We start from the raw sequence: 144,179 nt of genomic DNA, 5'->3' as shown, positions 1-144,179 counted from the left end.
ATTAAGGAGGAATTGCATTTTTTAAGAAATGTTTAACCTAAGCACTCCTTTTGCCCCATCTTTTTTTCCCCAGGGGTCAAACCTGTCTCATTAAAAAATATGATTGCCGTCACCTAATATGTTTCACATCAAATTTGGTTGTAATGCACCAAAAGGTTAGGGAGGATTAGGATTTAACAGCAAATATTCACCAAAGTTCCCATTTTGGGGCCCTGCCCCTCAGGCCCCAGGGGTCACACTAGCCTCGTTTATATAAAATATGACCACCCTTCCCAAAGGATGTTTCACACCATATTTCGTACTAATCCACCCAAGGGTTAGAGAGAAGTAGATTTATAGCAAAAATTCACCAAAGTTCCCCTTTTGGGGCCCCGCCCCTCTGGCCCTAGGGGTCACACCAGCCTCATTTATATAAAATATGATTGTCCTCCTCCAATGATGTTTCACACCAAATTTGGTAATAATTCACTATGGGTGTTAGGAGGAATAGGATTTTATAGCAAAATTTCATCAAAGTTCCCCTTTTGGGGCCCCGCCCCTCTGGCCCTAGGGGCCACACCAGCCTCATTTATATAAAATATGACCACCCTCCACCAATGATGTTTCACACAATATCTGGTTGAAATCCACCAAAGGGTTAAGGACGAGTAGGATTTTATAGCAAATTTCATCAAAGTTCCCTTTTTTTGGGCCCGTCACTCTGGCCCCAGGGCTCACACCAGCCTCATTTATATAAAATATGACCACCATCCCCCAATGATGTTTCACAACATATCTGGTTGAAATCTACTAAAGGGTTAAGGAGGAGTAGGATTTTATAGCAAAATTTCATCAAAGTTCCCCTTTTGGGGCCCCACCCCTCAGGCCCCAGGGGTCACACTAGCCTCATTTATATAAAATATGACCGCCCTCCCCAAATAATGTTTCACAACATATCTGGTTGAAATCTACTAAAGGGTTAAGGAGGAGTAGGATTTTATAGCAAAATTTCATCAAAGTTCCCCTTTTGGGGCCCCACCCCTCAGGCCCCAGGGGTCACACTAGCCTCATTTATATAAAATATGACCGCCCTCCCCAAATAATGTTTCACAACATATCTGGTTGAAATCTACTAAAGGGTTAAGGAGGAGTAGGATTTTATAGCAAAATTTCATCAAAGTTCCCCTTTTGGGGCCCCGCCCCTCAGGCCCCAGGGGTCACACCAACTTCATTTATATAAAATATGACCGCCCTCCCTAAATGATGTTTCACAACATATCTGGTTGAAATCCACTAAAGGGTTAAGGAGGAGTAGGATTTTATAGCAAAATTTCATCAAAGTTCCCCTTTTGGGGCCCCGCCCCTCAGGCCCCAGGGGTCACACCAACTTCATTTATATAAAATATGACCGCCCTCCCCCAATGATGTTTCACACCAAATTTAGTTGTAATCCACCCAAGGGTAAAGGAGGAGTAGGATTTTATAGCAATATTCACCTAAGTTCCCTTTTGGGGCCCCGCCCTTCTGGCCCCAGGGGTCAGACCAGCCTCATTTATATAAAATATGATTGCCCTCCCCCAATGATGCTTCAAACCAAATTTGGAAGTAATCCACCCAAGGGTTAAGGAGGAGTAGCGTTTTGAAAGAAAAAGTTTACGGACGGCGCACGGCGCACGGCGCACGACGCACGGCGCACGGCGGACGACGACGGACGAAGCACGATGACTATAGGTCATCCTGACCCTTTGGGTCAGATGACCTAAAAATATATAAGAAATCTTATATACTATATAAGATATCTTATATGAAATCTTATATATTATATGATATAAGATATCTTATCAAATATATAAGATAGCTTATATCTTTTATAAGATATCTTATATATTATATAAGATAACTTTTAAACTTTAAATAAGATATCTTATAAACATATAAGATATCTTGTAAACATATAAGATATCTTGTAAACATATAAGATATCTTGTAAACATATAAGATATCTCATAAACATATAAGATATCTTCCATAATATATTAGATATCTTATATAATTTGGTAAAATACTGGATCAACATTACTTTGCGAATGAATGACAACTTGGCTTGCCATAATCCTGATTTACTATCGCTATTATTGCTGAGTAAACAAACTGTTACTAATCCATTACTTTGTAATAATTGATCATCGAATTTGGAATTGTAATTTGGTAATAAATATTCGAGAAACTTCACCATTTATCAGTCAATATAATTATTGAAACATCTACAGAATATGCTTGTGTTCTTATATAAATTCACTATAACATTAAATTTGCTCATTCATTCTATTTCCTTTTAGGTTATTTTTCGGTCATTTGTCATCTCAGACACAACGACATTACCTCTTCTCATTTTCACTGCCCAACATGCGGGAAAATTATCAAGAAGAAATCTAATATGGTTACATATAGTTATAGATGTGAAAACACACCAGAATTCGCTAAGAAGAGCCCACCACTAACCAGAAAGAACGAAGGATACCCCGTGAAGTAAACGCGCAGCGTGAAAATTTTGCAGATCATGATCATGTTTATAGCGGCAGTAGGACTGAAGGGCGGAAGGAATCACAACCTCTTCTTTCCAATGTTCTTACCAGAGTATCTAAAAGAAAGATTTGTTCAAAATATGGTAAATCAATCCATATCCGTTGGATAAAGAAACACTTGAAAAATCACGAGAAAGGAAAGGTTCTTGACATTTCAGTTTACAGACACCATAACAGTGTGGTAATTGACGCCAAAGAAGAAATATTTTGTTCATCTGTAAATTTAAGCGGTCCTTACTTTCCTGTTCACGTAGTGAAAAAAACAAGTAGATCAAATCAAGAGAGCTTTTGTGAACACCAATCATGCATTGATTTAAAGGAGGCCGCAAAGAACGGAGGAAATGTTTCCTTTGAATAAGTGCATGTAAGGTCAGCATCCTATGCATGCCAAGGGAAAGAAATCAACATGAATACATCAAATCTCAGGGGGATAAATGATGACCGTTTCCTCACAGATCAGCGATATCATGAAATGTTAGAATTCAAGGAAAACGTTCCAGGCGGCACTCCTTTACTTGTACAACTTCCACACGACGAGAGCAGCTCCGACAGATTTACCTTCTTGTCTGTTTATGCAAGTACCAGACGGTATTGGTCTGTGATAGGTAGAACTGTCGTCACTTTTGACAAACTTGAAAACTCGTTTTCATGCAGATGTTCAAGGAAATAGTACCTGTATTTATGATATAATACAGCTTTAATGTACAGCCCTGACCGTACCGGTCAGCATTAGTACATGTATTAAAGATATATTACAGCTTAAATTTACATCCCTGACCGTACAGGTCCACATTAAGTACCTGTATTCATGATATAATACAACTTTAATTTACATCCCTGACTCTACCGGTCAACAGAAGTACCTGTATTAATGATAATATACAACTTTAATTTACATCCCTGACCGTACCGGTCGAAATAAGTAACTGTATTCATGATATAATATAACTTTAATTTACATCCCTGACTGTACCGGTCAACATCAGTACCTGTATTAAAGATATATTACAGCTTTAATTTACATCCCTGGCCGTACCGGTCAACAGTAGTACCTGTATTTATGATAAAATACAACTTTAATTTACATCCCTGACCGTACCGGTCGAAATAAGTAACTGTATTCATGATATAATATAACTTTAATTTACATCCCTGACTGTACCGGTCAACATCAGTACCTGTATTAATGATAATATACAACTTTAATTTACATCCCTGACCGTACCGGTCGAAATAAGTAACTGTATTCATGATATAATATAACTTTAATTTACATCCCTGACTGTACCGGTCAACATCAGTACATGTATTAAAGATATATAACAGCTTTAATTTACATCCCTGACCGTCCCGGTCAATATTAGTACCTGTATTTATTATATACTACAACTTTAATTTACATCCCTGACCGTACCGGTCAACATCAGTACCTGTATTTATGATATACTACAACTTTAATTTACATCCCTGACTGTACCGGTCAACATTAGTACCTGTATTTATGATAATATACAACTTTAATTTACATCCCTGACCGTACCGGTCGAAATAAGTAACTGTATTATGATATAATATAACTTTAATTTACATCCCTGACAGTACCGGTCAACATTAGTACCTGTATTAATGATAATATACAACTTTAATTTACATCCCTGACCGTACCGGTCGAAGTAAGTAACTGTATTCATGATATAATATAACTTTAATTTACATCCCTGACTGTACCGGTCAACATCAGTACCAATATTAAAGATATATTACAGCTTTAATTTACATCCCTGACTGTACCGGTCAACATTAGTACCTGTATTAATGATAATATACAACTTTAATTTACATCCCTGACCGTACCGGTCGAAATAAGTAACTGTATTCATGATATAATATAACTTTAATTTACATCCCTGACTGTACCGGTCAACATCAGTACCTGTATTAAAGATATATAACAGCTTTAATTTACATCCCTGACCGTCCCGGTCAATATTAGTACCTGTATTTATTATATACTACAACTTTAATTTACATCCCTGACCGTACCGGTCAACATCAGTACCTGTATTTATGATATACTACAACTTTAATTTACATCCCTGACTGTACCGGTCAACATTAGTACCTGTATTTATGATAATATACAACTTTAATTTACATCCCTGACCGTACCGGTCGAAGTAAGTAACTGTATTCATGATATAATATAACTTTAATTTACATCCCTGACTGTACCGGTCAACATCAGTACCAATATTAAAGATATATTACAGCTTTAATTTACATCCCTGACTGTACCGGTCAACATTAGTACCTGTATTAATGATAATATACAACTTTAATTGACATCCCTGACTGTACCGGTCAACATTAGTACCTGTATTTATGATAATACACAACTTTAATTTACATCCCTGACTGTACCGGTCAACAGTAGTACCTGTATTTATGATATAATAACGCTTTAATTTACGTCCCTGACCGTACCGGTCACCATTAGTATCATTATTTATGATATAATAAAGCCTTAATTTACATCCCTGACCGTACCGGTAACCATTAGTATCTGTATTAAAGATATATAACAGCTTTAATTTACATCCCCGGCCGTACCGGTCAATATTAGTACCTGTATTTATTATATACTACAACTTTAATTTACATCCCTGACCGTACCGGTCGAAATAAGTAACTGTATTCATGATATAATGTAACTTTAATTTACATCCCTGACTGTACCGGTCAACATCAGTACCTGTATTAAAAATATATTACAGCTTTAATTTACATCCCTGACTGTACCGGTCAACATTAGTACCTGTATTAATGATAATATACAACTTTAATTTACATCCCTGACCGTACCGGTCGAAATAAGTAACTGTATTCATGATATAATATAACTTTAATTTACATCCCTGACTGTACCGGTCAACATCAGTACCTGTATTAAAGATATATTACAGCTTTAATTTACATCCCTGACTGTACCGGTCAACATTAGTACCTGTATTAATGATAATATACAACTTTAATTTACATCCCTGACCGTACCGGTCGAAATAAGTAACTGTATTCATGATATAATATAACTTTAATTTACATCCCTGACTGTACCGGTCAACATCAGTACCTGTATTAAAGATATATAACAGCTTTAATTTACATCCCCGGCCGTACCGGTCAATATTAGTACCTGTATTTATTATATACTACAACTTTAATTTACATCCCTGACCGTACCGGTCGAAATAAGTAACTGTATTCATGATATAATGTAACTTTAATTTACATCCCTGACTGTACCGGTCAACATCAGTACCTGTATTAAAAATATATTACAGCTTTAATTTACATCCCTGACTGTACCGGTCAACATTAGTACCTGTATTAATGATAATATACAACTTTAATTTACATCCCTGACCGTACCGGTCGAAATAAGTAACTGTATTCATGATATAATATAACTTTAATTTACATCCCTGACTGTACCGGTCAACATCAGTACCTGTATTAAAGATATATTACAGCTTTAATTTACATCCCTGACTGTACCGGTCAACATTAGTACCTGTATTAATGATAATATACAACTTTAATTTACATCCCTGACCGTACCGGTCGAAATAAGTAACTGTATTCATGATATAATATAACTTTAATTTACATCCCTGACTGTACCGGTCAACATCAGTACCTGTATTAAAGATATATAACAGCTTTAATTTACATCCCTGACCGTACCGGTCAATATTAGTACCTGTATTTATTATATACTACAACTTTAATTTACATCCCTGACCGTACCGGTCAACATCAGTACCTGTATTTATGATATACTATAACTTGAATTTACATCCCTGACTGTACCGGTCAACATTAGTACCTATATTTATGATAATATACAACTTCAATTTACATCCCTGACTGTACCGGTCAACATTAGTACCTGTATTAATGATAATATACAACTTTAATTGACATCCCTGACTGTACCGGTCAACATTAGTACCTGTATTTATGATAATACACAACTTTAATTTACATCCCTGACTGTACCGGTCAACAGTAGTACCTGTATTTATGATATAATAACGCTTTAATTTACGTCCCTGACCGTACCGGTCACCATTAGTATCATTATTTATGATATAATAAAGCCTTAATTTACATCCCTGACCGTACCGGTAACCATTAGTATCTGTATTAAAGATATATAACAGCTTTAATTTACATCCCCGGCCGTACCGGTCAATATTAGTACCTGTATTTATTATATACTACAACTTTAATTTACATCCCTGACCGTACCGGTCAACATCAGTACCTGTATTAATGATAATATACAACTTTAATTTACATCCCTGACTGTACTGGTCAACAGTAGTACCTGTATTTATGATATAATAAAGCTTTAATTTACATCCCTGACCGTACCGGTCACCATTAGTACCGTTATTTATGATATAATAAAGCTTTAATTTACATCCCTGACCGTACCGGTAACCATTAGTATCTGTATTAAAGATATATAACAGCTTTAATTTACATCCCCGGCCGTACCGGTCAATATTAGTACCTGTATTAATGATAATATACAACTTTAATTTACATCCCTGACTGTACCGGTCAACAGTAGTACCTGTATTTATGATATAATAAAGCTTTAATCTACATCCCTGACCGTACCGGTCACCATTAGTACCGTTATTTATGATATAATAAAGCTTTAATTTACATCTCTGACCGTGCCGGTAACCATTAGTATCTGTATTAAAGAAATATAACAGCTTTAATTTACATCCCCGGCCGTACCGGTCAACATTAGTACCTGTATTTATTATATACTACAACTTTAATTTACATCCCTGACCGTACCGGTCAGCATCAGTACCTGTATTTATGATATACTACAACTTTAATTTACATCCCTGACCGTACCGGTCAAGATCAGTACCTGTATTTATGATAATAATAATAATAATAATGATGTAATGTTGAGAGGAACAGTTGTGATATTGCCATTCGTCTTTAAATAACACTTAACGTGTAACAAAAGCCTGTATAGACGTCACAGTACATGTTGTATCGAATGCACCCCGGTACAGTTAGGTCCTTCCGGTACAGACAGAGACCTGTACAGGCGGGGATGTAGGCTGACAGACCCTACTCTCTAGAAGAGCATGTACGTATGTGATTATATGTCTACTGCAGTATATATACTCTAGGCTAATATTTTATAGTAGGATTTAAGAAATTAACCCCCTCTCATGAAACCTGAAATCACAAGGTCATAAGTCATTAAAAGGCCCTTATATAACAAGAATTATGCAGAATTTATTATATGTCTCATCTTTCCCGCTTAGTCAATAACATCCTTTGATTTATGGATTAGTGTTCAAGTAATTAAATAATATCAGTAACCCAGTGTTCAGCATGATAGTAACAGTAACCTTACCAATATTCAATTCAATGAGATAGGGTGAAAATTGAACTTTAATGAAAATTCTCAAAATTCAGTTTTCAGGCCAAAATATGTGAATCTGTAAAAACATTTATTATGGTTGCAAGTTCAGTGTAATAGAGTCAGTCACAAAGTTTCAATTAAATTAATATTGCTTTTATAACACAGTTTAAAGTGAATCTTAACATAACTTCACAAAATTCACTGTTAGTATTTTACCCAAAAGTAGGTGAACCTGGAAAAAAATTGCTCTAAATGATGGATAGGTGCATGTACAGTATAGGTGCATGTACAACAGTATGATTGTATCAGTATATATACTCTCAGTTTCAATTCAATCTGACAGCATGCAACTCAATAACACTGTCAAAAGTGGACTTAATACAAATATTGACGCCGCTGCTATTAAATAGTGATGGTTGTAAACTGGCTTTTACTTAATAAATTAATTGAACAAATTAAATAAGGCCAAAAAGTGTAATTTCTGTATATGAATTAAATAATTATTTCTAACCCTTCCCTATAGGGGTAACAGGGCACCCTGTGGTCAAAATTTTGTTTTTTGAAAAGTACCTTAAGTCTCTTTCATCCATGAAGAATGTTTGATTTCTTCATATCTGGAAGTTTAGAAGTTTCGTCAATTTTACACTTCTTGGTCCCACTGCTCAGGCCACTGGATCAGTCATAGTGCCAATATATATAAATATATATATATGCACAGATATCCCATTCTGATAATTCTAATCAAGTTTGTGTTTTTTCCAATAGCAATATTCAATATAATTTCTGTTTTTGTATTTTTCCTAATTACTGCAGCGTAAACTAATAACCCGGGTCCCCTCACCTAAAAAAACCCTACAGACCCAAGGTGCATGAATTATATCAACTTCGAAGGACTTGAATTGAAGATCCTTCTATCCATGTGTAATATTTGATTCTACCATATATTGGGAATGGAATAGAACATTTTGAACTGTTATTCAATCACTTCAACCCATTTTTGGGCAAAACCGCATTGGACCGAGGACATGTACTTATAACATATGATTTGATGATCTGTTTAGAGAGAACTTTAGAAGAAATTCACTTAACAGTTAACATTGTGCACCTTTCAAAATAAAATATGAATTAACTTTTGGATTACATCAGTATATAATGTTCTGTCAATACTGTAATATCTGGGTGGAAATTTAAATTTAGTTCTTTATATCAGAGTTTTTCGAGTTGTCAGAGTTTGAATTATCTGATATATATTTTATTACTATAAAAATAAACATTTTGACTTGGACCGGTGAGATACTTTAAGTTATAACCAGTGTTTATGAGTTATCCTAGTTCGAGGTAATAAATTTTGATTGTAAGTACATGTATTCTCTCGTCTTGTCTCCACTAAAACAGAATTTGTAGCAAATTTAAATTAAACCTGCAAAGAGTCAACACCATAGACAATTACTCTCCTTTTGTAATTATGATTAATTACAAAATAATTATAGAAGTTCTGTAATCTTCCAGGCTTTGGGAATTAACAGCAGTTGTTTATAAGGTTTAAACCATATACACTGTACATGTGTTCATAAACATAGTAATAAAGGGCCTGTTTCCAAAATGGCCCCTTCTCTGATTCAAATTTCCTGTTGATGGTGCATTGCCCATGCCGTTGTGGTCACAAATCTATAAAGTATAAAGATTTAGGTCACTTGGTTTGTTTTTTATGGGCTCCTCAAAGTTGTACCTTTCAGAAGCTGTCCAAGTGTTGATAAAATGTGCATGTTATGTAAAATATTAATGAAAATCTAATCAAATGATGATCACCGTAAACAATACATTGATGGCATGATTGTGACAAAAAATCATGTTTCCATCGCGCCATTTGGCTGTTTTATGGAAGAAACAATCTAAAAAATGCCATTTTCGATGATAACATTTTAGACACAAAAACTTTGTTTTTTAGAGAATACACCCTTTTATGGGCGTTGGATGGAAACCAATTTTTATCCTATTAAACAGTACGTAATATGCCATTGATGAGAGGAAAAATCATCAACATGTAAGTGGTGGAACATTTTCAAATCTTGGGTTGAATTAGCCTATGGTTGAATTGCCGATTTTCGACTTTCTTTAGATAATTAACAAAAACACGAGAGTATTTGCTCGGTATGTTGAGAATATGTACACAGATATGAAAAAAAGTGAGAGAAACACTTTTTCATAAAAAAAAATCCCAGATGGCTAATTCACAAGTCCCCTGGGTTGAAGACATTGACTGACAAATAGACAGAACAACAAGCAAAATAGATTTGATTAAGATCAAAACACGGGATTTCCAACTAGAAAATGATTGCAGACATGTTCTCAATCTGACGAACGCTTTTGTACGTTTTACCTACGATTTCTCTTCGTTTTCTCTTCGCTTCCCTTCTTTAATCGATCAATTGACTTTCAACCCTCTCTGTGACCTTGAACTTCGAAGGTCAATGTCAAATATGTGCATACCTTTTGTAGCCAGTCATTAATGCTTTATATGTGCCAATTATCAAGTCTGTTGGTGTCAGAGTATTGGAGGAAAAACATTTCAAGTGTAATTGTAGGATAATATTTAATTTTGGCAGTTAAATGTTTTCCTATGTATTTGAGATAAAGTTGACGTTTTGACCTGGACACGTTGAAAACATCTTCAAACAAACGTTTTCTTTAATATACAATAAAAATTAACCGTTTGAAAGAGAATTTGAAATTTTCGATTTTTGATCATTTGACCTCTGTGACCTTGAACGAAGGTCAAGGTCATTGAAAAGCAATCAAGTTTGTAGGCATCCGTACATGGCTATCACTGTGCCAAATATAATATCTGTGTATGTAAAGATTTTGGAGCAGAGGGTAATTAAGTGCATTTTTGGGGAAAATTTGAATTTTGGCGGGAAAACAAACATTTTTCAAAGTGCCATTTCTACGTCATTTTTTATCGCACGACCATAAAACTTGCACCGTTCGTCTTCATTAAAAAAATTAACTCATTTTGGATTTTGAATTTTTGACCTTGATTTGACCTCGCGCTTAGACCTTAACCTTGACATATTTTCTGATAACATATCGCGGAGAAAAGTGAGCCCCGCCAATGAACTACAAGATGCATTGATTGTTTAAGGAAAAAACGAACGAACAAAGAACCTGATTCAAAAGAATTTCTGTTTGAATTTATTTCTTTTGATTATTTGACCTTGAATGAAGTTCAAGGTCAGTGAAAAATAACTTCTTTTGTAGCCACTCTTACGTTCTATGGCTGTGCCAAATATCAAGTCTGTATGTGTTTAAATGAAGGAGCTGGAAAAAATTTAGGCATTTTTGCTCGATTTTTTAATTTTGGCGGGGAAAACTTTGAAATTTTCAAAGTTCCATATCTCCGTCATTTTTTATCCGATGATCAAATTTTTTTCAATTTCCGTCTCAGTGCATCATACTCTTTTATTTACGATGAAGAAAATTCTCAGATCGAGAATGTTTTTTCGACATTTTCTTTATCCCATAGCGAGGTCATGACCTTGACATATTCTCTGATAAGATGGCACGGAGAAAAGTTAGCTCTGTCCCTGATCTATCTGGCACACTGAACCTTAACGCAATTGAACGATGGCGTGGTCGGCAGGCACAAAGAAAGTGAGACAAGTCAGGGTCCCAACCCTGACAGAGCCACAACGCTTTGGAGATTGGACAATAAAACAAGGAAAGTGAGACAAGAATAGCTAGCGTCGAGTCAATGATTCCGTAAACGTATAGACAAAGACAAGAAGATACGGATAAATCTACAAGGCCACACGATCAGAAAATTCAAAAGAGGACAACTTGAGATAGAACAGTATTCATGTATCAGGGTGTCCTCAGTGTAAATCTTTATATCGATACTGTTTATTTAGTCGTTAGATATCATAAAACTGTCATGAAAATATCCGCTCTGATATTCAATATAAAAGTTTGTATATAATAAGCTATATAATAGGGTTTCAGACAAGGTTGTTACTCATTTCCCCTTTTCTTTCAATGTACAACCACATTCAGACGGCGATATGAGAACGTTCCACCACATGGAATTAGCTGATTTTTGGTACACATATGAAACAAGTAAAGCTCTATCCGATTTTGTGATGGAAATTTGCATCCAAAACTATATAACGGGAGAAAATTGCAATTTCATGGCATTTTTCTTTATAATTGTGTCTCTGCAAGTGCATTTTCATCCAAGAAAATTTTTGTTTTATGTTTTATGAATAAACACGATGTTTTGGAAATATTTATCAAAAAAAATTTATACTATGTTGCGAATTACAATTTCGAGATAACCTTCTATTATTTACGACATTATGTCTTTGATGCTCAAAATGACAACTTTATAAAAATACATTTTCACTGACATTATGAAATCTGGGTGTCGGAATGGTGTAAAATTATTCTTCGGAAAAGAAAAAAAACTGTAGTTGAGCTAGATAAGAAATTATACGGGGGCAGGCTCCTATGGAGAATTAACATTACTGGAAACAGGCCCTTTGGTTTGGTTTACTTCATTTAAAGGGTCATTCCTTCATTAGTTTAAATTCAAAGGTTAGGTCATCAAAATTAAACTTATTGGAAAATATGATTTTTTCCCGAAAAGTAAATGTTGGAATCTTTAGTTAACATAAATCAAATACGACAGTTTAACTCGCATGGTAATTAACACAAGTTCTCCAAGTTCTAAGTCCTAAAAATTCTTCATTCCTACCGAAATATCAGATTTTACTTGAAAGCCACATGGAAGTCACGTCAGATATAACTTTGAATGCATCGTGAATTCGCCCTGGACCTGCTGGGCCCCCAGACCCCTCGCCAAAAAAAAATTGGCTCGCGCCTACAGCGCTCGCATTACCACTAGATTTCTGGACTCCCCCTTTTCGAAAATCCGGGATCCGCGCCTGAATTCACTACCGATAAACGTTTCCATAGTGTAGTGATAGAGATTTGTTTTGCCAAACACGGACTATAAATATTCACTGAATGACAGGCATCAATGAAAGACTTTTGAATTTCAGTTAATTTGACCCTTTTGGCCCGCCAAGTCAGGACCAATATGTGCGTATCATAAGAATGTCATTCCAACCTGTTTGAATCGATGAATTCCAATAGAAATTCAACAAAAGATAGTCAAACATGCGATTTCCTTTCATGAACTATACTAAAGTTTACCCCCTTTCGGTGGTAATCGTGAGACTGAAAAGGGCATGACATTCACAATTTTGATAAAGCACTTTAAGACCCGTCCATGTATGAAGAGTATTTGTTTTGCTATATTTTGGGTCTTGCGAAAAGCATTTTCTTTTTAAAATCTGGTTTGATTTAAACCTTATTCGCCCGGCCCATCAGCCTCAAGGGATAAGTCGGGGCCAACATGTGCATACTATCAGAATGTCATCCCAATCCCGATCATAACCAATTCAGAATCAATTCCAATAGAAATTCAACAAATGATAGTAAAAAAAAATGATTTCCCGATATAAACTATAGATAAGATTACCCCCTCCCAAGCGGCCAGGGTCATGACATTCACATTCTTAGTAAAGCACCGTAGTCCCCTTTTATCTATGAGTATTTGATTCTACCTTAGTTGGGTTTTGAGAAGAAGATTTTTGAAATTTCAGTCAATTTGGCCCCTTTTGGCCCCGCGTTTCAGTCCCAAAGGGGATGGATTGGGACCGTATAGTTCACAGTTTTGGTTTACCTTCGGACGTGAAAAGCTTCTGCAAACATTTATTGATATTGGACGATATACAATAACGGACAAAAGGCAATTAGAATAGATCACTTCACATTATGTCTCTGGTGACCTAACTAGCTTGGTCTTGAATATGTCATTGCACTGACCAAGACCTAGTGATGGTTAACATAATGCTGTTATCATTGAACTGTACTGTGCGAGTCCCAGATATTTTGTATGTCCATATTTCTGTCTGTTTTTCTGTCAGGGCAATCATCTATTGAGACTGTAGTGCTGCAAATAGCTATATCAAACTACAAACACATTAAATGTTAAAAGTGTGTTACTTTGATAGCCCTTTGTAAAGGTATCTTTAATGTCTTATCCAGTTAAAAGTGTCCAATGCTTTTCCGCTACAACAGTCGCTAGATAAAATGTTGACGAATGACACAGCATGCCATTATTTAGAATCAGCGTTATTGATAAAAAATTCCCATTTATGTCCTCACAAAATTTTTTTGTTTTAAATGTTTGCATCAATAAGAAATTGATAACAAAATAAACAAGGCATTGCTTGTCAGTTCCAAAATCCGAACAATATCAACAAGCATTTAATTATAACCCTACAATTGAATGGTTCACTCTATTTTGCAGATACAGTGAACGCCATGGGCTGAATATTGTCAGAGCGTCAATGCTACATGTGCCGATTTTGAAAAACTGAACCTTGTACACGATGGAAGAAGTAATCGAGGAATTCTACCGGTGTGGATTATGTGAGGATACCATAACATTTCCAAAGAAACTCAAATGTCAACATGTCTTCTGCCATACATGTTTGGTAGTTTACATCACAACGTACTTCGGTAAAGCCTCGTTTCCATGTCCAGTATGTGAATATAAACACTCGCCAGTGGAACAGGAAGTTGTGATTTCCCAGAATTCATTACTAATACCAGAAGAAGATGCTCTTTTACGGGATGTCAGTCGATTTTTCAAAGACGGCAAGGAACCCAAATCAATTCATCAGATAAATAGAATCAATAGAGTGCCATGTATCTTTCATAATGGCAAACCATCAGATTTTCTGTGTACGGACTGTAACATGCTTGCATGCGAACGATGCAAACGGGAGATACATGCTCGCTGTGACTTACAACATATTCACAGGAGCATCCGTTTGAATTGCATTCACCCAGACCAGGACCGTGTCTGCAGAATTGACAAATTGTCTTTCTGAAACAGAAACTGTCAACAAAAATCTTGATTCAAAGTTAGGAAATATATTTCCAGACACTGCAGAGCAAGAAGATGGAATAAGGTCATATTACTCAGACCTAACAGAAAAGGTTGTAAAATATCTGAAAGAACAAGAAGAGAAAGTAATAAAAAAGGCAAGAGAACTAAAAGAGAAGGAAAGAGCGCACTTGGAGCGTGATGCTTTGATTAGTACAAAGATGATTTCCTCTGTTAAAATACGAAAACAACTTGCTGATGCATTGAAAGAACTTTATACCACGAATGCACCGGAAACCTTGGTAATATCGAATCATTTAAGAAAAGATTTTATAGTTTTCAATGCAATGTTGTCAGAACTACAATCAGATGTGGACACGAGGTACAATGTTAGATTCTTAATCAACACTGAGGTGGAGGACATACTGACTGAGGCAGATATTGTGAAGATTGAAGTAATCGATTGCTGCCACGAAGAAGCTTCTGCTGTGACGTTCCAGGAAGAGACCGAGGCTGATCAGCAGGAATTAAATGAGCAAGTCCCTGCTGAAGATGACGGAATAGCACCACCACCTTATATCAATGTAGCCCGAAATTCCTTCATACAAAGACCAAGGCCTCCAGCATCTGTCCCGTCACTGCCAGCCGATAATGACACACGTACAAGTCGGCGTCCTGCCCAACATCCCGACAACCTTCATCCATTGTCACTCTCTCCTTTCCTGAATCATGGTGCGCAGTCACCGTGCTGTTCGCCAAGACCCCAGTTGCAACCGTCGGCACCACCTATGTATAGGGATGGTTCCGCTCAGCAAATCTCTTTTGCTGAGGCACGAAGTGACGCTTTGCCACGACAAGCCACCGTTGCACAACGTGACAAAAAAACAATTTCTTCTGATGCAACAAATGTTGCGTTTAGATATAAAACAAAAATATCTACAAAAACTACAGGGGATCGTTATAATCCTTCATTGGTAGGTGTGGCGACACTCGGAGAATACTTTATCATAGCGGACCAAAAAAACCATCGTCTTATGCGTATCAGGAATGATAGCGTAGGGAACATCGTCGAACAGTACGAATGCACCGAGATACCATGGGATGTTACTGGTATAACACCAACGTTGTGCGCTGTGGCTGCTCCAAAAGCCGGAAGTATACTCTTCGTGAAATTCGCTCCCATTCCAGGATCCAAACCGGCTACACTTAAGAGAACAGTGAAAGTGGGCCAGTATTTGAGTTTAGGGTATTGTAAAACCAACCAGTGGCTTCTTGGTGGAAGAGGCCCTCCTTTCTCAGTAGCAAAGATTGATATATTAAATTTGGTTGGAGACCTCATGAAGTATATTGTTGTCGCAGATTCTATGGCAGTTCCGAGGAGCCTTATTTTGTCATCTTCCAGATTTTTAATATTTTGTGATGTACATAACCATGATGTGATGTTTACCGACATCGAGAAGACCATGAGGACACCCGTATCTTTGCGGGATAGTGCGAGTGATCACAAATCACTTACAGATCCACAAGGAGTCATTAAAGTTCCAGTGCTAAATGACAGCTGTATTACGTTTGACGCATGGTCCGGGGACGGCTTCCTAACATATGATTGTGGTTCCACAAAGTCAGTTATAAAAGAGTTAATCGATTTGAAACGACAACCAGACATTGACGCCGAATATTCGTTCGTAGTAAGCTCAGACCAGAAAACTCTGGCCGTAGCTCGCAATGAAGGGACCGTCACGTTGTACGATATAAGATACACGTGACGAGAGAAAACCCTAGGGAATTACTTCCCACAACATCAATACACTGGTATGTGCCAGTGGTAACTAGGAACAGTACTCACTCAATATGTACCGTTTTTTCTTTCTCTTGGTATATTTGATATAAATATATTTTCGTTAGGTTGAATTTTTTAGGTTTTTCTCCAAAACACTTTCAATTTCCTGATTTTCTATCACTGGGGAATCCTTGGAGACACACAAGCCTGTATAATACAGTTTCATATTCATTATACGCAGCACATTTTTATATCAATTACCAAATTCATTGAAAGTAATACTACAGTGTATTTGTTTTTCCTTTTTGTTCAGTCATACGAGAACATCTTTAGTAGCTTCCATCATGCATAATTACGATCAAGGGTGTATGCCCATATGACCTATATTTTGTTTGAATTGAGAAATGAAGACGGTTCATTATACGAATGCCTTATCTGCATTCCTTCAATTATAGAGTAACTGTAATTTCGCTTCGATTCAATGTGAATCGCAAACACTACAATCTGAATGGATGACATGCTTCACATGTCGGAATGAATGACGTACTACACATGTCGGAATGAATGACGTACTACACATGTATTTAACTGCTTAGATTTTTGTTACGTAAAAGAAATATCTTTATTCGGATATCGTTTGTAGCAGGATGCGGTTGTCCGTCTTTTCATTGATGACGGTTCATGAAATTGTATTCAAGATTGTTGTCTCAACTTGGATTAATTAAGGTTTCTTGTGGGTATGTATATCATCACATCGTATTTTGAATACTCTGTTTTTGTATTTCATACTTTTCTATTTTTTATATTATGAATCTATACCATTTTTCACCTTTTTTTGTCTTAATGTATATTCAATTTGTTTTTTTTTTCTATACAAATTTTATGATATGCACAATGCATTTAATATGGCTTGTGACGTCTTTTGTTTTAAATGTTCAAAGCCAAAGAAATCATTGTGATATGCCATATCTATGTACATTGTATCTGCTTTTCCAATTCACCTTGAATTTTCACACACATATATCCCTGTTTTACTCTGTTATTATATATGTGTAGTATACTTGTTATTTTGTTTTGTGATGTAATTGATTTTAGCCCACCATCACCATTGCTCAAATTTCCCGTCCTTAGAAAATCCCTCTTATCACCATTTCTTCACATATACAGAAGGATTTTGTCTAAACTTGATATGTACTGAGTAAGCTTTATTTTTCTCTGCTGTGCTCGTTCATTTTTTTCAATTTCAAAATGGCTGATTTCTACACAGTAGCCTTCTTGGATTTTGACAGTTGAAATGTCATCGCTAATTTTGAAGTATTCGAAGGATATTTCTCGAACTTGATGTGAACGTTTCCCTCGGTTACTAGCATTAGTTGGTGTTTGTTATCCTTGATGGGTCTGTCTAAGATTCTACTAATAACCAAGAGCAAAAGAGGAAAGATCAATCTTACGTACATTTTGTAGACCGAATAAAGATAATTATATGATCGGCCGCAAATCCCCCGGTGTTTCTTGTACTCAAAAGTGCCACACATGGTTATGAAATTAAATTTATCACAATAAATTATATAAATTTGCCATAAATCGTAAGGACACGTAATGTGTTCATGTTCTATGACCTGTTAAATTACTAATATTTGTTACTATGATATATGTTGATATTGTTTTGATTTATACTTCTGTAAACATTTATAGATTTATTGTAATGACTATCCACGGTGATAGTACATTGCTCAAATACAAATTAATTATGATGATGATGATGGACACTTACCTATGGATGGCTAAGTATGGCGGGTGATGTAGAAGTGTGATGAGGATACGATGATGACGACGATGTTACCATCTATTTTTTGATATCAGGAAACGATTTTATAAGAAAACCGGCTTCATTTTTTATATATATATACAAAAAATTGATTTTTTCCTACAAAAATAGTGAATTAATATTAAACATCGTCAAATACTTACAGTAATATACAATTGTAAGGCTGCACTGTTGATATCATTATAAGCTGTCTGGCTTGTAGAAATGTAAGGATATCTCTTTCCTTTTTTACCCCGACACATACATGTATGAACTAGACATAGTTATTGAATAAAGCTATATATATTCTTATTGAAAGAAATCCGTTAGGGGTCGATCCGATTTACATCCCCCATCCTAAGTCAGGTGCTGGAATCATATTCTACAAGCACGTAAACAGATATATTTGAAGAAAATGTTCGCATACATACAATTGAGTGTAAGCTAACCTTTACACCTAGTGCACTAGTAGTGCACTACGTTTAAACTAGTAGTGCACTTCATTTAAACTACAGGTAAACTAGTAGTGCATTACACCCTAAGAGGTGATGAACAGCAAAACCCCCATACATGTTATGGGCAGTACCCAAGGCTACCTGAGATTTTTACCTGTACTGTATAAGGCTATCTAGCAGTTATATTCAAAGAGTTATTAAAAAGGTTTTGGAAGTTTAGCTTGATGTTATATTTCAACCTTTCTATTCTTGTTAATTATACACTGTAGCTAAGTGAAGACAAATTTACTTTATAAATCCTTTAACTTAGTTTAATTGTTCAAGCCAAGTTTCATTTATCTTTTGGTACTTTATATTTTTGCATTGATTGATCAGTTATATATTTCACATGTTTAATTCCAGTAATTTTGGTTTCATCATTTGAAAGTATATAATAAAACATTTTAAAACAATTATCGTTACTTGAACATTTTCAATTTGATACATTTAATTTAATTTAATTTCAGATTAAATAAAGTAGCATATTTATAATTTCATTTTTGATGTGATATTATGCTTATTTAAACCTAATTCAGTCCATAATATATGTTATACATTCTATGTGCATACATCCAATGCTTAAAGTCAGAAACCTGAACACATAAAGAAATTAATTAAACATTGATTTAACATGTAAAGAAAGAGATACTTTGAATGTACTGGTAATTAAGTTTATAAAAGGTATTTGATACTTGTAAATACACCTTCCATCTTCCTTTAATGAAATAGTTGAAATTTCTGTACATGTACCCGTGTGCAGGTATCTAATACTTTGAAGATCTAACTTATTGGATCTGATTCCAGGTACATGTATCAGTTACAGGTAACACAGAATGAGATAATGGCCTGATGGAACAAGTAATGTCATTTTTGTTATAAAATACATATACTGGCAAACTTGGGGAGGGGGGGGGGGGGGGGGGCAACAGTTTAAAGCTTATATAACATGCATACATGTTCATGTATCTGGAGCTGTACCTGTCATACTACACTTGAATTATACAATACTTGTATTTGTAATTTCATAATTTTAACAAATATATAAATGTGGATCATGTACACCTTAAGCCAAAGTTTTTTACAGTTCACGCTAACATGTTTTTCGCAATATTGTTTAAAAACAAAATTTCGGGATACATTTTGATCAGCATTTAAGTGTTTCCCTATTGCTTTAAGAAGATGAATTATTGTTCTTTACCTTAAAATGTGTAACTGCTGGGGATTTTACCTCTTCTTGTAATTAAAGAAAATCAGCATATAAACTATATTTATTGAATATCTTTATTGTGAAGAAAAATGTATAAAAAAATTAATTATTTTTTGATGATTCGCCAAAAAAAAAAAAGTTTTTTTTTTTAAAACATCCACAGGTAAATTTTATATATTGGTAGTGTTAGATGCTAATTACAGGTAGGTAAGGCAGGGGAGCCTGGCACAGCATGCTATCAATGGACCCCTGGGGGTAATTCGGGACTTGACAAAACTATAGCCATGTGTTAAAACAGGCACACCTTAAGACTGATCCTCATCTGAAACATATATATAGGTAAGGTGTTATGGAGGTCCATTAGGTTGTGGTGAGGTGGCCATAGGGTTTGGGCCCTGGGGCCCACGTTGCCACGACAATAGGCATGTCCATGTCTCGTACAGAACATAAATGAGAATACACGAAACTTCTGACTCTTGATTATGCACTATGAAATGATTTCATAGTTGAATTAACAGATATTAGTGAAGTAACAATACATTGAATTTAAAAATATTTTTGTCTGATAAAATAATGAATATTACAACAGTCATCAAGGCCTAAAGGTAGAATTAATCATTAATATAAAATGTATATTAATTACATCTAAAAAAAAGAATGAAAAGCATCAAAATGTTTGAAATCAGGAAGATAAACAAACCTTAATTTGACATTATAATGAAATCTTTTAAAAAAAAATAATGATGAAAAACCACTACAAATCCAATTAATAGAGTTTTAATTCCTCTTGTGCAATATATCATATAAGAACCGCAGCCAATTTTATTTTGAGTTAATATTAGATACAATTTTATCAACATTAAATATTCCTGGTAAAGTCAGGATGACAGATATAAGGCAGTCAATTTACACAGGTCTGTATATGTAACAACTACAGGTATCTAACACAGGTGTCCAGTGGCACTGTCCATTACCTGTATAGGGGGATTTGTTGTCACACCTGACTGGAGTAGTGCACTCCTAGTTTAAACGTAGTGCACTAGGAGTGCATTGTACTGAACACTTTAGACAGTGAAGGCATATCATTTTAAGTACGATATATATGTTTATAAAAAGATGTAGGTCATTTTGCTTGCCTTGCCTCTCACCTTGCCGCTTCAAAGTCGACTCCCCGTGTCACACGAAGCCGTATCCCCAAGTGTGAGGCTGTACACGGTGTTAACGAAGGCATCGAACGCACCTATAGTATGTAACTTAAAAGGTTCACGTTGTAAGGTGCACTTCTATAAATATAACAATATTAGACCACGACCGAGTGACGCGTAGTAACAGGGTAATGCTTATTTCCTGGTTGACGTGATCTGCTGACCGTAACACCAATCTAGAAGATCATGTACGTATGTGATTATATGTCATAGTGCTTTGTAGCTTTATACATAAACAATGTTAAGAATATTAATGCCATCGTTCTTACTAATACAGAGTTGGTATAGTTTGTATTAACGATACGTTACGATAGCATAGCCTTATCGAGGGACGTTCTAGTATATACTGTGTCAAAGTGAAAGTCACTAATGATATATGTTGTTGATTGTGCAATACCCGGTCCGACATTCTATAACAGTCTGGTGTAAGTACATTTCAGGAATTTTGCAATTCACTATCGATAAACGTTTGCATAGTATCTACCGTGATAGATATTTTATTTGCCAAACACGGACTATACATATTTACTGAATGACAGGCACAAATGAAAGACTTTTGAAATTTCAGTTAATGTGACCCCTTTGGACCGCTCACCGGTCCTTAGGGGTTAGTCAGGACCAACACAGGTGCATATCACAGGGATCACTTTGGGCAGAGATTTGGGGATTTTTACCCATGTTTTTCAAAAAAATCTCATTAAAAATTCAAAATTGTACCTCTTTATACAGACATATCTCATAGGAATTTTGCTAATCTCATAAAATCTCCCATAGGTTTTAAGAGCCAGAGTTATCCCTGATATCATAAGAATGTCATTCAAACCTGTTTGAATTGATGAATTCCAATAGAAATTCAACAAAAGATAGTCAAACATGCGATTTCCTTTTATAAACTATACTAAAGTTTATCCCCTACCGGTGGCAATCGTGAGACTGAAAGGGGCATGAAATTCACAATTTTGATAAAACACTTGAAGACCCGTCCATGTATGAAGAGTATTTGTTTTTGCTATATTTTGTCTGCGAAGAACATTTTCTTTTTAAAATCTAGTTTGATTTAAACCTTATTCGCCCGGCCCATCAGCACCAGGGGATCAGTCGGGGCCAATATGTGCATACTATCAGAATGTCATCCCAATCCGGATCATAACCAATTCGGAATTCAACAAATAATAGTAAAAAAAACATGGTTTCCCGATATCAACTATAGATAAGATTACCCCCTCCCAAGTGGCCAGGTCATGACATTCACAGTCTTAGTAAAGCACCTTAAGACCCTTTCACCTATGAGTATTTGATTCTACCTTAGTTGGGTCTTGAGAAGAAGATTTCTGAAATTTCAGTCAATTTGACCCCTTTTAGCCCCACCTTTCAGTCCCATATGGGATGCATTGGGACCGTATAGTTCAAAGTTTTGGTTTACCTTCGGACATGAAAGGCTTCTGCAAACATTTTTTGAAATTGGTTCTGGAGTTTTCTGTGAAGAAGACGAAAACGTAAAGTGTTTACGGACGCACGACGGACGGTGTGCGATGACGGACAAAATGCAATTAGAATAGATCACTTCACATTATGTCTCTGGTGGACCTAACTAGCTTGGTCTTGAATATGTCATTGCACTGACAAAGACCTAGTGATGGTTAACATAACGCTGTTATCATTGGACTGTATTGTGCGAGTCCCAGATATTTTGTATGTCCGTATTTCTGTCTGTTTTTCTGTCAGGACAATCATCTATTGAGACTTAAGTGCTGCAAATAGCTATATGAAACTACAAACACATTAAATGTTAAATGTGTGTTACTTTGACAGCCCTTTGTACAATGTAAAGGTCTCTTTGCTGTCTTATCCAGTTAAAAGTGTCCAATGCTATTCCGCTTTCCGCTACAACAGTCGCTAGATAAAATGTTGACGAATGACACAGCACGCCATTATTTAGAATAAACGTTATTGATAAAAAAAAAATTCCCATTTATGTCCTCACAAAATGTTTTGGTTTTAAATGTTTGCATCAATAAGAAATTGATAAAAAAAATTAACAGGGCATTGCTTGTCAGTTCCAAAATCCGAACAATATCAACAAACATTTAATTATAACCCTACAATTGAATGGTTCACTCTATTTTGCAGATACAGTGAACGCCATGGGCTGAATATAGACAAAGCATCAATGCTACACGTGCCGGTTTTGAAAAACTGAACCTTATGCACGATGGAAGAAGTACTCAAGGAATTCTATCGGTGTGGATTATGTGAGGATACCATAACATTTCCAAAGAAACTCAAATGTCAACATGTTTTCTGCCATAAGTGTTTGGTAGTTTATATCACAACATACTTCGGTAAAAACCTCGTTTCCATGTCCAGTATGTGAATATAAACACTCGCCAGTGGAACAGGAAGTTGTGATTTCCCAGAATTCATTACTAATACCAGAAGAAGATGCTCTTTTGCGGGATGTCAGTCGATTTTTCAAAGACGGCAAGGAATCTAAATCAGTTCATCAGATAAATAGAATCAATAGAGTGCCATGTATCTTTCATAATGATAAACCATCAGATTTCTTGTGTACGGACTGTAACATGCTTGCATGCAAACTATGCAAACGGGAGATACATGCTCGCTGTCACTTACAAACTATTGAAAGGAACATTCGCTATGACGCATTCACGAAAACCATAGAAGTAGCTAGAGAATTGACAAATTTTCTGTCTGAAACAGAAACTGTTAACAAAAATCTTGATTCAAAGTTAGGAAATATATTTCCAGGCACTGCAGAGCAAGAGGATGGAATAAGGTCATATTACTCAGACCTAACAGAAAAGGTTGTAAAATATCTGAAAGAACAAGAAGAGAAAGTAATAAAAAAGGCAAGAGAACTCAAAGAGAAGGAAAGAGCACACTTGGAGCGTGATGCTTTGATTAGTACAAAGATGATTTCCTCTGTTAAAATACGAAAACAACTTGCTGATGCATTGAAAGAACTTTATACCACGAATGCACCGGAAACCTTGGTAATATCGAATCATTTAAGAAAAGATTTTGTAGTTTTCAATGCAATGTTGTCAGAACTACAATCAGATGTGGACACGAGGTACAATGTTAGATTCTTAATCAACACTGAGGTGGAGGACATACTGACCGAGGCAGATATTGTGAAGATTGAAGTAATCACTTGCTGCCACGAAGAAGCTTCTGCTGTGACGTTCCAGGAAGAGACCGAGGTTGATCAGCAGGAATTAAATGAACAAGTCCCTGCTGAAGATGACAGGAAAGCACCACCACCTTATATCAGTGTAGCCCGAAATGCCTTCATGCAAAGACCAAGGCCTCCAGCATCTGTCCCGTCACTGCCAGCCGATAATGACACACGTGCAACTAGGCGTCCTGCCCAACATTCCGACAACCTTCATCCATTGTCACTCTCTCCTTTCCTGGGCCATGCTGTGCCGTCACCGTACCGTTCACCAGGACCCCAGTTACAACCGTCGGCACCACCTATGTATAGGGATAGTTCCGCTCCGCAAATCTCTTTTGCTGAGGCACGAAGTGACGCTTTGCCACGACGAGCCACCGTTGCACAACGTGACAAAAAACCAATTCCTTCTGATGCAACAAATGTTGCGTTTAGATATAAAACAAAAATATCTACAAAAACTACAGGGGATCGTTATAATCCTTCATTGGTAGGTGTGGCGACACTCGGAGAATACTTTATCATAGCGGACCAAAAAAACCATCGTCTTATGCGTATCAGGAATGATAGCGTAGGGAACATCGTCGAACAGTACGAATGCAACGAGATACCATGGGATGTTACTGGTATAACTCCAACGTTGTGCGCTGTGGCTGCTCCAAAAGCCGGAAGTATACTCTTCGTGAAATTCGCTCCCATTCCAGGATCCAAACCGGCTACACTTAAGAGAACAGTGAAAGTGGGCCAGTATTTGAGTTTAGGGTATTGTAAAACCAACCAGTGGCTTCTTGGTGGAAGAGGCCCTCCTTTCTCAGTAGCAAAGATTGATATCTTAAATTTGGTTGGAGACCTCATGAAGTATATTGTTGTCGCAGATTCTATGGCAGTTCCGAGGAGCCTTATTTTGTCATCTTCCAGATTTTTAATATTTTGTGATGTACATAACCATGATGTGATGTTTACCGACATCGAGAAGACCATGAGGACACCCGTATCTTTGCGGGATAGTGCGAGTGATCACAAATCACTTACAGATCCACAAGGAGTCATTAAAGTTCCAGTGCTAAATGACAGCTGTATTACTCTTGACGCATGGTCCGGGGACGGCTTCCTAACATATGATTGTGGTTCCACAAAGTCAGTTATAAAAGAGTTAATCGATTTGAAACGACAACCAGACATTGACGCCGAATATTCGTTCGTAGTAAGCTCAGACCAGAAAACTCTGGCCGTAGCTCGCAATGAAGGAACCGTCACGTTGTACGATATAAGATACACGTGACGAGAGAAAACCCTAGGGAATTACTTCCCACAACATCAATACACTGGTATGTGCCAGTGGTAACTAGGAACAGTACTCACTCAATATGTACTGTTTTTTCTTTCTCTTGGTATATTTGATATAAATATATTTTCGTTAGGTTGAATTTTTTAGGTTTTTCTCCAAAACACTTTCAATTTCCTTATTTTCTATCACTGGGGAATCCTTGGAGACACACAAGCCTGTATAATACAGTTTTATATTCATTATACGCAGCACATTTTTATATCAATTACCAAATTCATTGAAAGTAATACTACAGTGTATTTGTTTTTCCTTTTTGTTCAGTCATACGAGAACATCTTTAGTAGCTTCCATCATGCATAATTACGATCAGGGGTGTATGCCCATATGGCCTTTATTTTGTATACGTTGAGAAATAAAGAAGATTCATTATACGAGTGCCTTATCTACATTCCTATAATTATAGGGTAACTGTGTAATTTCGCTTCGTTTATATGTGAATCGCAAACACTACAATCTGAATGGATGACATGCTTCACATGTCGGAATGAATGACGTACTACACATGTCGGAATGAATGACGTACTACACATGTCGGAATGAATGACGTACTACACATGTATTTAACTTCTTAGATTTTTGTTACGTAAAAAAATATCTGTATTCGGATATCGTTTGTAGCAGGATGCGGTTGTCCGTCTTTTCATTGATGACGGTTCATGAAATTGTATTCAAGATTGTTGTCTCAACTTGGATTAATTAAGGTTTCTTGTGGGTATGTATATCATCACATCGTATTTTGATACTCTGTTTTGTATTTCATACTTTCTATTTTTTATATTATGAATCTATACCATTTTTTCACCTTTGTTGTCTTAATGTATATTCAATTTGTTTTTTTTTTCTATACAAATTTTATGATATGCACAATGCATTTAATATGGCTTGTGACGTCTTTTGTTTTAAATGTTCAAAGCCAAAGAAATCATTGTGATATGCCATATCTATGTACATTGTATCTGCTTTTCCAATTCACCTTGAATTTTCACTCACATATATCCCTGTTTTACTCTGTTATTATATATGTGTAGTATACTTGTTATTTTGTTTTGTGATGTAATTGATTTTAGCCCACCATCACCATTGCTCAAATTTCCCGTCCTTAGAAAATCCCTCTTATCACCATTTCTTCACATATACAGAAGGATTTTGTCTAAACTTGATATGTACTGAGTAAGCTTTATTTTTCTCTGCTGTGCTCGTTCATTTTTTTTAATTTCAAAATGGCTGATTTCTACACAGTAGCCTTCTTGGATTTTGACAGTTGAAATGTCATCGCTAATTTTGAAGTATTCGAAGGATATTTCTCGAACTTGATGTGAACGTTTCCCTCGGTTACTAGCATTAGTTGGTGTTTGTTATCCTTGATGGGTCTGTCTAAGATTCTACTAATAACCAAGAGCAAAAGAGGAAAGATCAATCTTACATACATTTTGTAGACCGAATAAAGATAATTCTATGATAGGCGGCAAATCCCCGAAGTGCCATACATGGTTATGAATTTGAATATATCACAATTAATTATATAAAGCCGTAAATCGTAAGGACACGCCATGTGTTCATGTTCTATGACCTGTTAAAGTACAGATATTTGTTATGTACACTGTATATTGATATTGTTTTGATTTATACTTCTGTAAACATTTATAGATTGATTGTAATGACTATCGGCAGCCAGAAAATATATAGAGAATACATGTACATGGTCAGTGTATTAAAATATAAGCTGTATTTTGACGAGGGTAATCGCATTATAACGTGCGTTTTCTCTGGTGACGTGGAAAGTCTTGACGCACGCTTAGCTTAGTTGTTTTACAGTACAGGGTATATTATTTATAAACTGTGTCTGTATAACGCTAGAATACTGGTACATCATCGATTTTCTTTTGCGAATATTTTGGTCAGTTTATATTGGGGACTCCAAAGAAACCCAGAGATAAAAATATAATCTTAATAAGTTTTGTTTAAGTGGAAAAGCTATATGACCACGGAAAAGATCTTATGTTGATTTCCGGCCAAGACAATTAAAATACTAAGTGTGGTATTTTCTTTCTATGCCTTAATTGTCATTACTTTATTTTAAAAATAAATGCATTTCACGATTATCTGTATCAGTATACTACGATATGGACATTGTACATGTATTTCAAGTTATATATAAAACTAACTTATCACGTGAAATTTAAAAATAAAGTGCAATTTTACTGGATCTTTATGCAATTCATGCTACTTTTTATTCAGTTGAATATATTTTTGTTGTTTTAATGTTTATTTAACACGTTTTATTAAAAGTACCATATTGCTTGGTCATTATCTTACCATGTATTGTATCATAAATATTTACATTACATATCAATAATATTTATTGTTTTTTACATGTCAAGTTGGAATACTGGTGTTGTATTTTTGAAATATTTTTGTAGATTTATTCTTGAAATATCTTGTTTAATCCCGGTTCTAATTTCTCTTATGAACAGCACAATCGACATTTTCTACATTTCTGAGACGTGTATGGAATGATCAAGTTTTAATTTCACTGATGATACTATTGTATATGTATTAAATTTCACGGGCGAATATTCCATGGTTGTCCCAGTCAGCAGTCGGAACTACATACAATGTAGTTCGTTGCTATTAAATTTTGCGGAAAACCGCCTTGTAAACATTCTGTAATTAATACATCTATGCATTTGTTTGTGTATAGAATTATATAAATATATATATTTCTCTCGGTACAACTGTCCACAGGAAATTCAAATCTATATCTTCGTGCCATATTCAATGACCTCGAATATATCTTAATTAAACCCCCGCGAATATTACCCAGTATACATTAATTTGTTTTGCTGAAATGTGTTGTAAACAATTAAAAAGGACATTTTAATTTCTTTCTGTGTTATGTTTAATATTTTTTATAGAATCGTTTGGTCTATCAATAAAAAAAGGTGTAAAATGATCCTAAAGCATCTAATCTCGATTTTTTTCAGGATTCTTTCCAACTGATAGATATTTGGAGACTACGCAATCCATTAAAACATGAATTCACTTTCAGATGATGGAAATTTGAAATCAAGAATCGATATGTTCCTTATATCGTCGAATATTGAAATGATATAATCAAAACTGAAAGTATACCGTGTGTTCATAGTGATCTAATATGATAACACGTCGAGTAGATATAGATAAGACAAAAATTGTTCCAGGGACATGGAGAAATATAGCTGATGCAAAAAAAAGATTAATACAAGATATGTCTGGTTATACTAATGTAGAGAATGGAGAGGACGCTGCTATCTTTTTAGATCAGCAAAAAGCTTTTGATAGATTTTAATTGGGGTGGATAGACAAATGTCACGAGCGTTTTAACGTTGGGTGAAAGTGGGGGGCTGGGTAGAAATGTTGTTAGTTGATGCGAAAACATGTATTGAGACAAACGGGTTTATCTCTGAATATTTTGACATAACATGATCTGCTTGACAGGGATGCCCAATCGCACCAATTTTGTATATTTTACAAGAAGTACCGTTAGCGTGCTCAATTCGCAAGAGTAATAACAAAAAAGGAATAACACTGCCAGGTAAAATTGAAACAAGCTAAATATGTTTGCGGATGACACCCAACTATTCATCGAAGATGAAACTTCAATAGCGGAATCATTTAAACTTTTAGGAGAATACCAAAAGGCTTCTGGGTCTAAATTAGATTTACAAAAAACACTGGAATTTATCCTGGACGATGGAAAGATAATATACCTAGGATCACAGCAATAAATTGGACACGATCAAATATCTAAACACAAGGTGTACATCGTGGGCACGCAATCGATGACAATGCAATAAGGGGGGGGGGGGGGGGGGGGGGGGGGGGGGGGGGTAGAGATAATAGTTGCGTGCAAGTCTGGAAAAAAAATCTCTCAATGTTCGGAAAAAGTTTATCGAATCACTTATCATATCTAAGATTGGTTTCGAAATAGACGCTCGTGGCATTCATGAAAAAAATATTTGAAAGAACTAAACTCTATTAGATGAATGTTGCCTTTTTTACATTAAGCAAACAAATAAAATTATACAAACTGGCAAAACTACATGGAATGCAATAGGATAACACTAGCTGCAAGTAATTGAAGAAAAATATCAAATGAATAATTTTCTATGCAAATGTTCCGATTTAAGTTTGTTGAATCTTACTCAAATGCCTCAATTTTATAAAAGTCTTTTAACAGCAAGATCAACGTTTTAACGATTCAATAAACCTAGAAACAAACGAGAATTTTTGGAACAAGAATTATTTTGAAATCATATAATTGTCTTAAATAGAAAACCACTTTTATTTAGTTCCTTCTCGAAAAATTGAATGCATATGATAGAAGATTCATGAGACACGGTACAGAAACAGTTCAAAATGACCACGATATCTATATATATTATGGAAGATTTAGGGATAAAAGAAATTGCATATCTGAGTTGGCAAAACTTAAATCAGCAATACCAGAAAATTGTAAAAGAATCTTAAAGGGATGGTGATAATGTGGAACTTTTTGTGAATTCTGAATAGAATATTTTAGATCTTCTAAAGACTATTGTCATGCCCATAGGATCAAAATATGTCCCTCTCTTGGCCGAATCTATTGTGTTTGTTTTCAAACGAGGCTGATTGTATAGAAAAGCATATCGGAACAGCTGTGCCAGTCCTTCAAATCTACCAATAAACATTAGTGTCTGGACTGTCCTCGTGGTGTCAGATGCAGTTCCAATGTAGTTACTTCTGGCATCTATCATGATATTAGCTGTCGATCTAGAATGAAACGAAGGGAAGTCACTCTGGTAGATCAGAATGGACAGCACGGTTGTTCTGGTGAGAGGCTTGTGATAGCGAGAAGTGTTAGCTCAATGTTACCATATAAGAAGTTTGTGTAAATAGAGCAGGGATAGTGTATATGTTTGTTCTTTGAAATTATTTCTAATTAACTTTTAAATTGTGCCGAATAAAACGAAATGTTTTTTTGTTATGTTTTTTTTTTTTTTTCCCCCCATTGCATTATTCATTTCAACATTTCATTTACATCATATTACATATAGATTCATCAGTAAATTCCATGACTCATATTATTGAAATTGTTGGATTTAGATAAGGATAGATCGGACACTTTCCCACCTTTGCCGGGTCTTTTGAGCCATACTGGTTGGAATTAAGATTGTAGACCGAATATAGATCTAAACTTTTATAATTCTTAATAAAGGTTTTACAAGTTTCCCAGTTCGGAATGTGTTTGTATTGTCTTTGTAGAGATATGTATTTCTTAATCAAAAGAATTACTAGATTAAGACCCATTGGTTGTCTATCATCTGTGACACCAAGTAGGAAAGAGTCTGGTTTTCTTTCTAGCCTTATACTATAACATTGATAAAGAGAGTTAATAAGACTTGTCCATAATGATTGGCTATGAGGACAATCCCAAAAGAGATGGCAAATTGTTTCTGGTGCTCCACTACAAAACTGCACTATCCGTGTTCAGGAACTTTCATTTTTAATAGCATTGCATTAGTAAAGAACACTCTCTAGGTAATTCTATATTGGAGACTTTCCAGGTTAGAGCGAGTTGTTTCCTGAAACGGAAGAACAATAAATGATAATAAAACGTAATGTTGATTTAAATCAAATATATCTATGAAATACTATATACATATGTTATCTTAAACATCATTAGTAACTATATAGTAGTAGAGGGTGTGTTATCATTAGTAATTATATAGTATTAGAGGGTGTGCTATCATTAGTAATTATATAGTAGTAGAGGGTGTGTCATCATTAGTTATTATATAGTTGTAGAGGGTGTGTTATCATTAGTAATTATATAGTAGCAGAGGGTGTGCTATCATTAGTAATTATATAGTAGCAGAGGGTGTGTTATCATTAGTAAGTATATAGTAGTGGAGGGTGTGTTATCATTAGTAATTATATAGTAGTGGAGGGTGTGTTATCATTAGTAATTATATAGTAGTGGAGGGTGTGTTATCATTAGTAATTATATAGTATTAGAGGGTGTGCTATCATTAGTAATTATATAGTAGTAGAGGGTGTGTCATCATTAGTTATTATATAGTTGTAGAGGGTGTGTTATCATTAGTAATTATATAGTAGCAGAGGGTGTGTTATCATTAGTAATTATATAGTAGCGGAGGGTGTGTTATCATTAGTAATTATATAGTAGCGGAGGGTGTGTTATCATTAGTAATTATATAGTAGTGGAGGGTGTGTTATCATTAGTAATTATATAGTAGTGGAGGGTGTGTTATCATTAGTAATTATATAGTAGTAGATGGTGTGTTATCATTAGTAATTATATAGTAGTGGAGGGTGTGTTATCATTAGGAATTATATAGTAGTGGAGGGTGTGTTATCACAATTACTACAATTATAAATAGTCGACTCAATAAAATATTTGAAGAATTTAATCTTATGAGCTATGCTCAAGCAGGATTCCGTAAAGGTCATTCTACAACAGACAATATATTTGTATTGTATTCATTAATTTCATTGTATTTTTCATTAGGTAAAAAATTGTATTGTACTTTCATTGATTTTAGAAAGGCATTTGACAGAGTATGGAGAGTTGGACTATGGAAGAAGTTGCTACAAAACAATGTCAGTGGAAAAAATTTCAATGTTATTTTTAAATTATATGAAGATACCAAATCATGTGTTAAAAATGGTTGCGAACAATCAGATTTTTTCAGCTGTCAGATCGGTTTAAAACAAGGGGAAAATTTGTCACCATTTATATTTTCAATTTATCTTAATGATCTCGAATCTTATCTTATTGAAAAAAATGTTGATTGTCTCCAAACTTTAGACAGACTATATGCAGACAATATTGGCATGTATTTAAAACTTTTTATTATTTTATATGCGGATGATACAGTAATTTTATCAGAAACAATAGACGGTTTACAACAATCATTAAACGCATTTGAACAATATTGTGCAATATGGAAATTACATAATGTAGAACTTAATATAAGAAAAACAAAAGTTGTCATCTTTTCAAAACGGAAATGTGTACAAAATCACCATTTTAAATTGTGCAACTCTGAATTAGAAATACTTGAAGGGTACACCTATCTAGGGATATTTTTTAACTTTAATGGAAGTTTTTTTTCAAGCTAGGAAAAAAGTTGCAGAGCAAGCCCACAAGTCAGTTTTCGCCATTTACAAGAAACTTAGGAACATTACGCTTCCAGTTGATCTCCAATTGAAAATTTTTGATTCACTTGTTATGCCAGTTTTATTGTATTCATCTGAAATATGGGGATTTGAAAATACCCAAATTATAGAAAGAATTCATTTACAATTTTGCAAAAATATACTTAAATTAAGAAAAAGTACAAATAATTTTATGGTTTATGGAGAGTTAGGTAGATATCCTCTCGATATTGAGATCAAATGTAGAATTATAACGTTTTGGCATAACATGATAACCTCAAATAAACTTTCTAGCAATATTTATAGACTATTATACACTTTACATGAAACTGGGTTAATGTCATTTAGATGGATATCATATGTTAAAGATATTTTTTCCCAAACAGGGTTAAATTTTGTGTGGATGTACCAAACGACATGTTCGTTTTCAAAAGTTGAATTAAAGAGATTAGTCAAAGATAGATTAAAGGATCAATTTATACAGAAATGGTTTGATGATATTACTAATTCATCAAAAGGACAGACATATTCTATATTTAAAACTCAATTTGGACAAGAAAAGTATTTATTAAATTTTAATGAAAAAGATAGAATAATTATGTGCAAATTTAGAACTTCAAATATTAATTTACCTATAGAATCAGGAAGATGGCTTGGTATACCCCGTAATGAAAGAATCTGTAATTTGTGTCAATCTAATATTGGAAATGAATTTCATTATTTATTTAAATGTGAATATGAATATGTGAAATCATTGAGAGAAAAATATATACCAAAATACTACTACACCTATCCGAATTATGAAAAAATAAAAGGAATGTTTCAAATATTTAATGTTAAAACTTATTTGAAAATTTGTAGATTTGTTGAGAAGTTAAGTAAATTAATTGCAAAGTAATATTTACTCCTTTACCAAACCATGCCCCTCAATTGTACTTGTACCATTACTTATATTGTTATGTACTTATATTATACATGTATACATTTTCATGAATCTCATATATGTAAATCTCAGTACGCCATGTTGTAATATTATACAGTGTATAACATGTATGACCTCTTGTTACACACGTCAGTGTGTCAGAGTGAACCAATAAAACCTTGAAACCTTGATCATTAGTAATTATGTAGTAGTAGAGGGTATGTCATCATTAGTAGAGGGTGTGTTATCATTAGTCATTATATAGTAGTAGAGGGTGTGTTATCATTAGTAATTATATAGTAGTAGAGGGTGTGTTATCATTAGTAATTATATAGTAGTAGGGGGTGGGTTATCATTAGTAATTATATAGTAGTAGAGGGTGTGTTATCATTAGTAATTATATAGTAGTAGAGGGTGTGTCATCATTAGTAATTATATAGTAGTAGAGGGTGTGTTATCATTAGTAATTATATAGTAGTAGAGGGTGTGTTATCATTAGTAATTATATAGTAGTAGAGGGTGTGTTATCATTAGTAATTATAAAGTAGTGGAGGCTGTGTCATTATTAGTAATTATATAGTAGTGGAGGGTGTGTTATCATTAGTAATTATATAGTAGTAGAGGGTGTGTTATCATTAGTAATTATATAGTAGTAGAGGGTGTGTTATCATTAGTAATTATATAGTAGTAGAGGGTGTGTTATCATTAGTAATTATATAGTAGTAGAGGGTGTGTTATCATTAGTAATTATAAAGTAGTGGAGGGTGTGTCATTATTAGTAATTATATAGTAGTGGAGGGTGTGTTATCATTAGTAATTATATAGTAGTGGAGGGTGTGTTATCATTAGTAATTATATAGTACTAGAGGGTGTGTTATCATTAGGAATTATATAGTAGTGGAGGGTGTGTTATCATTAGTAATTATATAGTAGTGGAGGGTGTGTTATCATTAGTAATTATATAGTAGTGGAGGGTGTGTTATCATTAGTAATTATATAGTAGTGGAGGGTGTGTTATCATTAGTAATTATATAGTAGTAGAGGGTGTGTTATCATAAGTAATTATATAATAGTAGAGGGTGTGTTATCATTAGTAATTATATAGTAGTAGAAGGTGTGTTATCATTAGTAATTATATAGTAGTAGAGAGTGTGTTATCATTAGTAATTATATTGTAGTAGACGGTGTGTTATCATTAGTAATTATATAGTAGTAGATGGTGTGTTATCATTAGTAATTATATAGAAATAGAGGGTGTTATCATTAGTAATTATATATAGTAGTAGAGAGTGTGTTATCATAAGTAATTATATAGTAGTAGAGGGTGTGTTATCATTAGTTATTATATAGTAGTAGAGGGTGTGTTATCATTAGTAATTATATAGTAGTAAATGGTGTGTTATCATTAGTAATTATATAGTAGTAGAGGGCGTGTTATCATTAGTAATTATATAGTAGTAGAGGGTGTGTTATCATTAGTAATTATATAGTAGTAGAGAGTGTGTTATCATTAGTAATTATATAGTAGTAAATGGTGTGCTATCATTAGTAATTATATAGTAGTAGAGAGTGTGTTATCATTAGTAATTATATAGTAGTAAATGGTGTGCTATCATTGGTAATTATATAGTAGTAGAGAGTATGTTATCATTAGTAATTATATAGTAGTAGAGGGTGTGTTATCATTAGATATTATATAGTAGTAGAGAGTGTATCATCATAAGTAATTATATAGTAGTAGAGGGTGTGTTATCATTAGTAATTATATAGTAATAGAGGGTGTGTTATCATTAGTAATTATACAGTAGTAGAGGGTGTGTTATCATTAGTAATTATATAGTAGTAGAGGGTGTGTTATCATTAGTAATTATATAGTAGTAGAGAGTGTGTTATCATTAGTAATTATATAGTAGTAGAGAGTGTGTCATCATTAGTAATTATATAGTAGTAGAGGGTGTGGTTCATTAGTAATTATATAGTAGTGGAGGGTGTGTTATCATTAGTAATTATATAGTAGTAGAGGGGTGTGATATCATCATTAGTAATTATATAGTAGTAGAGGGTGTGTTATCATTAGTAATTATATAGTAGTGGAGGGTGTGTTATCATTAGTAATTATATAGTAGTAGAGGGTGTGATATCATCATTAGTAATTATGTAGTAGTAGAGGGTATGTCATCATTAGTAGAGGGTGTGTTATCATTAGTAATTATATAGTAGTAGAAGGTGTGTTATCATTAGTAATTATATAGTAGTAGAGGGTGTGTTATCATAAGTAATTATATAGTAGTAGAGAGTGTGTCATCATTAGTAATTATATAGTAGCAGAGGGTGTGTTATCATAAGTAATTATATAGTAGTAGAGAGTGTGTCATCATTAGTAATTATATAGTAGTAGAGAGTGTGTCATCATTAGTAATTATATAGTAGCAGAGAGTGGGTCATCATTAATAATTATATAGTAGTAGAGGGTGTGTTATCATTAGTAATTATATATCATTAAACGGTGTGTCATTATTAGTAATTATATAGTAGCAGAGGGTGTGTTATCATAAGTAATTATATAGTAGTAGAGAGTGTATTATCATTAGTAATTATATAGTAGTAGGGGTTTGTGTATCATTAGTAATTTATATAGTAGTAAGGGTTGTTCATCATTAGTAATTATATAGTAGCAGGGGGTGTGTTTCATAAGTAGTTATATAGTAGTAGAGAGTTTTTTTATCATTAGTAATTACATAGTATGAGAGTGTGTTATCATTAGAAATTTATATAGTGGAGAGGGTGTTGTCATCATAAGTAATTATATAGGTGTAGGGGGTGTGTTATCATTAGTAATTATATAGTAGTAGGGGGGGTTTTATATTATAATTTATAGTAAAGAGGTTTTGGTTTCATTAGTAATTATATAGTATAGAGGGTGTGTTATCATTAGTAATTATATAGTAGTAGAGGGTGTGTTATCATTAGTAATTATATAGTAGTAGAGAGTGTGTTATCATTAGTAATTATATAGTAGTAGAGAGTGTGTTATCATTAGTAATTATATAGTAGTAGAGGGTGTGTTATCATTAGTAATTATATAGTAGTGGAGGGTGTGTTATCATAAGTAATTATATAGTAGTAGAGAGTGTGTTATCATTAGTAATTATATAGTGGTAGAGGGTGTGTCATCATAAGTAATTATATAGTAATAGAGGGTGTGTTATCATTAGTAATTATATAGTAGTAGAGGGTGTGTTATCATTAGTAATTATACAGTAGTAGAGGGTGTGTTATCTTTAGTAATTATATAGTAGTAGAGAGTGTGTTATCATTAGTAATTATATAGTAGTAGAGGGTGTGGTATCATCATTAGTAATTATATAGTAGTAGAAGGTGTGTTATCATTAGTAATTATATAGTAGTAGAGGGTGTGTTATCATTAGTAATTATATAGTAGTAGAGAGTGTGTTATCATTAGTAATTATATAGTAGTAGAGGGTGTGTCATCATTAGTAATTATATAGTAGTAGAGAGTGTGTCATCATTAGTAATTATATAGTAGTAGAGAGTGGGTCATCATTAATAATTATATAGTAGTAGAGGGTGTGTTATCATTAGTAATTATATAGTAGTAGAGGGTGTGTTATCATTAGTAATTATATATCATTAAACGGTGTGTCATTATTAGTAATTATATAGTAGCAGAGGGTGTGTTATCATAAGTAATTATATAGTAGTAGAGAGTGTATTATCATTAGTAATTATATAGTAGTAGAGGGTGTGTTATCATTAGTAATTATATAGTAGTAGAGGGTGTGTTATCATTAGTAAGTATATAGTAGTAGGGAGTGTGTTATCATTAGTAATTACATAGTAGTAGAGGGCGTGTCATCATTAGTAATTACATAGTAGCAGAGGGTGTGTCATCATTAGTAATTATATAGTAGTAGAGGGTGTGTCATCATTAGTAATTATATAGTAGAAGAGAGTGTGTTATCATTAGTAATTATATAGTAGTAGAGAGTGTGGTATCATTAGTAATTATATAGTAGTAGAGGGTGTGTTATCATTAGTAATTCTATAGTAGTAGAGGGTGTGTCATCATTAGTAATTATATAGTAGTGTAGGGTGTGTTATCATTAGTAATTATATAGTAGTAGAGGGTGTGTTATCATTAGTAATTATATAGTAGTAGAGGGTGTGTCATAATTAGTAATTATACAGTAGCAGAGGGTGTGGTATCATTAGTAATTATATAGTAGTAGAGGGTGTGTTATTAGTAATTATATAGTAGTAGAGGGTGTGTTATCATTAGTAATTATATAGTAGTAGAGGGTGTGTCATAATTAGTAATTATATAGTAGTAGAGGGTGTGTCATCATTAGTAATTATATAGTAGTAGAGGGTGTGTCATCATTAGTAATTATATAGTAGTAGAGAGTGTGTTATCATTAGTAATTATATAGTAGTAGAGTGTGTTTCATCATTAGTAATTATATAGTAGCAGAGGGTGTGTTATCATAAGTAGTTATATAGTAGTAGAGAGTGTGTTATCATTAGTAATTACATAGTAGTAGAGAGTGTGTTATCATTAGTAATTATATAGTGGTAGAGGGTGTGTCATCATAAGTAATTATATAGTAGTAGAGGGTGTGTTATCATTAGTAATTATATAGTAGTAGAGGGTGTGTTATCATTAGTAAGTATAAAGTAGTAGGGAGTGTGTTATCATTAGTAATTACATAGTAGTAGAGGGTGTGTCATCATTAGTAATTACATAGTAGCAGAGGGTGTGTCATCATTAGTAATTATATAGTAGTAGAGGGTGTGTCATCATTAGTAATTATATAGTAGTAGAGGGTGTGGCATCATTAGTAATTATATAGTAGTAGAGGGTGTGTTATTAGTAATTATATAGTAGTAGAGGGTGTGTTATTATTATTAATTATATAGTATTAGAGGGTGTGTCATCATTAGTAATTTATATTATGGGGGTGTGTTATCATTAGTAATTATATAGTACTAGAGGGTGTTTTCAAATTAGTTAATTATATAGTAGTAGGGGGTTTTGTGTCATCATTATAATTATATAGTAGTAGAGGGTGTGTTATTATTATATCTATTATGGTAGTGGAGGGTGTGTTATTATTATTTCTATTATGGTAGTGGAGGGTGTGTTATCATAGTAAATATATAGTATTTGGGGGGTTTGTTTTATCATTAGTAATTATATAGTAGTGGGAGGGTGTGTTATCTTTAGTAATATATAGTATTAGAGGGTGTGCTATCATTAGTAATTATATAGTAGTAGAGGGTGTTTTATCATTAGTTATTATATAGTTGTAGAGGGTGTGTTATCATTAGTAATTATATAGTAGCAGAGGGTGTGTTATCATTAGTAATTATATAGTAGCAGAGGGTGTGTTATCATTAGTAATTATATAGTAGTAGATGGTGTGTCATCATTAGTAATTATATAGTAGTAGATAGTTTGTTATTAGTAATTATATAGTAGTAGAGAGTGTGTTATCATTAGTCATTATATAGTAGTAGAGGGTGTGTTATCATTACTAATTATATAGTAGTAGAGGGTGTGTCATAATTAGTAATTATATAGTAGTGTAGTGTGTGTTATCATTAGTAATTATATAGTAGTAGAGGGTGTGTTATCATTAGTAATTATATAGTAGTAGAGAGTGTGTTATCATTAGTAATTATATAGTAGTAGAGGGTGTGTTATGATTAGTAATTATATAGTAGCAGAGGGTGTGTTATCATTAGTAATTATATAGTAGTAGAGGGTGTGTTATCATTAGTAATTATATAGTAGTAAATGGTGTGTTATCATTAGTAATTATATAGTAGTAGAGGGTGTGTTATCAATAGTAATTATATAGTAGTAGAGAGTGTGTTATCATTAGTAATTATATAGTAGTAGAGAGTGTGTTATCATTAGTAATTATAGTAGTAGAGAGTGTGTTATCATTAGTAATTATATAGAAATAGAGGGTGTGTTATCATTAGTAATTATATAGTAGTGGAGGGTGTGTCATCATTAGTAATTATATAGTAGTAGAGGGTGTGTTATCATAAGTAATTATATAGTAGTAGAGAGTGTGTCATCATTAGTAATTATATAGTAGTAGAGAGTGTGTCATCATTAGTAATTATATAGTAGTAGAGAGTGTGTTATCATTAGTAATTATATAGTAGTGGAGGGTGTGTTATCATTAGTTATTATATAGTAGTAGAGGGTGTGTTATCGTTAGTAATTATATAGTAGTAGAGAGTGTGTCATCATTAGTAATTATATAGTAGTAAATGGTGTGTCATCATTAGTAATTATATAGTAGTAAATGGTGTGTTATCATTAGTAATTATATAGTAGTAAATGGTGTGTTAGCATTAGTAATTATATAGTAGTAGAGGGTGTGTGTTATCATTAGTAATTATATAGTAGTAGAGAGTGTGTCATCATTAGTAATTATATAGTAGTAAATATGTGTTAGCATTAGTAATTATATAGTAGTAGAGGGCGTGTTATCATTAGTAATTATATAGTAGTAAATGGTGTGTTAGCATTAGTAATTATATAGTAGTAGAGGGTGTGTTATCATTAGTAATTATATAGTAGTAGAGGGTGTGTCATCATTAGTAATTATATAGTAGTAGAGAGTGTGTTATCATTAGTAATTATATAGTAGTAGAGAGTGTGTCATCATTAGTAATTATAAAGTAGTAGAGAGTGTGTTATCATTAGTAATTATATAGTAGTAGGGGGTGTGTTATCATTAGTAATTATATAGTAGTAGGGTGTGTGTTATCATTAGTAATTATATAGTAGTAGACGGTGTGTCATCATTAGTAATTATATAGTAGTAGGGAGTGGGTCATCATTAATAATTATATAGTAGTAGGGTGTGTGTTATCATTAGTAATTATATAGTAGTAGAGGGTGTGTCATCATTAGTAATTATATAGTAGTAGGGAGTGGGTCATCATTAATAATTATATAGTAGTAGAGGGTGTGTTATCATTAGTAATTATATAGTAGTAGAGGGTGTGTTATGATTAGTAATTATGTAGTAGTAGAGAGTGTGTTATGATTAGTAATTATATAGTAGTAGAGGGTGTGTCATCATTAGTAATTATATAGTAGTAGAGAGGTGTGTTATCATTAGTAATTATATAGTAGTAGAGGGTGTGTTATCATTAGTAATTATATAGTAGTAGAGGGTGTGTTATCCTTAGTAATTATATAGTAGTAGAAAGTGTGTTATCATTAGTAATTATATAGTAGTAGAGGGTGTGTCATCATTAGTAATTATATAGTAGTAGAGGGTGTGTAATGTTTAGTAATTATATAGTAGTAAATGGTGTGTTATCATTTGTAATTATATAGTAGTAGAGGGTGTGTTATCATTAGTAATTCTATAGTAGTAAAGAGTGTGTCATCATTAGTAATTATATAGTAGTAGAAAGTGTGTTATCATTAGTAATTATATAGTAGTAGAGGGTGTGTCATCATTAGTAATTATATAGTAGTAGAGGGTGTGTCATCATTAGTAATTATATAGTAGTAGAGGGTGTGTTATCATTAGTAATTATATAGTAGTAGAGGGTGTGCCATCATTAGTAATTATATAGTAGTAGAGGGTGTGTCATCATTAGTAATTATATAGTAGTAGAGGGTGTGTTATCATTAGTAATTATATAGTAGTAGAGGGTGTGTTATCATTAGTAATTATATAGTAGTAGAGGGTGTGTCATCATTAGTAATTATATAGTAGTAGAGGGTGTGTCATCATTAGTAATTATATAGTAGTGGAGGGTGTGTTATCATTAGTAATTATATAGTAGTAGATGGTGTGTTATCATTAGTAATTATATAGTAGTGGAGGGTGTGTTATCATTAGTAATTATATAGTAGTGGAGGGTGTGTTATCTTTAGTAATTATATAGTAGTAGAGGGTGTGTCATCATTAGTTATTATATAGTAGTAGAGGGTGTGTCATCATTAGTAATTATATAGTAGTAGAGAGTGTGTTATGATTAGTAATTATATAGTAGTAGAGGGTGTGTCATCATTAGTAATTATATAGTAGTAGAGGGTGTGTCATCATTAGTAATTATATAGTAGTAGAGAGTGTGTCATCATTAGTAATTATATAGTAGTGGAGGGTGTGTCATCATTAGTAAATTTATATAGTAGTAGAGGGTGTGTCATCATTAGTAATTATATAGTAGTAGAGAGTGTGTTATCATTAGTAATTATATAGTAGTAGAGGGTGTGTTATCATTAGTAATTATATAGTAGTAGAGGGTGTGTTATCTTTAGTAATTGCAATGTATGTAGTAGTGGAGGGTGTGCTATGATTAGTTTCCTTAAATGAAGTACATAATTCATCGAAGGTAAACCCCTTTCTTTCTCTTTTTTTGTTTGTTTTTTTTTTGTTTTGTTTTTTTTGTAAATTATTTCTCTTTTTTATTTATTTTTTATTTAAAAAAAACATTTTTCAAAATTCCTTTGGGTTATATTTGGCAGATGCATTAGGTCGGGCGCACTTCTTTTAGCTGTTTCTGATGAGTATCATTCTAACTTTCATTACTTTTCGTTCTACAGTACCTTGACCAGCTTTTGTTAAATATCGCTCCCGTAGCGCTACACACTTGATCAAATCATAGTCCAATTTTACCATTTACTTTCGATTTCGGTTTTTCACAGATACACTGTATTTAAGAACTTTTCGGAGCTCAGTCTTTCGAGCAGTATATCTATCATATAATTACAAAAAAAATCTTAGCAAGGACATCAACATAACAATAAGTGCAAGTAGAAAGATTCGAATAGCGATAACTTTTAACTTGTTCCGTCTGTTTACTTTTTATGTAGTCTACCTACACCCTTCCGCCTCTAGCTGCTCCCCCCCCCCTCCTCCTCCCCCCCCCCCCCCCCCCCCCCCCCCCCCCCCCCCCCTCTCTCTCTCTCTCTCCTATACAAATAGATTTGGTTAATTTCATTAAGATATGTTTAGATTTCCATTGTATGATACTACTGATGAAATTTGGACATGTACAAAGATATCATAAACTCATTTTTTAAGGCATGGAACGCATGGTTAAATAGAAGCATTTGTTACTGTCTGACAGCAAATCGCCTGTGGCAAGTATACCGCTGTACATGTTCTGTACGGACATTTCCGCTTGTGTCAAAGGGGGTCGCGCGAACCTTTGGGTAAAGTGTTTAAATTAAAACCCTTTGTGGACAAACCAATGAATTATTTCAATACTTGAAACAACCTCAATAATTTCAATGGATGATTATATATATTTTGTGTATTTGATAAAAGTCTTTTTAATAGAAAACAAAGTTGAACTCATTGTCACCAGATTATTTATCCATTTTTTCTTCTCACATTCCCATGCAAAGCACATTTTCTTAGTTTACGTTTTTTCCCATATTTTGTAAAAGGTGTACATTAGTTGCATACGTATGCATGTGTTACTAATTGGTGTGCTCATGTTTTATCACGGACGTACATATGTCGGTCCCTCGTTTTATCGATCATGTGATGGAATGTTTTTGCTCTTGCACAAGTTTATAATTTCTCTAAACTCCGGTTTTATTGAACAATAACGATCTGTTGAGTCCGCTACTGTTTATCCCGAGTTTCCTCTGGCCCTGACATCATAGATCTACGTAGGTCATGGCAAGAGGAAACTCGGGCTAGCTACTGTTGTGCATGCATCGAATCGAACGGGCCGCGACAGGTAAATAGGTTCATTTCCGGAAGATCTCTTGACCTCTAAACATAGGTACATTACCATGTGGTTAGAGTGAAATTATCCGATAGTGTTACCTCGGAGATCCGTGAAGTCAGATTTTTTATGTATAAAATGTCTCAAGAAAAATCACAAGACGGAGAGACGATCCGAGATTGCATTGTGGTGAGTTATTACATCAAAACTGGGCACAAATCGATTGTACAATAATTTATAAACTTGCATTTGTTTGAGATGTTTTCTGTCACTGTAAGTCCACAAACGTTGCCATTGAATTTCTGGCCGATATTTTCTGTGAAAATGTCAATTTCTGTCTATCTGTTCAACGTACAATGTTGTGGTTGTGTTACTCAAACATGCTATTTTACTGAAATTGTCATTCTGTAAAATTGTTTTAGTCTGCAACAGGTTAAACCGTCAACTACACTTAACTTTATCTGTTTATACTTTGATTTAAACATATTTTATTTGTCAAAACACAAATAGGATTAGACGCAAGTATAAAACTTATAATCCGTTTTTCCCGTATAACAAAAATGATGAAATGAATTTAGATCTACATTGCCAAAAATGATAAGGACAATTGATGATGATGTGAACATGTCAAAAATAGCTAAAAGATAATTAATTTTATAAGATTTACCATACATGTGTCACATTACTTACATACAATGACAGATAATATAAATAAATATACCAACAGATTATTAGCCTCAATAGACTTATTGAAATACATTACATTAATATATCATACGGAAATAATTTTTATACTTTAACAATGTTTAAATTTAAAAGTATAGGCCTATGTATATATGATTTATAATTGTATTATTAAAACTTGGGACATCGATCCCTGTCAAAACATTTGTCCGCACAATTTTGTTTTCATACTCTTATTAACTATATTACCTTTTTGCTTCAGTAATGAGACTGTTCATATATAGATAGCAATTTCCTAATGATTATAAAAACCACACGTTATTTGCAAGTTTATGAATTTTCCTCAGATTTCTTTTTATTCACAATTCTATATGAAATTGCACAACTTGGCACCTGTACAGGCCCCACCTTGTGTTATTCCATATAATAGTATACCTTCAACTTGTAAACTATTAGAAAAATAAGTTTTTATTGATAGAATACCAAACTACCATACATGTGCATTCACTACAAGTACTGTTTGGTATAATGTATGTGTATTGGTGTACGTGGGCGAGGATGCGTGCGCATGCGTACCCGTGAGGATGTGATCATGTGTGAGTAACTGTGTAGGTATCCTGTAAGGGTGGTTTATATAATTTGTCACTTCTGTTAAATTTCTGCTCATTGTGTACTATTATTATCATGTTATATGTCATGAATCTCATAAGCCGTAAGGCTTACTGAATAAACAAATTGAATTGGTACAGGCAGAGTGGGATGGTCCGGGTATAGATGGGTACTCATGTATGAATACAATGTACACCCTTCCTCTCTGTGCGATATATACTTCACATATTGTTATTATTATACACTGATATTCACGACAATGTATTGAAAATCGCTATCAATGTTGATCATAATGGTTGGGAAATGAATCACATTTAGAATGAATGATCATTTGAAATAAAAGTTTTAGCTGTGACACAGCGGCTTTAAATGGTTGGCAAAGAAAATTTTAATAATTATCTATACTGTAATACATTTCTATTTCTGCATACAGGATAAAACCTATGCTTTTCCTCATAAAAGAAGAAAATTGGGTTAAAAATTTTAAAAAAGGGGTTTAATTTTGAAAATCGGGGGGGAAGAAAAAAAAGTTAAGGGAATTAAAGAGGGTGTGCTATGATTAGTTTCCTTAAATGAAGTACATAATTCATCGAAGGTAAAACCCTTTCTTTCTTTCTTTTTTTTTTTTTTTTAGTGTTTTTGTTTTGTTTTTTTGTAAATTATTTTTTTTTTTATTTATTTTTTATTTAAAAAAAATATTTTTCAAAATTCCTTTGGGCTATATTTGGCAGATGCATTAGGTCGGGCGCACTTCTTTTAGCTATTTCTGATGAGTATCATTCTAACTTTCATTACTTTTCGTTCTACAGTACCTTGACCAGCTTTTGTTAAATATCGCTCCCGTAGCGCTACACACTTGATCAAATCATAGTCCAATTTTACCATTTACTTTCGATTTCGGTTTTTCACAGATACACTGTATTTAAGAACTTTTCGGAGCTCAGTCTTTCGAGCAGTATATCTATCATATAATTACAAAAAAAAATCTTAGCAAGGACATCAACATAACAATAAGTGCAAGTAGAAAGATTCGAATAGCGATAACTTTAACTTGTTCCGTCTGTGTCGGGAAAACGTTTACTTTTATGTACCTACACCCTTCCGCCTCTAGCTGCTCCCCCCCCCCCCCCCCCCCCCCCCCCCATCCCTCTCTCTCCTATACAAATAGATTTGGTTAATTTCATTAAGATATGTTTAGATTTCTATTGTATGATACTAGATCTACTGATGAAATTTGGACATGTACAAAGATATCATAAACTCATTTTGTTAAGGCATGGAACGCATGGTTAAATAGAAGCATTTGTTACTGTCTGACAGCAAATCGCCTGTGGCAAGTATATATACCGCTGTGCTGTACGGACATTTCCGCTTGTGTCAAAGGGGGTCGCGCGAACCTTTGGGTAAAGTGTTTAAATTAAAACCCTTTGTGGACAAACCAATGAATTATTTCAATACTTGAAACAACCTCAATAATTTCAATGGATGATTATATATATTTTGTGTATTTGATAAAAGTCTTTTTAATAGAAAACAAAGTTGAACTCATTGTCACCAGATTATTTATCCATTTTTTCTTCTCACATTCCCATGCAAGGCACATTTTCTTAGTTTACGTTTTTTCCCATATTTTATATAAGGTGTTACATTAGTTGCGTATGCATGTGTTACTAATTGGTGTGCTCATGTTTTATCACGGACGTACATATGTCGGTCCCTCGTTTTATCGATCATGTGATGGAATGTTTTTGCTCTTGCACAAGTTTATAATTTCTCTAAACTCCGGTTTTATTGAACAATAACGATCTGTTGAGTCCGCTACTGTTTATCCCGAGTTTCCTCTGGCCCTGACATCATAGATCTACGTAGGTCATGGCAAGAGGAAACTCGGGCTAGCTACTGTTGTGCATGCATCGAATCGAACGGGCCGCGACAGGTAAATAGGTTCATTTCCGGAAGATCTCTTGACCTCTAAACATAGGTACATTACCATGTGGTTAGAGTGAAATTATCCGATAGTGTTACCTCGGAGATCCGTGAAGTCAGATTTTTTATGTACAAAATGTCTCAAGAAAAATCACAAGACGGAGAGACGATCCGAGATTGCATTGTGGTGAGTTATTACATCAAAACTGGGCACAAATCGATTGTACAATAATTTATAAACTTGCATTTGTTTGAGATGTTTTCTGTCACTGTAAGTCCACAAACGTTGCCATTGAATTTCTGGCCGATATTTTCTGTGAAAATGTCAATTTCTGTCTATCTGTTCAACGTACAATGTTGTGGTTGTGTTACTCAAACATGCTATTTTACTGAAATTGTCATTCTGTAAAATTGTTTTAGTCTGCAACAGGTTAAACCGTCAACTACACTTAACTTTATCTGTTTATACTTTGATTTAAACATATTTTATTTGTCAAAACACAAATAGGATTAGACGCAAGTATAAAACTTATAATCCGTTTTTCCCGTATAACAAAAATGATGAAATGAATTTAGATCTACATGGCCAAAAATAATAAGGACAATTGATGATGATGTGAACATGTCAAAAATAGCTAAAAGATAATTAATTTTATAAGATTTACCATACATGTGTCACATTACGTACATACAATGACAGATAATATAAATAAATATACCAACAGATTATTAGCCTCAATAGACTTATTGAAATACATTACATTAATATATCATAAGGAAATAATTTTTATACTTTAACAATGTTTAAATTTAAAAGTATAGGCCTATGTATATATGATTTATAATTGTATTATTAAAACTTGGGACATCGATCCCTGTCAAAACGTTTGTCCGCACAATTTTGTTTTCATACTCTTATTAACTATATTACCTTTTTGCTTCAGTAATGAGACTGTTCATATATAGATAGCAATTTCCTAATGATTATAAAAACCACACGTTATTTGCAAGTTTATGAATTTTCCTCAGATTTCTTTTTATTCACAATTCTATATGAAATTGCACAACTTGGCACCTGTACAGCCCCATGCACCTTGTGTTATTCCATATAATAGTATACCTTCAACTTGTAAACTATTAGAAAAATAAGTTTTTATTGATAGAATACCAAACTACCGTACATGTGGTACAGGCACAGAGTGGGATGGTCCGGGTATAGATGGGTACTCATGTATGAATACAATGTACACCCTTCCTCTCTGTGCGATATATACTTCACATATTGTAATTATTATACACTGATATTCACGACAATGTATTGAAAATCGCTAGTCACATGTTTTGATCATAATTGTTGAAGTGAATCATCATTTAGAATGATGATTCATTTTGAAATAAAAGTTTTAGCTGTGACACAGCTGGCTTTTATATGAGTTGCAATAGAATATATTTTATATAATTATCTATACTGTAATACATTTCTATTTTCTTGCTATATCAGGATAAACACCTTCATGTCATTTCACATCACTAACATAGACTATGAATAATCTCGGTGGTAGAAAATGTTAAGACAAAGGCATTTAATTTTAAGACAAATCAACTGTTTTCTATTTTACTATAATGACACAGTTAAGGTGAATTAAAGAGACATATGTATAATAATATTTTCAGAGGTAGTTATACTGACATTAATTATCATAAATAGTAGTATTTGTCTATTGCTAATCCCAAATACTATAAAATGCTGCTAAATTTAAAAAAAAAAAGGAAAAAGATACAAACAAACAACCCCACCCCCCACACAAAAACAAACAAACAAAAAACAAACAAACAAAAAGCAAAAAAAAAAAAATGTAAAAGATGAAATAAGCAGTATTTCAAAATACTTTGACTGAAAAGTTCAAACTTATGTAAAAAAAATACTTGAGATTGTGTCTTCTCCAAGGATAAATATCAGTGTAGGCATTTAAGGTCACATTATGGATCATTGTACAGGTATTGCTGTGACCTTTTAGATAAGAAGTGTCATGGCCATTTCAACATGACACTGTGGTATCCCCTGATCAGGGCACCATTTATCATGACCCCTCCAAATTAATGTACTTATCTTCAAGTAAGCCCCTCCTCTAGTGTAAAAAATTCATAATTGTATTAAGGTTTGGAGAAAACTTGTTTGTGGACCACTTTTAGCTTACTATTTTAAAATTGATGATCCTGTAAAAATGAATTGAAACGGTCCTGTTTAATCATAGATTATCTTTACTTATCATGTATTTTATCCTAAACGACCCAATAGCCAATACAAACACTTACTGTATACCTGGTATTTTTCGCCCCAGCTTATTTTCGCCCTTGAGCAACGCAAAAGATATTCGCCCTGTTTTAATTTCGCCCTAAACTGCTTTTAAGAAATGTATTTTCCTCGTTCACAGTAGGAAAATTCCGTTCGGAATTCTCGATACAATTGCACTCGGAACACTCGGGATTTATCGAGTTCCCCCATTTTCTTTTCTTCGCATATCCCGCTGAGGTGTGAAATGTAATCAGGTGTGAAATATATAACGTTTACCTGTGTTCAGCTTTACTTTAACCTATATTGATTCAAAAAGTATTAGGTATGCATGGTCGATTTTAAGCAAACGCGATGAGTGGTAAGTTCACCGTGCCGTGACTAATTAGAAGTCTACTGACCAGTGTTTTCTTTTGTTCATTTGTCATCGATTGAAGCCACAAGTGACGGTGAAGTCATAAAATCAGCCTTCACAATGGCAGAGACCTATTTGTGTGCATAATTTTAAAACATGTTTGGATTTTAAAAGTTACTTAGTATTTAAAGCTTTTGTTTAAAATTAAATATACTAAACCTAGTACGCTGTACTGCATACCCAAGCCCTTAAAATGGCCATTAAAAACCCCATTAAAATTTCCCATCATAAAACCATCAATCATGCTATTAATTTTGTACCTTTAATTGCTATTAATTGAAAAATTTTAATACAAGTTTGATAGTCTTTAAATGTGACAGTTTTCAATTTTAATGATCATCAAAGGGTTGAAACAAATCAATTAGTTCATGGTACTTAATTAATACATTTTAATGGCTATTAACAAAACATTTATAATGATCATTAATTATTTTAATAATGGCTTTTAATTTAACATTAATGACTATTAAAGGTACAAAATTAATGGGTCTGAAATAAAAACAATAAAATTTAAATGCATTTTAAGGATTTTAATGGTTTGACAAAAACATTAATAGTCATTAACTCTTATCACTACTGTCAAATTGCCCATTACAAACCCATTAAAGTTTTCACTAAGTAATTGCCATTACAATGTAATAGGGCCATCAATAATTAGTTTTCAATGTAATGGGCATCAAACCTTATGGTGTAATATATAGGCATTAAACATTTTGGTGTAATGTAATGGCCATTAGGTTTGGAGCAAAATCATTTTTGTAATGCCCATTAACGGTGTCATTACTTTCTGAAGCGTACTCTGTAATGGCCATTACATTTCGTCAGAAAAGGTGTAATGGCCATTAAAGGTGTACAAAACTAAAAGACCATTACAAGAAAATACACTTTAATGGCCATAATTTTTACATGACCATTACTTTTAAAGTACAAAAACTGTTTAAAGATCAACACAATGGTAATGGCCATTATGTTTTTGTGTAATGGCCATTATATATATACAGGTATACAAAATTAATGGACCTACATGTGACCATTACATTAGACGCATTCAGAAAATTTAGAAAATGCATTTTACCACTTAATTTCATCAAAGTTCATCATGAACTGTATCACTATGCATGTTTGACAATATCGTTGTACATGTAGTCCTTCCATTAAAAATTGCATTCAAAGTGATCCATCATTTGTTTCAAATTGATAACTGCTTCAAAAATGGATTCACAGTACACAATCATGTGGACCCAAAATCCTTTTAATATTCTTCAGATACATGTAAGAGTGATTTATGTTCATTATTGCATTAATTCTCAATGTACATATGATGTGTGTTTGTACAATTTGGTTGAATAGGCAATACAATTTAAGAAATGCCAAAGCTGTTTGAATATAATGTACACTATGTAAATTTAGGTCACATGCATGGTGATTGGTTTTAAGTTAATTCTTACCTATAAACAGGTTGACATACTTCCAGAGTTGAATATTTCATTTCCTGGTAGTCTTGTATTAATCATGAACCAGGTATTAAAGATAAATACTTCCCTTCATTTGTAAAATAACATGTTGTTCATATGTGTGAGAAAAGCCTCATGGCTGCCATGTATTGGAACTCTCCTGCTTGAAGTTATTGGGCGGGAAAAATTTGGCGGGAAAATTTGGCGGGAAATTTGAAGTTTTTTTTATTGTGAAGGGGTTTAGTAAGCCTGTACAGTTTCCTTATTCTTCTTTAAGCCAACAACAAAATTGTAATATAGACATGGAATTAAACAATAACAATATAATTAAAAATAAGATACTGAAATAATACTTTAATTTAAGGCCAACAATTCATGGTAGTATATTAAACATTGTCATATATATTACAATATGATGTGATGATATTTGTAATATTTGTAATGGCCATTACAAGAAAAAAAATGTTACTTATGAGGAATTGCACATCGGAATAACAAATGTAATGGCATTACATAAAGGTACCATTAAGTAATGGCTATTGCATTATGACCATAATTTGTTATGGTCATTAAATGGAAAATGTAATGGGCATTACATGAAGGTACCAATAAGTAATGGCCATTGCATTGTGATCATAAATTGTTATGGCCATTAAATGGAAAATGTAATGGGCATTACATGAAGTTACCAATAAATAATTGCCATTATAATTACATTGTGATCATAATTTGTTGTGGCCATTAAATGGAAAATGTTATGGGAGTACATAAAATCCACAGTTAGTAATGGCCATAACATTATGATGACTCCACTCTAATGGCCATTACAAACAGAATAAAGGCCATTAAGAAAAATACAAAACATGAAGTAATGGCCATTATTTTGTTAATGACCATTACAAAGAAAATATTAATAGGAAAGTAATTGAAATTTAGAAAAATAATGCCCATTACATTACTTAACTCCAGGTTTGTCCCAAAAATGGAAACGAGAAATAATGGCCAATTTTAATGGAATCAGTGTTTTTAATGGTTTTGTAATGGGTTTGTAATAGATTTGTAATGACTTTGCTGGGCAGTAGTGTCTTAGCCGATATTTTCGATTTAACTCCACGTGATATCGCAAATTTACAAGGCCTATATTTAGATCTAGATTTTATTTCACATGCACAGATTGGAATAAAACAATTACCTATTTTATAAACTTAGTGTAAATATATAACACATGTTGCTGTAATTGTATAGGATATAACACACTTGGAAAGTACGAGGGTATGTTTTGAATCCGACTACAAGTAGCCTATGTACGATAACATGTAAATCCTGCAATTGAGCTTGAAATTTTCGCCGTCATCTTAAATTCGCCCTATCATCAAAGGGCGAAAATGGCGAAAATTAAACGGGGGCGAAAATTACCAGGTATACAGTATATAGACTCAAAAATTGTCAAAGTACCAGATGGATTTAATGCGATGCAACTGAAATAGTTTTTGGCACCATTTTTACAAAACACTTAATATAAGTGGGTTGGTCAATTATTAGGCATGCTTTAAATTCATTCATTGCAGGATAAAATTGATGTAGTAAATTGTTTCAGTATATTTCATTTATTGTGAATGATACAGGCATGCTGAAGCATGTAGATCTAAAGCTTTACATCATTAAATTCAGCATCCATAATCAATGCAACTAATAGCTGAATCACTGATACCCACAGTGATCAAGTAGATTTATCAATCACTTAATCGCCCTGCTTTCGTATGAATTCATCAATGTAATATTTTTGCACATTGTCACAAGTGTAATATACCCTGGGCATTTGGCATTGGCTGCCCGAAATTGATTGTGACTTCATATGGACAATGCAATGATATACAGTGTATATGACTTCATATATCAGATTTGTGAATGGATCCGCAACAAAATAGCTGTCCTCACTTGATTAAGTCCTCCATCTTAAAACTTTAAATTGAAAACCTTGCAAAATGTCAGTTTTCTGACATAATTTGATAAACAGTATCTGAAATTTGTAGTTGTGCGACGGGTCATACTTAGGAGAGGCTAATATTTCATTGGACAATGATTTTTTTGTGACTTATATTAATTAGTTCCGCACCTACCCCCTGTGCTTAAACACAGTATTTAATCATTCATTTAAAAGTTCCAACTTTTATCACTCTTTGTAGAGCTTTTTCTACAAGCGAACAATTTTATTTTGTTTCAAGTGTTGGAAGAAAACTTATTGGGGAAACTAGTACTTAAGCCAGGAGCTAGTTTTATATAAACTGCTGCAATCTTGTAGTGGAATTGAACTTTGCTGAGTTGAGTGCCGGTGGCCATTGTATATATAGAGTTTGGAGGTCTCTGGTTTGAGTACAGGTCTTGTTGTTGTCGTTTGTCGGTCCTGTTAATTACAATCTAATTACCTATCAGGTATAATATAATATTCCACCAGCTGTGAATATCAAACCAAGTTCACACTTGATTGTAATCACACATTGGGACCGATCCTTTTACCTGTAGTTGTATATATGTAAAATCTAACTGGCAAGATAATATTTCTAGACGTTTTTAAACATTAAATGCAGTATTGAATAACAAATAGGATTGATCAATGAGATCATGTTCCTTCATGTGCAGTATATAATATCTTTTTTAAATGCTTCATTTTGATTAAGCATGATCTTACATTTGCACTGAATTATTTTATCATGAATGTTATTGCGAGTGTTACAGACCTATTAAAATGCTGTCATTCAAGTGCAATATATATATTGGTTACATATATATATATGGGGCTAGGTTTATAGTGTTTAACTGGATCAAGTTTTCTGACATCAGAGTGTTGACAAGTATTTTCAACATTGTGCTAAAATTAGGTTTGTATTCCAGCAAAAACCAAACATTGCTCTCTGAGTGACAGACACCTGCAGACCTTATGTATAACCTTACATTACATTGATAATCCAAGTTCACACAATTTATTGTATTTAACCTGCAATAGGCCCATGCCTGGTAAACTGATAATACTTAGCCCACTGATATCTGAGTACCTAAGTAAAATTTTATCAAATACTATATAGTCCTGCAGTAAACCCAATTTTTAATCTGAGTGAAAGTTTATATATATATCTTAATTGGCCCATGAGCTTATTACAGGATTTTTACAGTATTTACATATGATAAGGTTGACTTGAAATATATCTAGAGCATATAGCTACAACATGATTGAAGTTACTCTATATTAACTCAGGGTAAAACAATCACAACAGCTATACAGAGTATGGTTTCTTCAATTTAATATAGGCTGCTCATCCATGCCACATGCTTTGCCCTACTCTAGTTTCATCAGGACAAATATACATTGACTTTCTATTGGGTCACCTGAGATGAAGTGAGGGGATGAAAGGCTACCAAATTTGTTTGAATGGATGACCTTGACCTTCATTCAAGGTCACAGGGGTCAAAAATGCTAAAAAATTTAAACGACTTCTTTCTGATAACCAAAAGGCCGAGAGACCCAATATTATATCTCTAGCATGATGGGGTGAAGGGCTACCAAGTTTGTTCAAATGGATGACCTTGACCTTCATTCAAGGTCACAGGGGTCAAATATGCTAAAATCTTTGAACAACTTCTCCTTGATGACCAAAAGGCCCAGAGACCCAATATTAGGTCTGCAGCATGCTGGGACGAAGGGCTACCAAGTTTGTTCAAATGGATGACCTTGAACTTCATTCAAGGTCACAGGGGTCACATATACTAAAATCTTTGAATGACTTCTCCCTGATAACCAAAAGGCCCAGATATCCAATGTTAAGTCTGTAGTATGCTGGGATGAAGGGCTACCAAGTTTGTTCAAATGGATGACCTTGACCTTTGTTCAAGGTCACAGGGGGCCAAATGTGCTAAAATTTATCAAAACTCATGTGACTGTTAAGGCCCATGGGCTTCTTGTTACCTCTGAAGTATCGCTACAACACAGCTGCCCGGCATCATTATTCCATACCTGGGTATCCAGCCGCAAAGTATAGGAGACATATACATATCCATACTAGTAAAAACCACACTGAGTGTTGGCTCTAGATCTATTCCCTGTACCTACTCTATATTAATTTGTAATGTTCAACTCAAAACTTAAGCTGTATATATATGTATAATAATCCAATATTATATTTTTATGAAAAGAAAAGCACAGTATAGATATATGTATCTAATAAACACCAATTACAAATTTATGACAAAAATAATCACAGCATCCTAAAAATAACCGTTTATAATTACCATACTTACATGACAGAAGGTTACAACTATCAATTATAGAGGTGGTGTTGTGTTGAATTTCTTCCAGATTCAATTATATTATAATTACTGTATTTATTTGTCACTTTAAAATCTAGATAAAAATTAAAGCTAAGATTTTGATGGTAAAATGTGTAACTTTTAGTATGGTATTATGATAATTAATACCATGTAGATTTGGAGGTACATTGGTCTAGTGCTAGAACGCAGGGTTACGTAACTGAAGGGTCCCAGCATGGTGGTCTAGTACTAGGACGCAGGGCTACGCAACCGAAGGGTCACTAGTTAGAGTTTGGGGCTGTATAAGCTCTTAATGCAGAAATGGCAGTTCCAGCTGTATGCTCCCCAGGGAGTTAAGAGAAACATTTCAGGTTGCTAAAGGCCTGATGACCACAGATATATTAATTTATTTGTGAACCACTTTGAGAGGGCAATATATATGTTGCTGTGATATAGAAAATTCCAAATTATCAAATTTTATTAGTGTATATCTTGTCACTCACCAGCAACTTATTTTTGATTGCACTCGATCATACAAAAAGTCAGTGAAATGGGTTTTTAACTTTTTAGTCCCCTGTGAAACTTGGGGGATTATAAAAAGCTAGGCTCCTTTCTTTGTCCATCTTAACAATAAGTATTTAATGCCAGGGGTTGTCAGCGCTTCAGTGGCTCAATTAATTCCTTGTGGAATTTTGATCAAACTCCACACAATATTTTTGATAAAGGACCATAATATCTCAGACGTGTTCAAGTTTTAGGTTTTTTGGGTCAAGGTCAAGGCCACAGTTACTATTTTGAATGGAAGTCAGTAGGGGATATGTATTTCTGTAACAATACCCACTAAAATACGCTTCTTATATAAAGCTGTACAATCGTCAACAACCAATTTTTAGTTTCAATTGATCACAATTACCAAAAGTCAGTGAAACGGTGAATTCAACTTCGAGAAGAATGATTACATTTGTTACCAATATAAGTGAATTGATAGCAATATATATCCATACCTATATATACATTAGTGGGTTTATTATTACTAGACAGGGGTTTATTGGTGGATGGGTACAACAATGATTTTCAAAAGCAATATGTTTTAATTCGATCATACTTTCTAAACATATGGTTACAGATTGAAGATGGAGCTAGTGGATATCCCCTTGATATGTTCTGTATACCGAACCACTACCAAGGAACGCTGGACCGAATACTTATCCCAGGGGGTCTTATAAAGGACCGGTGAGTTCAATGAGTTATCACATTTCACTACAATTTATATTGATAAATCAGATTATAATAATAAAGAATAAAGGTGAGAATTGAAGTACGGATATCCTATAGATAGGAGACAGATGTTACCTGTATTTTGCTTTTCCCCACAATTCTGTTAATGTGCTTTTACAGAAATTGAAATGAATTTTGACCTGTATGTTAAAGACTACACTATACATCACACAAGTCGATTCTGGCCATTCTTCCATCTTTCTTTCCTTCCAAACTTCTTTCTCATTTTAACTTGTCGCGGCTCTATCTCCTACACTAGTACAGAATATGGTACATCATGTACCTCCATACTTTCAACATCTATTTGACGTAGTTTGTCATGCACTAAAAGTAGGTCAGATTGACCTACATTTTGACCTTTTCCTAATTAACATTATACTTGGGTCATGGCTCATCTTAGGGGAGACTTTGTGTCTTGTGTCTAAAGTAGGTCATTCTGACCTATATTTTGAACTTTGACCTGCATCAAAGAAAGATAACCATTCTTGGGTACATAGGAGACTGCAATTCTCAATCAGAATCATCAGATTTATTAAATTTTTACGAAATTTACCTATGATGTTGCAGGATCGAGCGTTTAGCGCAAGACATTGTCCGTGACTTTTCCTCAGAAGGAATGGTGGCGCTGTGTGTATTAAAGGGAGGTTACAAGTTCTTTACCGATTTACTAGATAGGATAAAACAGATGAACAGCCATATGGAGAAGCCTCTTCCATTGGCCGTTGACTTTATACGTCTCCGAAGCTATGTGGTATGTATAATTAATTTATTAATAAAAAAGATATCACCCGAGAGAATACAATTGGCTCACAGTTATCACATGTTCACATACTCACTGTTAGTGCTGTCAGTTGTATTGGCAAAATGGATTATAAATAAGCTTAGTTTTAAAAAAACTAATCATCCTAAAGGATTTCAGCCTTTTTTACCAAGTCTCTTGCATCATATACCACTTTAAATTGTTGGAATTATCCTTGCCCTTTTAGGATGTGAGATATGGCATAAAAAGTTAACAATATCAGTATACATATATATACAAAAATGTACATGTAAATGGGATATTGATCCTGGTGGAGGTTTAACTTATTGAGAACAAAACCCTTGGATTTCAGATATATATGCCTAAAGGTACAATCTAATATCTCTTATTAGCAGAATGTAGTTCTGCTAGAGTAGTTAGAGATTTTCAACATGTGCTATAAAGATATTCAGTATTTATCTGCAAGTATGTAGGCCATGAAATGTAATTATGATACCTTAATGGAATTGTCTTAATTATTATTTTATGAGTAATTTGAGATATTCTTTAACACACCTGAATATAAAATAATTGTCTGGTGACATATAGCCAAAGCGGTTAAAGATGAAAAAGAAAAGCTTTTGATTAAATCTATGGATCAAATTTAACAAGAGAATACTTTCTTATACAATATATATCTCCTTGTTTCTAAATATACAGTCAGGTATATACTGATACCTGCAGAAATGATGTTATTTCACATAGTTTATCTACAATTCTATATGTACCATTAAAATAATTAATTTAAAGTGCTCTGACTTACAACTAGATAATGAACAAGGGCTCTAGTTTATTGCAGATACACAATATTGTTTGAAATATTTCCAGGATGACCAGTCAAGTGGCAAAATAGATGTGATTGGCGGTGATAGCTTAGAAAATCTCAAGGGCAAGGTAATGAATGACAAATCTTGCTGAAGATATAACTGTTGTATTTTGCTTTTTTATGAGAGAATTTTGGGACTGGCAATCCCAATTAAATTGAAATTATTTCATGCTAATGACAAATTAAATTTCTAAAATTTGTGGTTCTAAAAATGTCTTTCCCTTGAATTCACAAATTTTCCCAAATTGCGGCAAAGAGCCCTATTCCAAACTAGTGAAAAAAGACCTGCTGTATCAAATTATAAATTAATTAGATCATGATTCATTTTGGCTGTTAATGTTATAGGTGTACTAGATGACACAGGTTCGACACTTTTATAGCTAATAACTTAGTACCTGTCTGTTTGTCCAGAACGTGCTAATCGTACAGTAGGTTCAACACTCGTATAGTTACATGTAGTAACTTTGTATATCTGTCTGTTTGTCCAGAATATGATAATCATAGGTTCAACACTTGTATAGTTAGTAACTCAGTACCTGTGTGTTTGTCCAGAACGTGCTTATTGTAGAAGACATTGTAGACACAGGACGGACAATGGAACGACTCCTTGATCATCTGAAACAATTTGAATGTAAAATGGTGAAAGTTGCGAGGTAAGTTTTCTCAATTAAGCAATGAACAGTGGTTTTAATGTTGTTATAGTCGATATGGAAGCAAGATGTATGGTAGGCAAATGGCATGGGAACCCGTTAGCACAAAACCATAAAGCATAAAACTAAGCATAAAACCACTATTCAATACTTATATTTACATTGTTTTACCATTTTCGTTAATATTGAAAAAAACTAAACCAACACAAAAAAATCCCGCCTTTTTTAATGTCACATGACCCACTGGGTGTTATAGCCTGAGGCACTGAGTGTTATAGGCGTATGGTGGCAACTGCCTCTAAGCATTGTGTCAATGGGGAAATGCGGAGCAAATGTAAATATCACTGAATGAAAGATAATAAAGATGATCTCATACAATATAATTTCAGTGTAATATGGAATCTATTAAAACATATCGGAGATAATTGATATAATCTACATAAGATTGCTTGTAAAGGTATACAATCAAACTTTTATTATAAGCCTGTATGTTCAAAAGATTTGAATTTGAGTTTTGACATACTGGTATAGAAATGTTTGTTTTCACAATGTCACAGTTATATTGACGTAAAAAATTATATGATCAGATACAGTATGATTGATGATGGAGAAATGTTCATTGTCTAAAAGTTGGTGGTACCAGCTGACCTAAAAATCATATGATGCACTTATACATGTGCTGAATGAAAGCATTTACAGGGGAAAGTTTCAATGTCAAAATATTGAGTTCCAGATTTAAACAGCCAAATGAAAATTTAAAAAAAAAGGGGAAAAAAAATTACAATGATGAGAAATGCACATATTGGCAGATTGATCTAAAATAAAACAACTTTAAATGGGGTTTAATTTTAAAAATACAGATTTAAACAGCCAAATGAAAATTTAAAAAAAAAGGGGAAAAAAATTACAATGATGAGAAATGCACATATTGGCAGATTGATCTAAAATAAAACAACTTTAAATGGGGTTTAATTTTAAAAATACACTCATCCTCTTTTCCAGGAAAAATCTAGGGGTTCATATGAAAATGCTTACAAGGCTGGTACAAATGCACTTAAATTAGTCTGAGTTCAAATGTTGACTAAGCATTAAGGTGATATTAATTGTAACACTGACTAGCACTGCACTATTTAAGCTGTAAGTAATCAGAATTTCTTAGTGAAATGAAGTCTTGTTTATTACATTTCAGTCTTTGTGTGAAGAGAACGGTCAGGAGGACAGCTATTGTTGGATACAGACCGGACTGTAAGTATCGTACAAGTGTACAGATAAATACAATTTGTCTAAATAAGGGAATCTCACCTTAACGACTAAGGGTATCAATCTTATTATGATAAATACTTCCAATTACCGTGTAGGTCTACCTTAATTTAAATTTGGGGTAACCATTTTGTATCTAAATTGAGGTCATGAAAACACATAAATAGATTCAACTATAGGCATACTCATGATAATTTGATATTTAATGAGACTTCATTTACTTAACATCAATTATGAATAAAATTTTATTGAAGCTCTGTATAGTAATCACTTGTAACATTGGCAATGATGGAAATGCACAGGGGGTCTTTACCGGTAGTGTTAATTTCAGGAGGAAACATACAAGTGACTCTCTAACTTGTTCTGCCCTGTTGGGAGATGAAACCCCATGGTCTTTAGTGAAACCTTTTCGGTACTGGTCAGTGGCCATGGTTAGTTGACACAGTGTGGTCCTTTCACTTAATAGGCAGCCAGGGTTCAATTCCCTATTCAGACATGAATAAATATGGAGTCACATACTATAACAACCACTGGGGTTTTTCTGGTTACATCAGTTTCCTCCTACACTAAGACCGTACCCATCCAGGCCAACGAGTGATAATGTATTAAGTTGATATATACCTTTTTTTTGCGACGGTTCTAAATAAATAACTTAACACTTACAAAATACCAGCCAATGTTACATTCCAGTGTTTGGTATTTGGGCACAAAGTTTTTGGGGTAATGTTGAAGATGATGGGTTTGTAAACAAGGGTGGAGCAATTTTGAAGTGGTTAGAGAATGCTTTCATAATCAACTCTTGAGATGGGGGGAGGTAGTTAGTCTTAGATTTGATGAAGGATTGGTTATTGGGGAAAGAACTGAAGGAGGAGATTTAGAGAGCCATAGTTTAAAGAGAATATTGTAGTTGAAATATGAGGTGAAAGGGATTCACAGAGACATAAAATCAGGGAAAGTTTGGGAGGTTATAGATTGAGAAAGATTGTGCATTCACAGCACTGTAGTGGTGAATACTGTGCCGTGGTGAATCTACCATAATCAGGGTAAATTAATGACTATGGTGAATACTCTGGCATGGTGAATTCACCATAATCAGGGTGAATTAATGGCTATGGTGAATACTGTGCCGTGATCGATGAATTCACCATGATCAGGGTAAATTAATGGCTATGGTGAATACTGTGCCATGATGAATTCACCATAATCAGGGTAAATTAATGGCTATGGTGAATACTCTGACATGGTGAATTCACCATAATCAGGGTGAATTAATGGCTATGGTGAATGCTCTGGCATGGTGAATTCACCGTAATCAGGGTAAATTAATGACTATGTTGAAAACTCTGCTCAGCTGGTCAGTCTAGGTGAGGATTTTTCTCCCTGTATGCAGTGTCAATGATTTTCAGTTGTCCTTTTGTTTTAATTGGTGATTATACCCTACCAGCATGGAGCTACACTATTGCATTGATTTTTATGTAAACTATAATTTCATATTCATTATCATAATTCATTAATTCACACTATTATCTTGTGGTCTAGCGTTTGCAAAATCTTTGTACATGTATTGAATAACTTGCAATTGGTCATAAAGAATCCTTCATGAAGAATCCTTGTTCAGGATGACCTAAAGTCATCATGTTTCGTTAATAGTTCAATGTCTATCATAATCATTGATCATTGATAAATGTATAAAGTTTTGACATTTGAACTTCTTCCAAGTTCTAACAGAGGGATTAAGCTGAAACGTGTCTGGAATAAATTCTCCTGAGACAATGCTGGCCTAATGTATTCACCTTTTTCGAGTCCGATATAGATGTCCAAAAGTTGGAGGAGGGTAGGGGTAGCTATGTGGGAGTAAAGGATTCTGTTCTGTCCATCCATTCCTCCACACTTTATCTTATCCAGGACTCCATCTCATACACTTCTTGTTACTGGAACTTTATGTGTGGGGTATGTAGTGAGGCAGCGTGTTATATAACTATACCAAAAGTAGGTAATTCTGACCTACATTGTGGCCTTTGACCTACATCATTGAAAAAGCTTGTCCTATAAAAAAATCTATCTTTTACACTAGTGCATGGTGAATGTACTTTGTATTTGAGATGTAATTATAAGTTCACCTAGTTGTGGGTGTGTTATCAATTGTATCTCCAATAAATCATACTGTTGAATGAATATATCTGTGTTGGGCTCACCATTTTTTACACACTCCATAATTGTATCAAAAGTACATAGTAGGTCACTTCCACCTACATTTTTACCTTTATTGACCTTTAATTGACCTACATACATGTACATCCAATTGGGGACTGTAATTAACCTAAATTGTCTTGTTTGTGATGTGCTGTAATTCTTTAGTAGTTTGGCATGGCAGTGATACCATTAGTATGTCTCGAATAATAGACTAACTCGTCAGAGACCAGTCTCAAACAATGGACTAACTATATAAGGAGACTAGTGATAATTTTGCCACAGGAACCAAGATGATATTTAATGTTTATCATGTAATGAACGGATACTGTCTAATGCAGTTCCATTGTAGATCAGATTTATTACATAGCTGTCAATCAATACTAAGTTTGTACTGCTATTTTTGGACTTACCTCATTGAGCTATGGTTACAATTAATCTTTAGATACAGGAAAATTGATTACGCTATGTGGGGTTCATTTTCAATACAGGAAAATTAATTACGCTAATGTGAGTTTCAGGATAAAACTGTCTTCCTTCGTCATTCATGTTACTATGTTACAAATTTATGTGCACATGTCTATATGATATAAATACTCCAGGTAAATCAATATTCTTTCCTTATCAGTAGAAGTCCTAATAGATATGATCATAATTAAAATTCACTCAGGAAACAGGACCAGGTATAGATATATATACATGTGTATACCGTATTTGACCTACAAATCCTGACTGGTGTAGATATATACATGTGTATACCGTATTTGACCTACAAATCCTGACTGGTGTAGATATATACATGTGTATACCGTATTTGACCTAACAAGCACATCTGCCCCTAAAAGCGCACCCACTCTTTCTTCAGGAAAAGAGGATGGTTGCCCTATAAGCTAATTGAATCATATGAAAAGACCCTAACCTCACTGATCTACCAATATAATCTTCAGTCTGGATTCTTTTAGTTTCATAAAGATAATTTTTTTATGTTAATGAAAAAAAAAAAAAAAAATTTTTCCTACCCCGATTTCCCTTGGAAACTTTACCACTATACATGTTTTTATTAAGCACATCCCTTTTGTGCATACTTACAACCTCTACTAGATCGATATCTCTTGATAAATGGCATTTTACATAATTGTCCCCGTATTTCCCCGTCATCAGCAACATCCTGAATGTATTTCAAAGCATGAAGACCTTGCATTGGATTTTTTGGCTGCATGAATTATATATAATCCTGTATATATATGAATTTAGGCTGCAGTGTCAATAAACCTTGTAGGTTCTATTTCGGGGTATAGGATGGACTATATGAACTCAAATGAATATGAGTTTACATATCTAGATGTGATTGATACATGATCTCCCATTCCAGGGAAATTTTATTGATTTAAAAATCAGTGATCAATATCATTAATGATTAATGAGTGAGTGAATAATGAAATGATCGATATTATTACAGAATAGTGTGTGAGAGAATAAGCTATCAATATTGTTTTCTTGAAGTTCCAATTCAAGTGTGAATTTGAGTTTTGAGATTGAAAATTTTGATGGACGCATCAATTTAAATTCTGGTTATAGTGGTCAGAGAGACTTTTCAAAAGCTGAATTATGCATTGTTTATGTATGTGACAATTGCATTTGTCAGCATTCAGTAAAAAACTGGGAATTGATTGTTGAATTTGAATTAATTTGTGTAACCTTTATAAAGCCAAAAGTTAGTTTACAAAGTTTCAAATAAAATGTTGAAAGGGCATGTCTTGTCACACTGACTAGCAGGAACAGGTTTTACCCATGCGTGAGTTTTTTACCGTACTTATCCTATGATAATTGACTAGGAGTAGGTGATGGGCTTATTGAAGTTACAGTAAAAGCATTTACAAAAGATAGCATAAAACATACATGGATGGGATTATTATGCTTTTTACCAGATAAATCAAATTAGGGTATGCTGACCATGGAGTTAATTACTAGCATTCTGCTAATCAGAAGTAAACTACGCCATGTAGATAAATTACATGAAATCACTTGGAAGAAAATTTTGTCAGTATGCAAAAATTCCATTGGTCAGCCTGTACCAAAATCTATTGAGAATGCTTTCATGGCAAAAATTCAAGATCAAAGTGGGAAGAAGGTATTTTACAATTACAAGCTGTTTTCTTGACTTAGAACTGAGCAGTTAGTGTAACAAGAGACACATGCTGGAGTTTATATACGTGAAGGTGATACATCCATACTACACTGGTCATAATTTGTTGGTTAATTGTATCATTTATTATATACATGTTTAAAATGCCTCTTGTTGCGTTACAGACACAGGATTTGAGATTCCGGATGAGTTTATAGTCGGATACGCAATAGACTACAACGAATATTTCCGGGATCTCAATGTGAGTACTATTAATGTGATGATATCCTGATACAAAGGACTTTATCTAAACAGATCGGCTTTTGCTCTTCATTTCAGACACAGCGTTTGAACTTCCTGATGAATTCATTGTAGGCTATGCTTTGGACTACAATGAAATGTACCGTGACCTTAACGTGAGTAGTATTACGGGTAACTGTTGCAGTCTGATGACGACAAGATAGATGTCATACTCCATTACTACAGCATCTTTTAGCTTCTCTTTACAGATCTTGTAATACATGTACATGATTGTGTACTCGGATCTCAATTTCATGGGCCCAATCTTTGTACATTGTACAGAAAATTTTGATGAATTTTTTGCTTCCTTTTTTATGTCCACTCCTCGGTATTGAATTACAAGATGCAGAATTTGGAAAAAAAGTATAACAGTATGATTATGTAGAGGACTTATAGAAAGACTTGTGATCACTGTCGCAAGAATTTATGAATATTCTTAAATGTTAAATATGTGCTCATGGTACATTTGTATCTCTGAAATCTTATAATTAGATTCTGAGATGAATTCTACGTGGAGAATTCATAAATATGATCAAATTACTATAATGATACAGTAATAAGTCCTCAAAATGATACATCTTTATTAGAATTTCAGTAGAATTAATAATGCTGTATGGTTAAAAAAAAAGTTGATAAAAAATATAGTTTTCTGAAATATCAAAACTATTGAATGACTTAATTCCTGTGTATGTGGAGAAGCTAGAAGTCTGTAGTACTAGGGTATGATATTTGCTACTTGTTTTGGTCAGTGTCGAATTCTGCTCTGCAGTTGTAGAGGAAAGGTGAAGAATCCTTTTTCTGTGGTGGTTCTGAACATTTGCGTCAAGTCATCAGTTTTCCCCTTCGGTCTTAGTGATTCCACAGGGATGTGTATGTATTTGGTTTACCCGGTAATTCCTAGTCGTAAGGTACAAATCTGTCTTGTAGTTTGTCTCTGTAGATACTTGTACATGTGTGACCGTCATCCAATCCTAACCCAGTCAGCCTATTATTGACCTTTGCTGGTGGAAATAAAATCGTGTTTTTGGAAAAAAAAAATGTGTGATCGTCTGTCTGTTAAACATAAAAAATTGGGAAAAACCAACATCCTCAATTCTGACTCAAGGCCTTATTACTGTATTTGAAAGAAGAAGCTCACACTTGTTTGCTTAAAATATTAAACAAAAAGGTCAAATTTAATTACTTTTAAGACAATTTACAAGGAGAATTTTCCAAGTGAAAAACACAAGATTATTTTTTTTATCTGGAACATTCTTTGGTTAAAAGACAGCAGGATGTATGACCATCAGATCAGTGATTTGAAGTAAGCAGCTTTTTATTGGTTTTAATATAATTGCTGACTAAGCATATTGATTCTCAAATAAGCCCCCTCACCTTGTGTAAACGCTTAGTACAATTTTTAGCCTCAAATAAGCCCCTCTCCTAGTGTAAAACTTTAGTACAATATTAAGCCTCAAAGTCCCCTCCCCATAGTGTAAAACGTTTAAAGCATTAAGTTTAGGAAGGAAAGGAGGTTGATCAATACATAGTACTATTAAATTAGTGTACACATCCACTTTAATTCCCAAAATTAAAAAAAATTAGGGCTGCAAGTGTTTTAGGTGTATTTATTAGGACGAATACGGAAGTTGGAAAGTCGTATATGTCTTAATATAGCACATTAGCATAAGAATAAACATTATTTATGCTATTTATTAATATCAGACAGCTAATCAATGCAATTACCCATTATTTGTTTGTCAGAGAAATGATCTTATTGAGCATGGGCTTATCACATGTACAGTAATACCATTATCATCACTGCAATGCTGACAAATGCTGTAATATACAAAAGAATTATCCGTTATCAAGAAACAAATATTTCGGTTTGATTTTGGAATAAAAGGAATGGAAACTGATATATCATTCCATAAATTTTGCCAATTCAATTTTCGGATAAACATGGTTCTTTATATAGTGTATACTTACTGTTGCCTGCGCTGCATGTAGTACTTTGATTTTACAGTTCACCAACAACGCTTTTACTATCAGGGGTAGAATACCCCATTTTGTGGCATTTACACATATAACACGATAAAGTATGATCAATAAAAATTTCTGGAGGATTTAAACTTAAAAACTCTGATAACTCTTTCATAACTCAAAGTCATTTAATTGTAAATATTTTGTGATGAAATATCAATTTGTTGTTCAAAATAAAATGAGGAGAGCAGGTTTAAATGTAAAGGCCATCAAATCAAAGATCAAGGTCATTTTTTCTGTCATTTTACAGGGCATCAAGACGTAGACTATAGAGAGAATGTTTTTGACTCCCCAAAATGAGATTTGACTCGTGGGATTGAAGGGACATGTCTGTTTGAATAATTTATGTTTTTACTCAACAGATTTATGAGAAATGGTGATTTCACTACTAAAATTGCTGAAAATCAAGGTTAAATTACATGCCTTTTTTAACTGCATGTTACTGGTAAATACAAAATGCTTCATCAAGCAGTACATTTTCCAATTATGGTCATGTGTCAAGGCGATTGATTGTCAAATATTTTACCTTAACAGGTAACTTTTTTGTTACATACAGCAATTATATGATTTAGCTAATGAGTAATGACGGGAGACACAGCTTATTTTTTGCTTTGGTTTCAATTGGTTTAATCCTGCTTTGCTTTCACAAGCTTGCTTATTGCCACTATGTTTTCAAAGCCCTACTGTGGTTTCTTCTGAACAATTTCCTTTAGTAGGCAGTATAGACTACCAATACCCTGTGTAAAATATGAATGTATTTCTTTGAAAGATAATGATGGCAGAATATATATCCAGAATTTAATATTTTTAGTTTAAAGTTTGAAATTTTTTTTTTCATCAAATGTTTCCAAACATTTTATCGGATTCTTTTGTTACTGATCCATCACTTGATAATGTTTCAACGAATGTACAAATTTCAAGTGTGACAATTTGGTTTGGTAATCAACAATGAAGTAGCAATTTATAAAGAAAATATTAAATTAAAAGTGAAGAAATAAAAACCAAAATTCATAAAGTTCAAAATCTGTTGTCTAACTAGACATCCTTGTTTAATTCCAATGAAAATCATTGATTTATGTCTTATCAATTATGCAAGTAATCTTAATTGATATGAATTTTAAATACAATTCTGGTGCCAAATATTCATGTATTTATCATGTGTTAAGTTAAGGTAAAATCTCTGAACCATAGGATTTGAAAACTAACCAATTCACACCAACAAGTATATATAATTTGTTTATATCTGACAGCACGATTGATTGATAATATTATACTGTATATAACATCTGTATTTAAACACATTTGTAGCAAAATGGCATGGTCATCACTGCTAAAATATATCCTGAAGTAAAGTTGTATGTTCAAGTATTAAAATAATTATATCAATTTAAAGAATTAAGTCATCATTTTCTGTTTGAACTAATTGCACATTTTACAGTATATATACAGTGTATATACATTTGCTCATTATTGATGGATAAGTAACAATAATAAAATGCAGCTTTTAATATTGATGTACAATTTTTATTTATGCATGTAATGAATTCATCCAGCCTTAATCTGAGTTAAGACAATCGGGAATCCATTCTTATGGACACAATATCTCTATACTGATTAAAACAGAAATAAAGTAAAATATTCTCTTTTTTTTTTATTTCCAGTCATTTAACGGGGATGTAGACTAACTGACATTTGTTGTTATAGCTTATAGCCAATTCAACTGGCCGTAAGCTTTGCTCATGAAAATGTGCTTCCAATTCAACTGACCATTAGCTTTGCTCATGAAAATATGGTTCCTTGAATAAGATTAATTGTTGACTTATAAAAGCATTCATTTTCATGTTCACTGGATAAACAGTTGTTTACAGGGAAACAGTTAATTTGTACAGGGTCACAGTTAATTGTATACTGGGTCACAGTTAATTGTTTACAGGGTCACGGTTAATTGTTTACTGGGTCACAGTTAATTATTAACAGGGTCACAGTTAATTGTTTACTGGGTCACAGTTAATTGTTTACAAAGTCACAGTTAATTGTATACAGGGTCACAGTTAATTGTATACTGGATCACAGTTAATTGTATACTGGGTCACAGTTAATTGTATACAGGGTCACAGTTAATTGTTTCCTGGGTCACAGTTAATTGTTTACAGGGTCACAGTTAATTGTTTACAGGGTCACAGTTAATTGTTTCCTGGGTCACAGTTAATTGTTTACAGGGTCACAGTTAATTGTTTACAGGGTCACAGTTAATTGTTTACAAAGTCACAGTAAATTGTTTACTGGGTCACAGTTAATTGTTTACTGGGTCACATTTAATTGTTTACTGGGTCACATTTAATTGTTAACAGGGTCACAGTTAATTGTTTACTGGGTCACAGTAAATTGTTTACTGGGTCACATTTAATTGTTAACAGGGTCACAGTTAATTGTTTCTGGGTCACAGTTATTTGTATACTGGGTCACAGTTAATTGTTTTCTGGGTCACAGTTAATTGTTTACAGGGTCACAGTTAATTGTTTCAATGGGTCAAATATTTACTGGGTCACAGTTACTTGTCCAATTGGTCACAGTTAATTGTTTACTGATTCACAGTTAATTGTTTACAGGGTCACAGTTAATTGTTGAATGGGTCACATTTAATTGTTTACAGGGTCACAGTTAATTGTTTCTGGGTCACAGTTATTTGTATACTGGGTCACAGTTAATTGTTTTCTGGGTCACAGTTAATTGTTTGCAGGGTCACAGTTAATTGTTTACAGGTTCACAGTTAATTGTTTACTGGGTCACAGTTAATTGGTCATGGGGTCACAGTTAATTGTTTATAGGGTCACAGTTAATTGTTTACTGGGTCACAGTTAATTAGTCATGGGGTAACAGTTAATTGTTCATGGGGTAACAGTTACTTGTTCAATAGTTCACAGTTCAATAGGTCACAGTTCAATGTCTGAAAGATTTACTCAGGGTCACAGTTATTTGATCACTGGATAAGCAGTAATTGTTCATTAGGTGACATTGTTCAATGGATAACATAGAATTTTGTCACTGTGTTACATCAGTTTCATGACTGATATTGATCTGTCAAAGTAAAGGCCATTAATTGTTCACTGAGAAACATTTGTTTTTCATGAATTTACATTGTTTGTTCACTTTGTTGAGTGGTTAACATTAACTTGTGTGATAATGTTTTTTTTCTAATTGAGTTATTGTGTTGCTGACTGACTTACGTACATTTAATGTATACTGAGACATTGGTAAGTGAGGAACATCGGATGGCCAGTATGTTCTATAATTGTAACATTGCTTACTGTAACATTGACTGTTGACTGAGTGACAATTTGTTAAAGAACTGAATTACATTGGTTGTTCATTCTGAGAGTTAACACTAATATTTCAACATATATTTTATTTCATGCACAGGAACTTGTGTTTCATTTTGACAACACTTTAATGGTATATTCCTTGATTAAAATGTCTATTACAAATACAATATGTGCCTGCAGTATATTATTCACAAATCAGTTTTCACTCTGCCAGTATCAACAATGGATTTTAAGACCTGAGGTTTTCCTGTGTAGGGACACAGCTTCTGATTGAAAGATTTGAGGCCGATGTCAAACTTCCTGTAAACACATCATAATTTCAATTTCTCACTCAAGAAGTTTTTCAGTTGAATAAAAACTATTGCATTGTTGATGATATAGTATATATTAGAGAATTCTGGTGGTAATGTTTGGTGGAGGAATAGAATCAATTTCATTGTAGATGAAGCAGAAAATGCTGTAACTCTTGTGGAGCACCCGGTTTCCATGCAAATCTGTATTTTTGTTTGTGTTAGCATTATGGTTTAGCTTTTATAAATTCAGAAAAAAAGAATCAAGAAGCTGTCAAGATCTCCTCAGTTCACAAAATGATATTATTTCTTAATAATTGGCATCAAATTGTAATCTGTCTGGATTCAGTCCAAAGCTGATCTCTGCAAAATCTGTATAAATTATTTTTCATTTAAACCACTGTCATTTGACAGTGAGCTTTTCAAATTGCCTTTATTTCATATTAAGTACATACTTGTCATTAAATCCTAACCACATATACACGATGTACATAATTGTAGTTACAATTGTGTGGATATACCTCAATCTCCACAATTTCATATTTTGTATGTGTGAATTTTGTCATTTATTCATAATTATGCATGTTCAATTTTGAGACTGAATAACTAATACAATTATTGAATTTTGGCATTATCAAAAGGAAAAGTGCTAGAAAAGATCTTTTTAGAATTTGATATCTATTTGTCCTTTTATACATGTGTATCTGAATGTTTAATTTCAGAACTGAACAATTCATCCAAAAGATACCAAATATAAAAAAACAAAAACAGATCTAATTGGGGATTCTTGTGTGTAGAAGTTACAGCTGTCAAAACAATCTTTCGACCATATGGATATACATTTTTTTTATATAATGTATATATATAATCTCAATCTTGTTTTTCTGTCTATTGCAGCATGTTTGTGTTGTCAATGAAGTGGGAAAGAAAAAATATGCGGTCCAAAAGTGATTGTTACCAAAAATAGGAAACAGAATGCATGCTGGAATTGCCATGGTCTTCTGACACTCCCTCAAAGCACAATTCGTCTGTGACCTACTTATTCAGGAATTAATGTGTCCTATTGAACCAATCTTGGTCATTTGGACTCAATAATAAACCATTGTGATAATTATCCAAACACACAAACATAAAATATAAAAGACTTGTGAATAATAATCTGTACACATTGAAAAATATACTTAATGACCTTGAGAACCAAAGATTTATTGACCTTGAAGAACTGTGAAACGTGTACCTATGACTTTGAGTACCAAAGATTTTACAGTGACCTTACAGAATTCTAGAGTGAAAATGTACTTAATGACATTGAGCTGAAAGATTTACTTGCACTGAACTCTGCTGTGAAAAAAATGACCTTGAGTACCAGAGATTCAGTGACCATGCAACTTAAAAGGTGACCTTGGAAGAAAAAGGTTACTGGTACCTTGGAGGAAATATTAAAGGAGATAGATTTATGTTTACATGATATCACAAACAGAAATGGTACAGATCTTTAACAATGTTTAATCAATGCCAGCACAAATGAAGATATTTTCAATGTCAAGGTCAAATCATCATAAGCGGGTCCAACAAAGGACCAATGGTCAATGAGTTGAATACATCAGATTGTAACTTTGTAGAAATCTTTTTACATATATCATTGTATTTGTCAAATTCTGGTTTTGTACCTCCGAGTCATCAAAATTCAAAATGATCACCTCCTGAGGCAGGGGTTTGGTCTTATCGGTAAGCCTGTGTGTTGAGGCCTGAGACAAGTCTGAAATCATAAAATAATGAGATCTATATCAAGTAAAGGTAAAGAAACTTACCGGAGGTAATTAAGTTTGTGAAGGCCTCAGTGATAGCTTACACACATCAGCTGAGTAGTTCAGCACTGTAGAAATGTTTGAAAACTTTTAGCAGTTTTTCAATGGAGGAATACAATTATAATACTTCAGCAATGGGATGTGGCTGAAAAACGCATGTCCATCCAAGCAGTTGAGGTAACTTGGTATCTTGCACAAAGCCATGACAGTTACAGAGTGGACTGTACAAACCGAGACTGCAATTGAACCACACTCCACATTAAAATTTTCTAAGTACAGTATGCAGCTACCAACTAACTTATTGCAGCCGCCCTGACCTTCCCCACCAAGACCCATTGAGGAGCCGAGAATAAAAATGAATTAAATAAGATTTAATTTGAATATTTAAATAATCTAATATGAAATAAGATTTAACCAGAAATCTATGTAGGGAAGTTAATTTTATTATATTAGCTGCAATACACATGCGGGCAGTAGAATTTACGTTGAAACCTAAATGCATGCAAGGTTTTACAGTATAACTGTATTGATGATTAATGCAATGTGGTCTGTTGAAGTTTCCTCTACATTGGTTTTGTTGTATCTCTTATGACTTGAAAGTGTCTTTTAGTCCCAATTTCATATTGTTACACTTGCGAGTATTATTTGTTAAATACTCAAATATCAGAGATAATTATCTGTAGTCTTGACACAGTGTTTAAAATGTTCTACTGACGGCAAAGTTACATGCCATCTATGACCGAGATTTTGATAAAAAAGTATTAACAATTAAAGATAAGGCTTATGGAGACATAAAGCATACTCTAGGTGTCAGTACTTCAAACTAATTAGTCTTATCCATATGACACAAAAAGGATGATTTTATTTTTGGTGTTATGAAATACGCAATAAATTTCTCTATTAATTTTATTTTTAATACATCCACAGACATTTCTAGGGTCTGTCAATAAAATGTCAATAGTATTCTGTCCTGTAGTGAGCTTGTAACTCCTTGATTGATAAATTGAGTCTGAGATTATAGTTACTGGGTATTAACAATTCTGACTAATTGAAGGATAAAACTGATATTTTGCTGACTGAAAGCTTTTTATGACTCATTTCATAATTTTTTTTTTAAATTTGTATTTTTCCTAAACTAACATTATTTTCAAAGCTAATACACTGCCATCCATCAGTTCCTATACACTTTCAGACAATATTTTGAATTCGGTAAATATGAAAATAATATTGTATATATAGTTAGTTATTTTTTGTCTGATAACTTCTGATCAGAATGCTTTTTTAGACTATAGTCGATACTGATAATGGTGATCAACATTTCCTCAAAAAGCAACATTTTTGCTATATTATATCTTTTTAGAAATTTTGATCAATTGAGAGCATATTTTCAAGGATCATAATTTTTGGAAGGGATAATTCATAGAGTGTAATGTTTTGGTATATTGTACATCTTTTAATAAAAAGTTTTATGTATTTTTGGAATTTCTTGGAAAATATGTCCCTGACCCTGAAGTTCCTTCATTAGGGTTTATTTCACACAAAAAATTGCCACATTGTCACTGACAAATTGATAATTCTTCGTGAAATTTAAAAGTTACAGTTTATGATTTTATAATATTTCTACAAGTCAAAAGAGAGTGTGAAGTTTTTTATGGATGTCTTTTATGTGTGTTTACTGGTGTACTTGCGTTACAGTCCTATGAATACATAAATGTGTTATACTTTCATTATTTTAGTCTATATGCATATCCATCACATTTTCCAGTATTTTTCAGACACATTTTATGCGATTGTCAGTGTTTTCTAACAAAATCTATAGTCAATGGCATGGTACATTACTTTAGAATACAATTTGCATCATGGGTAATGTGTATTATTGCTTTTATTTTCTAGGGTACGTTTATTTTGACTTTTTTTACCTGGAATGCCGACAGTCAGTATGACTATTTTATATACACCATGGTATGTAAGCTATGGGTACTGTGTACCAATTAAAGATTGCTGTCAACTGTGAGAGACATCTGGGCCCAGTTGTTCAAATAATGATCAGGATTTTATTCACGGTTTAACAACAATTTCAAAATCCTGATAAAATCATTATTAGTAAAGCTGATTAGACCAAATTTTATGAAACTCTTGCACTCTTCAATCTCTCCCTACACATTTATCTTTAGAAATACACACACTCAGGTTTTGAAGTAAGTGAGAAATTAAAATTTCATTAATCAACTGATTAAGCTAATCACCCTTTGAACAACTGGGCCCTGATGATGAACTCTTGCAAAAACAGAAACTTGGTGTCCAATATTCTGGTAACTAAACAATTGCAATACAAGCAGGTACAATGTATATGTAAACTATCAAGATTTTTACAACTTGTTCCTGGTCTATAAATATGTAAAATTCTCTAACCTCCAAGTTATACGTTGTGTTATCTGATCTTCTCCTTGGCCTGAGAGATACCAATACTAGTTTACTGGCTTTTCACCTAGGTTCTTTATTAAAACAGGATCTATAGTTCTAAACTCTGTTTCTGCATGCTGCAATGCTGTACATAAATGATAAAAAAACGACCAGAAGATTGTTGCATTCATATGCATGGCTATGAAAGCAATTAAACCAGTGCCATATATTTATTGAAGTTCCATAATGAACTCTTGGAAACACTGTGAGGAAGAAACCAATCGCACCAAATTTGTTTTAAATATGTTTATTGTAAAGTACCAAATTTAGTTTAGATCTTTGTCAGCAGATGTTTACCTTTGTTGGTTTTAAAACTTATTTAATAAATATGTTGTGGATTTCTTTTGATATTACAAATAATAAATGATTTATCATACATCCAAACAGTCATTTTGCCATAATGGTATTTTGACCCTTGGGTCATTTCACTGTAATTCAAATTACTATGCTACACTACACCAGGGTAAATCTTCAATCTTGACCCTTTATATACAGGTAATATAGTTTTGTACTGTCAGTTGACCCCAGAAATTTAGTACTATCAGAATTCAAACAAAATTTCCATGCAAAATGAAGGGCCAAAAATAAATCTTAAGTAAGCTAGCTCATTTTGTTGAGTCAAAAACATACTAATAGTAATTTTAATATCAGTCAGGGGTGGCTCAGTGAGCTGAAACCCACAGTGGATGAAAATACAAAATGTAGTCTGTAGAATGAACGAAATGTTTGTTTGTCCAGATAACACGATATCTGCAAGAATTAGATGTATGTAACTATAATGACTAAAAAGTATGGGATGAAAAGAAAATCATATTGTTTAGGTTTAATTTTCTTTGTTATTAACTATTTGACAAATGTTCAGAATTGAATTGTTAGATTGTTATTGTTGTCTGTGCAGTTCAGTTGACAAATGTTTCGTTAATTGTTCCTGTTAATGTGTTTTAGGTCATATGACCTGATCTTTGATGTACAGTATGTTTGCTGTCTCTATGGTTTATAATGGAGAGTTGAAGAGTTTCTGTGAATATGATGAATTGAATTTACCGCAATTGATCAGTGAACTTATTCAAGTCATGTAATTACATTATATGAACAGTTGTAGTAAATGCGGTGAAGGCTACTGGTTTGTAATTATAGTTGAATAATTGAAATTACTAAGGGAGATAATTGAATGGTGTTTGACATTCTGTACCCTAGGTATTGTATTTTAACTTCAAACAATTGGAATGCAGGGCATCCAGTTGACCCTTGATTTTTAGCCATTTCAAAAGTCAGTGTCAAATCACTATGACAATACCCAGTAAGTGGGGCACGTCTAGGAATATCAGTCTATATGATGTGCTACTTCATTGCCCAGGAATAAGCCCATATCCTACTTTCGTGTGTAAATGTTTATAAGCTAGTATTGTCTGTATATATTTGGGCCATGAGGCTTATTACAGGACAAGTATGGTAATGCTTTTGAAGGAAAACAATTCTTCGTCAGCTGTATAAGTATTAACAATTAACCAGCAGCTACAACTGCTGGTTTGTTCATGATCTATAGATAGTTAAAACAGGCCCTTTTGGCCTTTAATTTGTTTGTAAAGTTTGTACCGGTATTTGGTTTATGTTTTTTGATTTTTGAAGAAAAAATGTTCTTACAATTTTTCTTGATCCATCATTTTTTAAAGAATAAATGCACTCCCATGTACCTAGCTGCCAGCTAGGAATTGGAGAACTCAATTTCTTAAATAAACTTCAAAGATAGTAATTACTGGGTTGCGATTTCTTTTTTCATTTTTTTTTAGCCCACTACTAACAAAAAGGGCTGGTGAGCTATAATACGGCATGGCACAGCATCTGTCTACTTTTGCTAAAAATTGCTACTTATGTCATTAATGACATTGGAGTTTGATAAGAAGCATCCTTATAAGTGCAGGGGAACCAATTTTGTATAATCAGTGGATCTGTGGTCCCCGAGGGGGCCTTGGGGTAAAGTTAATTACATACATGGGAAACAAATTCAGAATGGAATTATTTTTTCTCGCATACTTCACAGGGTTATCCCGCGGTTGCCAGGGAAAAGATTAATAGAATCTTTCACCCCCTTGGGGATGAGACAGGGGAATCTCAACCCGAGGGGAAGATTCTTAAGTTGCCAAACACGAGGCTTGCCGAGTGTTTGGCAGCTTAATTATCTTACCATGAGGGTTTAGATTCCTGTCTCATTTCTATGGGGTGAATGATTATTTCTTCTCCCATACTTCACAGGGTTATCCGGCGGTTGCTAGGGAAAAGATAAATCGATCTTACACGGGGTGGGTAAGGACAGCCGGCACACGCTATATGACGGTGCTTACAATAATGTAACATCATCATTTTACGTTGAGTAACCCTCAATTTTGACGCACATTCCAAGGAGCATTGCTGACGACGTGATGAATTTTTTTTTATAAAAGCTTGCATTTGCTTGCAAGTATGCGAGAAAAATAATCAAACATGAGTCTGTTCCACCAACAAATGGATATCCGTCCACAGAACAGACCCATGTTAGATATTCTCTTATCCTGGACAGGGATATCCATAATTTTACTGGTGTGAGATTTCTCATCTCGCCCTAGGTTGAGACAAGCTACAATATTTGCATTTCGTCACATCAACAATACCATGACATCACGGCGACAATTCAATCAACTTCCATATTAGATACATAAGAGGGTAAACAGGGCCAGAGGGGATGAAAGATTCTATTAATCTCTATTTGGTCTGAATCATCCTGGTGTAATTAAAAACTTTTGTATGGACAGTACCCACAAGATCCAAGGAAGTAATAAGGTCTATTGTTGAAGATAAACATGTAGATTATAAATATTTTCATTTTTAAGATAACAGCGCATATTCGATTCCCATTTAAAAATCTACTTTGACAGGGCTTTTCACATACATGTATATTATTAATATTAAATATGATACAAGCAGGTTGAGGTCTTTCGATTGTTGCTAAAAACCTCTTGTTGGCAAATCTGTACTCTGAGGAGCCAATGTGAACATCATCTGTAGAGTGATAGAAACAAGCATTTCACGTCAGCACGTAAATACCGTAGGGCGTTGTGGTTGGGAGAAAACCGGCTTAGCAAAATATGATCATGACAAATAAGAAGAGTGAAGTATTTGTTTTACTTTTATTTATCATTTCACCCTCAGATCAGGTGTAACAACATATGTACACAACACACATCATGTGGTACAAATATAGTACATGTGTACACGGCTCTCATTCAATTCATACAACATAAAACTAATACAAATGTCACATTTTTTGATATTTTACTTTCCATGATTTATGGTTTTCATACTGCCATTACATTTTCTGAATTCAGTTCTAGTGATAAAATTTAGCATGAAACATTATATAATTTATATCACTGGAAAATATTTTTAGAATTCCTTTTACAACCACTAAATCTGAAAGCAAGTTTTCATAAAATATATTATCAGACTTACATTGCAAAAAGTTTTATAATTCTATATCGTATGCAAACTGACGTACACATGATTGAATTAAAACTATTAATACACACGATTCTTGTACACATTTAACACCTAATCCCCACCAGTGTATAATCAGTATAATCATTATACAAACGTTCCACATTAAGCATGCTTAATATAATTCTACACACACTGCACATGTACAGTCCACATTTACACACACTACACATGTACAATCCCAATTTACAGTACACATTTACACACACTGCACATGTATATCCACACTTTTCTTTTCTGCACAGTGTTGAGTTTTGATGCTTTAATTGTGCACTATATTCATCATAAATAGCATCCCTGCTCAGAATATAGCCACTCCAACCTCTTTATTTAATAAAGACTTTTGTGAAAAGGGGCCCCTTATATCCCCTATCCGATTCCAGACCAGCCCAAGATCGTGTGGTACTCTTTTTAAGGTATTTACATTCCCTTTTTATGTAATTTTTTGAGTGCTGGGGTGCAAATTATGCTGAATATAGTACATGCATACAAATGTACAGTCAGACATCAGCGACACATCTATACTTTGTGATATCGCGAGCCTCCACATATTTAATCTAATAATATCACAGTCCCCACACAAAATCTTCCTCGCACTGAATTTAAAATGTACAATATGTGTCATACATGAACACACATGCCAGCTGCCATTCAATTCCATATATGTTTCAACTTCCATGATCTATAAATACTCTTTGTCAGTCAACCTACCACGAGAAGGGAGACAACTCTCAATCACATACATAACTGTGCTCCCATTCACATCAAAATAGTTCTACCACTGAGGCATGTAGAATCTACTTAACAATGAAACTTTTAAACATATCACTCATTTGCAAAGTCTAATGAAAAAAACTTTCACATGAAATGAATACCCAAACACATTTGTGCAGATATACCCCACTGGCTATATTCAAACACACATTAAATATATGAGAGTATATATATGAATATGTTATGTGTAAAATATTAAGTAATGGCATAAAGTCCCGATGAAGATAATTATTGGGTATCGGGAAAACTTCTGTTCCCAAACAAACAAAAAATAGAACATGAACAAAAATAAAACAACAATATCTCCCACATTGCTGAGGTAATATAAAATGATGTGAGAATAAAGTCTTTCTCCTTGGCATCCGTGATGAGTTTTCCTGACTACCAAGTCTGACCTAGGTTTATATTAATGAACCTTAAGAACAAAAAAAAAAAAAAAGATTGCACATCACAAAGTACCAGTTTCTGCAACGGCAATCAACCAACCATGTTGACCCTTTGGTAATTAACAAAAAAAAATGTAAAAATGTCAACACAACACATTTTCAAAATTCAATGATTCTACACTCGATAACATCTCCACTGCACTCTTGGAATACATCATCACCAAAATCTAATGCTTGCAGATACTCATTTCATTGGCAAAAATAACTGATAAATACCTATGCTTATACAGTATATTTGGACCCTTGAAGGTAACAATGGCAATGGTTAATTAACCTTGATTCTGAAAGCCTTTCTGCAAAAGTTTCCAAACTAAGTTATCTTGCATCTTCTGTGTACAGTGGGTTCAGTTTTATCACAGCCTAATCTTTTCACATGTATTCCAAGGGTGAAGAGAAGATGTGAATTTTGAGAATTGTATTGTTGGATCAGACAATATGATATTAACTACAATACATAAAAGTTTACGAGTTCACATGCTGCTGCAGCTGGAATGCTTTCTTTGAACATTAAAACATTAAATTAATATCTGAGGAACACTTTCAACAAATGATGATTGTGTTTCAAGTTGCAGTCTTGCTCTCAACTCAATAAATTTATAACAAAGATTGATTCTTGACATATCCCATGTATTTGTTGAACACTGCTCAAGTTACAATGGAGTTAGTGTGATGTTGAGTTGCTGTTTAAGGTATAGTACTACAAATCAACTCTTTTTCCAAATGCAAACATTCATCAAGTAAATTAATGTGAAATTTCATAGATTTAAACTTTTTTTATACAATTGAATGGAAGAATTCACAACACAAATTATGTAAAACTATTATAAAGAAAAGGAGTGTCGAAACATTTGAAAAATTTCCTCAAGAAAATAAATAAATTGTGCAATCATATGAAATTTGAATTCCTCAGAAATTTGTTATTACATCTTATTGGTATGAATACCTCCGGCTATTTGAACACAATCTTTCTGCAGAAGGAAAACTATTGAAATAGCATAGTGTAATTATAACACAGTACTAGTTCTCAAAACACTTCCTCTCCTTCGCTTGGGGTAACAGATAAACTGTTTCCCATAGACTTAAAAACTCTGTGTCGTGGCAGTATTATTTCCTAATATGCTTCTCTTCCAATGGCGATTGACCATTTGGGAAACAGGGCTCATGGTTTCCAGAAGGGACAGCTGGTCATAGCATTTTGGCATCCTTAAAATGCTTCTTCTCCATAGCATAGAGAAACTAGACAACAGTCTCCTACAGATGAAAGAACTGGTCAAAGAAATCTGACCTGTCTCAGTTCACCAACAGTGACTATATCAGTTCCGACAGGGAACCAATTAGATGTAACCTTTCATATAGCCTTTGGGTGATGAACATCAATTGGCCAATCAGATCTAAGCTTACAGTCAGCATTAAGCTGAAACTAATTAAAGCAGCTGTTGATTGGTCAGCAGTGCATATGGCCAGCTGTTGAACACAATATGGCAAATACATTTTTGGTATTTCTTTCATTAAATGTTTTCTTGTTGGCAAGGTCTGAAGAATGCTCTCAGTCTTTCTTAAGCTTGGAATCCTCAGAGTCTTGACCGTCATACTGAAATACAAAAAAAATTCAATAACTTTTAAGTTTCATCTTAAAATAAGTTTAAATATCCACAAACAAATAGTCAGGCGAGGGTGAGGAACCTTGGAATTAGTTACATTTGGAATCAAACCTAAACATAAAATTTACAATGAAAACAACAGAAATTTGTCAAAAATGTCATCATATGAGTTACTTTAAAACTTTGGAGTGAAAACTGTACCAAGGCACTTTTTCATAACCCTCTATACCATTTTGTTTTTATCCCCCTATCAAAATCAGGTGTGCGATCATATCACTGGAATAGCAACAAACCTTTCAAAGCTGTTTCTTAAACCTTGCGAAAGTTACACATACATCTGAACAATATTGTGGATGAGAAAATGTTCAAACATTTAAAATTCCTAAACAAGTTGTACTTACTGTAGCCAGCTGTCTGCCAATGTTTCCCATAGTTACTCCACCAGAAAACACAATACATGGTAACCAGGATCTTATGAAGAGAAATTCTGCCTTCGTGTACCTATAGGCATTAAGAAACGATTATATAATTTCATTAACCTTTATCAGTGTTTCTGTTTGGAAGATTATGTTTCAGGTATGAACAATGGACAATCAAGCCATAGTCACTTCCTCTGTGACTTTATGCCAAAATTAGCACAAATATCAATTTAATGCTGACTTAATATACTTTTCACAAAAAAAGTAGTTGAATTAATTAACCTTTTTAGTTTTAACCATTACTTTAATTCAAAAGTAGTTTATCCCTTAAAGCTTCACAGCATAAATTTACCAGTACACAGTTTTCCATAATCTGAGGTAAAATCTGAAAGCTTCAGACTAGTGAATTTTCAAAATCTGATAGTCCATATATAGTGTCAGGCTAGTGAATTTTTAACAGTATAATTAACTCAGCTTGAGAAAATCCGGTAGGCCTAGTATCAGAGAATTTTTCATAATTGTATGGCTTATTATATCCTGAATAATTTCACTTGAGCTGACAAGTTACTTCTATCATTAAACCTACCTGTACACTCCATGGTAAACAAGCAGCTGTGTGATAAGTGTGGCTAAGACAGCTATTCCTACACCAAGCCCGAAACCACTCTTGGAACGGTCAAACAACCACCACAGGCCAATGGACATGGCAGCTAGGGATACAGACAGCTGCATGTTGTTGGCAAAGTCAATTTTCTGTGTAGAGGTTAAGGACAAAAAAGGGTCTTTACATATGTCTATAGTACCACCAAGACTGTATGATAACTAAAAGGGAATATTTTAAAAAAAAAAGTGTTTTACATTAATCAAAACATCTAATTGGTGTATCTTGGAATCTTTTATTGGTTTATAGGATCCAACTAGCTTGGTACCCTCAAATGAGGTCAGACAAGTTGGTTCATTTCAGTGGAACACTGTGTTACATTAATTGGAATGGCTGGCTCAACTGATCAAAATGAAACATTCTTCTAGCTGCAACATGCTGTGTTTCTCACTAACATAATGCAAATTAAAGATATTGTTAAAATTAAATTCTTGTTTAAAGTAGGAAGCTGGTGAAATGAACTTGTAGGGTATGACAAAATTTTACAAGAAATATTATAGGCCTTAAATTTAAACAGTAACCTTGAAGCCTGTTTAAATTAGAATTCCATCATATCAATTTCATCACATTTAACACAAAGGATACAGCACTAGCATGGTTGATTCCAACAAACACTGCCACACAGCGCATGACACTGGACCACTCTCCCTTGCACATGTTCGGCTCACCAAGACGCTTGTCCAGTAAAGGGTACACCAGGCCAATAAAAGCTGTCAACAAAATATCATTTTTGAAACAAAAATTCATCGATTTTAAATAATGATACACATATATATGTGTATAAATATGTATTATGGCATAATTCATAAAAAAAAAAAACATTATTTGAATTATACGCCATGAAAAAACTATACCAAGTATGTTACAACAATGTAGAAACGCGATGTTCTGTTTACTGATGAAATCTCTATTAGTGATGGGGAAATGTTGAAATTGCTTAATCGATCATCAGTATTGTCTACCTAATTTTTTCGTTTATAATGTCGGGCATTCTAATGAAACTTGATAACAGATTTTTTACTAGATTAATTGGTCAAACATATGAAAAAAGTGATATTCAACAAATTTGATAAACCTGAACACCACCAATACATATCTGAATGAATTTAAGATTGTGAAATTTGATACACCTGGTGTGTCCCATCTTTTGTACTCTGGTGCATACAAACAAGAGATAACCTATATAATACTACTCAACAAACAGGTGTTGCTTGTCATCAGACGACATGTCAGACAACCACCATATCATATTACGCACATCGATCTCTATCATTATGTAAATAGTTTTGCATGACATCTAGACAAATACAGGTATATCCACTCTGATAAAGTTCACATCACATCAGGGTTTACTGCAGGTATATTTACAAACATTTGTTTTAAAGGACAAAGAACCACATGTGCACAATAAGGTTATCTTGTATTCATGACCTGGATACTTCATACATATATATTTTTCATTGTAGTTTTATATTCATGAGCAAAAGTTCATAACACAGGAGGGTAGTATTAGATGGGGAGTCTCCTATTTAAACTTAACAGACTTAACCTGTAGCCTTTTGTGTTATTCATCCACTTGCTCGCCGTTTTTTTCATTTTTTCATTATTAAAGCAGCACCTGAAGAATTTCTTATGAAGGAGCTATAGCAGGGCACGTACAGCTGTAGACCCTGAAGAGTGTGTTTTGGACTTCCCAAAATCAGATTAGACTCTTCGGCTTGATGGGACGTGTATCTGATATATATATGTTTTTACCCTTCAGATTTCTGATAAATGGTGATTTGACTTAAATTGGTATATTGCATTTAATTATCTATCCCAAATATATTCTTTTACACACTAAAACACCTTAAAGGTGGATATTCTGGCAGTGTATGAAATTATATATGAAAATTCCTTAGACAATATGTCTACAGAAAATTCAAATCCCATAGCCAAAGTCATTTTTCGAAAGACCAATTTTTTAAAACATTGTTGAAAGTAGCATAACTGTCACGCAAATGCTTGCATCATCCAGTAATAACACACTGTTATGGGTAAAATAAACTCTATTGTAAGCTCTGATTTCATATGATCATTTGTCAGAAAATAATGGAATGTTGTTTTCATGAATTGTAATGTATACATGTCAGGGCTCAAACTTTTCATAGCCAATGGGGCCAACACTTTGAAATTTTACATAGACCGACCAGGTTTTCTATAGCCTCGTACCATCGGACCACCTTTACTTTCGAACACTGTTCTGGATTGGTGCCAATGGTGGTGAATGTTTTAAAAGATGCAGACTTAAATAAGAACAATTTAATTTTTTTTTTTTTTTTCAAAACTAAGAATTACCTGCCGCTAATCCACAGCCTAACGGGACCCACCAAGCTGAGGCAAACAGTTGTAAAACTTCATCAAAGAAAGAGTGAAGCTCTACTGAAGACTCGCTCTGGATCTGCAGGAAGTTCAACACCAGTGCAAAGAACACACCCACGAAAAACAGCACTGACCCTCTTGTTAGCATTGTTGTGACAGCCATTGTTGATGTTTTAGTATCACAGTTGGTTTATATTCAAATGTCGAATTCTGGTCTCGTATGCTGCAAACAAATGAACACAAACATAAACTAAAAATATGTATACATAGCTGTCACATGTTTGAAATTTATCTGAAATGTAGTTTTCACTTAACTCAAATATATGTATAATAATATTACTGCCATTTGTGCAGATATTTTTTAGATAGATCTTTCCACTTTGCCAGTAAATGACATACTTTGGGACATTCCATGGTACAACAAAATATATAACAACATTTAAAATGAAACTTAAAAGTTAATTTCGTCTGTAGACTGATAGTAAGTCTCAAATGCAAGTGTACGTACGATCTTTAAACATTCAGGACTGCTTCACTTAAAACCTCAATATCATAATCAAGAAGAGATAGTCAGATAAGGTATAACATACCATTCATGATTGTCAACATCAATGACATATACATATTGTAAGTCCAGGAGTATCAGGGCAAGTTTACCATTGCAATTTTTTGTCAACATCTTGATGTTTAAGTCTAGGACTATACATGTACACTACGTAACTATTGTCAACATGTACTACATCATGACATATAGGTCTATAGTCTAGAACTATACTATTTCACCATTGTACATGTCATCAGCATAATTCAAGTCCAGGATCAGCATCATGAGGCAAGTCTAGGACTAGTAGTTCTGACATGTATATATCCAAAAGGTAATTAACTGGTAACTTAAATTAGTTTTTAACCATGAATTTTAAGATATGACTGTACACATACATGTACAGGACATTATATCAACAGTAGTTGCAAGTTTACTTTTTAGAGAAAGACAAAATATTAGCGTGATTTCCAGGACTTAGTAATATAGAATCAAACATGCATGTCAATAAGTGTTGCTATATATAATTAATATGCTCTCATCATCACAGATACTATGGCTAGTCCATAAATTGTCTAAACCCTTCGGTCTGCTCTCGGGTCGCGAACTAGCGATTTGAGTAAACTGTGGTAGGCCTAGCTTATAGCAATGTGAAGAAGTTTCATTGCCCTGTGTTTCTCGTTTTCTTGCTATTCGTGAACCACGACTACTTATTTCATGTTTTCTTGGTTTCTTATTCAACTTGCAAGGGGAATTGCCTATCAATCTACAATTGTGATTCTAAAGCCAGATCAGGTCTTCCTTTGTCAGCTTTTAATTAAATATCGTGATATTGAGATAGAAACAAATATTTCCACCATTACAAAAATGTTTCAGAAGACAGGAAGTCTTCGTGAAGTCGAAGAATGATCCTCCTCGGGTTGCAGGGTTTGGGAAGAAACGCAAGGTTGGGGGACGGGGTATACAGGACCTATAAAGCGCTTACGTGGTTTTATTTTGGGAATTCCGAGACCTACCATGCTTAACGTGGACTTACAGAAATAAGTTTAACCCCGTCAAATAATATCATTGTTGAATAAAATGTAGCTATAAATACTGAAAACAGAAATAAATACACATACAAACCTTACAAGTCTAAATTCAAGATATGAAAAGCTCCAAAAATCTGGAGTCAAGTTGAATCAGCTGAGTCTGGTATCACACATGACATTTGAGTGTTCTAATATAGACTAATACACTTTAAGTTCGCTATTAACGTACATTGAAAGCGCGTAATACTTACTACAGATAGCTTAGATCACAGTTCAGCTTCAGTCCTTATTATCACAGACAGGTATACTCACTTTATGCAGACTTTCTTTGCTTGTTTCAGTTCATAATGTTATGACATTCTCTGTCGACTGATATCACACGATATCTCACAGTCGGCTGACAAGAATCGGCCAATCAAATTTGAGCATTCTCCCAAACTAAAAATAAACCACCAATCAATATATGGGCCGATGCTCCCGCCATTCAGGTCATTAGGTCAAAGGCTAAATTACCGCGTGGCGAAAAAACTTCCGGGTTATATTTTCTAAAAATAATTTCCAGTCATGTGACTTTTTTTCTCACTACCAAAGGATCAAAATGGCGACCACTGGTGGGAGTGTTTTTGCAAGAGCTAGGTCTGGATCCTCTAAATTACAAACACAGTATGATGCTGACGGAAATGAGATAGAGGTAAATATTTGCCTTGTTCTTTGTTCATAACAAGAAGTGAACAAGTGACAGTGATGTGTGGTTTCGTTCATTTTTTATGCTCCCCCCCCCCCTCCCCCCAAAAAAACCCCGATAATATTCCTGGTAGTAATTTAATAGTATAACTTGTAACACTCATTTCATTTTTAAAATGTTTTATTGTATCAGAGACCTATATTCTGATTGCATGTCATATCAGAGACATATATACGTTTGAACACTCTTCCCTCCCTTTTATAGTCTTTGACCCAGAAGACCTACCAACTTCACAACCCAGGTTCCTGTATCTCCTTGTCAAGTATTCACCTCACTTGAAACAAGGTTTGGTCACATGCAGGCACCAATGTAGTTGGGAGTGGAAAAAAAATGCACAGCCACACTGGGGTTTGAACACGGGACCTCTGAACACTAACATGATGCTCTGGTACCAATTGTGCTACCTGGTCGCTGATGATCGACCCCGTTGAGTTCTGCTACGCTCATGTAAAATGCCTGATTATTTGAAAGCGACAGTGTTGCAAGTTAAACATTGTTCAAACGTCGGGCCACAGACAGGTTTTTTCATTAATTTCACTAAAGTTAGTCTTTACTTTCATAATAAACACCCAGCGGAAATGTTGATTGTTACTTTTAAATGTCAGTCAAATGTTGTTAATTTTAAATGTCAGTCAAATGTTCTAATTGGGTATATAAATAGAGAGGTCTTTCAGATTAATCTGACAGGTTAAATAATATAGAGTCACTATTTCCAGTTATTTTCAGGAAATATCCATGCATTCATTCGGGTGGTCATAGGTATTGGGTCACTTATTGCATGCCCGACCATGTGGGTTTCACCCCACATGTACTTCAATCCAATGCAAGCCAACAACTGGGGCCATTATTAAAATCTGATGATATAATCAATATCAGAATAATTGTAAAAAGTTTACAAATCCATTAAAACCATATATATATACATGTAGAAGAACCCAGCTAGCTGTTTTAATAAATTAATACCCAATAATTTAAAGAAGTACAAATCATGACTGTTGATATTTGCTTTTCATATATGTTTTGTAGTTTGATGTGCGAGAAGATGAGGAGCAGAATGTCAAACTAGGTCAAATTATTGATCTGTTATTGGCTGCTGGGTATTTCCGTGCAAGGATCAAAGGGTTGTCTCCCTTTGATAAGGTAAACTTTCTCACAGTGATATTTATGTGTTATGACACTCAGCACATATTTATCCTCAAATAGTTTAGTGGTTTGGGAAGATCTTATTGATTTGTGATCCACTTTTAGCTGACAGTATTGTTTTGTGAATGATGGATCCCGGAGCTGCAGACATGAGTTTGTTTTGTGAATAAACTCAGTAATGTTTTTACCATGAATTACAAATATGAGATAATCTGCAGTATAGACTATAGAAGTATATTGTTCACTGAGGTAGCCACCAACTACTGCAATGGGTCATTCTGAGGTCCACACCAAGATATTGATAATTACTTTAGTTATACATAATTATTTTGTTCGAGGGGCGATCGATCATACAAACAAACATGAAAATCTAAAAAAAAAAAAAAACAGAACCTACAGTTATTCTTGAATGTTTAGTCTTGATTAAGAAGTATCTTTGACAACCTTCTATTAGGTGACATTTTCTCCACTAGTTCTATTAGTCATACAATAACAGTGACCATATTTTTCCACAAAAAGCTCTTGGTAGCTTAAAATATGCCATATCAATAAGCATGTGCTGAAATTTTGCCCCGAAATTGAACTTGAAAGAAGAATGATAGAATTTGTTTTTTGTAACATGTATCTTTTTTTTTTTTTTTTTTTAAGGTTGTTGGTGGCATGACATGGTGTATCACAACATGTAGTATCGACATAGACATTGACCTACTTTTTCAGGAGAACTCTACCATTGGTCAAAAAATGTAAGTAATTAATTGATATTCAAAGAGTTCATAAAAATGATGAATAAAATAGCTAATGATTTATTCTCTGAAGGTGCATGGTAAGAAATGTTATTTCATCGTACTGTCATAAACATTCCACTGTGAGCCAATGTTTATGTGTTGGTCCCATTGCCTTGGCTTATTAGAGGATGAATATGGTACTTAAGTGTATTTTGATTGTTTTGATTTTCTCAACAACTATAAAGTGTATATTATTTTGATTTGTTAAAAAAAATAATTGTGTATCATCTATCAGGTATTCATAATTTCTTTAAAACATGCCAAAAATATTTAACAACCAAAAATATGAAATTTCATTTTACTTTACAGGAAATAGCAATATGCATTCATGAATATATACAGTTTAATATTAAGCTAATTATATGTCATTATTGATTAATTTAATGGCTGCCAGGGGTGTTGAATCCTTAGGAGTATAGTTCCAAATTCTAAACTTTAAAACATTTTGATTGGATATTTGTATTTGCTAAACTCAAATGAGTGAAGAAACAATTACAGATTCAAATTGGGAATGAAAATAAATACGATTGAGTTTAAGTAATAGATTTGTGAATGAAGAACAAATAAGGACTGCCTTGGCCTTTAGTAGCTGATAACCATTTATTGTCATCGTAATGAACATTGATGCTGTATGTACCAGAGAACTGACAGAGAAGATTGTTGCCGTCTTACCGAAAATGAGGTGTCCTCATCGTATTGAACCTCATCAGATCCAAGGTCTCGACTTTATCCATATCTACCCAGTTGTACAGGTAATGCAATATAATTGTAATAACCACAGACAAGTTAGTTCATTGGTCATGGTATTCAGCGACAATATAGTTCAGTTTTCATGTTAACCACAAACAAAGCAATACATGTACAGTTGTCACATTGACAGTTTCTACAGATACACCATATGCATGCAGTTGTCATGGTATAGAGACAAGGCAATGTAGTTGTCACAGTTTCCACCGACACTACATTCAGTTGTCATGGTATAGAGACAAGACAATTTAGTTGTCAAAGTTTCCACAGATACACCATTCAGTGGTCATGGTATAGAGACAAGGTAGTGTAGTTGTCAAAGTTTCCACCGACACTACATTCAGTTGTCATGGTATAGAGACAAGGCAATGTAGTTGTCACAGTTTCTACAGACACTACATTCAGTTGTCATGGTATAGAGACAAGGCAGTGTAGTTGTCAAAGTTTTCACAGATACACCATTCAGTTGTCATGGTATAGAGACAAGGCAATGTAGTTGTCACAGTTTCCACGGACCCAACATTCAGTTGTCATGGTATAGAGACAAGGCAATGTAGTTGTCACAGTTTCCACGGACCCTACATTCAGTTGTCATGGTATAGAGACAAGGCAGTGTAGTTGTCAAAGTTTTCACAGATACACCATTCAGTTGTCATGGTATAGAGACAAAGCAATGTAGTTGTCACTTTCCACCGACACTACATTCAGTTGTCATGGTATAGAGACAAGGCAATGTAGTTGTCACAGTTTCTACAGACACTACATTCAGTTGTCATGGTATAGAGACAAGGCAGTGTAGTTGTCACAGTTTCACAGATACACCATTCAGTTGTCATGGTATAGAGACAAGGTAGTGTAGTTGTCATTTTCCCTTGTTAACAGTTTCCCTAAGCTTGTGGCCTCTGGATACAGTTCATCGGGTTGGTCCCAACGCCTCGGGGAACAACTGTATACTGTTTCCACAGACAAAAAAAAAATGTAGCTGTTATCAACCATGAACTTCAAAAACTGTCTAGCAGATATTCATAATATACCATTTCTAACTCAATAATTTCATATTGAGGAAATCATTCAACCTTTCAGTTTCTTTTTAAAAAATGTAAAATGAAAATTAAATTTAATTCTGAATTCTTTTGCAGTGGCTGGTGAAAAAAGCTATTGAGACTCGGGAAGAAATGGGAGATTACATACGATCTTTTTCAGTATCACAGTTCAACAAAAACCACAAAACACCAGAGGTCAGTATCAAAACTAAGTCAAAGGTCAAAGACACTACAAATATTCAAAATATATGAGGTTTGAAAACTAGGTAATTTGCCTTCGTTCAGTTTTAACAGAATCAACAAGAACATCAAATCTAGCTATTAAAGTCGAACAATAGCAACCACAGCCATAGTCAGTGGTAGAAATATTCCAAACCAGTGACATATCTTGAGAACCCTTCTCAACAGATTTCATTTATATTCACACCACATTAATCACGTCAATTTCAAATTCCTCAACTGATCACATTCTGATGGTCGTTGGTCAAGCTAGGTTAAAAGGTTGATTGTCGTCTTTGAACTCTTTTGCACAGGACACATTGTTACATATTGAGAGCATTCAAGTCTTACAGACATTCAGTTATAAATGTCTGGAATTTTTTTCATAATCATAGAAAAGCAACAAAACATTAGAATTTTATTTTGAACTAAACTTGCTTGATGATGAATGATCATGATTTTAACAGTGCTTTCTTGAAAGTTGGTCACAAAAAAAATCAGCATATCCCTGTAGGCATAAAAATTAAGGTATTAGGATATACAGGGCAACACTTGTTTTAAAAAGTGGAAAAATCCATCACATAATATTGTCAAGTGTTGTTCAGTAAACAGGCAAAGATCACACATTGTTTTTATAAACATGTAGTCTTGTGACCTGATATCCTACCGTGATCAGGATAAGATAAGCCGTATCATACAAGCTTGTTGACTTGATATACATTTCCTATCGGGTAATAACGTCAGTTATATAGGGTGACGTGTATGTTTTGTATGGATAGAAATATTTTAATGAAGGATACATTTTTTTTTAGTCTAGACGTAGCAGCTGTAACTGATAAGTATGACTTTACAGATGACAAGTCTCCTATATTGTATAATTTGTCCTCATCTGTCAGTTATATATATAAAATATAAAACTTAGATAATCTGTTTTCATTGTCCCTGAAATGGAAAAAAATCAAGTGCAGCTGTACCAACCATTTTATGTGATTGAGATTTATTAATGCCTAGTAAAACATCATAATCTCGCGCTCGGGGATTACCGGGGGTAACAATTTCCATTACTATAAACATGTTACCTATTCAATACATGTACATATAAAAGAATAGGGTACCAAGTAGGTGATTGAAAAACAAAAAAACATGTGTTTTTTTTAAAATATATCATTTATATAGTGTATTTTCTTTTTTTTATTGTAGGATGTAGTTTTTGATGCAAACAAGGACAAAGCTACTACAACTGTTGCTGGTGTCAAGGTCAGTTGAAGGATTTTACAAAAGACTCCTAAGAAGATAACATCTTTTAATTTGAATTTATTATTATATAGATGATGTCAAATAATGAATATAAATCTGCATCATACAGTTGTGTCGTCCTTTAAGGACTCCTCAGTGATGATAGGGACATCATACAGCTGTGTCGTCCTTCTAGGACTCCTCAATGATGATAGGGACATCATACTGTTGTGTCGTCCTTCTAGGACTCCTAAGTGATGAAAGGGGACATCATACAGTTGTGTCGTCCTTCTAGGACTCCTCAGTAATGATAGGGACATCATACAGTTGTGTCATCCTTTAAGGACTCCTCAATGATGATAAGGTACATCGTACAGTTGTGTCGTCCTTCTAGGACTCCTCAGTTATGTTAGCGGACATCGTACAGTTGTATTGTCCTTCTAGGACCCCTAAGTGATGATAGGGACATCATACAGTTGTGTCGTCCTTCTAGGACTCCTCAGTTATGATAGGGACATCATACAGTTGTGTCGTCCTTCTATTACTCCTCAGTTATGATAGCGGACATTGTACAGTTGTATTGTCCTTCTAGGACCCCTAAGTGAGGATAGGGAACATCATACAGTTGGGTCATCCTTCTAGGACCCCTAAGTGATGATAGGGACATCATACAGTTGTGTCATCCTTCTAGGACCCCTAAGTGATGATAGGGACATCATACAGTTGTGTCGTCCTTCTAGGACTCCTCAATGATGATAGGGGACATCGTACAGTTGTGTCGTCCTTCTAGGACTCCTCAGTGATGATAGGGACATCATACAGTTGTGTCGTCCTTCTAGGACTCCTCAGTTATGATAGGGACATCATACAGTTGTGTCGTCCTTCTAGGACTCCTCAGTTATGTTAGCGGACATCGTACAGTTGTATTGTCCTTCTAGGACCCCTAAGTGATGATAGGGACATCATACAGTTGTGTCGTCCTTCTAGGACTCCTCAGTTATGATAGGGACATCATACAGTTGTGTCGTCCTTCTATTACTCCTCAGTTATGATAGCGGACATTGTACACTTGTATTGTCCTTCTAGGACCCCTAAGTGAGGATAGGGAACATCATACAGTTGTGTCATCCTTCTAGGACTCCTCAGTGATGATAGGGACATCATACAGTTGTATCGTCCTTCTAGGACTCCTCAGTAATGATAGGGGACATCATACAGTACTAGTTGTGTCGTCCTTCTAGAAACCCTAAGTGATGATAGGGATCAAAATTGTTAAATTTAAGAAGGGATATAAGGAAAATAAAAATGGGGCCTAAATAAATATTTTTCAATATCGGACATCCAAATTATCTAATTTTGAGATGTTTTCACAATATGCATAAATTTTTGTAATGGAACCAGATTAAGGGAGTCCTTCTGTGTAGACAAGTCTGAGCAGAATTTCTGAAAATTACTGAGGTCTTCTTTTCAAATACTTTCCTTAAAAGGACATGGATGGTTTAGATACAAGTCCTGATTATTTCTCCGTTTTATTGTACTAGGATGTATACAAGCCACAGCGACGGTACAGACGACAGGATGCTGACAAACTACGAGATGAAGAGTCCCGAGTTCATTCCACTTTACTGGAGTATGGGAGGTAACTCTTTTTTTTATTAATCTCCGAATTTAAAAAAGTTATATCTTTGAATTAATTGACTTTGATGTTCAGAAATTTTGTAACAATATTGAATGTTGGTTGCTGATGAAAATAATAAGGAAGAATACAATCATTCGATAGACTTTGTGTAATGGAGATTTTTTATTTCCTGTTTTTATCAAAGCTACAGGTAAATGTTCATTTAGTGACATCTCATAAAAAAAACTAGAAAAGAATACGTTTCTTTCCTGTTATATATTTAAATGTTTGTTTTGTAACTTTATTTTCATTAAACACAAATCAATCATACATATGTAGGCCTATTATCAGAATGCTCAATGTTCAGTCAGTTGTGGTATTGTATATAATATGGTTATTTTCTTTTTCAGGCGATATGGGATTAGCAAATCGGACCATGCTGAACAGGTACTGTCACTGTGTTAAAAGTTTAAAAGTTTTTCAATAAGTCTTGACTGAATTAAGTTGTTGTGAAATGTGAAAAATTTCCAGAATTGTTCATAATTTATTGATATAAAATAGGTAAGTGACACACAGTTTTATGTGCCATAAAAATATTTATAGATTTTTTTTTTTTTTCAAAATTTAATAAATAGAATGTAATAAACCTTGATTTTTTGAGTCAGTTATTCTCATTCTTAGCCAAATTGATGTTACATACATATTGATAAAAAACAATGTGGCTTGGAAACTTTTGTCATTAAATTACCAGGTAACCAATGTTAAATATTACTTACTTCATCTAGCTTGCTTGATAGGCAGGCTGGTAACTTCAATCTTTGCCTCACATTTATACTCATAACTGTATTACTTAAATTGGGACATGTTGTAACATCTTTGGTTAAAATATTAGTTAACTAAGTAAATTATTTTCCAAACACAGTATTACCCCGGTAATCCAAATTTAAACCTCTGCCTACAAATTAAGCCCCTCTAACTTTTTGATTACCCTGAGGATGAATGCAGTAGGCTGATTTGGCATTTTTGTCTAAATAATTTTGTTAATTTTTTTAGGAAGGTGACAAGTCTTCTAAGAAAGCTGCTGCTGCCGCCGGCATTGCTGGGCAACAGGCAGAGCCATCTGAGGAAGAACTGCAAGAACAGGAGGAGGTAACTCTTCATTAATGTTTCAGATTCTATTTTCTATTCTTCTTAATTAATAATCTGATGTGATTACCAAATAATACTTTGATGTGATGATTGAAGCTGAAGAGGAATCTTTTTCTTGTCCTTCATTAGATTCAGTCTTGGGTCAAAATTATTCTTTAAAAAAGAAAAAAAACTGAATAAAAAATAATTTCTTTGATTTATAATTTAGAACCATATTTCAATTGGAGACTCTTAATTTTGGATTCTTAATTTAGATATAAATTATCATTCAAGCTATTTTATTTTTCATAATTTCAAAAATCCCATGGATTCTCTAAGAGAGCATCTAATCGAATAATATTCACTGTACATTATGTATGTAAATCTAGGTCAAAATTATAAAGAAGCCTATGCTATGTACATTTCTTAGACATGAATAATCCAACATGCACAATATATCTCCCCATCAAAATTCCAAGAATCTTAACATCATAGAGATGATGTCAATAAGAAAGTTCTTAAATTTAAAATAAAATTCCATAGGAAAGCCTTACAGAGTGTAAGGAAAGTTCCTTAAATAAGTTTTTCCATTAGATCTAATAATACTTTTCTATGGAAGATTTGAAGTTCAGGAATTTCCTTACTTAATGGAAGTTGTAACATTGACAAAAAGTTGGACCTGAAGTGATTTAGTTCTTCTCTTGTAGTTAATTAATAAAGCTTGTTTCATAATTGTTGTAATATATAGGAAGTTTATTAAAATTCCTGAACAGCATGTAAAATTAATTTAGCTGATAATATGATCAGAGGATTTCTGAATTGTTCGTTCTTTGACAAAAAGGGAAATTATTTTACATTGTGTCATAGAAAATAATCATTCATTTTTCAGAAACGAATTCAGATGCTCATGTCAGGGATGTCTGCTATGGGAGTACAGGAGGTATGTCAGCTTGTCATTGGTCATTTGTTTACCTTCTAACCACTGAACCTCAATCTCTCCCATGTCCTCTATGGGAGTACAGGAGGTCCGTCAGTTTGTCATTGGTCATTTGCTTACCTTCTAACCCCTCAACCTGAATCTCTCCCATGGTAGAGATCATGGTAGCGTGATATTATTATGTCACTTCCTTCCATGGAGAATTCTGTGTGGGTACTGATTTTTTTGGAGGGATGATAGTCGGTCACAGGCTTATAATGCATGAACTTTGGCATGGTTGTAGACTAGCAGCTTAACATTATTTTTTTTGATGAATTTTTTTTTTTTTAAACAAATACATTCTTTTATTATCTTCCCCTATCTTGTCAACACACTGCCAGTTTTATCAGTGGTGTTAGTTTTTCCTTATTGAAATGTCTTACTTTTTCTTTGATTTATCTTTACCTATTTTGTATTTTTACTGATCAGGTTGAATAACATTTTGAAACTGTAGAAATATTTAAATTTAATTTTGATGTTGTCATCACAAAAGTCTTCATTTGATATAAACTGAAACATATCTTTACTCTGTGTGTTAAGAAAGAGTTAGGTTTGAGTTACATGTGCACAAATGTTACCTGTTGTTCCGTAGATTTGTTCGTAGAGCAATACAAATGTACATTGTCTAGAAAACTGTCTTATTGAGTAATTTACCCACACATGTCTATTGCAATTAAATGAAAGTTCTTTAAATATATTTCACTGTCCTTTAACATCAATCCCTTCTATAACAAAGCTTGTGTGTTAGTCCCCAGTAATACATATTGTAGGAAAACAGGCCAAAAAGGAAGCGAATCGCTTGACTGGCGCATGTCAATAGTTTTGTTTGCGTTTTTGCTATATACTGTCAAGAAGTATATAATCTTTTAGACAATAATGTTTCATTTCAGAAATGAGCATCATTTTGTGTTTTGGCTGCAGATAGCATAATACCACGTTGAATGAATTATTGTTAGAAAGTTTTAACTCAACTTTTGAATCTAAGAATCACAATGATTTTAATTGCAGAAAATTACATCTTAGTAAACACATGCAAATATAAAATCATAAAACTAAAAAAAAGAAAGAAATAAGTGTACATAATTCATAAACATGTTAAAATGGAAAATGACTTAATTGATGACCTTTTAAGGCACCTTCTCACCCTTGGTTTTGAAGTACGATGACAATATATACAATGATGTCAGATTTGGGCACTACACATCATAGTAAAACCCAATTATACATCACATTGTACATGTACATCATGGTAAAACACAATAATACATCACATTGTACATGTACATCATGGTAAAACACAATAATACATCACATTGTACATGTACATCATGGTAAAACACAATAATACATCACATTGTACATGTACATCATGGTAAAACACAATTATACATCACATCGTACATGTACATCATGGTAAAACACAATAATACATCACATCGTACATGTACATCATGGTAAAACACAATAATACATCACATCGTACATGTACATCATGGTAAAACACAATTATACATCACATCGTACATGTACATCATGGTAAAACACAATAATACATCACATTGACAATAATACATCACATCGTACATGTACATCATGGTAAAACACAATTATACATCACATCGTACATGTACATCATGGTAAAACACAATTATACATCACATCGTACATGTACATCATGGTAAAACACAATTATACATCACATCGTACATGTACATCTGTACTAATATGGGGTGCCAAACTGCCTGTACTTTGACATGAACCAAACCCAGTCTTCCATACAGATGATATGTCAATCAAATCCATGTCATTTCTGTAAAATCTTGCTTCATTATCAGAACCTGTTCTGAGAAGATGGCTCTCCTGTGGCACGTTCGATTTTGTACGATAATAATGGATGATGGCGTGTTGCTGAGTCACACTTGGACTGTACTCACTCACCCGTGTCACAAATGTTGTCAGTGGTGTGAGACACACCCCGTTTTCTTCTACTTTACAGTTGAATTTGATATCACCAAATATTAAATTTGGAATTTCTTTCTCTTCAAATACAAATTTGAATATCATGCTCATCTTAGCTTCAGGAATAAAATTCTCACAATTTGTTTCTGATGTAAGAGATTTTTCTGTACGGTTAATTGTGTAACATTCTTTGACTTGTAGAGTTTTATTTCGATTTGATTGCCATACAATCATCTTTGTTTTCGTAGCCTCATCAAAATCAATCTTAAAAAATTCCTCCTCTTTCTCACGAACATCATATATGCTAATGAGACGAATCCAACCAACATTGTCCTTATTTGGAAATGAGCCGTCGTCAAAATTGATCAGTGGATGGTGTAGATACATACTGACGTTCTGAAAATATCTTTCATCATCATACCTCCCTTCAAACATAGACTTCGGCACAGTGAATTGTATACCACCCTCGTCATTTCTCTCGAATTATGTGAAGAAGAAAAGTGCAACTGAACAGAGGAATATGAGAAGCAAACCTAGCATTATTAGGACGCGGTATACTATTTTAACACAACCATCCCATGAAGGTTTCTTTATATCTGTCAAACTTTCAGTGTTACAGTAGAGCACCAAGCAGAATGCGATGCGAATTATCACCCCAACAATTATGACTACAGCCTTAACCAATTGGAAATAGCTGATAGCCTCCTCGCGACAGACCATGATACGTAAACTCACTACAAGTTGAGGGATATCCTCAGCCCAAATACAGATAGCAGAGACAAGATCTGGGTTGATCCAGGGGCAGCGATGGAAAACTTCTTTGGCAAGGTTCACAACCTCAAAGGTGAAGGTCACTGTTCCAATCACAGAAAAGGTCAAAAGGGCATAGGTCAAAGTCTCTGGAGGAGGACCATACACAAGACCCTCTTTAATTGTATAAACATCACGAAACAGTAGCCAATCAGCAAACAGATCTGCTATATCAAGAAAGAAAACAATGAGCAGAAGATTTGTCCGGAAACACTTGTGATTGTGAAGTTTGCTGTCACAATGATCCGATTCATCGGGGCTCTTGTCAATTAGAACCATTTTCTCTGGCTTGGATTTACTCATGTCCTTCCTCCTTGGACTTCTATATGATGTGACTGATAATTCTGAAATTGTTGACTACTGTGAAAGAATTCAGATGTTTGACACGCTGTTTTCTCTCAGTTGCTTTAGCTTTTTATCCCTTAACTCCTTTATTTCGGCTGTTTGTATTCCATTGATTTCTGCCCAATCCTGATCGAGAGTCCTTCACTTCACAAGGTTTTTTGATTTTTTCAATCTCTGTACTTCAATATAATTAGTAATTATGGATGATTGTAAATCCCATTCAAGTTTCTAGAATAAGTTCTCCAGAGAGCTGAGTGACGTTCACTATTAGTCAATTCCTGGATTTAAATACATACACAGTTTCAGAATCTAAGTATGATATTTTCACTGTGATTTTCCCCATGCAAGCTGTGCACGTCTATATTGTTATTTCTCTCTTGGTTGTAGATCTGTCTCTAACTTGCCAGACATCTACCTGTTTAAATTTCAATTTCTTCTCTGATTTGTTATTACCAGTTGTATGCGTTTGTGTGGTTGTTAACTTTCAACAGATGGTGGTAAGCTGGCCTTTGTTTTTCTGCTTCATTGAGTTCTGTTATTCCGTGTGATTACACAGAGATTGTTAATGCAAATTATATTGAAAAGAAATAACTTGTAATCTTTTCATATGAAGGAGAAATTTATTTTTTGACTATGAATCTTATACACTAGAGAAAAACCACAGAGGCCTGTCAAATGAAATCCAATTGTTGGATTGCTTTTTTGACTCTGAATCGAATACACTAGAAAAAAAACACAGGGACCTAGCCAATAAATCCAATTGTTGGATTGATTTTTTGACTCTGAATCTAATACACTAGAAAAAAAAGCACAGGGACCTGGCAAATAAAATCCAATCGTTGGGAATTTCTGCCAAGTCCCTATGTAAAAAATATTAGAAATTGAATATGGTGAATTCAGATGCTGTCCAAGATCTGATTATTTTTATATCTTTTTTAATCGTGTTTTGGGGTATATCCTGGTTTCTAATTGAGCAGATTGGAAGCAGTTGGCAAGCAGATGCATACTTGCAATATCCTGTCATTGCATTGAATTACATTTTGAAACTCTGTTGGAAGGGTTTTGAAAAGTTGAATAATTTTGATAACTACATGTACATTTCCTTGAATTCAAAATAATTTTTTTTTTGAAGTTGTGGTATTCATATTGGCTCTCATACTGTACACAGGGGCTTGGCAAAATCTACAACGATTTGGTCTTCACAATTGAACATTTATGCCATGCCCCATTCACATACATGATATGTGCATTAATTGCTCTTAATTAATTCCACATCGTGAGTATGCAGACTGGTATATTTTCATAGCTTCCAACTTAAAAAAGAAAGCTAATTATTTAGAAATCAGAAAAGAAGTAGTTTGATTACAAAATTACAATCTTAACATTGTTTACCTTTGGCCTGATTTGTCTAGTAATCATGAGTTACTGTCATTACTGGGACCTAACTGTATTTTTTGGAGTTATTTCCCCTTGATTGTACTAAAGCTTCATATACATTGTATGTGAATAAAACAGGCATATATGTTAAATGTAACATAGGTAAACAAAATGGTTTTGTGGTGTCTTAGGAGGTTCATTCCTGTGTGAGACTTCACTAGTGAAGTAAGGTCAAACTTTTTTCAGTAATCAAACCTTCATTCCCTGAAAAAATAAGATCTGATAAACTCTCGTCAATTTATAATTGAGAATTTTGTTTATTAACTGTATAGGTCATGAAATTATTACTGCAGAGTATTTTTCCAGGCTTTTCATAGACTAGTTTTTATTTTATTTTTAGATTGAAAAAAAAAGTTTCGAATTAAAGAGCTTGTAAATGTGAAATTGGTTCCCTGAAATGTTTACAATATGTAGGTGTTTGCCAATTGCCAGTTTGCCTAATATGGGCTCAAGATTTTCAGTTCCATTTTTGTGTTGCCTTCAAAAATCAGGTGACATATAGTTATCATTTTGTTGGGGTCAGCATCATTGGCGTCTGTGTCAGTGTCGTTTTATGCAGCGGCGCGTCCACAGTAAGGTTTCCATGCGACAAGTCAGGTTCCCTTAATTGGGCTGATTAACTTAAACTTCATACACTTTTTCCTTACCACAAGTGTTTGCAGTGGATTGTTTTTTTGTACTGGTCCAAAGGTCAAAGTCATTGTTACTAAGAATAGAAAAAAAAGTTTCTGTGTGATAACTCTTGTTCCGTTGGGCCCATAAAAAAGTTTCTGTGTGATAACTCTTGTTCCGTTGGGCCAATTAAACTCGAACATCATGCAGATCTTCCTTACCATGAGTGCTTGTTTGGGATTGTTTTTCATGTCCGAAGGTCATAGGTAACTTTCTAAAAATAGAAAATGTGTTTCTGTGCTATACCTCAAGTTTCCTTAGGCAATTCCATTAAGTTTTTGAAGGATTTAAATGCTTTTAACAATATGATTGTTATATCAAAGGTGCACTTTTCTAATCATTTTAAATAAGATTTAACTGTGTATGATAAAAGCTGATACATACAAACAACAACCACAGTTAATCCCTGTGAATTCATTAGAGTAATCTCCCGTTTGAATGCTTTTTATTAATAAATGATGAATGCATGCATTTTGTTATTCCTTTTGAGTAGATCTTATTTTCTATTTTATGTTATGTCATCAGTTTTTGTGTCCATTTTATGTTGTGTCATCAGTTCTTGTGTATATTTAATGTTGTGTCATCAGTACTTGTGTACATTTTATCAGAGACATATATACAGTACATTTTTTTGTCTCATCAATTCCTGTGTACCTTTGATGTGGAATATTGAACTTTAATTTCTGATATGTTGCCATGCAATTTATCAATTTTTTTGTAGTAACACAAAAATTTTATTATAAAAATTGATGTACTGACACTTAAAGTGAAAGTTTTTCTCATTGTAAAATTCTTCCAAAATGCATGTTGGAGTAATGTATGTGTAGTGCTTATTCTTTATACTATAATGTAGTACTTTTTTTAATCATCCAATCATTTCAAAGATCATCCTTATCATTTGAATGTTTGAATGGCATGCTTTTGTTGTATTAGGGCAAATTGACTGCGAGTGCGGTTGGTTCCATCGTTGGCATGCAGTCGGCAGAAATTCAGCAGATCGCATCCGAGTATGCAGAAAAAGTAAGTTTTTTAGGGAAAACTATATGGGTATTTGACAAATTACGATTTGAAGAATGATAAGACAGTTTTAAGAAATGATTTAAGATTTTCATTCTTTTTTCTTTCTTTTTTATAAATGTTAATATATATATTGATTCAAAAATAGAAAAATTTTCATTTTTAATTCCTTGCATAGATTGTCTTCTGTGAGTCTGTTTGTATTTACACATTTATATTTTATGGTGGTATACCAGCTGCTTTCTTGAATGGATTCAGCTGGTTTGATAAACGGAAGGAGATATTTGCTAACTTATAATTACTTTCTTTTAATTCTTTGATATTTGTTTGGTATGTGATAATTTAATTTCATTTTTAAGTCATGATTATTCTCGTTATATCTTTGATGCATGGTTTGACACAAACATATACATGTAGTCAATTGTATATAGTTTTACCCCATTTTTTCAAAACATCAGTATTTTTGACGAAACATAATTATTTGGTAAACACAGAATGTTTTTATCACATTTTATGATGATTTAGATGTTATATGCATGACATCACCAAACTTATATGTTCTATATATGTACAATCTTAAGTTTATTAAAGGATATAATTCAACTACAGAATTCATCACAGAAAAATGCATGCTTCGCTTTGTAAATATTCTACAAATAAGCATTGAACTTCTTATATATGTCGCCATGGCATTTATGTTTGATATGAATACAGTGTGTTATAGTAAGCTTTGTAGACAAATATTATATTGTGCCACTGTAATACCCAGAGATCAACTGTATAATATATTTCAATGTTTTCTCTGTAAAATATTTGATGATATTCCAGCCCTCCATTTATATTCCTTTAGAATAGACCTCTAAGTAAGTTGTACCTGCATATAGTCACCAATAGTGTGTACCTGTTCAGAAAGGTGAAGTAAAGATATGTTAATTAGTTGGGTTTAACATATTTTGCAGATAATTTTAAATCCATTGTATACTGTAGAAAACTATTCATACACTGAAATTTGGAATCATTTACATGTCCTGTGTTGTTCTTTATTAGGATTTTGAGTTATGTACCAAGCTCTAACGAAATAGATTTGAGTAAAGATTTGAGCTGTTGGATTTTGATGTTCTTATTTGTGCATCAAAAGTATGCATCGCAGTATTTTTCTAAACAAAACAGTGAGTGAAAAAGAATGAAACAGTTTTAAAATGACCAAGTACATAATAACATGAATTTCCTTCTTTTCACCTTTTTAAATTTAATGATATCTTAATTTGAGAATGAATACCACTGTGTGCATTTGCAGGTACTTCATTTTACCTGGTGAAAGACTGGAGAATGGAAACAAGCCCTATGAAATTTAGCCAGGTTCAGCCTTAATGGCCTTTGGAGAATAATGATTTCCAGGTGCAGCATAAATTACTGTATTAAAAACTAAATATGTTACAATTTCAGCAAGCAGAGATAGAACAAATCGAGAAGACGGAGAGAGTGGGCGGGGCACAACAACACAAACGGATCACTGGTGCTCTTACGAAACAGATCCAACAACAGAAAACACGCATGGATGAGGTATGAATAGTTAAACATGTAGATAGACGTATTAATGAGGTATGAATAATTAACCACAGATAGCCGCATTGATGTTGTGAATTATAAATATGTCTTAAACTTTTTGTATTGTAGTACTGAACATCAAATTTTATTTATATAATCATTTTCTATACAATTTAAAGCAGCATTTAATATAATTCGTTTTGTGTTTTTCATGATTGCTAATTTAATGACTCTTTGCTAAATTTTTACATGTTATGGACTTTGACTAGATTTTGACATGTTATTGACATTGGCTTGGTTTTGCATTCAGCTCCATTTCCATCAAACCGGAACTGGAGGCATACAATTCAAAAACATGTTTCTTTAATCTAATTATCCCTTGTAGGTGATGACTAAACATGCTGAGCTACACAAAGTATATCTGGAGACACAGGAGAAACTAAAACAGGTAAAGTCGACCAAAAATACTTGTCGAGTCTGGTCTAATTCGTACTGATAGAGAGCTTACTTCTTTATCTTGGAAATGTTGTATTGGAGCAGGAGCGAAAAATTAAAATGTATTGGCTCAGGCGAAGGGTGGTGAAAAATAGGCAATATGATATTGTTATATGATTCCGAAAATACATTTTACTAAGCGAAATATATGTTGAGCGCAAAATACTTGAGAACATAAAGTGTATAAGTTTTGGGCAAAATACTTGAAAGCATAAAGTTGGAAAGTATAGAAACAATTTCTTTGAAATACAAGAAAAAACCTCTTTCATACACATTTAGAGATGATCCTTCACACAATGATAAAGGACTATAATCCTGTGTTCCTAGAATGTGAAATGAGAGAAGAATTTTTTGGTTAAGCTCATGTATCGCTTTAGTTTTTAATCTCTTGACTGTATGGGTCTTTCCATCATCTTGAAATTCTAGGGTTTGTGATCACATACAATCTGTGAAGGGGAGATAACTGATCAAAATTTGTAGCTTTGAATTTTGAATATAATTTCAAAAATGTATACAATGCTCCGCACATATGCAAATTACATTGCATCATTCAAAAATCTGCATTTCTTGTGTTGTTGACAGGCTCAATCCCGAAGTGAAAAGATTGATTCAGAAATGGAGAAACTCAATGCCACAGAAACAGAAGAAAACCAGAGGTGATTATTCTGTACCGAAGACAATGGTTCCGTGATAGCTTGTTTTGATTTCAAAGAACAAACCTCTAGATCTACCACAACACTTTATTCTCTAGAATTTTTCAAATAAGTGTTTCCAACTTATGCATCTCCACAATGCAAAAATGTCAACAGTTCAGTTAAAAATTGCTAAATTAATCTGTAAAAATTTTAGTAACCGAAATTAATTTATGATTAAAAAAAGGATTTTGATTTAACTTCACACAGTGATATATAAAGGACCATAATATCTCAGATAAGTTTGAGTTTCATGGTTTTGGATCAAGGGCCGTTAGGGGACATATATTGCTTTAGCAATACCCAGTATGCTTGTTAGCCCCCTACTGGTGAAACCCAGGGTGACTATAGGTTTCCTCTCTGTCTGACTCGTATTTATAGCAGTTAGGCCCCTTTTCCTATGTAGTGAAAATGTGGACCTGACAACTCTTCCAACATTTTTCATCCAAGCTTAAAAGGTTGGGGGTTTTTTTTTGGGGGGGGGAGGGTTAGTTTTAATACCCAATTTTGGTGACAGTTTCAAGATTCCCCCCCCCCCCTCTTATTTTGATGTGGTTTTTACATTTAACTTTTTTGTTTTTTTGTTGTTTTTTTTTCATTTTTAATTTTGCTCAATTTTGTTCCATTTTGAGTTGAGTTTGGAAATTGGAAATAGGGCATTAATTAGCTATGACGACTGAAGTTCTAGTTTAAAATACAGAATGCATCAGATTTGGTTGTGTTTACATTCTATTTAAACAACATTGAAGGTATAGATTAGAAACAGAAGTCACAGTCTAACAAAGAAGAAACTAGGGTTTTTAAAGTTTTCTGTTTTCTCAGTATTCTACAGAGACTGAGGGCACTGGTAGCCATGAACGAAAACCTGAAGAAACAGGAGCAGGATTTCAAGGCTCATTGTAAAGAAGAGATGACTCGCCTGAAAGGACAGATTGAGGAGTTGAGGGACCAGAGCTCTGAGGATGATAGCGGAGATAAGGTACCCACCAACAGGTGGCAATTAAAATAAGGGCTTTAGGGTTAAGAACTAGAGATTAGAAGTAAGGATTGACACTAAGGGGCAGATTGAGGGGGTCGGGATACAGAACGGTGAGGGTGATAGTAATTGTGATGTTTTAGCTAGGAGAGAAATTGAAGGGTTCAGGGCACAAACGTGTACGGGTCACAAAAAGGATTACTTATGGGGTAATAAACTACTGTAACCTGGGGGACTATAGGTTTCCTCTCCTTCTATCTTGTGTGTATGTAGTACATACAATGTATGTAACACTTAAGTTTGTCAGCACTCCAACAGCTTCATTCCTTAATGGTGTTTAATCAAACTTCACACAATGATAAATTTAAAGATTGGAGCCAAATTTCATGTAAAAAACCACTATGGTGAGATGTAGCCATCCTGATAGGGATCAATAAAAACTGTCATACTCGATATTTAATGATAATACATTTTTTTGTTTGTATGTTCAACCTTTGTACAAAACTTGCAACTAGCTGACAGAGTGGTAAACACCGCAATGGCTATAATGATAATTATGCAAGGAGGATCAACTGTACCTGTTGTAATAAACAGGTGTTCACACTCATATGATTACCTCTATAGCTTATTTCCTACATGTTTAACAGCCTACCAGTTATATGTACAAACCAAAGCAGAAGTTTATAACTGCGTAATTTATTTCAAATTATATTTTGTGTGGGTTTTTTTTCATACTGTGGAAAATTTACTTTTGGCTTTAAAAAGTCTTGAATTCTAACCTGTGGCCTTGAAAAATTCTTGAATATATCATTCATTGCTCCATATTGGGAGAGCAACCCTTTTTTCGATGATATTATGTGCCTTCAAACGGGACATTCTTTAAGGTAAATCTCAAATGATATAATTAGAAATTTGTAGATCTCATATGATAAGAAATGGATGAATTGGCAATGAAACCACATATTTATATACTGGTATAGTATGAAGCAATTGAAGTGTTAAAAATCTTTAAGATGAAATACCTTATTGTATATAAAAAGTTTATTGCAATATTTAAAGGTTTTTGAAATGGTGTTGAATTCAGATAGACCAGATCTGTATCCACACTAAGTATGGGTACCATGTTATGTCAAATAAGGACAACCTTATTGATAGTTTACAAACATATTCTTAAATAACTTTTGTGAACTGAATTTTTAATCATTAATCATGATTTGATTTTGTAGGAAATTTCAGTGTATGATATCATATAACCTTGATCCCTTGTAGTTATAGAACATTATGGTTATCGTATTGCAGGGTTTATTATTCCATGTCTTTACAGGAGAGAGCCAGCCTGATAGACAAGCAGTATACTGCCGATAAGGAAAAACTACACAAGATTAGGCTTCTACTCGTAAGTGAAAAGTTTTTTATACCCTCCACAGATTTTTGAAACATGAAATATTACTCTTCATCTATCTATCACAAATTTGTTTGGTTTGGCAGAGTTTGTCAACCAGTGATGAATGGTCTGTACTAAGAATAGGTCACAAATCCTTTTAGCAAAGTATGCAGAAGACTCATTTTTATACCCCAATAAGCTTTAGTCTGTGACATACACTGTTTTACGGTCGATTCTGTCTGTCCATCTGTCTGTCTGCCTGCCGCTACAATATAGGTAAGAGTATTTGTTACCTATTTTTTAAAGAAAAGTGGTGTTCAAATACTAAAAATTTAGCATTTATTTTGCTTAATGGTCTAATATATGGTTAGGATTTGATATCGTGCAATTTGATAAATCTTGAAATTAATAACATCTTTTTATACAAGTTAAAATTCTTAGTAATTTTTTTTTAGGCATTTGTGGGGGTCAAAAAGTAACAAAACGGCAAAACTTGTTTTAGAGATACTAGAATCAAACAGGCTTGATATATTTCTGTATTTTTACATTTACTTCAGTGTGTTGATAGGGATTCTAAACCCTTAGTAATTTAGTTCACTTGCCCATCTGTTAGACTTGCTCACTGCCTGTTGGTATGGAGTAAGCTGTTGGGTCTAAGGTTCAGTTTGTGAAGCTGTTGCTTCCCTATCAGTTGATGGGTATCCTGTACTTCCAAAATATGCTCTTACAGGTGCAAACTGTATCCGATGGTCATGTTGTTTAATCATATTGTATAATGATGCAATTATTTTATGTGGTTGAAATGAAGCGGGCTGCAGAGGCATTTATGTTGCGTCAACATATTTCCAGTTTCTTCTACAAATACGAGTTGCTAACAGCAATAGCAACTTTTTAAGTTTTTGGTACGGAAGTTTTCATGTGTAAATTTCTAACTAAGGCAATTTCGTGTTTCCAAATCATTATTTTGAAATGTAAATTTCTAACTAAGGCAATTTCGTGTTTCCAAATCATTATTTTGAAATGTGCATATAAAATAGTTTTAGTTGTCACTTAGAGATTGAAAAACAATTTTTTTTTTAATCCATGAGATCAAATCAGGAATCTTACCTGAATACAACAGGATTACATTTGATGTCACATTGTTCATAAGTTATCTTTTGTTTCGAATAGATTTTGACTTTCATATCTAAATTCAAATTACATGATAGTGTGTGAAGTCCTAGTCAAGCTTGAGGTCTCAATTTTGTTGCTAATACCTAAATTGTATTTGATCCTGATGTGTCTTTGTGACTTTGACATTTGCAGGCAAGAAAGACTCGAGAGATTGCTGTACTTCAGAGAAAGATCGATGAGGTCCCCTCTCGGGCAGAAATGAGCCAGTATCAGAGACGATTTGTTGAGCTTTATCACCAAAGTAAGTTATGACAAGCTTTGTTGACACTGGATCACGAACCTTTAATTGGGAATAATTTAGCCTGGATTCTGAATCATACGTTTCGGAATTGATAACATAAATATTTGCCATTTAGTTCAGTAGTCCAAGGGATCGTTTTCACAACATAACAATATTTATTAATTTACTTCTTGCATATTGGTAAAAATATTACAAAAACGGCCCAATCAATATCACTGGAAAACTTGGCCAATATGGGCAAAACTGAGCCAATATCATATTGGCCCAGTTTTCTCGTATTGGCTCAGTTTTTCGATAGCATCCAGTAGTACAGTATCAAATTCTGAACAGGGTTATCTGCCCTTTACTCTCTTATCTGGTGCAAACATATCAGGAGGTAACATTACCATCACTCTCATGCCGCCACAGAAACAAATGAAATATTCCCATCAGTCTAGATCTCTATCCAGCTCTCAAGAATAAATTAAATTTATTGAACTGACTCATTATAATGATTCTTGTTAGAATGTTTTTATTGAATTAATTGTTGTCATTAAATTTGTTGAACTGATTATTACATGTATTGTTGTCATTAAATGTTATTTGGCAAAAATATGTTTTTTCATATTTTTACCAATATGCAAGTAGTTAATTAATAAAAGAGTCATTAATCAGCCAATTCCATATTGGCCCTGTTATTAGGCCTTGGTCTGTCAAATTAGCCCTTGGCCTGTGGCCTCGGGCCAATATGACGGACCTTGGCCTAATAACAGGGCCAATATGACAGACCTTGGCCTAATAATAGGGCCAATATGGAATTGGCTGATTAATAACCCTGTATTGTTGTTGTTTATACCGACTATATTTGTGTAACTGTTCCATGTTCTATATCTATATGTGATCGTTTGTAATTTACCCGTGTCTTGATAAAAGGGCAGATTACCTTGAAAATTCGACAATTTACTTGTCTGCACTGTCGCTATTACTACTTGAAAATTATCTATTTCTAGTAATACGCATCCAACATTTGTTTGTTAGGATCCAGTACCTATATTGGATTATACCATCGTTATTACTGTATTGTGATTTCTTAAAGTAATAAATTACCTATGACAGCTACAGTTGATATATTAATCAAAAACTTTGAGTTATAGAGAGGTCATTATGAGATAAATGTGTAACCATGATATTTTTCAGTTTCCTCTACCCACAAAGAGACAAAACAATTTTACACCCTGTACAATACATTGGATGATACAAAGCTCTACCTAAACAAGGAGGTAAGTGCAGGCTTGTATTATTGTCATTTCAAAATAACAATGCAAATGACTTTAGCTTAGACATAATGACCAAACATTACTGGTGTTTGAGCATTCTCTGTAGGGTTATATTATTGTCATTTCAGAACTGGAAAAGGATAATACACGTATTTCCTAGTTAGACTGAGTTATTGAAAAATTTGTATGGCCTGATGAAGACTAGTAAGATTGAGTGTGTAACCAGTCAACTTATACATAAATTTACTAACCTGGCCCTAGGTGGCTTGGGTGTCTAGATCAGGAGTCTAGCAACTCAATAACCACTATTGAATACATGATCTCCTTTGCTCTACATCGATTTGCTCAGGTCTCACTGCAGAGTTATACATACATGACCTGTGTCATAAAGAATTACCATTAAACGAACTGTGTTGATAAAATATTGTACATTACATTCATAAAAAAAAAACATCAGAAATGTCAGCTTTGTGATATGTGTTCATTTGAGTGAGAGCTTAATGTAATTCTAATTTTGTTTATTTTTCAAATCAGCAAACTTTTTATATTTACTTTCAGGTGAATTTACTGAATTCGATTCATGATAGTTTCGCACAGTAAGTATATTATATATGTATCATGCATGCTAAATGTATTTGAATTTTACTACACAAAATTACACGTTAACAAAATGATACGTAATTTTACTAAAATTGTTCTCAGAAGAAGACTTCTTAAAATGTCCATAAAAAAAACGTTCATCCATTCATTTTAACAATTATTCAACTATTTTTAGTTCATTTTTGTCACTATTTGACACTATTTGTTAAATTTTCTAGATGGACAAATTTAGTTAATATTTCTACAAACTGATTTGCCTTTTAACTACTTAATTATTTATCAAATAAATAATCGTTTTGTGTTGGGATCCTATATTAACTATTTATGACATATTAAAGATTATGTATAAATTTCCCATTAACTATCTACAACATACTTAACATCCATTCATGCTAGTATTTCTTTCGGAGGGAGAATTCCTAATTTAGACATACTTCATCAATCAATCTTAATATTTTATTCATAATTCGAACAATCCAATTATATATGTAAATGTAAGCCATCAAAAATAAGGAAACTCCAAATATGTATAATAAATGTATTCATACTTTTACTAGTCTTGAAAATCTTGAGTAACTGTATTCCTGTATGCTGTTTTAAAACGTCTGTGACAATGTACAACTTGTTGTACTTAATATTTATAACATGCACTATAGATATGATCGAAAATAAATATAACATTCTCATTTTATAACTCGGTTTATTAAATATTGATTAAATATATTGAGGTTATGTTATTTCCATACAACAACAGTATATTGACCTAGAACGCCACTGTATAGGGAACAACCAACCAATTGAAAAAATATATTTTTGAAACAGCCCCTGTGTATAGAACGTTGAGCCAAGGATAAAATGTCTGGCAGCCACTGATTGGCCAGTATGTTATGAAGTGAGAAAATAGATATGTAGCCTGATAGGTAACTATCAATAAGAAATGTTGATATAGTCCGATTGGTTTTTTTCCCAAAAGTTCACGTAATAATAGTAAACAGGTAAACATTTAAGATTTTTGAGAATTTTTACTGCGAAATTCACCTATTTTCAAAATGGCTACCCTGGAGAAAATTTGAGCTGAAGGACCCAACTTTTTTTTTTGATTAGGTGTTATATCAGACCCTAAACTTTTGTTATAAACCATAATCGTCATATTTAATTCAAGCATTTGAATGAAATTATCCAAAACGTTAACACTAAGGTCTATGGGAAAACAATTGGTTGGTTGGTCTCTACAAGATTGAAAACTATCAGAACATTACATGTACAGGACATGCTTATAATTAGTACTAAGTTGATAAAGATTTCAGAAAATTTAAATTGTTTGCACTTGCCTGTTAAGTATGAATTCTTTTTATTTAGGGCCATGGCGTCTCCTGGAGCAAAGGAACAATTTTTGAAACAATTTGAACAGATTGTGGATGGTGTGAAGGCAAACAAATCAAAGGCAAGTGTGATGTCTACTTAACCTTGAAAAAATATGTCAGAATTAAAATCAAGTTCCGGTATCAGAATGAAGAAGTCACATCAGGCAGAAATGGAAATTAGAGCCCGGTTACAAATCCTGCTGAAATGATGGACTTTTGTCATATTGCTAAAAGCCATATTAGACATTCTATGGCTTGTATTGCTATGTAGTTGGTAAAATTTTCTAGGCCACAGGTACTGAAAATAGAGAGGCTGAATATGATAATCAACGGCTTAGTCTCTTTTAATCGAAAAGATAATCCTTTTAATTACAAAGTAAAAAGCGAATCACCAGATTAAGGAGAGTGGCATTGACAGTATCTAAGTTTAGGCATTGTATAAAAACTTAATCATTCGTTTGCAGAAAGTGTTTTATGAGTTTTTTTAAGTTTTGTTATTGTTTTATTCCAGGTAGAGAAACGTAAACAGGAGGAGAAAATGAAAAGGGACAGACTGAATGATGATTACCTTGATCTTATAGAAAAGCAACGTCTGTATTTCCAAACCGTCAAAGACTTCAAAGAGGTACACATACTATTTCAAATAGGTCGTTCAACCACAAACAAATATTGTTGGCTTTTTTATGACTATGTTGATCAGTAAACAAGACATTATTGTGGGTTTAACTTCTTTGGAAATCTGTACCGTTGTTAGAACCACAGGTGTCATTTTGGAGACGTTGTATAACCTTGATTTGATCTATATTGACATGATGATGGTCGCCAATGAAGCAGGAAACTTATTCTCTTTTTACTTTTTCACACATCAATATCCTGTAATTTTTTTTGTTGAAGCTTCGCAGCAGTTTTATAGGAATTTATTCAAGCATAGTAATACCTGCACTTTTCTTTGTATATTTAGTTAGAAAAATATGAATGATAAAATAAATAATTGATCAGTTATTCGACAAAGAAATACATACAAACCATTTCTTTTACATGTGTGTTTATTTTCACAATTGCTCTTTGAATCAAATTGATTATGTATAATACATATCAAATCTATAATTAACTTATGTTGGAATAACATGTTGTAACGGCCATCAGAATGATACTTTTACTACTCACACAGTACTTACAATTACATACAGCTTAAATGTAGTGCACTACTAGTTTAAGGTTAGCTTACACTCAACTGTATGCCTGACAATTTACATATTCAGTTTTGAAATTATCATAGTCGTATCCTTTAGATTCAGAGTTTCCACATCATCATGAGGTTGGTGTTGAAATTATTCATTAAGTTTCACTATGATTTTTTTGTCAATATTTGCTGTTAAAATTTTAATTGTTTTACATTCAGGAATGTCGGAGGAATGAAATGTTGTTGGCGAGACAAAGAAAGTGACAGAACAGAATTCTTCTCTGGATCAGCTGCTGTGTTTACAGTGATACAGCTTGAAAATTACGTGTATTACAACAGTATATTTATATTTCTACAGACTTATATGGTGATTAACTGCCAAAACAATTAAGAAATAAACATAAAAACAATATAGTTAACGTGTTGTTAATTTTTATTATGATTATGAGCAGTATATCTGTATAAAACAAATGCTATATAAACTGTGTCCGTTTTTTCACTCTTACACCGAATATTATCTTGGATATATAGAAATGTAGGCTGATGCTCTGTTTGATATGAAAGCACAAAGGTAAAGACTATATCAGCAATTCTGACTTGGCAAAAAAATAGGAAAATGTTAAGTCAAAGGGTGTACGATATTCATATGTAACCGGGTTGGACATATATCGTCTATATATGATACAGTTTTTTTCGCTTAGTAAGTGTTAATATACTTAGACGGTAAATGGTATAGTTTAGTTATAGTATAGTTTGGTCCTTTATCGCCTGCTACGTCAACAGCCTTGTGGTTTTTGTTGACATCTTGCTACACGCCTTCCAAGTGTGCAAGTGCAGGCCATTTCGAGTTCATATTAATGCATTCGAAGTTTCTTTTAACTTTGTATATGGTATAATTTAACACATCAACCTTTATTACGTATTATGACAAACCTTAGTACCTGCTGTTGGCATGTAATTTGTTAAGTTGTTTGTAAATTTCAACAAAACATACGAAAATTGCATGTTTAAATGGGACATGATTAGCTCATTCTATCGCATATATTACACAATAGGACATTTCTTTGACCAGATTTGACTTTATTATATATACAAACACTGATTATTATATTTTGATATTGAAATACAAATGGCGGTTGTAAATAATATCACACAAATATGGCATACGAGGAGGTATTTCAACCATAAAAATGCTCTTAATACAACTTATGAATGACTTGACATGATTAGAACACTAGTACTGCTTTAAGGAAAAAACGTTCAGTCGTTGAGTTTGGGATAAAAGATGCATAGTACTGATAAAGGCTCCAAACACATCAGTTTAACAATTTGTCTTAAATAGGAAATGTTTCCTTTATGCCATATTTTTGTAATATTATTCACAGCCGCCATTAGCATTTCAAGATAAAAAAAACAGCTATGGTAAGTTTTATACGTACATATAAAATTAAATCCGGTTAAACAGATGCTCCTAGATTGTTCTATAGACACTTGTAGTCATAACAGCTAGCTTGGCTATTTTTCAGACTTGGTTGTTTGTGTGACTGAGAATTAGTCCCCGCTACATCTTGCCACATAACAACAGTCTAGAAGAAACTGTAAACATCTACAGCAAATTATTGATACTTTCAAGAAACATCGTGTTCAAACAAACATTTTGGTATATTACAAGACTATTTTCATGCAAATTAGATATTGATTCGTGTTTGAAATTCAACATTAATCTCCTATATATAGATATCCCTAAAATGTACCGATATTATTTTCCTATCGATCTTTAATGGACGAAATTCGCATTTCCCCCATTAGATTTGGGAAATAATCAAATGGTTTGTAATTAAGGATGAACCCCCTTCACAAATGTTTTGATGTGATATATATATTAGGGATTGTTACAGAAACATTAATAAGTCAACTTATAAGTCAAATATCCCCCCTCCCCCCCCCCCCCCCCCCCCCCACCCCCACCCCACCCCATCCCCCCTAAAAAAGAGATAAAGACAAAATATGAAAAAAAGAATAATATAAGATAAATCTTCACAAAAAACATTAAATTGAACCATGATACTTGTACTCCCTATAGTGCGCCTGCATAAATATCAAATATCAAATATGATAATGGAATGATAGAAGGTATATAATTATCATATTAAGCGAATAGCTTATATCAGTAAATGACTGGTTTTGATTAGTATGATGCAAAAAAATGTTTGTATGAAAATTTTAGATATTCATTGCAAAGTTTACTATTTTATCAAAAACGATATAATTTAAATAGTATATAAAAAAAATAATGAAATATACAATTTGAAGATTAATCATCGTGGGAGTAGCATTATGTCAATAACATTAGTTTTGATGATTTAGCGATAGTAATTAAAATACAATCGACATCTATATCTAACAAGGATATGTTCCTGTCGGAATACCAACGTCATAGCTTTTCATATCATAAACTAAAAATGGTTTTAAGAAATACTTGGTGAAGAAAAACACATACAAGTAGTAATAACACATGTCTTAGTGTGCTGTTTTCCAATCCCAGAAATGTGTTTGTTGTTACATGATTCTTACTTCCCGGTTTTCATGCATTAATAGCGCAGCTTTCAGTGACTCAATCACTGTCAAGTATTCATCGCGTTCCTCCATGAACTGTTTTCTGTCATTGTCGATCGTTTCTTGTAGATCGCGTATTTCTTCATCCTTTGCGTGCAACTTGCTGTCAAAAGATGAAATACTTGTTTCAATGATAATTTGCATGCGTTTCTTTTCGTCAATCATCCTCTCAAAACCTTGGGTAAGAGCTTTTACCTCGTCAATCAATTTTTCTCTTTCTTGGAGAACTCTTTCGACTTCGTCTTTTGTCTGTTCACTCTCAATCTTCTCTCGCCGAACATGAACTTGAATTTCCTTCAAATTTTCATTCATTTTTCTATTGTCGCTGACGAGTGTCATAAAAGCTTTTTCATGTTTTTGCTTTATATCAAGTTTTTCCTTTTCGCTCTCTGCAAGTTTCCATTTCAGTTCCTTGTTTTCTAGTTCTAGCTCAAGTTCGCGTTTAGTTATTTGACCGGATTTCGCTTTTTTCTCATTTCGAAGCATTTCAAACTTACCTGATGTTGAAGATTCATTTTGCTCAATAAATGTCAAGCGACAACCCTCTTGCGACGTTTCCACGTCGAGTTCTGTTTTGAAAGCCATACAATTTTCTCTCCAGATTAAACACGTTTCGTTTCTTTTTTGTAAGTCCATTGGCCTCCTGCTTTCAGCTTTGTCAGTACAGTATGCTATGGATGAATTTTGCTTTCTGTGCACACCTATGCTGCGTCGACAACTCCTTGTTGATATGGTTCTAGATAAATATAATGCAGCAAATTCTGTGTAACTAGGATACATATGCCATTTGGTTCCACACATAGGAAAACGTTTCAGCGGATGATGTTTTTCATAGGCGAATTCTCCAGATCCGGAATTTCCCATCGTATTTTTTGTTCTGAAAAATTCAATAAACAATATTGCTGTATTCATAAACAAGGTTATACTATATATGCTTTTACAACCATTATGACGGTTTTATTAATGAGTACCAAATCATTTCATATGGTGCATTATCGATTTTCAAACGCAAGCTAATATTTAATTTTGAATTATTTGGATAAACAATCAAGAATTAAAACACTGCGAACCTTTTACATCACATGTTTATCATTTTGCTTATTGCAGATGAGCCTATAAATATATATCGATGAACAATGCTGTTTTTGGGCTATATAAAAAGACATTTTGTAACATATCCTCGCAGAATGCTAGGAAAATGATAATCAGCTTCTATTTACAGTCATGTTGGTTAAACATTTAAGTGTTGCTACACATTTTATTACGACGCCGCTAAAGGAACGAATGTTGATTAGTCTGCAAAGTGGGGAACTAACATCATCCCCTGCCGCCTGTACGTGTCGAACCCATGTTCTCGAGGAGATTGATCGGAAACTCACACTTGACTGCTCACTGTTCCATCGTCAGCACATTAGCGATGACGGCTAGCACGATTCCAAAAACTATGGAACGTCTCACGAATTCGCGTGTCATCTTTGTGGATATTTTAAAGACACATACAGTGTACATTACTAAAATGACAGCCGAGTTTCTCGGATAACGAAACAAATGATGCATAACTCATCAATGTGCAGCGGTATTTACAAAACTGTTTTAAATGTTAAGTAGAGCATTTTATTCATGATTAATGATGCATGTTACAGACTAGTTTGCTGTTGCTTACAACAGGTACTATTTCTGTCCTTACCCATGTATAATGACGATACACAATACATGTAGTTATGTAAGCAGGAAGTACAAAATCAGAGCTGTTGTTCCTTCCTAACATATATATATATATACATTATCTCTTTATTTTTAATACGGAAACTGAATTTGTTTTTCAAACTTGTAGTATAAACAATCGCAGATTACACATTCTGCGTTTTATTCATCGACCGATTCATGGTTTTTATCAAACTGTATTAAAAATCAAAGTAAAACGATAATATTCCATTTTTTATAGTATAATTATATGCTTTTACCACAACTGTCCCTTAGTACTACATGTACATGTGTATATCGTTGGTACTAATCATATGAATATTTCTTTTACAAAGCTCATTTCGTGCCCTATCTTTAATCAAGTAAAACGTTTAGTTTATTTTTAAAAGATACATTGAATATTTCTAGTACATCTATATAGGGTATTTTAAGAAAGATACATTTGTTTACCAAACGAAAAGCATTTATGAAGTTGACGTTTAAAAATATTGTTGAAACTTGTAATCACAATCACATAGTAGTTTCATCGATATTAAAGAAATTTGTATTGTATTTTGATAATTTCGTATACCTTACATAGTTGATAATAACACGTACTTAAAAGCTCTTAATTGAGTGTATATTTTACCTCTCAGTATGTTATATCGTCTTCCTATCCGTATGAATGATTTGAAGTTAATAACATCAGATTTTGTAGGGATACTAAATACAGGATACAACGTACGGTAAATTTCCTATTACATAGTTCTATTTATATATAGAATGAGTCATCTGTGTATGCATGTTATTTATAGTATCTTTATGTATGCTTAGATAAGCATTCAGGTAAATAAGGAGAAGACTGTAAATGTTTTGGTCATTTCTTTTTAGAATGAGATAATCTACCAAGAGGAGAAGGCATATGTGATAGTACATTAAGAACCTAATGCTTTTATAGATACAATATTTAATATATTTGAGAGTATACCTTTAGAACAATGATTTTGTTATAGATACGGTATCTGCCGACTATGATAAAACTGGATCATGTTAGCAGCTATTTTATCCTTCTACATTGTATGATATGGAAAATGTAGAAAGAAAATAAAGAAAATCAAAAGAAGTTTGATGTTAAAATAGAAAGTAAGGTGGACATTTCAGGGGAATTCCCTTCAGTGAAATAGCTATTAAAACGTTATTATCTTACCAAAACGCATATGATATATGTACATTGATACACACACACATATACACACACGCGAACACACACTCATATATGTATATACATCTAGCACCAGTACTTACATTTGCAATTTATGTACTTCGACGTTTCTGATTTTACACAAGTACACGTATATTGTCTGTCACAATGTAAAAAGTTGGTCTAAGCGGTGGCTCTATTTATAGATCTTCTATTCAATGTTAAAAATAGCAATACGTCGAGACCCGTATGTTTCCTGATTGAGTAGCGTATGGATAATGTATACATGTGTATACCAATTTGATGTTAATGCTTGAATGGACTAAACAACATCAATAGGTATTCCGGATTTAACAAAAACGAAATTATTTCATCTACGGGAAAGCGAAACAGGAACAAGAAATAACACAGCAGCTATACCCAGCAGGTATATATGTGTGACGTAGCTAGGGACGCTTTCCTGTTCCAGATATTTGACATCTACACTGTTTTAAGTTGTATGAACCAGCGTTAATTATATTTAAACTGACATATACTCATCCTGATCTGTTTATGGAATATCTACCATGTAGACATATATACACTAAGGAATGTTGCCTTTAGACAGGTTTGTATGAATCTATAGCAATCAAGGCGTGCATTAAAAACGACAATCGATAATGGAGGATTATTTCATTATTCTTGCCTCAATATTATATGTGTATATATTGAATGCATAACAATCTTAATCATTCGGGATTTGGCAAGTGAGGCTACTTAAGGGTGATCTGTATCATATATACCATAGTCATTGTCGTTTAGAGTATGCTTAGTATTGAAACTTTTTAAAACACACTTACCTTCAAGATTTATGTAAATTGTGATTATGATAATTTTTTATTAATACTTCAAGGATTAGAACATTCCAGATGCAAAAAGAAGATTTCTTAGTATGTATGTGAAACTTGTACTTTAAATTCACTAGTTTTACAAAACAATTTGTATTAATTACAAAACTGGTTAATCGTGTGATTTCGATAAATACAAACAGCTAGCGACTTATAAAACTAAAATTTTAAACATATGCAATATTATGATGCACAAGAGTTTCAAATAGTAGCTGTAAAAAGGGGAACAGTATTAATCAATATGTATAAGCCAGTTTCTTTGATAAGTGGAGGTTGTGAAAAATGCTACATCTGATATTCGTAAAGAACCTCTTACAGGCGTAATGGAATTTTGCCCACGAACCGATTCGACCAAATCCAGGTGCTATTTGTACATGTAGCAGCATTAGAGACAACCCTTGAGGTATGTTTTAAAATATCAAAAGGTCTCGGGGGGGCCTTTGCTATGGCATACCTAGTGTTGCCCTTCTGAGTTGTACGACATGATTTCTAAAAAAAAAAAAAAAAATATCAAAACAATGCCGTATGCTTTCAGATGATCTTATATTTAAAAAAAAAATACAATAATTACAGTACTATCTTCGTGTTAGATTAAAAAACAAAAATCCCAAAGTTCTTTATTTCCAAATTTGTTTGTATAGTCATCATCTAAGGTCGATGTAGATTTTGAGCTCAATTATATAGCTAGATGTTTGTAAAATCAATTTTCTTGCTACGAGCAACACCTGGTTTTGGTCAAATTAGTTTGTGAGGAAAACTCCATTATTCTTGTAAGCAGTCCTTTGATACAATGTTTTACCATACAAAAATATATCTAAAAAAACTACCTAAATAGATTGTGTAATAATCTCTTCTTGAGCACCTGGTCTTAATCTCCATTTTAATGAGTCTCCGTGTCAATATATAGAGGATATCTAACAGTGTCTTCAGTAATACCAAATATATTTCACGAGTGGGGCTAATATTTTGATATTTGTCACGAGTGCGCAGCACGAGTGAAAAATATCAAAATATTAGCCCCACTCGTGAAATATATTTGGTATTACTGAAGACACTGTTAGATATTCTGTTTATTACATTGTGTACATCAACGAAAAACCTACCCCGTATGCTAACTAGGCCTACAGGGATAATTTGTAAACAAAAAAAGTAGTTTCCCCTGTCCAGGTGCTGACATATATGTCGGGCTTTCTGATTGGTCAATTATTTTGGTATTTTCTAATCATTAATTTGATTGGTCAAATCAGCAAAAGTGATATTTTTCACTAGTGAAAAATATCATATTTTTCATATCACTTTTATAGAATGAATAATTTTTGATATTTCACTGGTAAAAATGTAATAAATAATTTTTGTTTATATTGCTCCTTCATTTAATTGAGTTGGAGTTAAGGAGGTAAGATTTCCGTCCTATGACGGAATTCTTTGTTGTTATTTTTCCGAAATTTTGCTTTTCGATTGAAACCGATGTTTACATGTCTTTTTATAAACCTCTAGTCGTCAGCTTCAGAAAACACTATCGATGCGACAGAACGATCAAGGTTATTTCAGGTGGAAAGATAATAAATCAGATGTTCAGAAAGTATTTTTTGAATTGATTGTACCTTTAGCAAGTCCTATGTCCATTGTGTACGTGTACTCAAATAGTTCACAGTTATCTTAGACGAAACGTAAACAAATGAAAAATAATAATAAAAGGTAATTAAACAACTAATTACTTAAGTAATAACATCGCTGTTTTTATATTGTTTATTTTTTCTAATTAAAAACGGCAACCTTTACATAAATATTATTCATTTCAGACGTGAAACAGTGACTTAACTGAGGGTCAATGACAAAAGGTCCAGAGCCTCTCGGGAATCATTCTTCAGAGTATCTAAAGGTCCAGAACATCTCGGGAATCATCCATCAGAGTATCTAAAGGTCCAGAACCTCTCGGGAATCATCAATCAGAGTATCAAAAGGTCCAGAACGTCTCGGGAATCATCCATCAGAGTATCAAACAGTTCAGAACCTCTCGGGAATCATCCATCAGAGTATTAAAAGAACTATATCAGAGCATGTCCAGACCACTCAATGCTGTGTACAGTTTACAATTCTCGACAAAAATTCCATTCGATTTCCATCATGGGATGTCTGAGGTTCAAAAAATAGTAACTTTACCAAATGACAGTGTGGTAGCATTGGACCGAGCCAACAGGAAACTGAAGCTGTTTAGCGCTGACTTGCAGTTTTTACATTATGTTGACGTCGGAGTAGCCCCTGCGGGTTTGACTGTGGTAAGTAATTCTACTGTGGCAGTGTCTTCTGGGGATATCAAAAACCACCTTACTCTTTATAAGACAGAGGACAATGCACTCTATCAGGTTAAAGTCATAGAATGGGAGCACGAGAACTATGCCGTATGTGATATTACCTACACAGATCGTCATTTTGTGTGCCTGACCTCAAAATATCAAAACACTGGAGAAAGTGAAATATCTGTGGAACGGATTGATATGGATGGGAAAAGAAATACTGTTTTTACAGAAAAGGGAAATGCTCATTTAGGATATAATCTGATGTCTGGTAATGATGGTTGTTTCTATATATGTGACTGCTATAAGAATAAGGTCAGATGCATGTCTTCCGAAGGAAAACTTTTATGGGAAGTGGAAACATCTAGAGGACCTCTCGGGATAGCTATGGTGGCGGGAAGCATCCTCGTGTCATCCTTTGCTGAGGGTTTGGTTTGCCAAATAACACCAGAGAGACAAATGTGCAGTTCTCCTGTGATAAAAGATTTAACCAAGCCCGGCAGTATATGTTATCAAAAGAAGAGGAAGAGACTTTTAGTGTCAAGATCTGATACAGGCAACCCAATCAGAGTGTATACGATCGGTTGATTCGTGTTCTGTTGATTTTCATATGTATACATATATATCTAGGAAAAAATGTTCGTGTCCATGTTGAGTTGTATATATTTATATGACACGAGGACGTGTGATCAATACAACGTGCAATAAATGTTTGATAAGAGATGTGTCTGAGTCGCATATTGCATACGTACTTATTTTGGGAAACTCTGATTTAAGGACCGCAATTACCTGTATATTGCCCGCTCCGTTAGATTGTCCACACAAGCCAAGATAATGATTTTTATAATTTGAAATCTACATAATAATTAATAAGTAAAATTCACGTTCAGGTTAAACCCTCGCTGTGTGTGTTTAGCTCTCACAGTTGAATCTACAAGGCATAACCATTTTGTAAACGCCCGTCAAAATTATTGGATCATCAGCCCTTAAATCCGACCGCTATTTTTGCAGAGTTTATTGCTGTCACAAGCTTATCTCTGTAGATCTTTACCCTCAGCTATCTACCAATTTCCTTAAAACTTTGTACACCTTGCTATGGCATGCAAATGTAGTGACTCTAAGACATCTTAATTAGACAATCCATCTTCCTTTTCAATATTTGTATTCACTTGATACAGTAATACATTTCTTTTTGTCATTGGACGGACGTATACCGTTCTGCCCCGCGGTACGTAATCCTGTCAGAGTGTACTGTAATAACTATTAAGGAATCGGCGCACCAAACTCATCTTTTATAAACACAGAAAGTGAAGTAAGAACAACATGATTTGTTGATGTGCTTTCCGACCCAAAAACGCTACAATAAGACAAAATGTATACATTTTAACCATATATGTCTTCATATCCGGGATAAAACATGTCTATCGCCTAAAGATATTATCTTTTGGAAATTGGTCGCTTATGTGAATTACCGGCACCATAATAAATCGACTGATATCTAGTCCGCTCTGTACATCATGATTATTGAGTTACTATGTAGACTCCCCTTATCTTATATAAACAAAGGGGTCCCACTATACACTCTGGTTCCTTAGAAAACTATCATCGTTAAGAAAAACCCAAAACACTTGCTGCTAAAATACGGGATGCCAATAGTTTTACACCTTCACAGTTGATATAAATATGGTAATTAACCAAGGTACGTAATCTTTTTTTTTTGTACAAAATACTTTTAGTTCCCAGACATTTATGTATAAAGACCACTGCCAGGGTTGGGACCCTGGGATCAGTGTCCGAACTAATAGGTCCTCATACAAGAGGGCTCTCATTCAACATACAATATTGTACAATGTACCAATCATTCATTCATTCATCCATTCATTCTTCATCCATTCATTTTTCATCCATTCATTCTTTGTCCATTCATTCATTTATTTTGAAATTGTTTATTCATTCTGTAATTAACGTAATTCATTCAGTCATTTATTCATTCATTATATATACCATAGACTCATCCTATACTGCATTCATCACTCATTCATTCTATACCTCCATTCTTTATCCATTCAGTTCTATCTATTACATAAACAAATTCCATATTATAAATATTTTGAAATAATAGGCAGGTAAATAAATAAATGATAATCTGTGGCAGAGTACAAATGGTTCGGATTGGTTCCCCCTGGCATTGACCATCAGTCACTTGAGTATTAGGCTAAACTTAAAAGTCACTTTTGCAACCTGTTAGTATATTCAGTGGATATGTATACAATTTTGTTTACTTGAAAATATGCCCACACAGAGGTAGTAATGCCACTAAACAAATGGTAAATGTGATTATTTATTTGAGAATAAACAGGTACAAAGTGTTTAAAAAGCATAAAGGGAGAGTACTCTTACATGATATACAATTTAATTACTTAATATTTAATTTCAACAAATGTTCCCCACTTTTCCTGAAATGCTTGATTTCTGTTTTGTTTTGCTGCAATATATTTCTCTAATTTGATGACTTGAACAAAATACAATTTGCATATCTGAAATGATGGATGAGTGTTTTTCCATTTACTTACATAAATATTTCAAATATTTGATAAAAGAAGTTATATGAATCATTTTAAGCCCTCCATCCTCTAATAGACCAATCAACGTGTCTCTCTTGATTTTTTCAACTTTGTAATTCCAAATGAATTGATATAGTATGCTGTTTAGCTTTCTAATAGTGTTTTGTGAGGGGTTTGGAATAGAACTGAATAAATGAATATATGTAGGAATAATGATAGATTTAATCACTGTTACTCTACCAATTAATGAGAGATCTCTTTTAGCCCAAAATCTAAGTTTTCGTTCTGTGTCTTTTAATCTATTATTATAATTGAGTCTTTCCATATCTTCCAAGTTCAAAGAGAAGGTGATTCCTAGTAATTTGAAGTTCTGTGTAGACCATGATAAGTTTAAATCCTCACAAATTCTTTCTTCTGAAAACATTTTGCTGCCTAGCCAGTAAACATTAGACTTCGTAGTAATTATTTTCAGACCTGATATAGTAGAGAAAAGCTTTAATGTTTCAACTGTGGCATATAGAGATTGACTAGATCCATCTAACAGCATATAGGCATCATCTGCGTATTGACCTAAAAGGAAGGTTTTTCCTAAGATTTTAAGTGGTTTTACATCTGGGTTGGCTTTTAGAGCTAATGATAGAATTTCTATACCTATGATAAAAATGTAGGGAGATAATGTGTCGCCTTGACGACAACCACGGTGAAGACTGAAAAATTCTGACATATGTCCATTAATAATAATACAACTTTTTGAATTTTTATATAAAGTTTGAAACCATCTTCTTATTGATTCTCCAAAATTAAAACTTTCCAATGATTTATCTATGAAATCCCACTCTATGGAGTCAAAAGCTTTCTCAAAATCAATCATGTATACTAACCCTGGTTTGTTTTGTTCTTCTAAAAGTTGCATAATATCATAATGTTGTCGTGTGTTTTCCCCTATAAACCTACCCTTGATAAACCCTGTTTGTGTATTACTTATTATGTGAGGTAATAATGGCTTTATTCTATTGGCAATGGCTGCTGCTGCTATTTTGTAATCTACATTTAATAGGGATATTGGTCTCCAATTTTTTATATGTCTTCTATCCCTTCCCTCTTTTGGCAAACATGTAATAATACCTTGACATTGAAAATCTGAAAGTTTACCATGTTCATATGCATAATTAACTGATCTACAAAGAAGAGTTCCTAAATTTTTCCAAAAGAATTTGTAGAATTCTGCCCCAAAACCATCAGACCCTGGACTTTTCCCATTTTTCATATTTTTTTTAAGCTAAGAATAGTTCACCTAATTTCAAAAAACCCTCACAACTCGCTTTTTGTTCTGCACTTAGCTTTACCATATGATTAAAAAAACTCTGAGCTCTCAATGTCCTTTGGCTCCCTATCACTAGACTTTTACAATTTGTTAAAAAAAATTGCTTCTTCCTTTAAAATTTCATCCATATCCTCAAGCACATTACCAGAATCTGTTACTAATTCACAAATTGTTTTATTTACATAGTTTCTTTTTTCTAAGTTACAGAAATAATTTGAATTTCTTTCACCGTCCTCATACCAAGTGGCTTTGGATCTAAACATAACTCCATTTATTTTTTCTTTTCGTATGCTTTCTAGAAGTATTTTTCTTATTTTCTATTTCAGCTAAATTTTGTCTAGAAGGGTTTTCATTAACTAATAATTCTAACTTTGCAATATCTGTTTCTAAAACTTTCTCCTGTTTAATTATATTTCGTGCTTTATTTCCAGAGTAGGAAATAGTCAGAGTACGCATTTTCATTTTCAAAATTTGAATAAGTAGTTGATAATTTACACGAAAAGTTGCATTCTCCAGATCCTGTATGTCACCACTAGTAATGTGTTCTCCTAAAGTTTCACTAATACAATTTTTAACTAACCTAACATACTCTATATCACCCAACAATTTAGTGTTATGTTTCCAATAGCCCCTTCCTCTCTGTGTATTGTCCAAGTTTATTTCTAAGGAAATACAAGAATGGTCTGTTCTATATCCTGGAAGAATATGTGCAGCTTTAGTCTTAGTGAATAAGTCATTTGTTATCAAGACATAATCTAACCTGCTTTGTTTGAAAGGTGTTTTTGTCGCCAAGTAAAGGTTTTTTGCTCTGGGTTGAAATTTCGCCATGGGTCTACAAGATCAAAATTTTCAATAATATGTTTTATAACTTCTTGACACTTCGGATTATTATTTCTGATTATATTATAAGTGTCAATAATCTTATCTTGAACTGTATTCCAATCCCCACATATAATCATAGGTAAACCTTCCCAACCCCCTAAAGTTGTGTTTATATTTTCAAAGAATTCATGTGTATCAAGATTTGGCCCATATATGCAAGTCAGTATTAGTCTACTGTTGTTAATGGTCATATCTAGAATAATGAACCGGCCAGCTGTATCTAATTATCTACTTCCGTGAATAGTGTACTCAAAAGTGTTTTTAAATAAAATGGCAACTCTTGCAGACCGTGAATTAAAATTATTAAATACACAACGATATCCCCATTCTTTTCCCCAATATTTTTCTACGTTACTGGTACAATGTGTTTCTTGAAGACAAACAATATCTGCCTGTTTCTGTTTAAACCACTGAAACACATCCCGTCTCTTGTGCTTGTCAGAGTACAGTCCCCTTACATTCATGGAGAGAATTTTGATATTACCCATACTACTCGAAGGTACGTAATCTTGCTAACGTATCGACCTTGTATTTGAAATGGTCTAGTTGTTAATTTTTCTTTTTGTCCTATTTCCTCCTCGTTTCTGACCACTCTTGATATTTTGTATGTTACTGATTGTAATATTGCAAATCCTGTTATATATGGCAGTTGGTATACTGATCATAAGGTTATCTAGTGAGAGTCTTACATGATTTCCACACATGGTTTTCTCTTATCAGTATACATGGCATCATACAGGAACACCTTCCATATACCTACTAAACTCTCTGTAAGTATATACCTGGGATATAGTGCATAATTATGTATATAGCAACTTTGTTCCTGTTGCTTGTTGTGTGTAAGTTGGAATTTGGCATCAGCGAAGATGTGGGTGGATCTGATCAAACAGCAACACTCGCGGACATCAAGGAACTTCAGATGGAGATATCTGCTATTCTTCGGGAGCACCAACAGAAGACAGATATGTTAATGGACGTTGTAACGGAACAGGAACGCGAAATACAGGCTCTGAAGTCCGACATTGCCAGATTATCGTCTGAAGAGCGTGGAAGGAAAAGTGAGGAAAACAATATCGAAGTACTAGGTGAGATAGACGAAATGTGATATATATATACATGTATATATGTTGGATTTCCTGATCAATCTTCAGGGAAAAAATAGGAAATTACATCAGAAAGCAGTTGAATGGATATTCTAGCTTCATCTTGGCATTACTCGATGTTATCTCCTGCTTTCAACGAAACAGGATATTAATTTCGGTTCGTACATTATGTACGTCCGTAACTGAAAATTTGGTAATAAGGTGTAACGCCTTAAGGACTCGGCCATGTTCGATTGCCACATTTACCGGACTTTATTTGACGGCGTTAGGACCCCTCATTAAATATAAATGTGTTGTTGTTAACAGATTTTTCTTCAAGCTTGACGACAAGGTTGAATTCCATAAGGGTCGGCCAAGTTCATGATAGTGTTTGGTATTAACATATGAGAAGAGAAGTTTACTAAGTGCCATTTTACACGTTCAATAAAACATCGTAATGTATAAGGCTTTATGATTTTCGTCGAGTTTCAAACGGTACATTATCACGCAGCAGAATTCATCGTTCTGTCGAGCTTAAATGTTTACTCCTAACCTCAGGTTTTACCTACAACATGTCAGGAAAGCGGGGGATAAACATTATACGAATATGCTTGTTTAAATTGCAATTGATAGTTGATACAGTATTACTCTTTTATTCATTCTACAAGGTTAAGACAGCTGTGTTATTTGGCTATCAGCACCAGTGTTGCTATATGTTTGTACAATATCAGTTCTGATTTATTAGCTTAATTGTAATTGATTAACCATCAAACGATGGGCCGATATGTTTGACAATCAGTGGTATGTGTTTTGTTATAGGACGGGATACATCTTTGTTGGTTCAAACTTTCCTAGCCTTCATTTTATCTAGATCGCAAGCGAGTAGCAGAGGTACCAAATACAGGCATTGCATTTTATGCCCAGCTGTCCGCTGACCAGTCACATTTCGGAACTCACCAGACCGTCATATTTGACCGAGTACGGACCAACATTGGCAATGCCTACAACCACGATGATGGAGTATTCACGGCACCATGTCCTGGAGTTTACGTTTTCTTCTGGACGACCGCAAATCGAGACAATTCTCACATGCAGACGGAGCTAGTTGTCAACGGGGGACAGTATGGGAGAGTGTGGGCAGATTCTGGAGACCATGCTGACTACAGCATGGCATCTAACACTGTAGTGGTGTCCCTCGATACTGGAAACACCGTGTGGATCCGATCTGATACCATTTCATTCTGGTTTCACAAATGGACAGAATTTCGCTACTTTCTCTGGTTGGTTGTTGCAATATACTTGAAATAAGCTATATTGATGAAATTGCATATATATGCGCGAAGTAAACTCCAGCCTCTGTCGATGTGTCACTGTTGTGTTTTTCCTTCCATGAATCTATTTAGAATTTAACCACATCATATCGTTATTTCTTTTTTCGCCCATTACTTTCAAATGATGAGCTTTTTAAGCACCCTTAACTTAGCGTCCGACATATGGAAACACTCCTTGTTATACAATGTAGCAATTTCTGAAGAAGTTCTTTTCGTCACGTTTCACTATGTATTCTCGTATGCTACGTTTTTCTGTAACATATCACACCATACCATGAATACCGTATATAATAATATTTGAACACTGAATATGTGGAAAATTATGTCAGAGATATTATTACCAATATTATCTGTAATTAACAATAATTTCTTATAATAATTTGATCATCTCGTGGTAGCTTAATGATTGTCACCCCTGAAGCAAATTAAATTCTGAAGAAATACAACAAAGTAAACATTTAAGATGTCTTTATCCTCATTCAATTTCACGCAACGATACAAAAATAGATGGATATCCTTGACCGATCTAAATCGTCCATGAGATAACATGAAAATAATGCTCCTTTATTAGTCTTCCCGATCTAATACCCCATAATGCTTTGCTAAAGATATTCTGATGACAACAAAACTAGCCAATCCTACTTGAAAAAAACCAGTAACGCAACAAAAAGAGAAAACGATTATTACACAGACAATATCCTAAGATACCATGTATCCGTAGGTTGTGGGGTACTCCTATAACATAAGAGGCCGCTGGTCGGCTCTTTTTCTATCGGATATTATTTTGCCGACTGCGACCTCTTATTTCCGAAGCACTAATTCTTTGATGCAGTTTCCGCCCGAAATCCGGGCGGAACTAAATATGCTTGAAAAAAACTCTTAAGAGGTTGACAGGTCATTACAACGATGTCTACGTATCATGTATGCAATATTTATCCCATATGTATGTCACAGACACAAATATATAGTATAATACGGTGTATAACACACAAAATACATGCCCATGTCGTTGTAGCACTTTTCTAGTCGTTTTTAATAATGGCTGCCTAATGGTTGATACAAAATAGGTGTCGTTATTTCAAACGGAACGAAATGATACGGACTTTGTTGTATTCCGCTTGTAGGACAGAGGTTGTAATCCATTTTTGTATTAACCGGCAAATCACGTGGTATATCTACTATCACTACCGACAGTATTGTCTGCTTGAGCTCTGCTCCGCTTCGGAAGAAGAAAACTTCATAATTTGTGTTTTTTTACGAAATTATTCTCATTTAATCATTCGATTATGGAAAGAAATATATATTGGACCCTGTGGATCATTTAAATGTAAGTTGACACGCTATATTTTTTCAATATACGAACTTTGAAAATTTCATCGTCAGCATCGGGAAAATCAGCTATGGGCAGTTAGAGGTTACACGGCGCCTGTCAAAAGTATCTCGCCGTGTAAAACCTCTAACATTGTTGGAGTAGGTTGTGGGGATGTCATCACACGAGAAACTGGAATCGTGTCAGAGACCATCGTACAATTTCCACCCAACCAGATGTTACACAAACTATTTACTATAGTCAGACTGATCTGTCTAATGTGAGGACATATGCGTATAAACAACAACCAATCACTGACGCGCTTCCAAGTAGTGACACATGCTCAAACGATGTCTAGTGCTTTAGTCGGACCAAGTGGTTAAGCAAAGGCGACTAGACATGCGCTTTGTAACTTCTTGTTTCTCTACACATGCGCATAACATGTAACCAACGTGATATCACGTCACTTGCTCAAGTATAGCCATTAATATTTATAGGGAAGTATTTTCCTAGACAAGCTAGACACTAGACAGTTCAATGAATTCAATAATAAAAAAAATTAAATCTAGAGACAAACGTCATTTATGTGTAAAATTTGATATTTTCAGAATAGTTTATTACAATAGCGATTACCATATTTAACACAGATTGTTTATTATTAGACGACGGACGGTATGCGACGGACGACAGACACGGACGATAAACAAGGGACGGTAGACGTTGGACAATAAACAAGGGACGGTAGACGTCGGACAATAAACAAGGGACGGTAGACGTCGGACAATAAACAAGGGACGGTAGACGTCGGACAATAAACAAGGGACGGTAGACGTCGGACAATAAACAAGGGACGGTAGACGTCGGACAATAAACAAGGGACGGTAGACGTCGGACAATAAACAAGAGACGGTAGACGTCGGACAATAAACAAGGGACGGTAGACGTCGGACAATAAACAAGGGACGGTAGACGTCGGACAATAAACAAGGGACGGTAGACGACAGATGAAAGACAAGGGTAGATGACGGAAATAAACAAGGGACGGTAGACGATGGACGGTATACAAGGGACGGTAGAAGTCGGACAATAAACAAGGGACGGTAGACGTCGGACAATAAACAAGGAACGGTAGACGTCGGACAATAAACAAGGGACGGTTGACGACGGATGATAGAGAAGGGACGGTAGACGTCGGATGATAGACAAGGGACGGTAGACGACGGACGTTAAACAAGGGACAATAGACGACGGATGATAGAAAAGAAACGGTAGACGACGGATGATAGACAAGAGATGGTAGACGACGGATGATAGACAAGGGACGGTAGACGACGGAAATAAACGAGGGACGGTAGACGACGGACGGTATACAAGGGACAATAGACGACGGATGATAGACAAGAAACGGTAGACGACGGAAATAATCAAGGGACGGTAGACGACGGAAATAAACAAGGGACGGTGTGGTAGACAACGATCGGTTGACTAAAATGTCAATTTAACTCCTGATTGAGATCACTCAACATTTTGACCGGCGGACGTTATACGACAAATGCGGCGCTCATCGGTTTTTGAAATGCGTTAAAACTTACTTAAAAGATTTCATGTATTTTCCCTATTGGTGGAATGTTGGTGTATTTGGTATATTTGGTATATTCGTGGAATGTTAAGATTTTGTTAGTTTACACAAAATCGATCTCATTGATTAGTCAAGGGTGATCCATACCATATTTGAAATAATCTTGACATCCCTAATAGAAAAGAAAGATGTTAAAGATGTTCCTCCATATCCTCTTTTTGGGGGGCCCGTCACTCTTGCCACTGGAGGTGCAGACCCGCCGTTTATACAAAATAAACCTCTGAAGAACCGGAAGACCCTGAAACTCAAGAATGTTTCTGACTAGATTCGGTCAAAATATTTTCAGTTAGTTGACATTTAAAATGTATCGCTCGATGTCATAAACTCACTTACCCTTCGAGCCAAGTGAGCTCAAATTTGGTGTTCTCTATTACGGACGATAGACAAGGGATGGCAGAAAATGGACGATAGACAAGGGACAGACGGCCATTGAAGATAGCCAATTGATGGTAGACACTATTATGTTAATCAAAGGGCTGAGAAAGCCCAGTTAGTCGATGGATTTTGTTTTATCGCTGCGTTGACTTGCATTGACGTGATGTGCGAAAATGGATTCGTAATGGATAAACGGAAAATGACAACACTTGGTCAGAACCGCATCTGGATCAACACTGCCTTAAATTGTGCATTTTTGGATATGTTATTTGGAGGGAAATCACTCTCTTCGTATGTGAATTATTCTCATTGAATATGTATTTCAGGCTCCAAGATCCAGTTTAAAAATTTCTGTTAAGACCTCCTCTCCCTGACCTTGATCTATATAACCGACACTGGCGTCTCATGTAGCTGTCAAACGCGAGAAAATGCCCAACATGCTGTGTTGAAACTTTTACATTTTGCTTCTCAGATGCTGTTCTTAGTCAGGTAAGATGGAAAATTGTGTATGAAGGATAAGGATTTTAGTACCATTTTGTGCAGATTTAGAGAACCTGCCTTAGCTTAAGTTATTGAATTTACGTGGTGGAATTAACATCCTGACGTGAATTCATGAACTGCATACCGTCAATAATAACTTAAATTATCCGATAACGGACGCAGCACTGGTGACCAAATGACAAAGCACAACGTTAATCATTTTCTGCTCATTTAATTTGATTCAGGAATATACACAATTATAAACAATTACTTGGATAACAACATGAGCTTGAGTAACAAGGTTCATTTGACAAGATAATCGTTAGTATATAATTTATTATCTGATTAATATGACGTTAAAGTTTGACTTAAAAAATGATTAACTGATTTCATCATAAATGCATTCTAATAAGCAAAATTAACAAAACTAAAGTAACAAAATGTTAAATATCCTTTTCTTTGATTACTTGTGATTACATCACAGCTGTTACTTCATTAGCAATGATCTGAGCAAAGGCGTCACACATATTACTTACTAAATATACAGTTTTGTTTGATGAAAAACATTTATAGCATAAATTATAGGAAATTTTGTTATTAATAGCATCACATTTAGTAGTCATTTAATCAATAAGTCTGGCACCTGAATAAATACTGACATAAAAAAATGATTGATATTATTAGTAATTTATAAAGTAAAACCTATGAATGAAATTATCTGATTAATGAATTTAGAAGTAATATGTTTTAATGCTTAGTGTTTTTCGTTACTTAATACTTAAAATTGAATAAGTATAAATGAATATGAATAAACCTTATCTACAACTTGAATGTCGTGTATTATGACGTTGAACCGTAAGTGAATTTTAGCGATGGTATCCTTATAACTTTGTGAATCTAAATAAATCTTTATTGCTAGATAATACAACAATTATACTGAACTTGCAATTAATAACTCTTAATGCTAAATCAATAGTTGTCTGACTTAATTATGATCATGTAAAAGTTGAATTACAATGAAACTTATTGATAATATGTCAAACTTCAGTAAAAAAAAATGATGAATGATTGATATCATAATTATTTTTAACTAAATGTCTTTCAAATGACATCAAATGTATACAGATACGTAATTAAATCCTTTCCCTAAGAAACATAAAGCTGTTAACATAGTTAGTGATGAATTAACCAGGATTATAGAGCTTCATTCAAATTCTTCATGTAATGGGTGACGAGGTCAAGATAGTCCAACATAGATACATTACAAATAAAAACATAAATCAGCTTAATTTTTAAATTAATGGCATGAAATGCATTAATCCTGTTTAACTACTAATTTGAAATGTTGTCCTTCGTTCAAACAATGCTTATCACAACTCAATAACTTTCTTAGCTGACGACATTCTATGGCAAGTCAAGAAGAAGTTTTTTCGTGCGGAAATATTGATTCAGTATCAAAAATGTCTATTACATTTGTATTCGTTTAATGAAATATAGGATGAAGACCGGGTTAATATTGCGTCGTGAATGATGACAGCTTGGTATTCCTACCATTTTTAATTTCTTAACTTTTTTCCTTTACCAGAACGAGGCTCAATTGGATTAGATGCTAAGTACTTGCTCAAGCTCAATATTGTTATTTTTTGTAGATTCACATTGGAAATGATAAATTTTGAAAGAAACAATTATTTCGGTCTTGCAAACATCATTTACCTCCCTTTTTCTATTTTCAAAGAACGGGAAAAAAGTTATAGAAAGTACAGTTATAGCTGAGAGCATGCTAAGAACATTAACACCAGCGTCGGAAGAATATATTTGGCCAAATCGATAAAGCCCCAACACAAATAAAAAAAACAATTACATCGACAGTTGCATACCACATTAAGCTGAATAGACTTTTATTGAAGATGTGTCCGGGACAGGGTTCAATATCTAGGTTACATAATTTTGCAAATGACTTCATATCGATAGCATATCCTTTATTTTTCAGACAATACAACGGTTTCTCACGTTTTTGCCTAGAATTGGACAAGCTCTCCTCACTGTGGTATTTGTAAATATTCATTTCTGATTTATTTTCTGTGAATGTTTTTATGCATAATTCTAAATAATCAGCATATTGCTTTCGTAACGTGTTGATATATTGCAAATTAAATGGAATAAAAAACAAACAATATGCTCCCAAAACTCGATACCAATTGTCTTGTGTATTTACCATAAAACCTAGAGCTTGAACTGACAATAATCTAAAACCCCCAACTGAAAATACGTATCCAGTTAGGTAATAAAATGGCAGTAATAGATTTTGAAATAAACGTACTTCTAGTGCCATCCTTTTACACTTTTGAGCTACCGTAGACCATATCGAGGCTAATAGTATAACAAAATAAAGAAGAAAATATTCATAAATAGATACATTCAGAGACCACTTAGTAATGCCATACCGTCAATAATAACTTAAATTATCCGATAACGGACGCAGCACTGGTGACCAAATGACAAAGCACAACGTTAATCATTTTCTGCTCATTTAATTTGATTCAGGAATATACACAATTATAAACAATTACTTGGATAACAACATGAGCTTGAGTAACAAGGTTCATTTGACAAGATAATCGTTAGTATATAATTTATTATCTGATTAATATGACGTCAAAGTTTGACTTAAAAAATGATTAACTGATTTCATCATAAATGCATTCTAATAAGCAAAATTAACAAAACTAAAGTAACAAAATGTTAAATATCCTTTTCTTTGATTACTTGTGATTACATCACAGCTGTTACTTCATTAGCAATGATCTGAGCAAAGGCGTCACACATATTACTTACTAAATATACAGTTTTGTTTGATGAAAAACATTTATAGCATAAATTATAGGAAATTTTGTTATTAATAGCATCACATTTAGTAGTAATTTAATCAATAATCTAAAACCCCCAACTGAAAATACGTATCCAGTTAGGTAATAAAATGGCAGTAATAGATTTTGAAATAAACGTACTTCTAGTGCCATCCTTTTACACTTTTGAGCTACCGTAGACCATATCGAGGCTAATAGTATAACAAAATAAAGAAGAAAATATTCATAAATAGATACATTCAGAGACCACTTAGTAATGCCATACATTAAAAGAGACAATCCTGTAATAAAAAATAAGGGAAAAATAAGTACGATACGCATTGTTTCCGGACTTTTAACAATATCACATTTTGAAATGTCCGATTTTTTCAATTGTAAAAATGTTTCCCAATCAATTTTTAGGTCATCTGACCCGAAGGGTCAGGATGACCTATAGCCATCGTGCTTCGTCCGTCGTCGTCCGCCGTCCGCCGTCCGCCGTGCGCCGTGCGCCGTCCGCCGTCCGTAAACTTTTCACATTTCAATCTTCTTCTCAAGTTCCACCAGTGGGATTAAGCTGAAACTTGCCAGAAATAATCCTGAGATGGTCCTGACCAAGTGTTGTTATTTTTCGGGTCGGTCCGAAATCCAAGATGGCCGCCATAGCCGCCATTTTGAAAACATATTTTAAACTTCTTCTAAAGTTCCACCAGTGCTGTTGGGCTGAAACTTGCCAGAAATGATCCTGATATGATCCCGACCAATTGTTGTTATTTTTCGGGTCGGTCCGAAATCCAAGATGGCCGCCATAGCCGCCATCTTGAAAAACACATTTTTAACTTCTTCTCAAGTTCCACCAGTGCTGTTGGGCTGAAACTTGCCAGAAATGATCCTGAGATGATCCCCACCAAGTGTTGTTATTTTTCGGGTCGGTCCGAAATCCAAGATGGCCGCCATAACCGCCATCTTGAAAAACACATTTTAAACTTCTTCTCAAGTTCTACCAGTGCTATTGAGCTGAAACTTGCCTGAAATGATCCTGATATGATCCCGACCAAGTGTTGTTATTTTTCGGGTCGGTCCGAAATCCAAGATGGCCGCCATAGCCGCCATCTTGAAAAACACATTTTAAACTTCTTCTCAAGTTCTACCAGTGCTGTTGGGCTGAAACTTACCAGAAATGATCCTGAGATGATCCCCACCAAGTGTTGTTATTTTTCAGGTCGATCCGAAATCCAAGATGGCCACCATAGCCGCCATCTTGAAAAACACATTTTAAACTTCTTCTCAAGTTCTACCAGTGCTGTGGGGCTGAAACTTACCAGAAATGATCCTGAGATGATCCCCACCAAGTGTTGTTATTTTTCAGGTCGATCTGAAATCCAAGATGGCCACCATAGCCGCCATCTTGAAAAACACATTTTAAACTTCTTCTCAAGTTCCACCAGTGCTGTTGGGCTGAAACTTGCCTGAAATGATCCTGATATGATCCCGACCAAGTGTTGTTATTTTTCGGGTCGGTCCGAAAATCCAAGATGGCCGCCATAACCGCCATCTTGAAAAATACATTTTAAACTTCTTCTCAAGTTCCATCTCTGCTGTTTGGCTGAAACTTGCCAGAAATGATCCTGAGATGATCCCCACCAATTGTTGTTATTTTTCGGGCCGATCCGAAATCCAAGATGGCCGCCATAGCCACCATCTTTAAAAACACATTTTAAACTTCTCAAGTTCCACCAGTACTGTTTGGCTGAAACTTGCCTGAAATGTTCCTGATATGAGTCCGACCAAGTGTTGTTATTTTTTGGATTGGTCTGAAATCCAAGATGGCCTCGAAAAACTTTGACATGGCAGCAATGGCGGCCGTTTTGTTACATGATTGCGCAATCATGGTTTTCCTGAACAACACCGATTTCAAACTTCTTCTCAAATTCCACCTGTGGGATTCAGCTCTAACTTACCAGAAATGATCCTGAGATGGTCCAGACCAAGTGTTTTTATTTATTGGGTCGGTCAGAAAGCCAAGATGGCCACCATGGCCAACAGTGCCACTATATACTTGCTAGAGAGAATACATACTTCAATAATATAAGGGTTTTCATTTAGAGTCAGATGACCGTTAAGGCCCCTGGGCCTCTTGTTATCGAATGCCAAAGAAGTGTAAACATTGACAAATCGTTTGGAGTCGCTAGATCAGACATGTGCACTATCACGTTACTACCATCGTCATCTTGAAATGTCCATGAGGAAAATGGCATTCTGCTTTTTATATCGAAAACAACGAGTAGAAATATAAAAGCTGAAGATGTCCCCCAACCCAATACTATATATAAAACTGATATAGCATGATCTTTATCAATTTTAGCACATGTTTGATTAACTGTTTTTTCATCACAACATTTGTAGGCGTAATTGTTTACGAAAAAGCCAATTTCATAATCCGATATGTTTGATTGATAACAAAGTTGTTTTCTTGATAACACAGTACCTCCGCTACTGTCGAGTTTTGTAAAACCACACAGAATCCAATTCCTTAGCTTTGTTTGTACCGCCTGGCTGTTCTGTTGTGTTTCGTTGAACATACACCCGTCCGGGTCGTCATTGAATGTTATTGATCGACGTGTAATGTTTTCTCCTTTGATGTCCACCGAGAGAAATTCCAAATACGATTTCATTCGCAGAACGTTTTCTCCGTAATCCGACATCACTACCTCAAATACAAACAAAGGGTCGCTCTGATTATGGCTGAAGAAATCCAAACCGAGAATAGCTATGTCTTGTGGTAAAAGTGCTGCAAAGGTTGTAAAGACATTTGATGTATCTGGACGTGCTGTACACGATTCGTGTATTGTTAATGTCTCGTTGGCACATTCTCCAAGAATGCTTTGGGAATTTGTGGTGAATACGAAAAGTAAACCATATATGAGGCAAGTTGTAACAACTATCATGTTTTGTGTTGGTTAAAGACGTGTTGCTTGATTCTCTATAGGTAGCAAAACATGTAATAAACGATATCACATCAGCAAGCGGTATAGTCACTGTAGGCAGCAAATGTGTACTAACTTTAGTCACTGTAAACGGCAAATGTGTACTAACTTAAGTCACTGTAGGCAGCAAATGTGTACTAACTAATAAGTCACTGTAGGCAGCAAATGTGTACTAACTTCAGTCGCTGTAGGTACCAACCTCGTGCTCACTTTTGTTACTGTATGCAGTGTATCCGTGAATAAGAAACATTTAAAATGCAAGTAGTGTCAGTTCATCGCTGGTTGAACTTATATATACTCATTTTATCAGTTACACTGCGTAAGCAGTTGTTGTATTCAGTACAGGTGATGCGCTTTATATTGATTAGATTCGCAGAAGATGATGTGAACTTTGAAATCATCCCTGCTTTGTTATTGAATATTATTGAATCATGGGTCTTTTACCCCTCCATCCAGATTTTTACATTTTTATAGACTTCTTCATAGGTGTTTTTTTTATATCGGTTGATACTTTATGACCAATTTATCGATATTATGTTTAAAATGTAATTTCTTTAAAATGTAGATATACTCTTGCAATATTTATAAACATCAAACTAAGCATTTCTTTAGACAAATGTCGGAAAGAATATAAAAATGGATTCAATTACCTTTTCTCTTTACTGACTGAAATAAATATTTGTGAAGAAGATTTGTCTACGCGTTTTTCGGTATTTTGTGAAATGCATTAACAGTTACAAAACGGATACTTAGTACAGTACTCTCATTAGTTCTCTACTAAATCCTGTCGTTACCTGAATTGTCAATAGAAATACCAGGTATTAATGATCTCCATTATCTTACCTTGTCGATTCATGGAAACGTAGGGGCCGCGGTGGCCGAGCGGTTAAGGTGTCCCGACACTTTATCACTAGCTCTCCACCTCTGGGTTGCGAGTTCGAAACATACGCAGGGCAGTTGCCAGGTACTGTCCTGACACGTCCTTACCTGACCCTGGCTGTTAATAGCACGTTAAACAAAATAAACCAAAGAAACAATCATGGAAACGTCCTCTGAATATTTGACAAGGATTGACAGACTGCACCTTCATTTCCAAGTATTATACATTCCAGACATCTATTAAGTGTGTAATAGACACTGAACCAAACAGGCGAAACTAAAAATATCACAAACCAACACAGTAAACGAAATCTTAAAAGGAAGGGATAGTTATCTCTTCATTTTCTAGGTTTTAAGAATCGTCAGTCCTTAATACTGATTTGTTCAGCAGAAAAACACAAGTACGTGTTATTCGCTATCTTTACCGCATTAAACTCTGCCAAGTCATCGAAATATGACTTCGTGTTGGTTAAAATGAACATTCTGGGGACAGCGACCTACCATGGGTCATAAAACTTCCAACAGCTGATAGATCGAAATACCTGATATTATTAAAATGACGTTATCGTACAAATTATAATAAAACTTGCATTTCTTTGTAATTAACCAATACACAGTTGTCAGAATAATATAAAAGTATATTGATTTAATACTTATAACTGCTAATATTGAAACATGCGTGAATTTCTGTAATCCTCTTAATTCAAAATACGTATGTGGAGTAATCGAATACCGTCATCTTTTCATAAAAAATACTGTTGCAAGGACGCCAGCTATTTTCTCTAATTATTGAATGGAATTAACATAATATTGGAAGATGTAAGGTGAATATATCTAACAATCCTGACTCTTATTTGACTTGCAATTTTACACGGACTTTGTTTGGCCTAGATTATATAAACAATGTATATAGATATATCATATCAGGATTTGAAAAGAAACCTAACTGTAGCATTGCATTTGTGTTTGATATGACTGGATGCCGTCATCAGCTGAACTGCTAAAAATAATATTCCGGGTACTGATCGACAATCCCCGTTAAAATATGCAGCGATAACACCCCACAATACATACATATGTAACTAGGTCATACGGTTTAGGAAATAACTGTTTAAATGCTTGACCACAAAGTTAAACATTTACAGCTCAGTTGAAATATTAAAAGTTGTTTATGTATGTTTGAGTTGAGTGTTGGTTTGTCGATGAGAGGATGAATGACGCCTCAGACTTCTTCATATTCATCATATATACATATATCAACAATATGCACAGAGATAAAATATTACATGTTACATATTGGAGTATGATGTGTGGATATAAGGTGTACATGTATCTCCATAGCCTATACTGGCCGGCTTTAGACCCGAGAAAGTCGCCTTGTCTCGTCATGTCTGTCAGTTGTCAGAGATTACAGTTGAAATACAGTAGAAGACTTCTGACGAAATAAGGCATGTTTTAAATACAGAAGTAGGTCAGTATTCTGTAAAAAAAGAATATACAAGGATTTTAAAATCAAGTTCATACCAGTTATATAAAGAACGGAGCGGCATATAGAAACATAAAACAAATACTGATAAAATTCCATAAGCATGTTTCCTACACGAGTTCCACCTGTCATACACATACAGCTGAAGCACACACGTGGAAATAATAGGCTAAGACGAAAACAACGAACCAATTATAGATATAGTACTCGTATATAGCTCTAATAGCACAACAATGCATTGGTTTGTAAAACTATTCACTAACAGCATACATACAACATATAAATAGTTATATCAGATTCTCCATTAGATATTGGCCAATAAAACATTGAAATTAACAATCAAATGTATAAAACAAAAGGTTGAAAAAAAAGAATAAAAAGTACAGATATCTCCTTTTTTGATTCGTTGCCGAAACTACGATAAAAAAATCTTTGTGAATACCGTACTATGATTTAATCTCAGAGGTCGTCGTTGCAGTCGAGATATTGTTATCAGGAAAGCGGAGATTGTGTACTTTGTGTTGTACTGATAATGTGGGTAAAACTAGTATTATGTAATATTTGTCACCGACATCTTACCATGTTATTTAATGTCACTCGTAACTTAGTGCATTACTGACTGAATTGGGTATAATGATTCTGTGCATTACTGACTGAATTGGGTATAATGATTCTGTGCATTACTGACTGAATTGGGTATAATTATTCTGCGCACTTTGTTTTTGGTTTGTTTGGTTTGTTTTTGTTTAACGTCCTATTAACAGCCAGGGTCATTTAAGGACGTGCCAGGTTTTGGAGGTGGAGGAAAGCCGGAGTACCCGGAGAAAAACCACCGGCCTACGGTCAGTACCTGGCAACTGCCCCACGTAGGTTTCGAACGCGCAACCCAGTGGTGGAGGGCTAGTGTTAAAGTGTCGGTACACCTTAACCACTCGGCCACCGCGGCCCCTGCGCACTGCTTACAAACGCTTTCAAGTTGATGAGATTAAGATCCCATAAGGTGTTGTGCAAAATATCCAAATATACCTTTCAAAATGAATTATGAAAATTTGTATAAAAACTTAGCATACCAATCTTTCATCAAGACAGTCTATATTCACTGTGTGCGAACTCAACTGTACGGTTACCGGATGTTGCGATTGCTGAAGCGGTTGAAAATAACTGCTTATTGCAGAGGTGAGAAGAAAATAACAATTATGTACCGATAAAGAGTGAAATGATACAAAGAATAAGTTGTGGTACATGTTAAGATATCAATCATGCCCTGGGACTATCAACATGTCTGTTAACTATAACCAAACTATCGCAAGGATTAAAAGTCACTTGCTCCTCGTCGAAAATTTCATCCGAAAGATGTTATTATTTTCATTTATATCCTCTCGTTATGTGTTATTTCTTCTATCTTAGTTCTGAAACGAAAGTTTGTACTCCGATTATTCTATATCACCATTCCTACACGATGTAATATTATGCAAACTTACATTTTACGAGAAAAAATACACGGAGTTGAATGCGGGAATATGTACGGGTTGTTATGAAACTACTGTAAGGGTTGTAGCGATTTATGAAAAATAAATCGTACGGGTAATTGTGATGGTTATCGATGCATTATAAGTAGTCTGAGCCACAGTCTCAATGTCCACGAGTTTTATGTAATTTATTCGATATTAAAAAATGTTTCTAATAAGATTTCTTGTCTACCGTTTCAGATCACGATGGAATACCGTTGCTATTATTGTGATTTCAAATATTGCTGTTTGAAGACGTAATTAGGCACAGTCAAACTTTACATGGACATGAAATGCTTAATTTCAAAACTGCAAAACACTCATTAAAAGGAACTATAGTTCAGACCAAAAATTCCAAACGTGTACCAGATGTAGAAGGAAGACAGGGGTTAAAGATAAAAGTAAATAGTGACACCTGTACTATCACATTACAGGAAAGTGATAATGGCTCCCATGACAATAGTCATGCTATTCCATCGTGGTGAAACATATTTGGAGAACAGGATTGAAACTGTTCAAAGAGAAATTCCTGAGACTTATGGGAGGTTGGAAGAAACCAGTTCACAGGATGCGAAAATAAATTTTGCTGTTCCACATCATTGATGTTTAGAGGATATTGAGCTGTCACAAAAGCTAAGAAATGTAAAGCCAGGAATATTGCACGAGATGATAGAAATGGCAAAACTGAACAACGTGGAGCATTACAATACATTCAAATTCTGTATCGACGGTAAACAAATCAACACAGGTGCAATGGATCAGAAAGAAGGTGATGTAAATATATGGGGCTATGAAACAGAACCTACATTTTCACAACGGAAAGATGAACTATGCTAACTGAAACATTTACAAATTTATTGGAATCACTTGATGCAAGGGGTGTGACATACCTTTCCGAACAGTTTTCAGCACAGAAGGAGCAAGTTCGCAAGATTGGTAAGGACATATTGCAAATGTTCAGCAAGCGTGTTTGCAAACTTCTGCCCTGCAGGTAGGGCGTACGAATTGTACCTGCTGCCCCCATTGCATGATCGTAAGAGGCGACTAAATTTGGGATCTTATCTTTTCTCTTCTTTCTGAACAACTTTATTCTTCCTAATGTCTCCCTTGACAATGCCTCACTTTTGGCCTTTAGTTGAGCGTTCGCCGCTGTGAGGAAGGCTCTAGGTTCTGTCCCCTTAGCCGAGACATACCAAAGTCTTTAAAAATGGTAGTTGCTGCTCCTGCTTAGCGCTCAGCATATTAGGAGTGGGGCGACTGGTTTCGCCCGTTGTCAGTATAATGTGACCGGGTGGGGTGTGCTGCTGGGTGTCTTCGGCAGTATGCTTCAGTGAGGTAGCACTATAAATCGGCAAAAGTTCCGGCCTATCACAAGGAGACTTAACACGAACATACCGCAGCCTCCAAAAACACACATACGCACTCACCACACGCATGTATGTCGCACGCACGGGAGGCCGTCCTTGGATGACCTTAGCTGTTGATAGGACGTTAAACTAAATAAACCAAACCAAACCAAACCAAGTTTGCAAACTGCGGACTGTTAGGCAAAGGAAGATTGTCACGTTGACAAAGTTACAAACGGCATGCGCAACACCACTGTTGAAAGAAAAGTATACATATGCCATCAGTGCCATCAAAACCCATGTTTACAGATTGAATATGACCATCAGTAGGACTATGAATGCGTTTGACTTACTTGGGAGTATAGTCGCTGAATGCAACGACATGAAACACGTG

The 144,179-nt window shown here is 34.0% G+C and overlaps 8 protein-coding genes across 14 annotated transcripts; 6 read left to right on the top strand and 2 right to left on the bottom strand.

The window, feature by feature from the left end:
• Window positions 1-14,486: 14,486 nt before the first annotated feature.
• Window positions 14,487-16,752, top strand: LOC117343382. The gene is made up of 2 exons (XM_033905724.1): window positions 14,487-14,754; window positions 14,996-16,752. Exons 1-2 carry the CDS (start codon window positions 14,487-14,489, stop codon window positions 16,750-16,752), a joined length of 2,025 nt encoding a protein of 674 aa, XP_033761615.1.
• Window positions 16,753-24,061: 7,309 nt separating this feature from the next.
• On the top strand, window positions 24,062-25,957 carry LOC117343381. Its single transcript, XM_033905723.1, has one exon. The coding sequence runs from the start codon at window positions 24,062-24,064 to the stop codon at window positions 25,955-25,957; it is 1,896 nt and encodes a 631-aa protein (XP_033761614.1).
• Window positions 25,958-43,935: 17,978 nt separating this feature from the next.
• Window positions 43,936-76,663, top strand: LOC117343750 (hypoxanthine-guanine phosphoribosyltransferase-like). Of its 3 annotated transcripts, none has more exons than XM_033906233.1 (8): window positions 43,936-44,078; window positions 56,699-56,805; window positions 57,418-57,601; window positions 58,478-58,543; window positions 59,028-59,128; window positions 60,315-60,370; window positions 64,886-64,962; window positions 71,533-76,663. In XM_033906233.1, the coding sequence occupies exons 1-8, from the start codon at window positions 44,019-44,021 to the stop codon at window positions 71,584-71,586; spliced, it is 705 nt and encodes a 234-aa protein (XP_033762124.1). In that variant the 5' UTR covers window positions 43,936-44,018; the 3' UTR covers window positions 71,587-76,663. The 3 variants fall into 3 exon arrangements, with proteins under 3 accessions (XP_033762124.1, XP_033762125.1, XP_033762123.1); XM_033906234.1 differs by lacking the exons at window positions 43,936-44,078; window positions 64,886-64,962 and adding exons at window positions 47,148-47,295; window positions 65,040-65,116; XM_033906232.1 differs by lacking the exon at window positions 43,936-44,078 and adding an exon at window positions 47,148-47,295.
• Window positions 76,664-78,057: 1,394 nt separating this feature from the next.
• Window positions 78,058-86,676, bottom strand: LOC117343751 (insulin-induced gene 2 protein-like). Of its 2 annotated transcripts, none has more exons than XM_033906236.1 (6): window positions 86,584-86,676; window positions 84,676-84,922; window positions 82,924-83,048; window positions 82,264-82,430; window positions 81,660-81,759; window positions 78,058-81,248 (listed from the first exon to the last, which is right to left on the bottom strand). In XM_033906236.1, the coding sequence occupies exons 2-6, from the start codon at window positions 84,860-84,862 to the stop codon at window positions 81,204-81,206; spliced, it is 624 nt and encodes a 207-aa protein (XP_033762127.1). In that variant the 5' UTR covers window positions 84,863-84,922; window positions 86,584-86,676; the 3' UTR covers window positions 78,058-81,203. The 2 variants fall into 2 exon arrangements, with proteins under 2 accessions (XP_033762127.1, XP_033762126.1); XM_033906235.1 differs by having other exon boundaries at window positions 86,523-86,666.
• A 156-nt stretch (window positions 86,677-86,832) lies between these two features.
• On the top strand, window positions 86,833-114,477 carry LOC117343749 (coiled-coil domain-containing protein 93-like). Of its 2 annotated transcripts, XM_033906229.1 has the most exons (22): window positions 86,833-86,962; window positions 88,043-88,156; window positions 88,808-88,902; window positions 89,585-89,696; window positions 90,831-90,929; window positions 92,154-92,210; window positions 93,731-93,828; window positions 94,218-94,254; window positions 94,861-94,956; window positions 95,825-95,875; window positions 102,068-102,154; window positions 103,598-103,714; window positions 104,085-104,147; window positions 104,777-104,850; window positions 105,709-105,865; window positions 107,187-107,258; window positions 108,552-108,660; window positions 109,837-109,919; window positions 110,475-110,512; window positions 111,876-111,960; window positions 112,392-112,505; window positions 113,283-114,477. In XM_033906229.1, exons 1-22 carry the CDS (start codon window positions 86,870-86,872, stop codon window positions 113,325-113,327), a joined length of 1,896 nt encoding a protein of 631 aa, XP_033762120.1. In that variant the 5' UTR covers window positions 86,833-86,869; the 3' UTR covers window positions 113,328-114,477. The 2 variants fall into 2 exon arrangements, with proteins under 2 accessions (XP_033762120.1, XP_033762121.1); XM_033906230.1 differs by lacking the exon at window positions 102,068-102,154.
• Window positions 114,478-115,045: 568 nt separating this feature from the next.
• LOC117343745 (desmoplakin-like) lies at window positions 115,046-118,764 on the bottom strand. Of its 2 annotated transcripts, none has more exons than XM_033906225.1 (2): window positions 118,668-118,764; window positions 115,046-116,556 (listed from the first exon to the last, which is right to left on the bottom strand). In XM_033906225.1, exon 2 carries the CDS (start codon window positions 116,541-116,543, stop codon window positions 115,623-115,625), a length of 921 nt encoding a protein of 306 aa, XP_033762116.1. In that variant the 5' UTR covers window positions 116,544-116,556; window positions 118,668-118,764; the 3' UTR covers window positions 115,046-115,622. The 2 variants fall into 2 exon arrangements, with proteins under 2 accessions (XP_033762116.1, XP_033762115.1); XM_033906224.1 differs by lacking the exon at window positions 118,668-118,764 and adding an exon at window positions 118,012-118,291.
• A 61-nt stretch (window positions 118,765-118,825) lies between these two features.
• LOC117343746 lies at window positions 118,826-123,243 on the top strand. Its single transcript, XM_033906226.1, has 2 exons — window positions 118,826-118,990; window positions 121,253-123,243. Exon 2 carries the CDS (start codon window positions 121,511-121,513, stop codon window positions 122,333-122,335), a length of 825 nt encoding a protein of 274 aa, XP_033762117.1. The 5' UTR covers window positions 118,826-118,990; window positions 121,253-121,510; the 3' UTR covers window positions 122,336-123,243.
• A 3,782-nt stretch (window positions 123,244-127,025) lies between these two features.
• LOC117343747 (heavy metal-binding protein HIP-like) lies at window positions 127,026-128,962 on the top strand. Of its 2 annotated transcripts, none has more exons than XM_033906227.1 (2): window positions 127,026-127,602; window positions 128,471-128,962. In XM_033906227.1, exons 1-2 carry the CDS (start codon window positions 127,320-127,322, stop codon window positions 128,905-128,907), a joined length of 720 nt encoding a protein of 239 aa, XP_033762118.1. In that variant the 5' UTR covers window positions 127,026-127,319; the 3' UTR covers window positions 128,908-128,962. The 2 variants fall into 2 exon arrangements, with proteins under 2 accessions (XP_033762118.1, XP_033762119.1); XM_033906228.1 differs by having other exon boundaries at window positions 127,238-127,575.
• Window positions 128,963-144,179: the final 15,217 nt, after the last annotated feature.

The sequence above is a fragment of the Pecten maximus genome, chromosome 15, assembly GCF_902652985.1.
Source record: "Pecten maximus chromosome 15, xPecMax1.1, whole genome shotgun sequence".
Taxonomy (NCBI): Eukaryota; Metazoa; Mollusca; class Bivalvia; order Pectinida; family Pectinidae; genus Pecten; species Pecten maximus.
This window is presented reverse-complemented; position numbering and strand designations above follow the sequence as displayed.

What these genes read in the sequence shown, in the direction of transcription:
- LOC117343382 (XM_033905724.1), top strand. Translation starts at nt 14,487, where the DNA reads ATGGAAGAAGTAATCGAGGAATTCTACCGGTGTGGATTATGTGAGGAT. An exon ending in CAGTCGATTTTTCAAAGACG is followed by an intron (nt 14,755 to 14,995) that starts GCAAGGAACCCA and finishes TTTCTGAAACAG; the next exon opens with AAACTGTCAACAAAAATCTT.
- LOC117343381 (XM_033905723.1), top strand. Translation starts at nt 24,062, where the DNA reads ATGCTTGCATGCAAACTATGCAAACGGGAGATACATGCTCGCTGTCAC.
- LOC117343750 (XM_033906233.1), top strand. Translation starts at nt 44,019, where the DNA reads ATGTATAAAATGTCTCAAGAAAAATCACAAGACGGAGAGACGATCCGA. An exon ending in GGGGGTCTTATAAAGGACCG is followed by an intron (nt 56,806 to 57,417) that starts GTGAGTTCAATG and finishes ATGATGTTGCAG; the next exon opens with GATCGAGCGTTTAGCGCAAG. An exon ending in TACGTCTCCGAAGCTATGTG is followed by an intron (nt 57,602 to 58,477) that starts GTATGTATAATT and finishes AAATATTTCCAG; the next exon opens with GATGACCAGTCAAGTGGCAA.
- LOC117343751 (XM_033906236.1), bottom strand. Translation starts at nt 84,862, where the DNA reads ATGGCTGTCACAACAATGCTAACAAGAGGGTCAGTGCTGTTTTTCGTG. An exon ending in GAATCAACCATGCTAGTGCT is followed by an intron (nt 82,431 to 82,923) that starts GTATCCTTTGTG and finishes ACCTCTACACAG; the next exon opens with AAAATTGACTTTGCCAACAA. An exon ending in TTGGCAGACAGCTGGCTACA is followed by an intron (nt 81,249 to 81,659) that starts GTAAGTACAACT and finishes TTTGTATTTCAG; the next exon opens with TATGACGGTCAAGACTCTGA.
- LOC117343749 (XM_033906229.1), top strand. Translation starts at nt 86,870, where the DNA reads ATGGCGACCACTGGTGGGAGTGTTTTTGCAAGAGCTAGGTCTGGATCC. An exon ending in AATCGGACCATGCTGAACAG is followed by an intron (nt 94,255 to 94,860) that starts GTACTGTCACTG and finishes TAATTTTTTTAG; the next exon opens with GAAGGTGACAAGTCTTCTAA. An exon ending in ATTCATGATAGTTTCGCACA is followed by an intron (nt 110,513 to 111,875) that starts GTAAGTATATTA and finishes CTTTTTATTTAG; the next exon opens with GGCCATGGCGTCTCCTGGAG.
- LOC117343745 (XM_033906225.1), bottom strand. Translation starts at nt 116,543, where the DNA reads ATGGGAAATTCCGGATCTGGAGAATTCGCCTATGAAAAACATCATCCG.
- LOC117343746 (XM_033906226.1), top strand. Translation starts at nt 121,511, where the DNA reads ATGTCCAGACCACTCAATGCTGTGTACAGTTTACAATTCTCGACAAAA.
- LOC117343747 (XM_033906227.1), top strand. Translation starts at nt 127,320, where the DNA reads ATGTATATAGCAACTTTGTTCCTGTTGCTTGTTGTGTGTAAGTTGGAA. An exon ending in AAACAATATCGAAGTACTAG is followed by an intron (nt 127,603 to 128,470) that starts GTGAGATAGACG and finishes CATTTTATCTAG; the next exon opens with ATCGCAAGCGAGTAGCAGAG.